The 143,556-nt window shown below is 44.5% G+C and overlaps 1 protein-coding gene across 1 annotated transcript; it reads left to right on the top strand.

The window, feature by feature from the left end:
- The first annotated feature begins 74,527 nt into the window (after window positions 1-74,527).
- On the top strand, window positions 74,528-138,730 carry UBE2K (ubiquitin conjugating enzyme E2 K). The gene is made up of 7 exons (XM_082275276.1): window positions 74,528-74,781; window positions 97,647-97,740; window positions 114,032-114,090; window positions 126,389-126,471; window positions 127,381-127,480; window positions 128,635-128,763; window positions 137,742-138,730. Exons 1-7 carry the CDS (start codon window positions 74,719-74,721, stop codon window positions 137,814-137,816), a joined length of 603 nt encoding a protein of 200 aa, XP_082131402.1. The 5' UTR covers window positions 74,528-74,718; the 3' UTR covers window positions 137,817-138,730.
- Window positions 138,731-143,556: the final 4,826 nt, after the last annotated feature.

Genomic DNA, 143,556 nt, shown 5'->3' with positions numbered 1-143,556 from the left:
TTGTAATAGATTAATTCCTATATCGTCAGCTCCATTTTGTGGCTAAAATGCAGTAGATTCTCATTGAGGCATTTCAGAAAACTGTACCACATTTTGGCCACTAGATGGCACTGAAAATACAGAAAATTATACTAAATGAGGATATTTCCTCCAGCCTGCATTATTTTTTCCGACATTTGTCGATCAAATGTTTTATAAACATACGGCTTTGCTACTATGACCATTATGGCCTCCAGCACTAACCACTTCAGCTCCGAAAGGTTTTACCCCCTTAACCACTTAAGGATCGAGCCCATTTTTGAAACATTTTGTTCACAAGTTAAAATAAGTATTTTTTGCTAGAAAACTACTTAGAACTCCCAAACATTATATTTATATTTTTTAGCAAAGACTCTGGAGAATAAAATGGCGGTCAATGCAATATTTTTTGTCACGCGGTATTTGCGCAGCGGTCTTTCAAACCGCCATTTTTTAAAAATAATTATGAAAAATTATATTTCACTGCATTTAACCACTTAAGCCCTGGAAGATTTTACCCCCTTCCTGACCAGGCCCTATTTTGCGATTCGGCACTGCTTGACTTTAACGGACAATTGCGCGGTTGTGCGATGCTGTGCCTAAACGAAATGGACGTCCTTTTTTTCCCACAAAGAGAGCTTTCTTTTGGTGGTATTTGATCACCTGTGCAATTTTTTACTTTTTGTGCTATAAACAAAAAGAGCGTAAATTTTGCAAAAATAATATTTTTCACATTTTTTTATATAAAATTCCCCCAAAAAAATGAGTAATGGTGGCGATCTGCGATTTTTTTTGCGGGACTGCGACATTGCGGCGGACAGATCAGACCCTTGACTGACATTTTTGACACTTTTGGGGGTACCAGTGACATTACTACAGTAATCAGTGCTATACATATGCACTGTTACTGTAAAAATGACATTGGCAGGGAAGGGGTTAACTTTATTGGTGATGCAGGGGTTAAGTGTGTCCCTAGGGGTGTCCTAACTGTAAAGGGGCGTGGCTAGTGGTGTAACAACAGAGATATACGATCCTACATAGCAGGACCGTATGATCTATGTTCTTACACAGGGGAGAAGGACAGGCGGCTTTGTTTACATCAGCCGCCTGCCTTTCTCCCTCTCCACCGGGAGATCGTGGGTGGCCGGCAGACATCAGGTCTGCCGGCCACACGCGCGGGGCTGTGCAGGAATGAGCGGGGGCTGGAGCGTGCCTCCGGCGGAGCGTGCTCGCCCCCTAGAGCCTCACAGACTAGCGACGTAGTACTACGTCACTTTGCCTGTGAGGGGCTGACTGCCACAGTAAATATACTGTGGGCGGTCGGCAAGTGGTTAAAAAAAACTAAACAGTAAAGTTAGCCCGTTTTATTGTATATTGTGAAAGATGTCACGCCAAGCAAATAGATACCCAACATGTTACGGTTTAAAATTGCGCACACCTGCGGAATGGCGACAAACTACGGTCAATAAAAATCTCCATAGGCGATAAATTAAATTTTTTTTTTTTTTTTTTAAAGCAACAGTTAACAGTTAAGAGTTAGAGGGTAGCTAATGTTTTTAAATTATTGCGCTCACTCTGGGGATCCCGGGGATACCTCACATGTGTGGTTTGAAGAGCGATTTCATTTGCGGCGCGACTTTCGTATATATGTTTTCTTTTGTGCGCGAGCTCACGGCGACGGGGGGCAGCTAAATTTTTATTTTTATCCTATTTTATTTTTTTAATTTTAGCACAGGTTTTTAAAAAAAAAAAAAAAAAAATCTGATCACTTTTAGGCCCCATTCACACTGGGGCAATCCGACTTCCCAGGGCGACCTCAGAGGTTGCGGCGCGCTGCTTGCACCGCGACCTCGGAGCGGCCGGCGCGGACTTCATAACATTGAAGTCAATGCAGGTCGCTCTGGGTCGCCCCAAAGAAGCTCCGGACCCTTTTTCTGAGTCGGAGCGACTTGTGTCGCTCCTATTAGAACGGGTCCACAGCTTCTCTATGCCAGGCGACCTACGGCGACCTGTCAGGCGACCTGGTCGTCCCAGTGTGAACGGGGTCTTATTGCTGTCACAAGCAATGTAAACATTCCTTGTGACAGCAATATGCAGTGACAGGTACTCTTTATGGAGGGATCAGGGGTCTAAAAGACCCTAGACCCCTCCACTACACTTCCATGTATTCAAAACGCCAAAAACTGCATTTTTGAATACACTCACTTTTTAAATCCGGCGCCTTAAGCAGCCGAGTAACCCGGATGTGACGTCATGGACGCCGCCTCTGAGTTACCTCATTGGAGACCTGATCGAGGCCGCTTACGGCTTTGATCGGGACTCCATCCAGCTGGCGGACGCACCGGCTGGTTGCTCGGGTCTCCCGGTGGGACGGGAGACCTAGGCAGAGCTGCGGAATAAAATAAAAAATAGGCAAAGTTGTACGCCTAAAAAAGTGCAGGAGCTTCTTTGGTGCGTTTGTCGTGCAAAGGACGGCCTATTCAAATGAACTGGCTACCCTATGAGTGTTGGGTGAAACTGCTAAGTGTGTTCGCAAGATGAATAGATGGGAATGCAGCCTTATGGTAAAGAATCCTTTCCATATATTCAGGATAAACTTTTTTTCTCCAGTCACAAACAGTGCCCTTGTGTCTTTTAGTGCTCCTATAGAGTGACACTAACGATATCTCAATCGTCCAAAAAAAAAAATAATTCATACACATCCGCTACTTAACCACTTCAATTCGGCACTGCGTGATTTTAACGGACAATTGCGCGGACGTGCGATGCTGTACCCAAACGAAATTGACGTCCTTTTTTTTTCCCACAAACAGAGCTTTCTTTTGGCGGTATTTGATCACCTGTGCGATTTTTTGATCATGTGCTATAAACAAAAAAAAAAAAAAAGGAGCGTCAATTTTGCAAAAATAACAATATTTTTCACATTTTTTTTATATGAAATTCCCCCCCCCCAAAAAAAATGTAAAAAATAATTTTTTTTTTAACATTTTCGGCCAATTTGTTTTCTGCTACATATGTTTGGTAAAAAAAAAAAAAAAATTTTCGCAAAAAGCGTATTTTGATTGGTTTGCGCAAAAGTTATCGCGTTTACTAACAAAAAGGAAAGATTGTCATTTTTGTTGTTTTTTTTTTCCAACGCGTAATGGCGGCGATCTGCAATTTGTTTTGCGGTACTGCGACATTGCGGCAGACAGATCGGACCCTTGACTGACATTTTTGACACTTTTGGGACCAGTGACATTTCTACAGTTATCAGTGCTATACATATGCACTGTTACTGTAAAATTACACTGGAAGTGAAGGAGTTAACTTTTTTTGAGAGGCAGGGGTTGTGTGTGTCCCTAGGGGCGTGATTCTAACTGTGATTGGCTGTGGCTTGAGGTGTAGAAACAGTGATCAACGGTCCTACATAGTAGAACCGTATGATCACTATTCTTACACAGAGGAGAATGACAGGCGGCTTGTTTACATCAGCCGCCTGCCTTTCTCCCTCTGCACCGACGATCGCCGCGTGACCGGCAGACATCGGGTCCGCGACCGTGCGGGAGCGCGCCTCCGGGGGCGCACGCTCGCTCCATAGACCCTCACAGGCTAGTGACGTAGTACTACGTCGCTCTGCCTGTGAGGGGGCTGACTGCCGACGTAAATAGTCGTGGGGCAGTCGGCAAGTGGTTAAAAGCCCTGTAATCCATTTCATACTTTTTTTCTGCCTCCTTTTAACATCCTCCACGAGCCCCCAAATTTCTCATTTTTTTTCCTTCACTCTTCATTTTGGAATGAGCAGGTACCTATTTGTTGGGGTCATGTGCGCTGCTCTCTGTACACTACAAAATCTATAGTCCCTAATGCCTCTCGGGAGGGAATGAGTGAGGGTGGCTATGTTCCTACATACAGTGGGACCACGGAGAACAAACACAGCCACCATAACAGAAAGTTAAATCGCAGAAGCAATCAAATAATAAAAAGGAAAAAACACAACACAACAGGAATTTGGAGGAGAGTTTAGTGTCACTTTTTTAAAGTCATCAGTTCTCCACTAATTTTACTATATGGACCACATACACTCTCCAGCCACATTAGGTACATGTTTAATTGCTCGGTAACACAAATCGCTAATTAGCCAATCACATGGCAATAACTCGAAGCATTTAGGCATCTAGACATGGTGAAGAGGAGTTGCTGAAGTTCAAACCAAGCATCAGAATGGGGGAAGAAAGGGGATTTAAGGGACTTTGAATGTGGCATGCTTGTTGGTGCCAGATGGGCTGGTCTGTATTTCAAAAACTGCTGGCATGCTTGTTGGTCTGAGTATTTCAAAAACTGCTGATCTACTGGCATATTAATGCACAGGCAGCTCTAGGGTTTACAGAGAATTATCCAAAAAAGAGAAAATATCCAGTGAGCGGCAGTTGTGTGGAAGAAAATGCTTTGTGGATGTCAGAGGAGAGTGGGCAGACTGGTTTGAGATAATAGAAAGGCAACAGTAATGCAAATAACCCCTTCATTACAACCAAAGGTATGCAGAATACCAACTCTGAATGCACAACACACCAAACCTTGAAGCAGATGGCCTACAGCACCAGAAAACCACAACGAGTGCCACTCCCGTCAGCTAAGAACAGGAAACTGAGGCTACAATTCGCACAGGCTCAACAAAATTGGACAATAGAAGATTGGAAAAACGTTGCCTAGTCTCATGAGTTGCAATTTCAGCTGTGACATTCAGATATCAAAGCTGAAGTCAGAACTTTAGCGTAAACATGAAAGCATGGATCTATCCTGCCTTGTATCAACGGTTCAGGCTGGTGGTGGTGTAATGGTGTGGGGGAAATTTATTGGCACACTTAAGGCCCCTTAGTACCAATATTGCATTGTTTAAGTGCCACGGCTACCTGAGTATTGTTGCTGACCATGTCCATCCCTTTAGGACTACTGTAACGTTACCTCGACCCCACAATGTGCTTGTGTGCTTCCATCAGAATACCGCTTTCTTCAGTCTTGAACATAGATATCAGATAATCTAGCCCTCCCCTTACAAAACCAGCTGAGAATAGCTTGTATAAAAATCTGGAACATTAAAGCGGTAGTATACTCCAAAAAAAAAAAAAAAAAAAACCCTGCAAGACAAAGGCATAATGAGCTAGTATGCATCGCATACTAGCTCATTATGAAAAACTTACCTTAGAACGAAGCCCTGACACGGACCCCCGGACACCGCTGTGGGAGCAGACATCCCTCTCTTCCGGGTTTGGTGGCTCCGGCGCTGTGAGTGGCCGGAGCCGCGATGATGTTATCCCGCGCAGGGATTAACTTGCCGGCAAGGAACTCTGAAGGTCCGCCGGACCTTCAGAGCGCATGCGCCACTCGCGTCAGCGGCTGCATGCAGTGCAAATATCTCCTAAACCATGCAGGTTTAGTTGTACCTACAGGTAAGCCTTATTATGGGCTTACCTGTAGGTAAAAGTCACAAAAATCGGTATACTACCGCTTTAAACAGAATCACACACACAATATATACCACACACAGGTCAGGAGAGCCTGATTACATTATCATATGGAGATAAAATTGTATACAGAAAACATAATTAACCTGAGCCATTTACTTAGCCATCTGGACAGAAACAATAGGAGAGTTAATTAACAATGGGACAGACATGCTTAGCAGAAAACACAGAAAACCTCAAAACACAGACAATAATAGGAGAGCCCCAGTAAGACTGTCCATCTCTTACATTGAAGAACATGGAACACAGGCCAATGTGACCAGCTCTTTCAATGAACGTATTTAGAATCAAACAGACCAGGAAGAGTCTTCATATACAGTGGGTACGGAAAGTATTCAGACCCCCTTAAATTTTTCACTCTTTGTTATATTGCAGCCATTTGCTAAAATCATTTAAGTTCATTCTTCTTCCTCATGAATGTACACATAGCACCCCATACTGACAGAAAAACACAGAATTGTTGACATTGTTGCAGATTTATTAAAAAAGAAAAACTGAAATATCATATGGTCCTAAGTATTCAGACCCTTTGCTGTGACACTCATATATTTAACTCAGGTGCTTTCCATTTCTTCTGATCATCCTTGAGATGGTTCTACACCTTTATTTGAGTCCAGCTGTGTTTGATTATACCGATTGGACTTGATTAGGAAAGCCACACACCTGTCTATATAAGACCTTCCAGATCACAATGCATGTCAGAGCAAATGAGAATCATGAGGTCAAAGTAACTGCCTGAAGAGCTCAGAGACAGAATTGTGGCAAGGCACAGATCTGGCCAAGGTTACAAAAAGATTTCTGCTGCACTTAAGGTTCCTAAGAGCACAGTGGCCTCCATAATCCTCAAATGGAAGACGTTTGGGACGACCAGAACCCTTCCTAGAGCTGGCCGTCCGGCCAAACTGAGCTATCGGGGGAGAAGAGCCTTGGTGAGAGAGGTAAAGAAGAACCCAAAGATCACTGTGGCTGAGCTCCAGAGATGCAGTCAGGAGATGGGAGAAAGTTGTAGAAAGTCAACCATCACTGCAGCCCTCCACCAGTCGGGGCTTTATGGCAGAGTGGCCCGACGGAAGCCTCTCCTAAGTGTAAGACACATGAAAGCCCGCATGGAGTTTGCTAAAAAACACATGAAGGACTCCAAGATGGTGAGAAATAAGATTCTCTGGTCTGATGAGACCAAAATAGAACTTTTTGGCCTTAATTCTAAGTGGTATGTGTGGAGAAAACCAGGCACTGCTCATCACCTGTCCAATACAGTCCCAACAGTGAAGCATGGTGGTGGCAGCATCATGCTGTGGGGGTGTTTTTCAGCTGCAGGGACAGGACGACTGGTTGCAATCGAGGGAAAGATGAATGCGGCCAAGTACAGGGATATGCTGGACAAAAACCTTCTCCAGAGTGCTCTGGACCTCAGACTGGGCCGAAGGTTTACCTTCCAACAAGACAATGACCCTAAGCACACAGCTAAAATAACGAAGGAGTGGCTTCACAACAACTCCATGACTGTTCTTGAATGGCCCAGCCAGAGCCCTGACTTAAACCCAATTGAGCATCTCTGGAGAGACCTAAAAATGGCTGTCCACCAACGTTTACCATCCAACCTGACAGAACTGGAGAGGATCTGCAAGGAGGAATGGCAGAGAATCCCCAAATCCAGGTGTGAAAGACTTGTTGCATCTTTCCCAAAAAGACTCCTGGCTGTATTAGATCAAAAGGGGGCTTCTACTAAATACTGAGCAAAGGGTCTGAATACTTAGGACCATGTGATATTTCAGTTTTTCTTTTTTAATAAATCTGCAACAATGTCAACAATTCTGTGTTTTTCTGTCAGTATGGGGTGCTATGTGTACATTCATGAGGAAGAAGAATGAACTTAAATGATTTTAGCAAATGGCTGCAATATAACAAAGAGTGAAAAATTTAAGGGGGTCTGAATACTTTCCGTACCCACTGTAGTTTGAGAGATATTGTTGATAAATATTACTGTCCCATTTGAAGTAATCCAAACCATATTCTTAGTGTCCATTAGGTAGCTGCCAATCATTTTCTTGGTCACCCTGTGCCCCTTAATAGACACAGGGTGACTTAGGGCTCTTTCACATGGTCCACCTCCGTAGGCGGATCTGTGCTGCTCAGCGGGGATCGATCCGCGATCCCCGCTGAGGCGGCGGATGACAGCTCCATCTCCGCTTGCAGTGGGGAGAGGGAGGTGTCACAGCCCCCGCTGCTCTCTATGGGGAATCGGATGAGAGCGGACCGCCTGTCCGCTCTCATCCGATCCAATCCCCAGGACGGATGGAAAATAGGGTTTCCATCCGTCCTGATTTCACGGACAGGATCGGATGCGGATGGCAGCGGTCATGTCACCGCTGACATCCGCTGTTCCATAGGGCATCCGATCAGATCCGCCTAAAAAACTGACAGGCGGATCTGATCGGACCGCCCGGGTGAAAGAGCCCTTACACATAAGAGGGGCCTAGGTAGAGGGATTTCTCAACCTCTCTAAGGTAAGCTGAGTTCCACAGGCCCCCCAACCAAAGTGACTGCCGTCACAACTACAGTGTACCAATCTTCTGATGGCTACATGCAGCAGGATAATGCACCATGGCACAAAGCTCAAATCATCTCAAACAGGACAATGAGTTCACTGTACTCCACTGGCATCTACAGTCACCAGATATATCAGCCCACAATATCTCCTCTAAATGCACAGGGAGTTATAAAAATAAAAAAATAAATCCATAAATAAATATCTTTCAAGCAGCGTGTATACCAGGGGTCTTCAAACTATGGCCCTCTAGTTGTTCAGGAACTACAATTCCCATCATGCCTAGTCCTGTCTGTGATTGTCAGAGTTTTACAATGCCTCATGGGCTGTGTAGTTCCGCAACAGCTGGAGGGCCGTAGTTTGAGGACCCCTGATGTATACAAATTGCTCAAAAACATTGGAGAAGAATTGTAGAATTAGCAATAGTTGTCTTTTAAAGCCAAACTAGTAATAGACTCATCACAAGTAACAAAGCTGCTTTGCAGCAGGCACATTAGTATAGCAGATTGCCCCATACAGATTACGCACCAACCTATATAGTGGCTTGGTTACTTTTTCGTATAAAAACTACATTACAGGTTCCTTTAAGGCAATCCCTCAACTGCAGTATAACATTACAAGGAAACACTTGAGCAGATATAACAGGCTCTCCCAATGAGGAATGGATACGTGGATGAACCAGTCATTGCATTAAACAAACAACCAACTGGCCAAGGTTAATGTCATCTCATATGACTAACTTGCAGCAACGAAGAGACACACCTTACAGCTGATCTTCCTACCAGAATTAGACTTTATGATGGGGAAAATTTACTATTATGAAGACTTTACATTGCAGATTACAGATTACAGTGCATCATCCCTGTTTGTTATGATATACACTGAATTTTCAAACTTTCACATTACAATAAATCTCAAAGTCCAATGCCAGGCAACAAGAAAAAAGAAAATAAATAAAAAAACAAACACACTAAGCCACACTTGTCAAAGACAAGGCCCCAGGGTCGAATCCGGCCCTTAAGGCCATTTCATGTGGCCCTCACACCTCTCCTGCAGCTGTGGCAACCCCTTCATTGTTGCCCCCACCTTGTCTCAGCAGTCAGCAGCAGAGAGGAGGACAAAACTCCTCCACCAGATCATGCACTTCCCCATGCAGCCACAGAGAGGCTCGTATCTACTCCCCCCCCCCCTTCACCGTCTCAGCAGTCTGCAACAGAGAGGAAGACAAAACTCCTCCTACAGATCCTGTGTCTCTCTGTGCAGCTGCAGCACCCCCTTCTCTCCACTTCCCCTGGTCTTAGCATTCAATGGACTCCAGCCCTCCTCTGGTCCTCCTCCAGACTCTGCATATTTTGCTTCCCAGCTCTGCTCTCAGACTCTTCCCAGCAGCACAAGGCAAGGGGGTGCACTGTGATGTAAGGGAGGTTAAGAGACTCTTGACTTCTGATGATGGTGAAGGGGGGGGGGGTGCTCTGGACATCTAGTCTCACAGATACAACTGGCAAACATGATACTAATTCGGCCCGTGATGAAATTGAGTTTGACATCCCAGCACTAAGCCATGAATGGATTCCAACAACAATAATTGTGCTACAATCATGAAATTTATTTAAAGCGTAAAGTGATTGTAAACGATCACCTTAAGGCCCCGTTCACACTGGGGCAACGCTACTTGCCGGGGCAACCTCAACGGTCGCGGCGCACTGCTCGCACCGCGACCTCGGAGCGGCCGGCACGGACTTCATAACATTGAAGTCTATGCAGGTCGCTCCGGGTCGCCCCAAAGAAGCTCCGGACCCTTTTTCTAAGTCGGAGCGACTTGTGTCGCTCCTATTAGAACGGGTCCGCAGCTTCTCTATGGAAGGCGACCTGTCAGGCGACCAGGTCACCCCAGTGTGAACGGGGACTGAAAAACAACCCAGTTTAAAAAAAGAAATGAAAAAGGCAAAACATTTTTGTTTAGATTTAACAAATACCTTTTTTTCCCCCTTTTTAAGTGATCACATTCCCTTTGTTCTCAGCTACATAAGAGCTGGGGGAGGAAGAGAAGTAGCAGCAGCACACTGGGCTTCTCATAGATTGGCTGTGCAGCAGGGCGTGTCAGTACATGTCTCATCATTGAAGGAGAGCACACCAAGTTCCCAGTATAGCTAGAGAACTGACCATGATATGCTCTCCTGCTTAGTGTGGTTAGTTTTTAATCAGAAAGCAAGGGGACTGGCAGGGATGTCACACAAATGAAGCAATACAAAGAAAACAGGATACTTTCTCATACAAGTACATGATACAGCAGGCACATATCAGGGATATGAAATGTTGGGGTAACAAATGCTTTAAATGTAGTTTTAGAACAGTAACTTAACAGTAACTGTATTCCTAAACTACTGTAGCAATACCCCCGCAAGAGCCACTGGTTACTGGTGCTCTCTATTCCTGCACACCCCGGCAACACGCATTTCCAACTTGCATCCAGACCCAAGAAATCAGTCCATGGGCTTGTTTTTGTTGTTCTACTGGGGAAAACAACTTGGCTAGGATATAGGGATTTTGAGATGCCCAACTTGACTTGAAGAAACCACAGATGAGGACAACTTCCTTCCCATGTACAGAGAAAAGATAAATGGTAAAGTCCCGTACAGACCAGGAGCCCTTAGCCTCCTTTCAAACATAGAACAAAATGTTGCTAAACTGCATACAGGAGTATCTCTTCTCCGCTTGTAGAACTCCTCCCAGCTTCACCGCCTGCAGGTACTAACAGCCCTCCTGGATGCTTGTCTACCAGCCCACCCAGCTTCTCCGAAGATCTCCCAGGACAAGGGATAAAAGGATTAAGTGCCGGTTCACACTAGTACAACTTGTCAGGCGACTTGGTCAGCCTGGCAAGTCGCGCACCGTCACGGTCCATTGAGTAGTACAGGACCGGTTCTAATAGGAGCGACACAAGTCGCTCCGACTTAGAAAAAGGGTCCTGTACTACTTCCGGGCGACCTGAAGCGACTTGCATAGACATTCATTTTATGAAGTCCGCGCAAGTCGCGCAGAAGTCGCAGTGCACGCAACTTCACAGGTCGCCCCCGAAGTCGTGCCGCTTCAGTGTGAACCGGCACTTAGAACAACGTTGTCCTTTAAAAGCTTGCTACATGTAGCAGCCTCTCCCCTTGTGAATCCCTGGGTGTGCTAGGGTACTCAATCTGTCCTCCTTGTTTAATACTGCTCTTAAGCAAGATTCCGTCTAAAACTAGACACTGAAAGGATTCTTTCCAGTCAGCCCGAGCACCAGCCTAGACCGGTGGGGGGGGGGGGGGGGGGGTCTCTCAGCACTCCATGTTCCACCCGAATCCCCTGGCCAGGCTCCACCATATTTAAGGACCTCCTGGCCTCTGACCACCAACTTAACTTCCAGAAGCTTCTCCAAACTTCTAGATTAAGGTGGAGGTACCAGAGACCTGCACTGTAGAGCCATTCAGCCTGAACTGCACTAACCCAACCTAAATTATAGACTTAAAAAAAAAAAAAAAAAGTTAAACTGTTGCCTGAGTCCTTGCTCTGGTTTGCTTCATGTGTTCCTCTCCTCTCCCTGAAGTTCCAGTTTGTGGATTGGGCCATATGTAATGCAAGGCTATTACCCCGCACTGTATGGTAACAGCAGCTCAAAAACACCTTAGACAGGAGGCTGCGGGAACCAGTTGCAAAGACAGAGAGCTTGCAAGAGCCAAATGTAAAGGTACAGAGTGTAAAAACACAACAATTAAGGGGACATTTTACTGTAAAAATATTCTGGGCTTTTTTCCAATGTTTTGTGAAAATCTCACCAATATAAACCTCAAGAATCAAGAAATGTAGAAGAGCAACAGGAATATTTGGACATTGAACCGAGGGTGAGACTTATAGGGGACTTCCATCTTATCCAACCTAAAGGGGATCAGGAGAGACAGGAGAAGTACACTCTTACACTCAAGATTCCTTGTCATCTGTAAGAGGCCCATTTGCCTATTGTAAGTTGTGGGAAGGGATTACTTTACTGTCCTGTCACATGAGGTCCTTTCCCTAAAGGTGGCTGCCTTTTCTCGCCCTCATCTCTGCATTTGCTGGTAAGAAGCAAACCTGTGAGGTGGTGGGAAACTGTCACATCCACGTTGGAGCACTGTTTGTTTTTCCAGCACCAGTTTTTTCACATCAATTATGACCCAAGAAATCTGGACTTTGTATTGATTATTTTTGGCACTATTCACTCACCCTTAATTTGGGGCTTTGTTTCATTACCATCACACCCATGGAGCACATGGCTTATATTTTCACTGTGGTGTAAAGATTTGTTTAACCACTTAAGCCCCAGAAGATTTTACCCCCTTCCTGACCAGGGCCTATTTTGCGATTTGGCACTGTGTGACTTTAACGGACAATTGCACGGTCGTGCGATGCTGTACCTAAACGAATTGGACGTCCTTTTTTTCCCCACAAACAGAACTTTCTTTTAGTGGTATTTGATCACCTGTGCGATTTTTTGATCATGCGCTATAAACAAAAAAAAGGAGCGTCAATTTTGCAAAAATAACAATATTTTTCACATTTTTTTTTTTTATATGAAATTCCCCCCCCAAAAAAAAAAAAAAAAAAAAAAAAAAAAAATGTAAAAATTAAAATTTTTTAACATTTTAGGCTAATTTGTTTTAGGCTACATATTTTTGGTAAAAATCGCAAAAAAGCGTATTTTGATTGGTTTGCGCAAAAGTTATTGCGTTTACTAACTAAGGGAAAGATTGTCATTTTTTTTTTTTTTTTAACGCGTAATGGCGGCGATCTGCAATTTTTTTTGCGGGACTGTGACATTGCGGCGGACAGATCGGACCCTTGACTGACATTTGACACTTTTGGGGTTACCAGTGACATTACTACAGTAATCAGTGCTATACATATGCACTGTTACTGTAAAATGGGGTTAACTTTTTTGAGAGGGAGGGGTTAAGTTTGTCCCTAGGGGCGTGCTTCTAACTGTGATTGGCTGTGGCTTGAGGTGTAGGAACAGTGATCAACGGTCCTACATAGTAGAACCGCATGATCACTATTCTTACACAGGGGAGAATGACAGGCGGCTTGTTTACATTAGCCGCATGCCTTTCTCCCTCTCTAACGGACGATCGCAAGTGCCCAGCGGACATCGGGTCCGCCGGGCACACGTGGGGGGGGGGGGGGGGGGGGTCCGTGACCGAGCGGGAGCACTCGCTCCCCAGAGCCTCACAGGCTAGCGAATTAGACCTACATCGCTTTGCCTGTGAGGGGCTGACTGCCGCAGTAAATATACTGACGGCAGCAGGCAAGTGGTTAAGGAATTTAGGTTATATTCATTATAGGATTTAATTATTGCGTTTGCACATTAGTTATTTTGTATATAACACTTCACAGTTAGCGCACCAGACTATTTCCATTAAACCTATAATGTACCCACACTAACATTAGTAGCACACTCCAGTCTAACATATGTTGTAAATGAAGTACATTTCATCAAAAACACAACCAAGCTAATAACTTATGTATAGGTGATAATTGATGATAGGTGATTGGTGATTGATTGGTGGGGTGATTGATTGGTGATAGGTGAAATGGACTTCCACTGTGAATGTGTTTTGAGAAGCTGCGACTAAAGTTGGTTTGACATAAACAGAGTCTACCATAAGGGACATGGGCACTGGACAAAAATGATCAAAATTCTACATGAGCTTTATTCATATGTTTAGCGGTCACATTCATTTTTCATAGTTCTCTTTTCTTGACTAGCTCGCTTCAGTTTACCATCAGCCAACAAAGCTAAAAAAACACACACACATTGACCCCAAGGATTTATAGATAGGGAAAGTTATGTAAACCAATAATTCTGTTTCCTCTTTTTACTTGCATAAGTCAACGTACCATAAATGTTATTTGCATGGAGAGGTTTTCACCTGAGACCGACCATGTTTTAACTGCAACTTTTGAGTCAGACAAATCATCAACATTTGTTTGAAAAACATAAAAAAAAAAAAAAAAAAAAAAAAGAAGGGGTATTTTTTATTTCTGATAGACTTCAGATACATCCCACAATTCTGCAACAGTTACTTGTCAAACAAACTCAATAGGTTGTTCAATAGCTAAATAAATCTTACATTGAAACCAGTCTTTAAAGTGATTGTAATGCCTTCTGTGTGTAGCAGCTCCCCTTATCCCCCCTCTTACCCGAGTCCCCTCTCTATCCAGCGATGTCAGTGAGGGCGTTTTCACACTAGCACTTTTGGCGCACACCCAGGTTCGATTGACGTCAGAATTTGGTTCAGTCTGATGATGTGAACACTGTCTTTGAACTCTGGTGCGCAGCCGTGAAACGTACCCGAGTCCACCTAAAAAGGGTGGGTGGGGGTACGGTTCATGTGAACTCCGTACGGTTCGCTGCTGATGAAAACGTAATCGTACCAAAGCGAGCAATTCTATCCATTTTGGCACCTTCTCGTTTACAGTGGTTGCCAATGTTTAAAAAAAAAAAAATAAAAATTGATTTTAATTTTTTTTTGAGAATGTTATATAGCAGAATGTGAAAAATATAGTTGTTTTTTTTTCCCAGAATTGTGGCTCTTTTTTTGTTTATAGTGCAAAAAAAAAAAAAAAAAACCCACGCACAGGTGATCAAATACCACCAAAAGAAAGCTCTGTTTGTGGGAAAAAAGGACGTAAATTTCCTGATCTTTCGGTTCTGAGAGTCCTTTATTTCTCAATAGCTGCTCCTCAGATACCAGGTGGTGAGGTTTAGCCTGGCCACCTCTGGGTGACATACTGGGCCCTGAAGCAGCAAATCCTGTTGAAGAGGGAGCGGAAAACAAGGTTTTACTGCCAACTGTAGAATAGAACCAAGCTCTCTTTGGCCAAAATTGGGTGATCAGAATCACTGACGCTCTTTCCTTCTGTATTTTCCGTAACACTAGCTGGAAAAGGGGGAAAAGCATAAACCAGACAAAAGTCGCAAGGATGTGCCAAGGCATATATCCCCAGGAAACCGTCGTTTCAGTGGAGAGAAAAGAAATGAGGGAGCTTTGCGTTTTCTCTTGACGCAAGCAAATCCACTTCTGGCCGTCCCCAAGTCCTGGTGATTAATGTGAAGACTTCTGGATTAAGGCTCCAATCTGCTTCACGAATCTTCCATCTACTCAAAAAATCCACCACCTCGTTTAACGTGCCTTTGAGATGGAACGCTGATAAGGAATGTAAGTGACTTTCCGACTACTCCAGGATTTCGTTTGACAGAAACTAAAGGGTCCTGTTTCTTGTGCCCCCTTGTTTGTTAAATAAGCCACTGCCATGGCGTTGTCCGATAAGATTTGCACATGGGACCCCTGGAAGTTCAGAGAGAAGGCAGCCAAAGCCAAAGTGACCGCTTTTAACTCTCTCCAGCTTGAGGACTTCATTGCCTCGGACTTGGACCAGACACCTTATGCCAGATTCTGATCCCAGTGGGCTGCCCATCCCCACATGCTGGCATCTGTTGTCACTCTTTTTTCAGCCGGGAAAGTCCATAATAAGCCCCTTGACAAAGTCGGTTGACTTCACCACCAGAGGGTCCTTTTGACCTTGGTGGGGATTCTCACTTTTGCTTCTAGGGTTCTTGGACTGTGATCCCAATCCCTCAGCAGGAAATTTTGGAATGGTCAGAAATGGAGCTTTGCCCATTGAATGGCTGGAATAGTTAAGGTCAGGGTTACCAGGGCTGACATAACCCTTCTGACCGACAATTCCTGATTTGTCTGCAGGATAGCTACTACATTCTGTATTTTGCCTCTTTTCTTCTGGAAGGAAGATTTTTTTTGTTCTTTTGAATTTATCTGGTAGCCCAGAAACTGTACCAGCTGAGCTGGAGGGAAGCTTGACTTCTGAAGGTTCAAAATCCAACCCAAGGTTTCTAAGTGACTACGGGCCTTGCTCAGATCTTCATGCAATCTTTCCCTGGAAGGAGAAAAGAAGAGGAGGTCGTCCAGATATGGGATCACTGAGACTCCCTGAAGGCGGAGAGGAGCAATGCTTTCTGCCATTATATTTCCAAAGATTCGAGGGGCAGATGAAAGGCCGAGAAGAACGAAAAGGAACTGGTGCTACCATTCAATTCTAACTGATGCGATTAAGTCGCTGCATGCCGAAGACACTTCCTCTTTAACCAGGGAGTCAATGCATGCCTGACAAAGTGTTGTTTTCTTTCAAACTTCAGGCAGCTTTGCATGAAGGGCATTTCTTTTTAACCATTAGGTCAGAACTTTTAGCCTGTTTTTTTTCTTCTCGCTATGGCAAACAAAATCCTTCTAATGAATCAGCCTATTAACCTCAGGGTCACCTAGGTGCACAGAAAGTGTCAGAATAAACCCCCGTGTGCCCAGACAGGCCCCCAGCCACCAGGGGGGGAAAAGAGAGACGGGGAGAGACCCCATAGTAAAAGTAAGGGCAAGTATACAATTACCCCTTACCTTTGCCTTGCTGGTGCCTGTGCCTGTCCCACTTGCTGCGGAGACTCCATCCATAGCAATGTTAGCAGCGTGTTCTGATGGCTTCAGGAAACTGGTTCTGGTTCCGGCTCCCGGAAATAAGCACCAGCCTTATTCCTCCCCTCTCCCCCTGCGTTTCCGATGGAAGTGATGCCGCACGCCTGCTCCATGAGCGCCGCCTCTCCCGGATACTTCACTTCCAGCCGGGTGAGCCTCTTCTCGTATCCTGAAAGGCGGCAGCAAATTAAAAAATTGGAGCGGTGGTGGAAAAAAAAAAAAAAAAGAAGGAGATCCACCACCAGCTGTTGTCGCCCAGGGGCTGTGCTCACAAGCAATGCTGGCTCTCTCTGAGACCTGAAAGGGAAGAGGGAGCCCATACAGCACTGCCACTCGTGTGGATGGTAGAAACAGAAACTCTCCAAAAAAGACTAAAGGTAAGGTGGAGGTAGGGAGCCTGGTCTCTCAGGACAGCACCTTAAGAGCCACTGACTCCCCACTAGGTGTTCCTTGACCGGAGGAAACACAAGAACTGAAGAGCTGTGGGGAGAAGCAAACATATATTACTGGCATGACATACAAGAATTATAGGCACATAGGTGGCATTGTATTGTACTTTTTCAAGTACAGCACGTCCAGATCCTGTTCTGCTTTGCTTTAGCTAAATCTCTTTCCTGGCAGTAATTCATGGAGATGCAAAGTGAATGCACCACAAATGCATTAACACACATTAAAAGTAATATTAATGGCTTCACTTTTTTACCTAAGGATCCTGTAAAACCACATCCTGTAAAATTTTCATCCCTCTTGGTGCTTACATTTTTGGTTTATTGTTGCTGGCTTCTGTTCCTGAAGAGCAACTTCCCTGAACTTCTGAATAAAATCACAGCAAGCCGGTACCGGTGACAGAATAGGCTCTCTCTGTGCTGTAACCACAATCAAGCCTCAGCGCGCACGCTAATGGTTAGGTTGTCTTTAGCAATGCTGCAGTCCTTGGCGGGCAGACTTCAAAACACTACAAGGAACAAAAAGGAGGGTGCAAGCGCCTAGTGCATTACCTTCAACGCCAATGAAATGTATTAAAAACTGCCAAAAACACACAGACATGGAACAATAACAACCAACAAGAATACAAATCTCTAGTGATGGGGATAGCCACCCTGCACTGTTGGAACACAGGAGTTGTTCTACGCTCTGTGGTTCTAGGTTTCCCTAGTGGAACCCTGTAAGGGGGAAGGAGACACCGCAAAACCTGAACTGGTCAAGAATCAGTTTTCTCATGGAAAAAGAAATGCCAAGTGCCATAGTCCATTTTTTTTTCTGAAGAAGGGCCTAAAAAGTGGACATTACCAAAGAAACATTTGTTTTCTTCTGAACGATTTTTTACCCTAAGCAAATACGGTAATACGGTTTAGGAGGACTGCGAGACAAATTTCCTGGGGTGTATATCCAAACCCCTTGACCTACCCCTGGACAGTTGGCACCTACGCAGCTGTCAGAAGTTAAAGCGCAACTTCACTTTTTTTGAGAAAAAAAAAAAAAAAAAAACATTCCCCTCTGGGTGATCTATGTACATTGCAAGATTTAAAACAACCCTTGTTGCAGATTCCTATCTTTTATTCTGAACAAATACCGGTTTGTTCCTCTGCCTGAGTGGGTCTAAAGGGAGTGGTTTCATAATTATCATTCAGCTGTGCAGCTGCAGAGCACTAATGATATAAACTGCTGGGCCTGCATCCCTTTAGACATGTTCCTATTGGAAGTATATCACCAAAAATGAAATTTTTTTTTTTCAGGAGTTGCCTTATATCCGACTTGTATCTTAATGCAGACTTCTGGGAAAATTGGTGAGCCAATCACACAAGCAGGAAATTATGTTTCTGGGGGTGTGGTCAGTATACATTCTGTGTACAGAACAGCTCCAGGTAGCCATATTGCATTTTCAGAAAATTACAGCAGCTGGAGATTGAAAAGGAAAGGTCATTTTTAATGACAATCAATTACAATATGATTTATGTCGCCAATTGTGTATGCTATATTATTTTTTTCTTTATTTGCTATTTTTTTCCCCACGAAAAGGGAGTTACCCTTTAAAAGTCCTAGTTATTGAAAACTACCAATACAAATAACCGCTTAGCTAAGCTGGTTAAAGTTACCCCTGCATGGTGACAACTGTCCTGTCACCACACATTACAGGGAATGCCCAAGGGCCCTAAAATATTGGTTTAGAATCCCCTTCAGGATCAAAAGCTGATGTATGTGTTCTTTAAAGTACAATGCAATATGTGGGCACTAGATTAATAGAGGAAAATATTAAACACTTATTGTATACGTGAACACATTTGCTGCATTCTAACATAGCATGTGTTTCCATATGTTAGGCCTCATGCACACAGGGCGTTTGAAAAAACGAGCTGCAAAGCCAGTTCTGACGCCAGGAAAAAGCAGCTGTAAAAATGTGCCGTTAGAAGCGCTTTGTATTGGCGTTAATGCACATTTTAGCCATGTTTAGCAGCCTTTCTCTGCCCTCTTCTATTTTCCAACCTCAAATCCAACTACTACAGCTTTAAAAATGTCTGACGTGGCCCAATGTTGTATGCAGCCTTTAGCAGCGCCAGGCGATTTAACGGCCTAAGCACTGGCCCTGGGTTTTTTTTTTTTTTACAGTTTAAAAATGCCTATGTCACTTACAGGCCATAGAAAAACACGGAGGGGCATTTTTAAACTGCAAAAAAAAAAAAAAAAAAAATTAATATGCCCAGAGGCTCCTAAGAGCAGCTGTAAGACGCCCTGTGTGCATTAGGCCCTAAAGCAGACATAAACACAGGGCCGCACATATTTGGCCGCTCGATGTTAAGGCCCACCCACTGAGAGGCCACATATATGCGTACTGTCGGCACCAAGGAGTTTAATCTGCAGCTTTAATGAAAAGAATACCTGGTGATCCTGCCTTTCTTACACGCTTTCTGTTAGAGTGACAATGCTCCATCCATATCTTCCAATTGTACTCCTGTGTTGTCACCCTATCACACAAGGTTTTTGATGGAGACTAGGGATCGACCAATATCATTTTTTTTTTTAGGGCCGATACAGATGTTCTGGCCACCCTTCAAGCCGATAGCTGATATTAGGTGCTGATATTCTGCACATTTAAAGTTTTTGTTTTAACACTGTCTTTTTTTTTACTTTTATTGCTGTCACAAGGAATGTACACATCCCTTGTGACAGTAACAGGAACTCTTAATGGAGGGATCTGGGGTCTCAGAGACCCAAAACCCATCTCTCCACTTAAAAGCATTCAAAACGCCAAGTTTAGCTGTTTTAAATGCTGCAATTTTTTTTATAAATCTGGCACCTTTAAGGCTCCAGTACCCGGAAGTGATGTCATTAAAGCGGAGTTCCGGGCACAGAAGTCATTTTTTACTAAACATACCCCCGGGACAGTCAGGGCTAGCACATTCCACAATGGCTAGCCTCTGATCTGTCCCGGTTCGCACTTACCTTTTAGAAGAAATACTTACTTATAAAATTTCTTCCACAGCGTTTCCATCTCTCTTGTGGGCAGCTGAAGCCGGCGCGGTCCTCTTCTGTGTCTTCTTCCGCGTCTTCTTGTCCCAGAATGCGCCTGCACCGGCCCCTCTTGTCACTTCCGGTGCGGCGCCGCATTCCTCCACAGCTTCTGGGCATGCCCAGAAGCTGTTTAGCAGGGGGAATGCGGCGTCGCCCGGAAATGACGAGCGGGGCCGGTGCCGTCGCATTGATTCCTGGGAGCTATGACGTTCAGCTCCCAGGAATCATAGCGAGACAGGAAGTGACGGGGTGAGCCGCGACTCCGAGGGAGGAAGTACTCTGAGGTGAGTATCTTCGATCTTCAATTACAAGGTAAGTAAACAAAAAAAAAAAAATAAATAAAACTATCCAATTCCTTTTCAGGTGAGGTCTACCTAGCGGAGGGGCACAAAAAAAAATATCGTTTTTGTGCCCGGAACTCCGCTTTAACATAGCTTCTGGGTTTTTACATCGGAGGGCCGATCAGAGCCGAATGCGGCTTTGTTTGGGTCTTCGGCCAGCCGGCGGACGTTCCGGCTGGTCACTCGGGTCTCCCAGACGAGCCACAAAAGGTGGCGGGAGGGGGACATTTGTAATGACAATTGAGCGGCTGTTCAGCAGCATCAGTTGTCATTACAAGAAAGCCGACCGTCGGCTCTAAACAACGGTATCGGGGCGATGCCTCTAGCTGCAGGCATCACTCCGGTACAACCACTTGAAGCAATATTTAGAAACTAGGAAATGGTCCGATGCTGTCCTATTACATCCACTTCCATCCCTAAATCAAGCAGGAAGGAGAGAAATGGCCCAGATGGGACTTTAATTGAAGTGGATGCATGAGTCGCTGATGCATAAAAATAGATTTTAATAAGTAAAAAACATGTAAGCAATGACCAACAGATGGGAGTACAGAATATGGCATGGCAAGATTTCAACAGCAATATTGATATAAAAAGGTCATATATCATGGAATGAACGGAATACACAAAATTGTCTTATATATAAATGTACAACATAGTAGAAAACTCAATGCGTTTCGTGGGTCTGTAGCCCACTCATCAGGAGTATATACAGGTAGACCTGTCAAAGGAATAACAGAACTGTATGTAATGTCAAGACCAGTAGATGTTGGGAATAAATCAGCAAGTATGGATTTTCAACAATTGTATGACCCAAGTGGGGAAACCATACTTACATAGAGCCATATTCCACTGGTGAAAGCAACATAGCCATATGGTGGGGGCGTTATATGTCTGACCCGGGAGCTGAAGGAACACGAGTCCATGGCAATGAGACAGGGAGCCAAGGTGAAGACACTTGTGGTAAATGTCTGAGCATGTTTCATAATGCAGCACTGAATAGAAAGATGTAAGTATTTTATATCAGAGTATAAGAAGTACAATGTATCACTTAGTAGCCAGAAAGGATATGAATATATAGCACAAGGCTAATGTAAAGAGGTAAACTTAGATAGCAGAGTATGCTTGTCTGAATGTGATCAAAGTGATCCAAGAGGGGTGACAACTAGGGCTGCGCATCTTCACTTACCTCACGATTCGATTTGAATATGATTATTAGGGTCACGATTCGATTCCGCGATGCATCACGATTAACGGAAGTAAGCAGAGCTGTTGCGCAGGAGAGCTAGGCGGGAAGCGGACGCCTACATGCGTCTTATCCAGCAATGACAGAAGAGGGAGGGAGGGGGAGGAGCCAGAAATCGATTATTCGGGGGGTCTGCATCGATGCAGAATCGCGGGTGGCCGCATCGTGATGCATCGATGCAACGATTTTTTTCAACAGCCCTAGTGACAACAATGTGTGGAAAGAGAAAAAATAAATAAGAGTATCAGAATGCGGGAGATACATTGTATCAATTGATGATAGCCAGTCCAAACCTAAAAAAAGGGGTGACAAAATATGCTTATTTTAATGTGATCGATTGAATAAAAAAGGGGCAAACAATGTGTGAAGGGTAAAAAGGTAAGGGAAAGAAAGTATATTTTACTGAGTTATAACATTGCAACTGAGAACAATGTAACTGATATGTCAGAGTATAAAATTGTATGTGCTAGTAGCAAGAGTAATGACATAATAATCAGAGGGTAATTTATATCAGAGTATAAAATTGTATGTGCTAGCAGCATGGGTAATGACATAATCAGATGGTAATTTATATCAGAGTATATACAGGTGGTGCAAGTATAAGAACCCAGAAAGTTGAATGAATAGTGAGAAATCCCAGGATTGGGGTGTTGTGACCGTGAGAAAAAAAGGAGGGGGGAGAAAAGGAAAAGGAAAGAGGTGGTTGAGGTCTCATGGATAAGAAAGTAAACAAAATGTAGTGAGAAGGAGTAGAAAATTGGCAGATTATGTGAGAAGATGAAGCCCAAAAACAGCATCAAGGAGTGCCATACTGAAACATGAGTGTGTTGTGTCCAAGCCATTCCTCACCTGGGAGCCTGCATCCACTGCAGGTGGGTCCTTGTTCCTAACGCCATGTAATGGTTTGGGCAAGCAAACGCCAACAGCATGTGCGCATCCAGTGGAAGCAGCCAGGAATTGGCCAACAATCACAACCAAGGATAGTAATCACTGCATAAAGATGTGGACGCCTCAGGTGCAGTGAGTACACATGACTAGCAGGACCATGGTGCCGATATATATAGGTGGCCCCACCCTAGGGGGGGGGGCCTTTTTTATTCAATCGATCACATTAAAATAAGCACATTTTGTCACCCCTTTTTTTTAGGTTTGGACTGGATAGCATCAATTGATACATTGTATCTCCCGCATTCTGATACTCTTTTATTAATTTTTTCTCTCTCCACACATTGTTGTCACTCCTCTTGGATCACATTCAGACAAGCATACTCTGCTATCTAAGTTTACCTCTTTACATTAGCCTTGTGCTATATATTCATATCCTTTCTGGCTACTAAGTGATACATTGTACTTCTTATACTCTGATATAAAATACTTACATCTTTCTATTCAGTGCTGCATTATGAAACATGCTCAGACATTTACCACAAGTGTCCTCACCTTGGCTCCCTGTCTCATTGCCGTGGACTCATGTTCCTTCAGCTCCCGGGTCAGACATATAACGCCCCCACCATATGGCTATGTTGCTTTCACCAGTGGAATATGGCTCTATGTAAGTATGGTTTCCCCACTTGGGTCATACAATTGTTGAAAATCCATACTTGCTGATTTATTCCCAACATCTACTGGTCTTGACATTACATACAATTCTGTTATTCCTTTGACAGGTCTACCTGTATATACTCCTGATGAGTGGGCTACAGACCCACGAAACGCGTAAAGTTTTCTACTATGTTGTACATTATATACAAGACAATTTTGTGTGTATTCTGTTCATTCCATGATATATGACCTTTTATATCAATATTGCTGGTGAAATCTTGCAATGCCATATTCTGTACTCCCATCTGTTGGTCAATGCTTACATGTTTTTTACTTATTAAAATCTATTTTTATGCATTAGCGACTGATGCATCCACTTTACTTGAAGCAATATTGGTCATATCGGCAAGTTTGTGGCCGATACTTCAAAGGAAAAAAAAAAAAAAAAAAAGGGTGAATATCGGCCCCTCCAATAGTCAGTCGATACCTGATGGAGACTAAGTGGCTGTTTTACCAGATATTATGCAGCAATAGTCCACGGTTGTCCCATAAGTAAACCTGCATGAAGAAATGCAACACAGCCAAGGATTTAGTGCATGCATGTAGAAGTGCCTGCAGGAGAGCAGCACTGAGATGCAACAAATAAGCAGAGTGAAAAGGTCGTTTTTTTTTTTTTTTTTTAACAATCCCCGAGTTCAGCTTTCATGCAATATTTGGCCACGATAAATACAGTGTATATGTCAACACATCCATTGCCTCTAACATTTAAATAGTCTTTTCCATATGTTTTAAATACACTGTACTGACTAGAAAGCAATTGTCTACAAATCCTTAAAAAAAGTTTGCATAATGGGCCATACACACTAACAATTATCTAGATTTTTTTCCTTTAGATTTACCAAAACCAGATAATATGAGGTCAAATCTAAACACTTTCAATTTGTATGCAATCAGGCAGACCCTTGTACTACATAGAAAAGGTAAATCTAAATGAAATCTAACAACAAAAGTTGTATAGCGTCTATACAGCTTAAGCCTCGTACACACGCACCAATTGTTGGGCGACCAATCGGCCGTCTTTTGTCCAGTGTTGTTGTGTTGGTTGAAATGTGCTCTAGACTGCACAAGAATTTTGTCGGCCAACAACCAACTGCAGAAGTGATGTCATGTTCTGGTCTACTTTTCGTGTGTTTTTTCTTCTCTGAGCATGCCCAGTCATTTTTGTCCGCCGAAATCTGTACTGACTGAGGAACAATCGGCCATTCTGCTGACGGCCAACAAAAATTTTATAGTCTGCACACCAGATTTTGTTCGGCCGAAAAGTCGCAGTCGGTTGTCGGACGCATCATACTAACAAGCCGACAATCGGCCGATCAGACGTTGGCCGAAAAATTACGGCCAACAATCGGTGCGTGTGTACGAGGCTTTAATGGGCCATACACACTATAATATTTTCTGAAGACTTTTTCCTTTAGATTTACCAAAAACAGATAATATGAGGTCAAACCTAAACACTTTCAATTTGTATGCAATCCGGCAGGCCCTTGCACTACATAGAAAAGGTAAATCTGAAGGAAAAAGTCTTCAGAAAATCTTATAGTGTGTATGGCCCTTAACACTCAAAGAATATTAAAAAAAAAAAAAAAACACACCGCTTACACTTTTTGAAAACACTTCCCACACAAAAGGCTCAATTCACAAAGCTTTAACACACGGTTAAGGCAACCCCCCCCCCCCATACACCCAGGGCCATCTTTAACACAGGGCAAAAGGGGCAGCTGCCCTGGGCCCAGTCATTGTGTGGGGCCCAAATAATCTGCCCCTTGAGCCCACACACTGCCCAAAAATAGTTGATAGGTGGATTTGGGAGGTCCCAAGAAAATGTTTGCCGAGGGTCCAATAAATATTAAGGACGGCCCTGCATACACCTCAAATTATTCTGCCAACATTGGTGGAATGCATATTGCAAATAAATGAAATGGTTATTAAACCCTTGTTGAAACATTTAACATCCAGCACCATACCTCATGCTAATGTTGCTGCTCCCCTTTTGCAAAGCAATCATTAAAGTCTATCTCCCTGGTATATTTTCTTATAGGGTGGCTTTGCTGCCATGCAGAGTCTCCATGGAGCCACCCTGATTTGCACACTGCTGGCCAGGGTTAGGAAGGTTTAGTCAGGCATGCACAGTGTGGTGTGAGGGACACAGGAGTCCCCCCAATGCTGACAGAGCAGACACACATGCACAGTATGAGCTGGACCAAGGGATCATGGGACATTTAGTCCCGATATAGGGGACATGCATGCCTAGAGGGGAGGTGGGACCATCTGATTCTACAGTGATCGCTCCCTGATCCAGATGTTCAGGGAAAGCTGAACTCTGCAATCTGGAGCCAGAGGCATTGAAGGGCACGGATTGTAGGCGTTTCAAACATATGTTCTATATAATGTCCTGGGGAATATTTCCTTAGTCAAATAGAATGCAGTCATGCAAGAAACGTGAAACTAACTACTTTAACCACTTAAGCCCCGGAAGATTTTACCCCCATTCCGACCAGGGGGTATTTTGCGATTCAGCACTGCGTGACTTTAACGGACAATTGCGTGGTCATGCGACGCTGTACCTAAACAAATTTGGCGTCCTTTTTTTCCCACAAACAGAGCTTTCTTTTGGTGGTATTTGATCACCTGTGCGATTTTTTGATCACGCGCTATAAACAAAAAAAAGACCGTCAATTTTGCAAAAATAGCAATATTTTTCACTTTTTTATATGAAATTCCCCCCAAAAAAAAATGTAAAAATCAAAATTTTTTTAACATTTTCGGCCAATTTGTTTTATGCTACCTATGTTTGGTAAAAAAAAAAAAAAAAATCGCAAAAAGCGTATTTTGATTGGTTTGCGCAAAAGTTATCGTGTTTACTAACAAAGGGAAAGATTTTTGTCATTTTTGTTGTTTTTTTTTTTTAACGCGTAATGGCGGCGATCTGCGATTTTTTTTGCGGGACTGCGACATTGTGGCGGACAGATCGGACCCTTGACTGACATTTTTGACACTTTTGGGGTTACCAGTGACATTTCTACAGTAATCAGTGCTATACATATGCACTGTTACTGTAAAAATACACTGGTAGTGAAGGGGTTAACTTTATTTGGGAGGGAGGGGCTGTGTGTGTCCCTAGGGGCGTGCTTTCTACTGTGATTGGCTGTGGCTTCAGCTGTAAGGACACTGATCAACAGATCTACATAGTAGATCCGTGTGATCAGTGTCTTTACACCGAGGAGAATGACAGGTGGCTTGTTTACACAAGCTGCCTGCCTTTCTCCCTCTCCCCCGCCGATCGCCGAGTGACCGGCGGACATCGGGTCCGCTGGTCACACGCGCGGGGGGGGGGGGTCCGTGACCACGCAGGAGCGGGAGCGCGCCTCCGGGGGCGCGCGCTCGCTCCCTAGACCCTCACAAGCTAGTGACGTAGACCTACGTCACTTTGCCTGTGAGGGGCTGACTGCCGACGTAGATCGGCGTTAGGCAGTCGGCAAGTGGTTAATGATTGTTACTGGCCAAATTTGTTTCTTCATACCGAATGTCCCTCTTCTCCTTCCAACCTGCCTTGCCATCTTGGACATATAATTGGTGACCATTTTCTACCACATTTTTGTGGCTGGCCCACTGATGACATAAGCGTCATACTTTGCACCAGTTGTAATACAAGATCTGGGGCAGTTATTGTTTATATCTCCTACAGCAACATAAGCAGCATTAGGCTGCATTCACACTTGAGCGTAGCGTTTTCGCGCGTTTTTTACCGCGATTTTCGGGCGTTTTTTTCAGGCATTGACATCTATCAAAAACGTTGGTAATCAGCCCAAAAAGAAGCTCATGTACTTTTTTTCAGCTACAGGCGTTTTGCTTCAGGCGTTAAAACGCTCAGATGTGAACAGGGGCCATTTAAATGAATGGGGTTTTACTTGTTGGGCGTTTTGGAATGTTTTTTTTTTTAGCGTTTTTGGAGCTGAAAATCACTCAAAAATGCCCAGGTGTGAATGGAGCCTAATGCCCCATACACCCGTGCAGATTATCTGCAGACTTTTGTCTGCAGACTTACCAAAACCATATAATATGAGGTCAAACCTAAACACTTTCAATTTGTATGCAATCCGGCAGGCCCTTGCACTACATAGAAAAGGTAAGTCTGCAGACAAAAGTCTGCAGATAATCTGCACGTGTGTACGGGGCATTAGGCTACCTGCATTTTTGTTGCCAAAACTATGGCAACCTATAAACAAATACAAGGTGAATGTGAAAGGTCAGCCACCTTCCTCCCTCCCGAGATCTTAGATGTCACAAAAGCTCACAGGGATGAGATTTCCCTAGAGGGCACTGGTGATGTAGCCTTCCCAGGGGGCAGCTGTGAGGTCAGGGCTGCAGCACCAGTGCCTACAGAACAGGAAGTGAAAACACAAATGTATGCAACAGCAGAAATCTTTATTTAACCCCCTTTAGGATAGCCCTATAGTTTGTTTAGGCTTGCTGTTAGGGGGCATTAAAAACACTCAAGTGAGCTGCATTTTTGGCAAATGCCACCTCTATGTTGCAATGGCAGCACACAGGGGTGTTTAACATTCCATGTGGACAGGAGAAAAAAAAAACACTGCCACTCAACTTCCCATTATTACCCCTACCCCCGCACAACACCAAACAAAATGAGACCTCAGATTTGCGATCTGTATTCAGAGCTGCACACTGATGCAGTTTTTAGTACAGGCAGGGAAGGGGGGGGGGGGGGCATTATAAAGATTTTATTTTAGCCACATGGCTATAATTTTTAAATCTCATTGGACCCAACTGAAAGATAAGCGACTTTGTTTGGTAAATAAACTTGTGTACCCATGGGTGGTGTTCACTTAGGGAATTGAGCCCATATGATCTACTGACCAGTAACAGAGTCATAAAGAATGACAGCTGCTGAGCACTCCATGTACATCAAACAGCTGTATGATGGGGGGGGGGGGGGGGTCTCTATAGATGAGGGGCTATCAGGACACATCACACAGCTGTAAGGGGGGGGGGTCTCTATAGATGAGGAGCAATTAGGACACATCACACAGCTGTGGGGGGGGGGGTCTCTATAGATGAGGAGCGATCAGGACACATCACACAGCTGTAAGGGGGGGGGGGTCTCTATAGATGAGGAGCAATTAGGACACATCACACAGCTGTGGGGGGGGGGGTCTCTATAGATGAGGAGCGATCAGGACACATCACACAGCTGTAAGGGGGGTACTATAGATGAGGGGGGGGGGATCAGGACACATCACACAGCTGTAAGGGGGGGGGGGTCTCTATAGATGAGGAGCAATTAGGACACATCACACAGCTGTGGGGGGGGGGGGGTCTCTATAGTTGAGGGGCAATCAGGACACATCACACAGCTGTAAGGGGGGTACTATAGATGAGGGGGGGGGATCAGGACACATCATACAGCTATATTGGGGGGGGGGGGGGAATCAGGACACATCATACAGTTTTAAGGGGGGGGGGATCAGGACACATCATACAGCTGTATGGGGGGGGGGGGTCAGGACACATCATACAGCTGTATGGGGGGGGGGGGGGGTCAGGACACATCATACAGCTGTATTGGGGGGGGGGTCAGGACACATCATACAGCTGTATTGGGGGGGGGGGGGTCAGGACACATCATACAGCTGTATTGGGGGGGGGGGGGTCAGGACACATCATACAGCTGTATTGGGGGGGGGGGGGGTCAGGACACATCATACAGCTGTATTGGGGGGGGGGGAGGGGATCAGGACACATCATACAGCTGTATGGGGGGGGGGAATCAGGACACATCATACAGCTGTATGGGGGGGGGGGGGGGGAATCAGGACACATCATACATCTGTATGGGGAATCTCTATAGAGGGGGGGGGGGGTAGGACACATAGGAACAAGATGCACTCACACGATCTGTCTGCACAACACACTAGCAGACCACACAGGAAGAGAGAATAACAGACAAGCCGAGTAAACTAGTGACAGCACAGGCTGTTCCTCCATGCATCCGGTGTCCAGACACACAGCGGTCCATAGACTGCTATAGGGAAGTGTGGTGGAAGTAATGTCAGTGCAGAGTACCAGGACCCCTCACCTCACTGTACGATCCTGCCGGGAGCCTCCAGTGTGCAGCACCTGCTCTGTTTTGATTCGGCTGTACACGTCATGCTCGTGCACAGAACCCGGATCTCCCCTCTGGCCGCTCCCGCCCCGTTGCAGCCCAAGCGCGCTCACTTTGCTTGCATTAGCAAAGGAAATGTATGAGTGGAGCAAGCGGGGCGGGGGAAAAGCAAAGGTTAGCCAATCAGCAGCTGCCAGAGCCAGCTGAGTGCTGTGTACTCACCTCAGGAGGCGGGGCTCTAGGATGGAATGATTTTCTATGTGTTCAGTATTCTGGGATGTTTAAAGGGAACTTGTCCTGAAGTATGTGGGCTGCCATTGATAGTCTCTCTTTCCGGGAATGCTATTTGCCTGACTGTCATAATGATCCAGTGACACTGAGCTGGGACAAGTGTCTAATTAAAGTGATATTGAACCTTCATTTTTTTAATCACTTTCAGCAGCTGATTTAATCACTGACTCCATTCACACTTGTGCGACTTCAAAATCGTGCGACATTACAGTGTGACTTGATGCAACACTGGATGAGTGCGACTTTGATGCAACTTTGGCTTTGACCAATGATAACATGCAGGGTGTGAGGGGGAAAAAGAGATTGGACTTTATAGGCACCAATATAAAATAGTATATTCTTTATTAGAAAATTTACAAAAAACACATACATAATAAACCACAAAGGAGGGGGACATATAAAAAAAGCAACATGTCATATACGTTGATAATTGCAGTATGGCGGCAGGGCCTACAAAAAGTAGTGCAAAACACACAGCCTTATCAGATATTGATTATCATACAGTGTTCACAAGCGATACAAAAATGACCTGTGTTCATGAGGCGGCCCTGGAGATGGGATAGCCGTCTCCAAAGGGTCGTCTGTATATAGTAGACGCAGATGTTAGGTTGAATCCCAGCTGCTCTACATGTTTCGCTTAACCTATTAAGCTTCTTCTGGAGCATAAGGTAGAGACAAACATCTGCATAAGGACAAAGCATTGACAATGAATATTCTTATGCAAAGACACAACGTTTACATTTTTAAAAAACACAAAACAAGACAATTTATTATATAGTCATGACTGAATAGGTCTAATAATCAGTCAGCACATAATTGCATTCTGGGGCTGCATGCCATACCCTTGTCACAGCAGAGGACCAGGAGAGAATAAGTAAAGGGAGTGAGAATAAGAGAGCCGGGTGGCAAGAGGAAGAGGGAAAAAAGAGAAGGAGTGAACTGGGGAAAGGAAAGAAAAAGTAATAGAAAGGAAAAGAAGGTAAAGTAAGAAGAATAAAAGAGAGAAAGAAAAAGAAAGAAGGGTTGAAGAGAAAGGAGCCTGAGCGTTTAGGAGTGCTAGCCATGCCCGGAGACACAGAGCCAGACGTAGGGACCAAAGCTTAGTATTAAAGTAGACTGGGGTATATCTGGGAAGATGAGTAAAACAGCAACAATATACTGAGCAAAGTACATACCTGAGAAAGATATTATAGGTGAGAAAACTTTATGATGAATCATGCCATAAAGGCTGGAAACAGTAATAACGAGGGGGATCGGTGCGCTGTAGTTGAGACAAGGAGCCAAGTATGAACGTCCAAACTATCATAGGGTATAGAGCTTGGAGTAGTCTAAAATAAATGATGGAATGAGTATGATACACAATGATTGAGCGTGGGTCAGTTTGAAAGGAAAACTAGGGTGAGGATAGCCGTCCAACACTTCACCTCCGTGCAACTAGATGAATATAGCTCAAAAGGGACCCCAAGTTAATACAAGGACCAGTGTCACATACATTACTCTCATTGGGTAATGTATGTGACACTGGTCCTTGTATTAACTTGGGGTCCCTTTTGAGCTATATTCATCTAGTTGCACGGAGGTGAAGTGTTGGACGGCTATCCTCACCCTAGTTTTCCTTTCAAACTGACCCACGCTCAATCATTGTGTATCATACTCATTCCATCATTTATTTTAGACTACTCCAAGCTCTATACCCTATGATAGTTTGGACGTTCATACTTGGCTCCTTGTCTCAACTACAGCGCACCGATCCCCCTCGTTATTACTGTTTCCAGCCTTTATGGCATGATTCATCATAAAGTTTTCTCACCTATAATATCTTTCTCAGGTATGTACTTTGCTCAGTATATTGTTGCTGTTTTACTCATCTTCCCAGATATACCCCAGTCTACTTTAATACTAAGCTTTGGTCCCTACGTCTGGCTCTGTGTCTCCGGGCATGGCTAGCACTCCTAAACGCTCAGGCTCCTTTCTCTTCAACCCTTCTTTCTTTTTCTTTCTCTCTTTTATTCTTCTTACTTTACCTTCTTTTCCTTTCTATTACTTTTTCTTTCCTTTCCCCAGTTCACTCCTTCTCTTTTTTCCCTCTTCCTCTTGCCACCCGGCTCTCTTATTCTCACTCCCTTTACTTATTCTCTCCTGGTCCTCTGCTGTGACAAGGGTATGGCATGCAGCCCCAGAATGCAATTATGTGCTGACTGATTATTAGACCTATTCAGTCATGACTATATAATAAATTGTCTTGTTTTGTGTTTTTTAAAAATGTAAACGTTGTGTCTTTGCATAAGAATATTCATTGTCAATGCTTTGTCCTTATGCAGATGTTTGTCTCTACCTTATGCTCCAGAAGAAGCTTAATAGGTTAAGCGAAACATGTAGAGCAGCTGGGATTCAACCTAACATCTGCGTCTACTATATACAGACGACCCTTTGGAGACGGCTATCCCATCTCCAGGGCCGCCTCATGAACACAGGTCATTTTTGTATCGCTTGTGAACACTGTATGATAATCAATATCTGATAAGGCTGTGTGTTTTGCACTACTTTTTGTAGGCCCTGCCGCCATACTGCAATTATCAACGTATATGACATGTTGCTTTTTTTATATGTCCCCCTCCTTTGTGGTTTATTATGTATGTGTTTTTTGTAAATTTTCTAATAAAGAATATACTATTTTATATTGGTGCCTATAAAGTCCAATCTCTTTTTCCCCCTTACTTTCAATTCTGTTAATTAGGATGTGGCACTTTTTAGCTATCTTCTCTTTGGTGCGCCTAGACATCCTGCGACCTAGGAGCGCACATATCTAATTATTCCAACATGCAGGGTGTGACACAATTCCTTTTCCTGCTGTAGTGATGGTTAGGGTTATTGCGAAGGGTTAAGGTCTTGGCTATGGTTAGGTTAGGGTTATGGCTATGGGTATGGCTAGGGTTATGGTTAGGATTAGGGTTATGGCTAAGGTTAGGGTCTTGGCTATGGTTAGGGTTATGGTTATGGCTTGGCTAGGTTAAGGTTTAGGCTAGGATAAGGGTTGTGACTACAGTTAGGTTAGGGTTTTAGCTAGGGTTAGTTTAGAGTTATAGCTAGGGTTAGGTTAGGGTTATAGCTAGGGTTTTGTTAGGGTTATAGCTAGGGTTTTGTTAGGGTTATAGCTAGGGTTTGGTTAGGGTTATAGCTAGGGTTAGGTTAGGGTTTTAGCTAGGGTTAGTTTAGAGTTATAGCTAGGGTTAGGTTAGGGTTATAGCTAGGGTTTGGTTAGGGTTATAGCTAGGGTTAGGTTAGGGTTATAGCTAGGGTTTGGTTAGGGTTATAGCTAGGGTTAGGTTAGGGTTATAGCTAGGGTTAGGTTAGGGTTATAGCTAGGGTTAGGTTAGGGTTATAGCTAGGGTTTGGTTAGGGTTATAGCTATGGTTAGGTTAGGGTTATAGCTAGGGTTTGGTTAGGGTTATAGCTAGGGTTAAGTTAGGGTTATAGCTAGGATTTGGTTAGGGTTATAGCTAGGGTTTGGTTAGGGTTATAGCTAGGGTTAGGTTAGGGTTATAGCTAGGGTTAGGTTAGGGTTATAGCTAGGGTTTGGTTAGGGTTATAGCTAGGGTTAGGTTAGGGTTATAGCTAGGGTTTGGTTAGGGTTATAGCTAGGGTTAGGTTAGGGTTATAGCTAGGGTTTGGTTAGGGTTATAGCTAGGGTTAGGTTAGGGTTTTAGCTAGGGTTAGTTTAGAGTTATAGCTAGGGTTAGGTTAGGGTTATAGCTAGGGTTTGGTTAGGGTTATAGCTAGGGTTAGGTTAGGGTTATAGCTAGGGTTAGGTTAGGGTTATAGCTAGGGTTAGGTTAGGGTTATAGCTAGGGTTAGGTTAGGGTTATAGCTAGGGTTTGGTTAGGGTTATAGCTATGGTTAGGTTAGGGTTATAGCTAGGGTTTGGTTAGGGTTATAGCTAGGGTTAGGTTAGGGTTATAGCTAGGATTTGGTTAGGGTTATAGCTAGGGTTTGGTTAGGGTTATAGCTAGGGTTAGGTTAGGGTTATAGCTAGGGTTAGGTTAGGGTTATAGCTAGGGTTTGGTTAGGGTTATAGCTAGGGTTAGGTTAGGGTTATAGCTAGGGTTTGGTTAAGGTTATAGCTAGGGTTAGGTTAGGGTTATAGCTAGGGTTAGGTTAGGGTTATAGCTAGGGTTTTGTTAGGGTTATAGCTAGGGTTAGGTTAGGGTTATAGCTAGGGTTTGGTTAAGGTTATAGCTAGGGTTAGGTTAGGGTTATAGCTAGGGTTTGGTTAGGGTTATAGCTAGGGTTAGGTTAGGGTTTTAGCTAGGGTTTGGTTAGGGTTATAGCTAAGGTTAGGTTAGGGTTATAGCTAGGGTTTGGTTAGGAATATAGCTAGGGTTAGGTTAGGGTTAGGAGTTAGAGCTCATTTCTCTTGTAGAGAAACAGAGATGGATGGACAGTTTGCTCGGGAGGTGCTTCTCTGCAGAAGGGATGGGCTGGGGCAGGGGTCAAAAAGCAGCGACTGTTTGTGATTTACAAAGTCGTGCACAAGTCACATGTATATCATGCAGGTGCGACTTTCATGCAACTTTTGAGGGTTTATATTAAAGTCTATTGCCCTCAAGTTGCCCGAAAGTAGGACCAAAGTAGTGCAGGAACTACTATAAAGTTGCTGTTTCTTTAAGTTGCACAGAAATGAATGGTACTCTTTGTGAAGCATGGGGTGCAACTAGTCATGCGACTTTGGGGTCCTTACTGAGTATGCAGCTTCAATCTAATTTAAATTGATAGTAATGTTCCACTGTGAGAAGCAGTGAGCAGGCAGTCTTTGCAATGTCTGTTCTGCAATATAATGCCCCTATCTGCCTGCTCTCTGTCTACTATGGCACTGTAAACTAAAATGTGCAGCAACGCTGGGTCGGTCTCTGAGTGCCAGTATAATTAGCTTCTGTGCATGCACAGGAGTAACGTCATCCCATGCCAGCCAACAAAGAGGCCCAAAGACCGATAAAGAAGCCCAAATATGTTGGTGCTGGCAAGGGACCTTTGGACAGGTAAGTATTCACTATTTAGCTCTAGTGTAATCTGCTTTAATAATTGTCTATCTTCCAGTTTAAACTGGTGCCATGATGACTGTCCCAGGTTTCCTCTTTTAGGGTGGCTCCTTTTTCTTGCAGCATCCTATGGAGCCACCCTTGTATGCAGAGACTAGAGTTGCATACTTGCCAACTGTCCCTTTATTCCTGGGACAGTCCCTGCAAATAGGAGCCTGTCCCAGGTAATTTATTTTGTCCCTGGAAGCGCCTGTTAATCGGGCTGCCCATAAATGTTACGCAGAAGTAGTGCAACTGAATGGGAGACATATTCCAACTCTGCTACTGTGGCTTTAAGTTTGAAATTCCCTTTTTAATTTCCTGTAGTTCTCTCTATATTGAGTAGACTCTATAAGCTGGTAAATAGGCAAGATTAATTATACCGAGTGGGCGGAGCTTCAGGGACATGGGTGTGGCAATTGATAGCTGTGCTGCAAAGTGTCCCTGGAAATTTATTTTAAATGTTGGCAACTATGGAGTTGTGTCTCTCTACACTGTATGCATCAATAGAAACACACAGCCCCATAGTATAGGATGGCAAGGCACTCCCTTGCGCCTTCCCCTTTCTCCTTCTCCAAACTAACAGACAAGCTGGAGATTGTACTGTCCATTGTTAACTCTTTCCTATGAAGACCGGAAGTTCAAGGAAGCAGCACTGAGAGAGCAAGTTCCAGCATCATTAAAAGTTGTAAACTGGTGTTGGGGTAAGAAGTTTAGCAGCTTCCTGGGGAATGATTTTTATTGTGCTTAATGTGGTAAACTAAAAATCAATGAGGATTTAAAGTGGCTGTAAACCCTTACATACAACCAGTGAAGTGACTGGCCTCAGGTGATAAAAGAAGATTAAACAGATACCCCTGCATAAGTTGTACCAGTTTATCTGAATCCCTCTCTCCTCTACAGCCTTTCAAAACATAGAGCAGGGGGCTGAGTGTAATCTGAGACCTGAGTGGAAAAGGGAAAATACCCTCCCTAAACAGTTTCATAGGGAAGCACTTTTTGTGTGATGGAAGGGGGGGGGGGGGCATCTCAATGAATTGTGTGGATCAGTAGTGACTTATACAGATAGCAGAGCAAGGAGAGATCAGAGAGAAATCCTGCTAGGTGCTTTGGATTGAGGTAAATACACACTATAGAATGTATACCTCCCAACTATCTGATATGGGGATGAGGAACATCTATTAGCAAAAGTGTTCCCACCACCACCACGTTATGTTTATAGTACTATACTGTATAGCTGAAAACAAAACCTTTTTGTTACTTTTAGATAGGTACTTATCAGGCATTTTCTGCCACTTTTTGTTTACATGTGAAAATCATTTTTTTTTTTTTTAAAGCAGAGGCCTAGAGCAGGGATCTTTAAACTACGACCCTCCAGCTGTTGCAGAACTACACTTCCCATGAGGCATTGTAAAACGTTGACATTCACAGACATGACTAGGCAATGGCGTGATGGGAAATGTAGTCTCTAAACAACTGGAGGGCCATAGTTTGGAGACCCCTGCCCTAGAGAATACATTGGTGGGTTTTTACATTTTTTTATGTCACACGGTATTTGCCCAGCGTCTTTTCATACGCAGTTTTTGGGAAAAAATACACTTTTTAAAGTTTTATTGCAAAAAAAAAAGAAACACAATACTTAACCCAATTGTTTTTAAAAAATATAAAAGATGATGTCACGCTGAGTGAATAGTTACCAAATATGTCACGCTTTAAATTTGCGCACGCCCGCACAACGGCGACAAATGACGTCAATTTTACTATCCATAGGCAATGCTTTTAAAGCCTTTACATGTTACTACTTTAGATGTACTTACAGTAGGTCTAGTGCTAGAATTACTGCCCATGATTGACATTTGCGATGATAGCACACATGTGTAGGACAATCACCTTTTGCATGTGTTCAGGAGTGACGCATGGGCTCACCTTTGGGCGCTAGCATGTGAGGGGGAGTTGTGGGCACTTCAATTTTTTTTTTTTTAATTATTAATTTAAATAATTTTTTTATTTTTACCCCGTTGCTTTAAAATATTTTTTCTTACTTTAGTTTTTTTACAAGGAATGTAAACATCCATGTGACAGCAATAGGGACCTGACTGGTATTCTTTTTGGAGGGATCTGGGGTCTATAAGACCCAAATCTCTCCTTTGCACTTGAAAGCATTCAAAACTTCCAGATTGGCGTTTTTGAATACTTTCTATTTTTAAAACTGGTTCCTTTAAAGTCGATGTAAACCCTCACTTATACCCAGTGAAGTGAAGAGCCTCAGATGATACAGAGAGATTAAACAAATCTCCCTACATACGTTTTACTTGTATATGTGCTGTCTTCAGCTTTCTATACTGTTTAGAAAGTGCACATCGTGTTAGAATTTTCTCTTCCTGATTCACCTGTGGGTGTGGATTCTTGCCATATATTGCAAGACAGCTGATTGGAGGAAAGGCACGTACCCCCTCTACACAGAAAAAGGAAGAAACATGAAGAGCTGTGCAGCGAATAGACCAGCTGTCTGCTAATCTATCTCTATACATCCACCCGACACAAATTTTAGCCTGGTTTTATCTCAGTTGATGGAGAATTTGTCAGAAGTTATCATTTTGATAACAGAAGAACGGAGCATGAGGAGCAGGAGAAAGCCACGGAACTTAGGACTTTGAGATAGAGAGATAGACAAACACTACAGATAGATGTGCCCAGGTCAAATCTCTTGAATGGGGTTTACATCCACTTTGAGGTTCGAGTATACCGGAAATTATGTCATGATGTTGCTTCTGGGTTACCATATTCGAGACCTGATCAAAGTTGTTTCTGGCTTTGTTAGGTTCTCCAGCCAACCGGCGGATGTGCTGGCTTGTCCCTTTGGTTTCCCGGTGAGACGGGAGAGCCCAAGCGAGCGGTGGACGGTGGCGGGAGTGGGGGGGAGGAACGTAACCTCCCGCTACTTGTAATAACAGTCGAGCGGATACTTAGCAGCTCCAGTAGTTATTACAAGAAAGCCGACCGTTGGCTCTAAAAAAAACGGTACCAGGGTGATGCTTGCAGCTGCAGGCATCACTCCGGTACAGCCACTTGAAGTCAAATGATGTACAGGTACCCGATTTGGCAGCAGGGGGGGGGGGGGAGCTACACCCAGCAGTTTTTTTACATGTGTAGCACTACTCCCTTGGGAGCTGCTTGAAGGGGATTCCCCTGGGTTACCCTTAGCAACAACTGGCAAATTCTTAACACTTTAAGTCCTTGGCTCAGTCAGTAGACAGTCCAGGGGATTTGTTTTTTTGTGTATTTTATTTGGAACTGGGATAGGAGAAGGGATGAGTGGGATACTCCAACTATGAACTATGCACAATCTTCAGGACAACTAGCTGTAGTTTGTGTGGCAAGGCTTCACCCTGCCACTAAGGTGAAGATGTTTAGTAAACCTCCTGTTTTAGTTACTCTCTTCAGGGTTCTGGAACTGGCACCCCTTTTACTCTCAATGCTGGTGTGCTGATATCTGTCAGCTGACCCTAGCTTCCAGAGTGGTCCCCTTTCCTGGCAGACCCCTGAGCAGGTTCCTCTGTACTCACGGACACTGTTTTTCCAGAGTCACTGTTGCCTCCAAACTCCTCTTGTCGCATCCACTGGACTTCTGCATTCAGCAACACCTTTAGATTCACCAGGCTGACTGCCTGTGACCACCTTTCCCAGCTGCAGAAGGAGACACAGTGCACTCCTTCTGGGACTTGGCTTCCCACCCAAAGACTCCCTGTCACATGTGACCTTGGCTTTTATGGTCAATCCCAGGATGCGCCACTGTTGTGCCCTCCCACTGGGACTGCCACAAAAGCCTGTGTGTCACTGGCTGGGTTTCCTCCACTGTCCAACAGGCTCCCTTGTTGGATACAGTGGGGACACTCCCTCAGACCAAGTGAATCACACCTGGACACATGTAACAGGACTGATTAGAAATCCTGCTCCCTGAGAAGCAGGAAAGCAGCCCAATGCTTTTACCTAGCACCTGACTAGGAGGGTGCTACACATGCATTCTCCATTTTTACATGTATAGCCTTCTGTGTTTAGAACCACTTTAGCTGTGCATTGTTAGGCCTCATTCACATTGAATTCCTGTGTATGGGTTTTCTAAAAACTCAAGGGGACGTGATCAATAAAATATTACCAATTGTTATGCCTCCCATATAACTTTTTGCTGCATTTAGATTTTCTTGCTTGAGCCTTGTTTAAACACTATACGAGTGTCTAATGGGATATTGGATGCACTGAATTTTATTTTTTCTAAACACAGCCAAAGCACAGTGTAAACGGCACCACTGAAAATCATTACATGCATTTATATGTGTAGCCCTGTAGAGTTACACAGGCTGTATTATCTGAAATGCCCAGTAGATGGCAGATGGACTCAGTATGCAGTTAATTAAACATTGAGCAGTGATCACAGGACTTGGCTTTTTCAGTCACATGATTGTGGCATCATCACAGTGTGACCAGGAAGTGGTGTGTGAGGAAAGACTGAGGGAGATAGACACCAGCTCTGGATTTCTTCTTATCCTTCTGCTCAGGATTTTCACCTATTAATGTCCTGGGAGGACTTCCTGCACAGCTCTGAGGAGGGAGGTCATGGAAGACTTCTAGAAGTTACCACATGCTCAGCCAGAGAAAGGACATGTGACTAGCTGTGAAAGACTGCTGCACAGAGATAGAACCCTGCTGAGAGAACTTGCTTCACCCAAGACCACACCAGCTGAGAGAGGGACCTGCTTTCAAAGACACGCACTGAGTCCAGACGTCTGGTGAATCCAGTGAGAGGAGACTGCAGTGGACTGAGCTGGTTAATTGTGTTTCTGAGGGTAAGCCAAGCCTCTCCCTGTATCACCACAGGGCACCTGTCTCCTCTCTCTCAGTAAAGACTCTGAGGTCCAGAGTGGACATTGCACAGCTCAGGCTGCTTCAGTGACCCTGCGGAGCAGGACTTATAAGGGCCCCAACTCTCCTATGTGCACCAACGGCCATTAGGGTGAAGATAAGGGGGTGGGACGCAGGTGTGCTAGTGGGTGGGTGAGGAAAATACACATTGCATTATTATCTGTGTTACTCTATTGTATTTTCCCATGTATGTTGGTTCATTTGCTACTTACTATATAGAGTTAGTTCCAGTTAGGCTGTGTCAGTCTCGTTGCACCAAGTATGTTCCCAGTGGGACCCCCACATCCCTACCCCGGATGCCCCACTGGGTGGAGGCACTGCCGCAGACATGTACCCCAGCTCCCAGATAGCGGAGGCTCAGGATCCGCCTGTCAGGCATAGTGAGTTAACTAGGTTTAGGGACCCCAAAGACATTAGGGGGCGCCCTCAAAACCCCGTTACATATGGAGGCACTGCTGAGATCTATTGGGGTACAACCAGTGAGAATAGGTTAAGTCCTCAGGCCACTCCCTCCTTTGCAAAAGAGTGGGCCCAGCAAAGAAATGTACCATTACAGCAAGCTGTGATGTTATGCAAAGTCCCCTCCTGCTGTGAGATGAATCACGTCATCTTGTGTATAGAAATTCGACTGGGAATAGAAATGGCGACCATCAGGGATATCCTGCAGGATTCTGAAGGCCAAACTTACATGTTAATATATTGTCATACGGACTTGGGAGACCATGAGATGCCTACCAACGTTCATTTATATGGAGCCCCGGATGAAGGATGCTCCTTAGTGTACGCTCTCCTTGATAAGAAAGAAAGGGTCTCACTGCAACCACCCTTTAAATTAGAACAGAAAGACTATGTCACAGAAAATTATTCTAAGCTCCTGACTCCCATCTCCGGAAAGGCCGGAGCCATTCCTAAACAAGCTGCCCATCCTATTACAGGACAGGGGATGATTACTCCTAAAGCAGAATTTCATCCATCTGCAGCATTACTGAAACCAGACAACCCTGAAGTACGCACCCTGCCTACAGGAGGTAGTGATGTATCGGACATACTACAGAAACTCTCAGAAGCCATAGTGACGGCAAACCACACCCATAGTTACCGCAAACTAAAGGAGTTTTCTGGGAATCAGCCTGTTCCTGCAGGAGAAGAGCCTTTTGATGTCTGGAAGGATAATGCTATGCAGTTGTTGGAGGAATGGTCTTGTACGGATACCATAAAGAAACAGCGGTTGGTAGAGAGTCTTCGTTTTCCCGCTACAGACATGATAAGACTGTACAAGGGAGTAAATGGGCAAGCTACTGTGCACGACTATCTACGAGTTTTACAGGATGCTTATGGGAAATCAGAAGATTTGGATGATCTGTTGGTTAAGTTCCTAGCCACTAAGCAGAAGGAGCATGAAAAAGCCACTGACTATATCAACCGGTTACAGCTATCGCTAGGAAAGTTATTCCATAAAGGAGCAGTCACTGCCTCTGAGTTGGATGCTTGGCTATCTAAACAAATTCAGAGAGGTGGTTTGACCAATAATCCAGTTATGATTCTGCTGAGAGCCAAGTTGGATGATAAAGTTCTGCCTTATTTCACATTAATAAATACAGCCAGGAGATTGGAAGACCAGATGTGTCCACCCCTACAGAAGGAGAAAGAGGATACAGAACTGTCAGCTCTTAGGAAGAAGGTGGCTGAATTGGAGCTCTTATGCAAATCACCACCAGAGAGAGCAAATCCTCCCCCTGGAAGTGGGGGGCAACACCAGAAGACTCAGAAAAAGCTGTTTCCTGAGGATTCACCCCTCCGAGGGGACTGCTTTAAGTGTGGAAAGTCAGGGCATTTTCAGCGGGAGTGCCCTGTGAATTCCATGGAGGTGGATGTGGAGGTGCTGGCAACCGAGCTCGAGGAGACTCAAATGACCAGGTCTTACAAGCGGAGGAAGACCCGGCCTACATATAGTCTATCTGTTGGGGCCAAGATTGGGCCTAAATCTTTGATACACGTGCAAGTAGAAGGAATTCATGCTTCAGCATTGCTAGATACAGGTTCTCAAGTCACCATTATCTACAGAGACTTCTATGAACGTCATTTGAAACACATTCCTATGGAACCTGCAGGAGAGTTTCAGCTATGGGGCGTTGGGTCTCAAGCTCAACTTGTGGAGGGATGCATAAAAGTGACCATAACTATTCCCCAGTTAAACACCGGGATGATATATCCTATGGAGCTGGAAGCTTTGATATGCCCTGCAGCCAAGAAAGTGTGTGCCCCAATAATATTGGGTACTAATGCAAAGATGGTACAGGATGTATTCAGGGCCTATCTGACAGAAGTGGGAGATGTCTCTTTAGACCGATTGATGGAGGTCAGCCCTGTCCTAGGAAAAGAGTGTCAACGACTAGCCCTTGAAACAAAACCAGGGTTGTGCCACTATTCAGGAACAGAACCTGCATTTGTGAAGCCTGGTGAGACCAAAACTTTACGAGCCATAGCCTCAATGCACCATGAAATGTTGGGGGGAACTGGACAATACCTTATTGAGTCTCTGCCTGAAGAGGATCAGAAGAAGGGCTGGACTCTCATACCTGAGGTAAAAGATTGGCAAAAAAGGTGGTGTCGGAGCTTTCCTTTGATGGTACAGAATTTAACCCCCACAGAAATCCGGATTGATCGTCATCAGAAGATTGGTGTGATACACCTTTTAGATCAAGTTTTGTCCATCATGTCTGTGAGTGCAGAACAGAAGGATCATGTGAAAACACCTTTAGATTTTGATCTAGAAGATTCTCCTCTACCACAGCAGTGGAAAGACAGCCTTCGTTCAAAACTGGCCACCCGAGAGGGAGTGTTCTCCAGAGCAGAGATGGACGTGGGGTGTTCTAAGAGTGCCACCCTGTAACGCTCCTTGCGTTTCTTATAAGGTGTGGATTTTCAGCTGCAGAAGTAGTTCCACGTCAGTAGTCATGTAGGAGATATGCTGAGATACCAATCCCAACCTCAATGACTCATCATGTATGGAAGGTCTTATTTCAGCCAGTAAATACACACAGTAATTAAGCTGGTTCCTAGTGTGACTTTATATACATGTGGTAAGACAATGATAAAGGTCTTAGGGATAGGTTTGAGTGGAAGTGGTAGGTGACAGACACTTGAGGTGAGACAGTGCAGATGGATGCAGGAAGGGTTAGCGATCATGTATGATAACAGATGACAGAGTAGCAGGTGCATACAGGAGAGATCAACCCAGTGCAGGAAATAGTAGCAGTAGCCTCAAGAGCTAGCAATCTAGTTATGCAGATGTAAAAGACAGTCCTTGCTATGCAGAGCTAAATAGTGTAAGCCTAGTACAAGTCTATAGAGATTTCCCCTGTGGGGTACTTAGCACTAATAGCGATAGCCGAAGGATCGCTCAGGAGATGCGGATGATCCAGTAGCAGGATGCAGGGATCAGCGCAGCGAGGTTCGTCAGCGAGGAGAGCTTGCAAGCATGGAAGCTTCAAGCAAGATTAGTATCCAGGTACTGGTGTTTGAACGAACACATGTGAGTGAGAACCGACGCCCTAAATAGCCATCTAGTCCGGCGCTGGGTGATGACAGCTTCAGCCTTAAAGGGAAACACACCTATATGTGTTTCTTCTGTCTAGGTAGATGGAAATCACCCGGAATAAATGTGATAGGAGGCACTGAGAGTGCCAGAACCTTACATTACCCCCCCCCGTAAGGCCGGCTCCGGAAGGCCTCTAAGGCTGGTTGTCGATATAAGAATCGGAAAAAACTGGTTGCCGATACGAGAATCGTATAACACTGGTTGCCGATACGAGAATCGGATAAGACTGGTTGCCGATACGAGAATCGGATGAGACTGGTTGCCGATGCGAGAATCGGATGAGACTGGTTTCCGATGCGAGAATCGGATGAGACTGGTTGCCGATGCGAGAATCGGATAAGACTGGTTGCCGATATGAAAATCGGGAAGGAAAAAAAAAAAAATGGTTGCCGATATGAGAATCGGATCAGGTTGGTAACCGATCTGAGAATCGGATCCCTTGTTGCCGATATGAAAATCGGATCAGGTTGGTAACCGATCTGAGAATCGGATAGGACTTGTTGTTAGGGTGTCTGCTACATGGACCCCTCACTAGAATCGGACGCATAACCATCCGAAGTAATCCTAGTAGTCCTAGCAACCAATGCTTCTTCAAACATCCTCAGATCCTTCCTACATACCACCGTGCCATTAGAAGCACGTACGCAGTCAGGTGCAAGAATCTCTGTATTTTCATCGGAAGCCAGAAATGTGCTTGCAAAAATAGGAGTATCCTCAGGAGGTGGTACAGGAGGGTTTTTTGAACGTGGTATAAAGTTCACTGGAGTTGGAGGAATATCTATTCCAATATTTGTTAATTTCTGGGTGTCCTTCACTGATATAGAACGGGGACAGGGCTGGCAACAGCCTTGATAATTTCCAGGCTGTTTTTCAGGGAAGACCCTTCGGATTCGCCTGGCCTCCATTGGGAGAGCCTTAGGCCTATGGGGTCTGGTTGGGCAGAATGTAATGAAATGTCCCCCTTCACCACAATAAAAACAAAGGCCACAGATTCTCCTGTGATCTCTTTTTTCTTGTGAGGACAACCTAGCATGTATGGCACCAATCTCCATAGGCTCCTCATCCATCTCTGTAGGATCAGGGTCCAAATGGGATGTGTCAGAGTGACAAGGTCGACTGTTTGAGGCAGGCTCGGACCATGACCAGGCAGGATCACCATATCTACTAGGTCTCCTTTTTTCCTTAGGTAGCCGGGGTCTGTGGTTACCTGGAGCGGGTTTAGGAGTGGGGTCAATAGCTGAATTCTGAGAAGAACTGGATAATGGCATTTCCATTTTTTCAGACTTCCTTTCTCGTAGTCTTCTATCTATGGTGATACTGAGTTGTATCAATGTATCCAGGGTTTTTGGCATCTCTGCTCGGGCGAGCTCGTCCTTGACGGCTTCTGATAGGCCAAGCCTAAATTGGGTTTTCAGAGATGCATCATTCCATCCTGAATCAAGGGTCCATCTCTTGAATTCTGCGACAAAGTCTTCTACAGGCCTTTTTCCTTGTTTCAAGGATCTTAACTGAAGATCGGCAGTACTCTGCCTATTGGGGTCATCATATAGGCTAGTGAGCTCTGCCAGGAACAAGGCATAGGAGTGGAGAAGCTGGTCGTTTTTTTCAAAAAGAGAATCTGCCCAGGCTCGAGGATCGCCTGATAGGTAAGAAATAATAGTACAAACCTTAATGTGATCAGTAAGGTAGGTACGAGGTTTTAGCAAAAAAAGTAACTCACATGCGTTTTTAAATTCGCGAAATTTTTTGCGATCGCCTGTAAATACCAAAGGGGGATTTATCTTGGGTTCAGGAGACTGTGCAGAGGTAAGTTGTGTCAGTCTAATTACCTGCTGCGACAGAGCCTGATTGTCGTTTTTCAATTCAGCAAGTGCGTGTATTAACGCAGATACCTGCTGTTTTAATTGTGTCACCTGAGTGGCTACTTCTGCTGAATCCATTTTTTGGGTTCGTTCAATCTGTAACGCTCCTTGCGTTTCTTATAAGGTGTGGATTTTCAGCTGCAGAAGTAGTTCCACGTCAGTAGTCATGTAGGAGATATGCTGAGATACCAATCCCAACCTCAATGACTCATCATGTATGGAAGGTCTTATTTCAGCCAGTAAATACACACAGTAATTAAGCTGGTTCCTAGTGTGACTTTATATACATGTGGTAAGACAATGATAAAGGTCTTAGGGATAGGTTTGAGTGGAAGTGGTAGGTGACAGACACTTGAGGTGAGACAGTGCAGATGGATGCAGGAAGGGTTAGCGATCATGTATGATAACAGATGACAGAGTAGCAGGTGCATACAGGAGAGATCAACCCAGTGCAGGAAATAGTAGCAGTAGCCTCAAGAGCTAGCAATCTAGTTATGCAGATGTAAAAGACAGTCCTTGCTATGCAGAGCTAAATAGTGTAAGCCTAGTACAAGTCTATAGAGATTTCCCCTGTGGGGTACTTAGCACTAATAGCGATAGCCGAAGGATCGCTCAGGAGATGCGGATGATCCAGTAGCAGGATGCAGGGATCAGCGCAGCGAGGTTCGTCAGCGAGGAGAGCTTGCAAGCATGGAAGCTTCAAGCAAGATTAGTATCCAGGTACTGGTGTTTGAACGAACACATGTGAGTGAGAACCGACGCCCTAAATAGCCATCTAGTCCGGCGCTGGGTGATGACAGCTTCAGCCTTAAAGGGAAACACACCTATATGTGTTTCTTCTGTCTAGGTAGATGGAAATCACCCGGAATAAATGTGATAGGAGGCACTGAGAGTGCCAGAACCTTACACACCCATGCTATAAGACTTGCTGATTCTACTCCTTTCAGAGAAAGGTCAAGAAGAATACCCCCTCGAGATGTGGAAGATGTCCGGGACATACTCCAGCAGATGAAAGGAGCAGGCATCATCACAGAGTCCCGGAGCCCCTATGCCTTACCTATTGTGGTAGTGAGGAAAAAGAATGGTTCAGTTCGGCTATGTGTGGACTACCGTACTCTGAACAAGAGGACTGTGCCAGATCAGTACACTTTGCCCCAGATAGAGGATCTCCTGAACGCCCTATCTGGCAGCCAGTGGTTCAGTGTGCTTGACTTGAGGTCTGGATATTATCAGGTACCCATGAAGACGGAGGATCAGGAAAAGACAGCTTTCATCTGCCCTTTGGGGTTCTTCCAGTTTACCAGAATTCCACAGGGAGTCACAGGAGCTCCTGCTACTTTTCAGAGGCTGATGGAGAAAACTGTGGGGGATATGAATCCCAAAGAGTGTCTAGTGTATCTAGATGACCTAATTGTTTTCGGGAAGACGCCAGAGGAGCATGAACAAAGGTTGCTAAAGGTGTTGGATCGACTTCAAGCTGAAGGCCTGAAGCTATCAGTGGACAAATGCCGATTTGCCCAAAACTCTGTCACTTATGTGGGGCACATAGTCTCCGCTGAAGGAGTAGCCACAGATCCTGCTAAAATTGAAGCAGTGTTGAATTGGCCAAGACCAAATAACATCAGTGAGTTGCGGTCCTTTCTGGGATTCTGTGGTTACTACCGAAGGTTCGTGAAAGACTACTCAAAGATTGCTCGAGAGTTACATGACCTGCTGAAGATTACCCCTGACGTAAGGGGTGCTAAGGCACCATATCCTAAAGACCCCTTTGGAGAAAAATGGACTTCAGGATGTGAAGACGCCTTTCTGACATTGAAGAAGAGACTTACAGAAGCTTCTGTCTTAGCCTATGCAGACCCTGAGAAACCATATATCCTCCATGTGGATGCCAGTATGGAAGGCCTAGGGGGTGTACTGCACCAAAGTTATCCAGAAGGATTGAGGCCGGTGGCTTACATAAGCAGAAGTCTTACAGGTACAGAGAAGAACTATCCAGTTCATAAATTGGAATTTCTGGCACTTAAGTGGGCCATCGTGGATAAGCTGCATGACTATTTGTATGGAGCAACATTCGAAGTAAGGACTGACAACAATCCACTTACCTACATACAGACTACAGCTAAGCTGGATGCCACAGGACATAGGTGGTTGGCTGCCTTGTCAAGCTACAGTTTCAGCCTGAAGTACAAGCCTGGGCCCAAGAATGTCAGCGCAGATGCCCTGTCCCGCAGACCTAGACTTCCTCCTCACCGAGAAGAAGAGGAGTGGGAAGAGATCCCTGGGCCGGGGGTAGGAGCCTTTTGTCAGATGTATGTGGTGGCCGAGAGTCAAGAAGAATTTGCCGAGCTAAGAGGGATAGACTCCATTAGCCACTCTCCGGAAGCTGTGCCTGAGGTGTTCCATGCTCCAGTCATGCTTCAACAGTGGTCCAGTATAACCACAGAAGACAAGAGGAAGGCTCAAGCGCAGGACTGGTATATTGGGATAGTTATCAGAGCAATAAAGACTAAGAATCCTAAATTGCTGACTTCTCTACCTGTGAGTCAAAGAGAATTATACCGAAGAGAATGGAGCCGACTACATCTCGAAGATGGAGTACTCTATAGGGTCGTGAAGTATCATGATCACCCTGACAGAAAACAATTGGTACTACCGCACAGATACCGTGGCATGGTCCTGAGAGCTCTCCACGATCAACATGGGCATCTCGGGGTGGACAAGACCTATGGCCTAGTACAAGATCGGTTCTATTGGCCTCGCATGAGGGAACATGTCGAACAACATGTACAGACATGCAGGAGGTGTATCCAGAGGAAGACCCTGCCTGTGAGAGCTTCCCCTATGGGTCATCTGAAAAGTACGGGACCCATGGATCTTGTGTGCATGGACTATCTCTGCATTGAGAACGATACAGCGGGAATTGGAAATGTGCTGGTGGTAACGGACCATTTCACCAGATATGCTCAAGCCTTCCCCACTAAAGATCAAAAGGCTGTGACTGTAGCCAAAGTCCTTTGGCAGAAGTATTTCATTCACTATGGACTACCCAATCGGATACACTTGTAACGCTCCTGCGTTTTTATTGTAGGCTGGATTTACAGCTGCAAAATCTCCACTCAGTAGTCATGTAGAGATGTGTTGAATACCAGATCCAACTCTCCAGGACTCATCACCGTGGGCCTGTCAGCTTCAACATACAGATATATACACACTCAATGAGATGTTCCTGGAGTGATAGGATGTATATGATAGTATGAAGGTGATGTGCTGAAGGGACAGGTGTGAACAGTGACAAGGATGGTAATCACTTGATAGGTTTTGTATAGGAGAGTTCAAGATGGTATTTAGGAATGCAGATAGGTTAGTATCGAGTATGCTAACAGGTGGTGAGGACAGCAGATGATAAATACAGGATAGACTAACCCAGTGCAAGGATAGATAGTAGTAGACAGGAGAGCTAGCAATCTATGCAGCAGTGCAGATGATAGATGGTAGTAGGCTGAAGAGCTAGCAATCTATGTAACAGTGCAGATGATAGGATAGTATAGATAGGTAGTAACAGTCCTTAATGTGCATAGGTAGATAGTGCAATAAGGTTATGGAGGGTTCCCCTGCGGGGTACTTATCACTTGTAATGTTAGTAGTTTAGAGAAGTCCAGTAGATAAGGGATGGTCCGGTAGCGAGATACAGGGATCAGTAGCGAGGTTCCGGTCTGCTCCAGGTAGAGGGAATAGCTGGAGGTTTCCGATCGAGAGACAGGCTTGAAAGCATGTGGATAACAAGGCAGGTTGAACGAACAATGTGAGTGAGACCGCCGGCGGTTGAAATAGCCGCTCTGCGGCGCTCAGCAGTGACATCATCGTTCTTAAAGGTATATGCGTACCACCTGAAGAGAAAGGTGGGACGCATTACAGAGGAAAGTGGTGATTAAGGGTACCGGAGGTACCAGAATCTTACAGTACCCCCCCCCTTAAGGCCGGCTCCGGAAGGCCTATAGGACAGGTTTCTCTGGGTGTTTCGAGTGAAAGTTCCGTATAAGTCTAGGCGCATGAATATCAGAGGTATCTAGCCAGGTGTCGTCTTGGGGTCCATAGTTCTTCCATCTTATGAGATACTGGAGTCTTCCTCTATGGATGCGAGAATCCAAAATTTCTTTGATCTCATACTCTTCTCCACCTTCAACTTGTATTGGAGGTGGAGGCAAGATGGTAGGCCTTATTCCTTGGTTAGGAACATGGGGCTTCAGTAGCGACACATGGAAGATGGGATGGATCTTGAGATCTGCTGGTAGGGTGAGCTGTATTGCAGCTTTTCCGATTTTCCGAAGTTTTTTAATTGGGAAGGGTCCCAAAAATAAAGCTTCTTGCTAGGGATTTTTAATCTTAAGTTCTTTGTCGATAGCCAAACAAGGTCCCCAATAGCATACTGAGGAGAAGGTCTTCTACGAAGGTCGTAATACTTTCTTTGTTGACTGTGAGCGTGTGATATAGTGGTATTGAGTAAGCCCAAAGAGTCTTTTATTTGGGTAAGGTAATCCGAGGCTACTGGGTTACTCGATGGCAGGATGCGTGGTGGAAGAAGAGTGGGATGAAACCCATAGTTCAAGTAGAACGGACTTTGCTTCGTGGTACTGTGGGTTGCGTTGTTGTAAGCAAATTCTGCTAGAGGAAGGAGATCCACCCAATCATCCTGCAAGTATGATGTGTAGCAACGTAGATATTGCTCAATGCACTGGTTGACTCTTTCAGTCTGTCCGTTGGTCTGAGGATGGTAGGGAGAAGTGAGCTTTCGCTCAATGCGTAAAATTTGACAAAGTGCTTGCCAAAATTTAGAGATGAATTGTGAACCACGGTCGGACAAAAGAGTTTTTGGAATTCCATGCAACTTAAACACATGTTTCATCAGTAGTTCTGCTGTTTGTTTAGATGAAGGTAGTCTACGGATAGCAATGAAATGTGCCATCTTTGTCAAGTGGTCCACTGACACTAGGATGGTATTAAATCCTTTAGAGGGTGGTAGTTCTACTATGAAATCTAAGGATACAACTTCCCATGGAACCTGGGGTATTGGTAGACTACAAAGTAGCCCAGATGGTTTTGTAGTGTCAATTTTGGACCTTGCACAGATGTCACATGAAGAAACAAATTTTTGTACAGACGTCTTCATATCAGGCCACCAAAACTGCCTGGTGAGCAAATTAAAGGTTTTCGTTATACCCATATGTCCTGCCATGGGCACATCATGCGATAACTCCAAAATCTTGGTGCGCATAGTAGGGGGTATGTAGAGTTTGTCATTGTAATAGAGGAAGCCTTCTGCATCAGTACTTAGTTGTGGTGGAGGTGAATCCATTCTTATACTGTGCAAAATCTCTTCCTTCAAGGAACAGACAACACCAATAATGCGTTCATAGGGTATTATGGGAATGGAAGGGATTTCGGCGCAGTTATCTTCGGTTAATCGTGATAGCGCATCCGCTTTTTTATTTTTTCTGCAGGCGTGTAGGTCACTAGGAAATTAAATCTTAAAAAGAATAATGACCATCGTACCTGCCGGTGGGAGAGAGTCTTGTTAGTCTGGAGGTATTGAAGGTTTTTATGATCTGTATATATGAGTATTGGTAACTGGGTACCTTCGAGCAGATGTCGCCAATTCTCCAGTGCCAGTTTTATGGCAAGTAACTCCTTTTCACCCACTGGGTAATTCACCTCTGGGCTGCTTAGTGATTTTGAAAAGAAAGCAACTGGGTGGAGTGATGAAGTGTTTGTTGGTCGTTGGGAGAGAACTGCTCCTACTGCCATATTTGACGCATCTACCTCTAGAATATATTGGAGGGATGGGTCTGGATGGCGTAGTATGGGAGCAGAAGTAAAGCTTGATTTTAACAAGCAGAAAGCTTGATTTGCTTCTTCTGACCATTTGAATGGTTTTTTTATACTTGTCAGTTGTGTGAGAGGTCTCACAATAGCGGAAAAGTTCTTGATGAACTTCCTATAGAAGTTCGAGAATCCAAGGAATCGCTGTAGGGCCTTACGAGTTGTTGGTATAGGCCAGTCTAGAATACAGGATATCTTACTTATATCCATCTTAATTCCAGTTTTGGATATGAAGTATCCTAGAAATAATATTTCTTCTTTATGAAATAGACATTTTTTTAATTTCACATATAGTCTGTGTGAGAGCAGTCTGGATAACACAAGTCTTACATGTTTTATGTGTTCAGGCATAGATCGAGAATAAATAAGTATATCGTCTAGGTATACTACAACACAGACATCAAGTAAGTCTCTAAAGATGTCATTTATGAATCTTTGGAAAGCTGCGGGAGCATTACATAGCCCGAATGGCATCACAAGGTATTCGAATAGTCCGTATCTGGTTCTGAATGCTGTTTTCCACTCATCCCCGTCACGGATTCGGATTAGGTTGTATGCCCCTTTCAGGTCTAATTTGGTGAAATAAGTAGCCCCACGTACCTGTTCAATAAGTTCAGGAATGAGCGGCAAAGGATAGCGATCCTTTATCGTAATCGTGTTTAATTGCCTATAATCGATAATAGGCCTGAGACTGGAATCCTTATTGCGGACAAAGAAAAGTCCTGCAGCAGTGGAAGAAGTAGAGGGTCTAATGAACCCTTTTGTCAAATTCTCATCCAAGTATTCCTTGAGATGAGAAAGTTCATCCTGTGAAAGGGGATAAACATGACCGAAAGGCAATTTGCTGTTGGGGAGTAGATCGATAGTGCAATCGTAATCCCTATGGGGAGGCAACACTTGAGCATTTTTCTCAAGGAACACTTCGGACAGATCCTGATAGCATAGTGGTGCAATTTCATCTGACACCACAGACAGAATCTTCTCATAAGATGGGAGGTTACACGTATTCTCACAATAGTGAGAAGGGAAAACCAAAGTCTGTTTTTTCCAATCTATGATTGGTTGGTGTGTGTGTAACCAGGGAAGTCCCAAAATAATAGGAAAATGAGGTGAGGATAGTATGTCAAAGGTGATGGTCTCCACATGTGATTCGTTGGTAGTGGCAAGGAGTGCCTGTGTCTGGTTGGTGATTGGACCAGAAGACAGTGGAATACCATTAATGAAACTAACAGAAACAGGCTTAGATTTTGAAATAATCGGTATTTTATTTAAGGTAACAAAGCGTGTATCAATATAGTTTCCACAAGATCCAGTGTCGACCATAGCCTTGGTGGTGATCCTAGTTTGGTCCCACTGTAATATTAAATGAACAAAAAGATAGGGGTTAGAGAAGGAAGTCGTTAATCCTCCTAGCAAGACATGTGAACACTCACCCTCTTTTTTGCGGACAAGGGGACAGGTGCTTATCAAATGATCCGAGGATGCGCAGTACATGCAGAGATTTCTGGATGTTCTTCTAGCTCGTTCAGTAGTCGTTAAAGGTGGGCGTATGGTTCCTACATCCATGGGAGGAGGGTCAACGGCCGAAATCTGAGAAGGACTAGACAATGGCATTCCCATCTTTTCAGCCCTTCTTTCTCGCAGTCGTCTGTCGATGTTGATACTAAGTTGTATCAAGGCCTCCAAGGTGCCAGGTAAATCCGCTCGGGCGAGCTCGTCTTTAACAGCTTCCGATAACCCGAGTCTGAATTGAGTTCGCAAAGATGTGTCATTCCACCCTGAATCAAGGGTCCATCTTTTGAACTCAGATACAAAGACTTCTACAGGTCTCCTTCCTTGTTTTAAGGTCCTCAACTGAATATCAGCAGTACTCTGCCTATTGGGGTCATCGTATAAACTAGCGAGTTCCGCTAGGAATAAAGAATAGGTGTTGAGAATCTGATCATTACTCTCAAAGAGAGAGTCTGCCCAGGCCCGTGGATCACCCGTCAGGTATGAGATAACGGTACAGACTTTTATTTGATCAGTGGGGTATGTACGAGGTTTTAACAAAAAAAGCAATTGACATGCGTTTTTGAATTCACAAAATTTTTGCCGATCACCTGTAAACACTAGAGGAGGGTTTATTTTAGGTTCAGGAGGCTGAATAGCAGTAAGCCGTGAGAGCTGGGTTACCTGCTGTGTCAGAGTCTGATTCTTTTCTTGTACGTCAGTCAGAGCAAGTATTAACGCTTTTACTTGTTGTGTTAATTGTGTCACTTGAGTGGGTAATTCTGCTGAATCCATTTTTAAGGTTCGTTCAATCTGTAACGCTCCTGCGTTTTTATTGTAGGCTGGATTTACAGCTGCAAAATCTCCACTCAGTAGTCATGTAGAGATGTGTTGAATACCAGATCCAACTCTCCAGGACTCATCACTGTGGGCCTGTCAGCTTCAACATACAGATATATACACACTCAATGAGATGTTCCTGGAGTGATAGGATGTATATGATAGTATGAAGGTGATGTGCTGAAGCGACAGGTGTGAACAGTGACAAGGATGGTAATCACTTGATAGGTTTTGTATAGGAGAGTTCAAGATGGTATTTAGGAATGCAGATAGGTTAGTATCGAGTATGCTAACAGGTGGTGAGGACAGCAGATGATAAATACAGGATAGACTAACCCAGTGCAAGGATAGATAGTAGTAGACAGGAGAGCTAGCAATCTATGCAGCAGTGCAGATGATAGATGGTAGTAGGCTGAAGAGCTAGCAATCTATGTAACAGTGCAGATGATAGGATAGTATAGATAGGTAGTAACAGTCCTTAATGTGCATAGGTAGATAGTGCAATAAGGTTATGGAGGGTTCCCCTGCGGGGTACTTATCACTTGTAATGTTAGTAGTTTAGAGAGGTCCAGTAGATAAGGGATGGTCCGGTAGCGAGATACAGGGATCAGTAGCGAGGTTCCGGTCTGCTCCAGGTAGAGGGAATAGCTGGAGGTTCCGATCGAGAGACAGGCTTGAAAGCATGTGGATAACAAGGCAGGTTGAACGAACAATGTGAGTGAGACCGCCGGCGGTTGAAATAGCCGCTCTGCGGCGCTCAGCAGTGACATCATCGTTCTTAAAGGTATATGCGTACCACCTGAAGAGAAAGGTGGGACGCATTACAGAGGAAAGTGGTGATTAAGGGTACCGGAGGTACCAGAATCTTACAACACTCTGATCAAGGTAGAGACTTTGAGAGTAAGTTGATCAAGGAGCTGTTGGACATGTTGCAGGTGCAGAAGTCCAGAACCACACCTTATCATCCGGAGGGCGATGCACAGCCAGAACGGTTCAATAGGACCCTCCTAGATATGCTAGGGACTCTCAAGCAAGTCGAGAAGCGGTCTTGGAGTAAACATGTGGAAGCCATGGTCCACGCATACAACTGTACAAGGCATGAATCTACAGGGTTCTCACCCTATTTCCTAATGTTCGGAAGAGAAGCTCAATTGCCGATAGATGTCCGTTTGGGAGTGTCTCCTGATGGAACAGATTCAACTTCACACTTTCAATATGTGAGGAACCTCAAACAAAACCTTCATCGGGCCTATGAGTTGGCCATCCAAGCTGCAGCAAAAATTGAAGAACGGAACAAAAGAAGGTATGATGCTAAGGTGAGATATCGGGAGATTCAAGCAGGGGATAAAGTTCTTCTCCCCCGGAATCTAGGTGTGCCTGGAAAACACAAACTGGCTGACAGATGGAAAGATACCCTGTTTGATGTTGTGTCCAAGCTGGAAGGGCTGCCAGTGTACAACATTAGGGGCCCGGAGGGCCGAATAAAGGCTTGGCATAGAAACCATCTGCTTCCAGTTGTGTATGCTGATGAAGAGGAGGAGAGTAGTGAAGAACTGAGGGAAAACCCAGCAGAGAGTCCTGGAAATGGGGCAGAGGAGACCCCAGGAACTCCCAGTGCAGAGGATCAGTGGTGGTCATCACCTGCTGAAGAAACACAGCAATTGCCTCCTTTAACTCCTGTGGTTTCACAAAGTTCTCCAAGGTTGAATCCAGAAAGTCCATGTTTTGTGCCTGGAACTTCCCTTAGAGACTCTAGTTCGAGGGCAGGAGTCGAAGTTCCACAGTTGATGTCCCAAGATCCTCTCCCACAGCGAGAACTGAGACACAGCACCAGAGTGCGGCAACCCCCTAGGGCCCTAGTTTATGATAATATAGGAAAGCCCAGTTATGCCCCGCTGACACAAGCGGCATCCAAAATGGCCACTTTCCTACATGCACTAGTGTAATGTTCTGGTACCTTTGGTACCCTAATTCCACTTTCCTTAATGTATGCGCCCCACCATTCTCTTTTGGTAAGGTGCGCATACACCTTTAAGACCGATGCTGTCATCACTGAGCGCCGCAGGAGCGGCTATTTCAACTGCCGGCGGTCTCACTCACATTGTTCGTTCAACGCCGCATAACCTGCCTTGAAGCTCACATGCTTGCAAGCATACCTCGCTGTCGGAACCTCGCTGCTGATCCCTGTATCCCGCTACCGGATCACCCGCTCATACCGAACCTCTCCACTACTACTTGCTACTAGTGATAAGTACCCCGCAGGGGAATCCTCCATAAACCTTCATACTAAAGCTTACACTATCTAGCTCTGCATACTAAGGACTGTTACTATCATCTGCACTATCTAGATTGCTAGCTCTTGAGCCTACTAACATCTATCCTTGCACTGGGTTAGTCTCTCCTGTATGTCATCTGCTATCCTATCATCTACTACCATACATGATTGCTAACCTATCTGCATCCTACCTGTTACCATCTCATTCTCAAGAACATTCCTCTCAAGTGTCTGTTACCTATTGTCTCTACTCAAACCTGTCTCTTCAGCCTATCACCACTATACTACTATATACATAGATCACTCCAGGAACATCTTATTGAGTGTGTATATTTGTATGCTGAATTAGAGACTATCCACAGTGATGAGTCTTGGGAGTTGGGATAGGTATCTCAGCGTTTCTCTACATGACTACTGAGTGGAGTATTTCTGCAGCTGCAAATCCACATTGTTCAGAAAACGCAGGAGCGTTACAACTAGCTGAAGTGGTAAATGTTAGTGACTCTTTACTAGGGATGATCGAACGGTTCGGGTCCACCATCGGTTCGGCCCGAACATTGGGTGTTCGAGGTTCGGCCGAATTTAGAACTTTTTGCCCAAAAAGTTCGGAATTCGGCAACCAGAACCGCCCAAAATGCAATGCTTCAGGAAATGGGCTTTAAAAGCCCGTGATTGGACCAGAACCATTAGCAAAAGCCAATTGAGGGGGCAGGAGAATGCTAGGAATGTGATTGGAGTGACTAGGGGGTCCCTAGACCAATCATTAGTGAATACGCCCCCCAGTATATAAGATCGCCCCCGCCATATTCCCAGCATTGTTATACTGGACATGGAAGAGAGTGGAAGCAGTTCTGTTCATTTTACTTTAAAAGTGTCATTTAGCTATTTATTAGTGTGAGGAAAGGGATATCTAGTGTAGTTAGAGTGCTCCTTTACACTTAAGTTAGCTTCAAAAATTTAGTTTCTGTAGGGAAAGTGTTAAGTGTCAGGGGACCGTAGTGTAGTGTAGGGTTAACTGACAGTGACTGCTATGGCAGGGTGACAAAACCCTTCCATAGCAGGGTGACCGCTATAGAGAAATGATCATTTCTCTGCTTCGGAACAGGAATGTGGCTTCTCACCAGCAAGCATTTTTTAATGCTGCAGGGGCTGCCACTGCCAGTGCTTTTTTGAGCACATGTTTGATGTCAGACATGACATCTGAATATGTGTATAGGGGGAATATATAGACATATATGTCTGAATATATACCCCTAGACATATATAGGTGTGATAGTAGCAGAAATAAATGCTTGCGCTAATTTCAATCATTTACAGTAATATATTTCTGCTACTATCACACCTATATATGTCTAGGGGTATATATTCAGACATATATGCCTATATATACCCCCTATACACATATTCAGATGTTTTGCCTGCCTCAAAAGAACCCCAAAAAATGCCAAAAAAACGCTAGCGTCAAAAAAAAAAATGCCCAGGTGTGTTTTTGCTGGCATTTTTTGGGGGGTTTTGGAGGCAGGCAAAACATCAGAACTTGTGCACAGTACCACTATACACAAGTTCAGATGTTTTGCCTGCCTCAAAAGAACCCCAAAAAATGCCAAAAAAAACGCTAGCATCAAAAAAAAAAATGCCCAGGTGTGTTTTTGCTGGCATTTTTTGGGGGGTTTTGGAGGCAGGCAAAACATCAGAACTTGTGCACAGTACCACTATACACAAGTTCAGATGTTTTTCCTGACTGCAAAGAACCCCAAAAAATGCCTGCTATTAAACCGGCAAGGTGTTACAGCAGAGAAGCCATATTCCTGTGCTTAAAGTTTTCTAATACAAACAATCTTTTTTTTATGGTTCTGGACATGCTACAGAGCTGAAACTTCACAGGTACACCTTTTAGACCCCCCAGACACAAAATCACACAAAAAAAGTTCTTAAAAATTGTCATTTTTGATAAAAAAGCCAATTATTGAAAAATTAAAAAAAAAAAAAAAAAAAAAAAAAAAAGAGATTTTTTTGATTTTTACTTTGGATTTAGTATCTGGGGGGTCTAAAAAGTGTACCTGTGAAGTTTCAGCTCTGTAGCATGTCCAGAACCCCCCAAAAATTAGCATTTTCTTATAATTTTTATTAGAACAGGAATACGGCTTCTCTACGGCGCTTTTTCTTGCATTTATCGGGCATTTTTGGAGGCAGGCATGACTTTTTTTGGATTTAGTGTCTGGGGGGTCTAAAAAGTGTACCTGTGAAGTTTCAGCTCTGTAGCATGTCCAGAACCAGAAAAAAGATAATTTTTCAGTAGAGCAGGGATGGTGGGACCCCTCTTTTACACTTATATGATCTTTTTTTGGGGTTCTGGACATGCTACAGAGCTGAAACTTCACAGGTACACCTTTTAGACCCCCCAGACACAAAATCACACAAAAAAAGTTCTTAAAAATTGTCATTTTTGATAAAAAAGCCAATTATTGAAAAATTTAAAAAAAAAAAAAAAAAAAAAAAAAAAAGAGATTTTTTGATTTTTACTTCGGATTTAGGATCTGGGGGGTCTAAAAAGTGTACATGTGAAGTTTCAGCTCTGTAGCATGTCCAGAACCCCCCAAAAATTAGCATTTTCTTATAATTTTTATTAGAACAGGAATACGGCTTCTCTACGGCGCTTTTTCTTGCATTTATCGGGCATTTTTGGAGGCAGGCATGACTTTTTTTGGATTTAGTGTCTGGGGGGTCTAAAAAGTGTACCTGTGAAGTTTCAGCTCTGTAGCATGTCCAGAACCAGAAAAAAGATAATTTTTCAGTAGAGCAGGGATGGTGGGACCCCTCTTTTACACTTATATGATCTTTTTTTGGGGTTCTGGACATGCTACAGAGCTGAAACTTCACAGGTACACCTTTTAGACCCCCCAGACACAAAATCACACAAAAAAAGTTCTTAAAAATTGTCATTTTTGATAAAAAAGCCAATTATTGAAAAATTTAAAAAAAAAAAAAAAAAAAAAAAAAAAAAGAGATTTTTTGATTTTTACTTCGGATTTAGGATCTGGGGGGTCTAAAAAGTGTACATGTGAAGTTTCAGCTCTGTAGCATGTCCAGAACCATAAAAAAAAAGATCGTTTGTATTAGAAAACTTTAAGCACAGGAATATGGCTTCTCTGCTGTAACACCTTGCCGGTTTAATAGCAGGCATTTTTTTGGGTTCTTTGCAGTCAGGAAAAACATCTGAACTTGTGTATAGTGGTACTGTGCACAAGTTCTGATGTTTTGCCTGCCTCCAAAATTCCCCAAAAAATGCCAGCAAAAAACACACCTGGGCATTTTTTTTTTTGACGCTAGCGTTTTTTTGGCATTTTTTGGGGTTCTTTTGAGGCAGGCAAAACATCTGAACTTGTGTATAGTGGTACTGTGCACAAGTTCTGATGTTTTGCCTGCCTCCAAAATTCCCCAAAAAATGCCAGCAAAAAACACACCTGGGCATTTTTTTTTTTGACGCTAGCGTTTTTTTGGCATTTTTTGGGGTTCTTTTGAGGCAGGCAAAATATCTGAACATGTGTATAGGGTGTATATATAGGCATATATGTCTGAATATATACCCCTAGACATATATAGGTGTGATAGTAGCAGAAATATATTACTGTAAATGATTTAATTAGCGCAAGCATTTATTTCTGCTACTATCACACCTATATATGTCTAGGGGTATATATTCAGACATATATGTCTATATATCCCCCCTATACACATATTCAGATGTTTTGCCTGCCTCAAAAGAACCCCAAAAAATGCCAAAAAAACGCTAGCGTCAAAAAAAAAAATGCCCAGGTGTGTTTTTGCTGGCATTTTTTGGAGAGTTTTGGAGGCAGGCAAAACATCAGAACTTGTGCACAGTACCACTATACACAAGTTCAGATGTTTTTCCTGACTGCAAAGAACCCCAAAAAATGCCTTCTATTAAACCGGCAAGGTGTTACAGCAGAGAAGCCATATTCCTGTGCTTAAAGTTTTCTAATACAAACGATCTTTTTTTTATGGTTCTGGACATGCTACAGAGCTGAAACTTCACAGGTACACCTTTTAGACCCCCCAGATACTAAATCCAAAGTAAAAATCAAAAAATCTCTTTTTTTTTTTTTTTTTTAATTTTTCAATAATTGGCTTTTTTATCAAAAATGACAATTTTTAAGAACTTTTTTTTGTGTGATTTTGTGTCTGGGGGGTCTAAAAGGTGTACCTGTGAAGTTTCAGCTCTGTAGCATGTCCAGAACCAGAAAAAAAGATCATATAGGTGTTAAAGTTAAAGGAGGCTCCCGAACCACATCCCTGTTCTACTGAAAAATTATCTTTTTTTTTTTCATGGTTCTGGACATGCTACAGAGCTGAAACTTCACATGCACACCTTTTAGACCCCCCCAGATACTAAATCCAAAGTAAAAATCAAAAAATCTCTTTTTTTTTTTTTTTTTTAATTTTTCAATAATTGGCTTTTTTATCAAAAATGACAATTTTTAAGAACTTTTTTTTGTGTGATTAATAGTTAATGGGGCATGACCCAGAACCCTAGGCACTTTTTAGGGGCATTTATTGGGTTTTAGGGCTTAAAAATGGTGTTTTTTGATTACCGAAGTTCGGGTCCCATTGATTTCAATGGGGTTCTGAAATCCGGGCCGAACTTTCGTGAAGTTCGGGTGTTCTGGTCGAACCGAACTTTTCAAAAGTTCGATCATCCCTACTCTTTACCCTAGATAACTAGCTAGCTAGGATGTTACTGTGCTAACTGTACTGTATGTATGCTAAACCTTTTTCTGTTGAATTTTTGTTAAGCCCCCTGGCTAGGACTTGCCAGTGGAAGGCAAGTATTTTCAAGGGGGAGCATGTAGCCCTGTAGAGTTACACAGGCTGTATTATCTGAAATGCCCAGTAGATGGCAGATGGACTCAGTATGCAGTTAATTAAACATTGAGCAGTGATCACAGGACTTGGCTTTTTCAGTCACATGATTGTGGCATCATCACAGTGTGACCAGGAAGTGGTGTGTGAGGAAAGACTGAGGGAGATAGACACCAGCTCTGGATTTCTTCTTATCCTTCTGCTCAGGATTTTCACCTATTAATGTCCTGGGAGGACTTCCTGCACAGCTCTGAGGAAGGAGGTCATGGAAGACTTCTAGAAGTTACCACATGCTCAGCCAGAGAAAGGACATGTGACTAGCTGTGAAAGACTGCTGCACAGAGATAGAACCCTGCTGAGAGAACTTGCTTCACCCAAGACCACACCAGCTGAGAGAGGGACCTGCTTTCAAAGACACGCACTGAGTCCAGACGTCTGGTGAATCCAGTGAGAGGAGACTGCAGGGGACTGACCTGGTTAATTGCGTTTCTGAGGGTAAGCCAAGCCTCTCCCTGTATCACCACAGGGCACCTGTCTCCTCACTCTCAGTAAAGACTCTGAGGTCCAGAGTGGACATTGCACAGCTCAGGCTGCTTCAGTGACCCTGCGGAGCAGGACTTATAAGGGCCCCAACTCTCCTATGTGCACCAACGGCCATTAGGGTGAAGATAAGGGGGTGGGACGCAGGTGTGCTAGTGGGTGGGTGAGGAAAATACACATTGCATTATTATCTGTGTTACTCTATTGTATTTTCCCATGTATGTTGGTTCATTTGCTACTTACTATATAAAGTTAGTTCCAGTTAGGCTGTGTCAGTCTCGTTGCACCAAGTATGTTCCCAGTGGGACCCCACATCCCTACCCCGGATGCCCCACTGGGTGGAGGCACTGCCGCAGACATGTACCCCAGCTCCCAGATAGCGGAGCTCAGGATCCGCCTGTCAGGCATAGTGAGTTAACTAGGTTTAGGGACCCCAAAGACATTAGGGGGCGCCCTCAAAACCCCGTTACATATGTATTTAGAAATGTCCTCTAAACACTTTTTTTTATGCAGGTTAATGCCTTTTCACACTGGCCTGTGAAGTAAAATTCAAAGGGGCCGTGAGCATCGCAGTGTGTACTTTTTTCTAACTTTATTGAAATATCAAAATAACATTTGATTTATTTTTATTCACTGTAGCCCAGCTGTGATTATGAGAAACAGACGGTACATGGAGCCTTCAGGTAAGCTGCGGTCCTGTATGGACTATGCTGCACTGCCCACCACCCAGGGGCTCCATTGCAGTGTGAACAGGGCATACAGAAAACAGTTGTTTTCAGTGTGCTCCTACAATGACTGCTGTTGAATTGATACAGGAAACCGTCATCATTGCACATAGTGTAAATGAGGCCTGACACTGTGAATAAGGCCTAAAGTCAAGCATGGTACAGTAAAGTCAAGCATGGTACGGTAAAGGCCCTTTCACCGGGTGTTTGTCCATCTTTCATTTGTCCATTTTCTGATGAAAAAGAGACAGCAATTCATTCAGGGCCAGATTAACGTAGGGGCTATTGGAGCTGCAGCTCCAGGCCCCTACCTTTATATAGGCCCCGGGTTTGCCATATTCACTGTTACTGCTCTTCTGTCACTTGTAAACACAGAAGTCTGGCTTCTATGCTCGCTTCCCCAGGCAGCTCCCTCAGAACCTCCCCACACAGCACGAAGGCCGGACAAGGAGGGACAGTTGCCGATGCATGGATGTGTTTATGGGCTTCAGAGACAGCATCCCATGTTGAATTAGGCATGCATGGCTGCACCCTTCCTCCTCTGGGTGCATGCCAAGGCACGGCCCTTAAGGCCCTTCAAAATCCTCAGCACCAAGCCCATGATGCTCTTAATCCGGCCCTGAATTCATTCCTATAGGTTTGTGGATGTAAACGGATGACCATCCTTTTTCCGTTTCAGTTTAGATGGATGAGGATCTGAACATATGTATACGGATGCTGTCTGGTTACATCTGTTTCATTCATGTCGATTTTTAGGCAATAAACATATTTTTTGTTTGTACTTTTGTCACTCTATAGTTGGTTTCTTCAACAATTAAAAAAATGGATACAAAAACACATGTAACCTGAAGTGAACTGAAGTGCAAACTGATGTGAACTGAATTGAAGACAGATACTGTATGCAAAGTGATATAAATTGATGTAACTGGAATCAGTATTCATGGGTTTTCTGACTGAACTGATGACGCCCATGTGAAAGGACCCTCAGCCTGCATTCAGATCGCTGCATTACGTAAACACACATTTTTATGCGCTACACGCATTCAAATTAATTGGGCAGCCCTGCACGCACCAAAGACACTGTTATCCCAACTGTCCCTGATTTTGAGGGACAGTCCCTTATTTGGAACAAAATCCCTCTGTCCTTCTTTCCAGTCTGATCTATAAAGTTGTATATAACATGTACTTTTCATCTTTCAAAAAGTGTTTCCCAGTGCTAAACTTTTCATCCAATTTCTAAATTGCTGCATTTGTAAATGCCAAAATCCAGTATAAAGAAATAGTAGTGGTAAAAAAAAAAGCTTTGGGTTTAACTACTGTAATCTTTTTGCATAATTCTCCTTTGAGAGGGAGTGGCAGGGGTGTGTGTCCTACATCTACAAACTTTTCCTAATACTAGGTGTCCCTTGCTCCTATCTCAAAAAGTAGGGAGGTATGCTTTTTTTGACATTGAGTTGTGTGCATCTGTTAGCTGCCTTTGGAGTGCTATTAAAGCGGAGTTCCACCCTCAAAATGAACTTTTCCCCATCCGCTTGCTCTAAATTACCTGAAAAAGAATTGGATAATTAAATTTTTTTTTTTTATTCACTTACCTTGTTTTTAAAGAAAATATACTTACCTTCCTTCCTCTTCCTCCCTCTGCGGACACGGCCGCCAACGTCACTTCCTGCTTGCATTGACTCCTGGGAGATGAGCGTCATCGATCCCAGGATTCAATGCGCTGCCTGTTCTAAAATTTTGTCGGACCCATGAAAATTCTGGACCTCGTCACTTCCGGTGACGCTACGTCATAACCCAGCTGGTGTGAGACCCCCGGTGCGCATGCGCACAAGACATTTTCAAGGTCCGATGAAATTCTAAGACTTAGCGAACAGCTGATTGAGAGGAGGAGGGGCTGAGGTGGGACGCACACATCTCCTCGGGTAAATTGCTGTCACGGGCGAACCAAAGGTGCTGGATACTCCATAATTGTATCGCAGGTAGCCAAGACGCTTCCCTACAGCTGATAAGAATTTGGGGTCTCGAGGATGAAAGGGCGCGGAGCCATGACCCTGAGAACCGGTCTTCGGGGTCATTGCTCCACGCACTTTCATCCCCGAGACCCCTAATTTTTATCAACTGTAGGGGAGCGTCTTGGCTACCTATGATAATTTTTTGGGGTCTCCAGCACCTTTGGTTCGCCCGTGACAGCAATTTTCCCGCGGCGGTGTGTGCGTCCCACCTCAGCCCCTCCTCCTCTCACTCAGCTGTTCGGTAAGTCTTAGAATTTCATCGGACCTTGAAAATGTCTTGTGCGCATGCGCACCGGGGCTCGCACCAGCCGGAAGTGACGAGGTCCGGAATTTTCATGGGTCCGACAAAATTTTAGAATACCTGCATCGGCCCTGCTCGTCACTTCCGGTGCAAGCGCGTCATTCCCTGCTGAACAGCTTCTGGGCATGCCCAGAAGCTGTGCAGGGATGACGCGTCTGCACCGGAAGTGACGATCAGGGCTGGTGCAGGGCATTCTGAGACTCCGACATCACCGAAGAGGACACCGAAGAGGACTCTCCGGCTTCAGCTGCCCACACATGAGATGGCAGCGCTGGACAAGACATTTTCAAGGTAAGTATTTCTTCTAAAAGGTAAGTGAAACAGGGGACAGATCAGAGGCTATCACTGTTTAAATGCACTAGCCCTGACTGTCCCGGGGGTATTTTTATCTAAAAAAAAATTTCAGGGTGGAACTCTGCTTTAAAGCAGATCTACACTGCATCTGAGCACTACAAAACAAAAAACTGAATTTTTGTAAAATCTTACCTGTAAAATTCCTTTCTCTGAGTCCTCCAACAGTCGCCGCCTCCTCTAAGTCATCACAATTGGGTATTGTCCACCTATCCGTAGGAATAGCTAGGCATATAGACTTAGTCAAAAGACAAAAGGCATTAGCATATACACACCCACGGGGGCTGTCCCATCTGGTCAATACCCCCCCCTGCATCACCACTCCCAAACTAGTTTGGTAGCATAGCAGTAGGTAATAAGAACCCCAAAAAGAGGGGCGGAGGCGGCGACTGTCGGAGGACTCAGACAGTCGCCGCCTCCTCTAAGTCATCACAATTGGGATGTCCCAAAGCAGTATAGACATGAGGGGTGGGAGACGCAACCGTAGAAAAGGCAACGCACTACCCACATCAGAGAAAGGAATCTTACATGCACTGTAAGAACCAACTGGGCAACAGCAAAAAAGCAATGCTCAACAGGAGCAACAGCCCAGGAAAGCAAATGCCAACAGCCAGGGACCCAGAGAAAAAATCAAGGGTCCATCATGGCACAGCCGCACTGAGAACTTTGCGGCCAAAAGAAGCATCAGCTGATGCCAGAACGTCTACTTCATAGAACTTGGAAAAGGTGTGCACCGACGACCAAGTTGCCGCCTTGCACACCTGGGCCACCGAGGCCCAATGCCAATAGGCCCAGGAAGTACTCAAAGACCTGGTAGAGTGCGCCTTAACAGTAAAGGGCGGAACCCGTTCCTTCAAGGCGTAAGCCTGCACAATGGTCTGTCTGATCCATTTGGCAATAGTCACTGCAGACGCAGCCATGCCCTTCCGAGGTCCCTCAGGAAGGACAAAGAGGGAATCCGTCTTCCGAAAGGACTCCGTAGATGACAGGTAAACCCTGATCGCCCTGACAACATCCAAGGAATGCAAAGCAACCTCCTTAGGATGTTTAGGCTTCGTACAAAGCGAAGGCAGGACAATGTCCTCATTAAGGTGATATTCAGAGATCACCTTGGGAAGGAAAGATGGGGGTGGTCGCAAAACCACCTTATCCCTGTGAATAATCAAATAAGGGGAGCGGCAAGACAACGCCGCCAGCTCCAACACCCGGCGAGCCGAAGTGATCGCAACCAGAAAGACAACCTTCTTCGACAGCAGAGGCAACGATATCTCCCTGATATTTTCAAAGGGAGCACGCTGCAACGCAGACAGAACCAAGTTCAAGTCCCACGGAGGTAAGGGCTCCTTCCTGGGAGGAGCCAAATGTCGCACACCTTGAATGAAGGTGCGCACCAAGGAATGAGACGCCACAGGGCGTTGGAAAAGGACAGCCAGTGCGGACACCTGGCCCTTTATCGTGGCCAGCGCCAGGCGCTGATCCACTCCAGACTGGAGGAAAGCCATGATTCTCGACACCGAGTAAGAACGAGGGGAGAGCCCCCTGGACTCACACCAGGTGAAATAGGCTTTCCAGGTACGGTAATAGATCTTACCAGAGGAGGATTTCCTAGCCTTGATCAGGGTAGGGATAACCTCGGGGGATAGACCCTTGTCCTTCAAGACCTGGGTCTCAACAGCCAGGCCGTTAAAGCCAGCGACTGTAAAGAAGGATGGAAGATCGGACCTTGAGACAGGAGATCTTCCCGCAGAGGCAGGCGCCATGAAGGAGCCACTGCCAGGTGAACAACGTCGGCATACCAGGACCGGCGTGGCCAGTCCGGTGCCACCAGAATCACCATGTGCGGTTCCGAGGCCAATCTGCGAAGGAACCGGGATAGTAACTGAATCGGAGGAAAGGCGTACATCAGACGATACTTATGCCAAGGGGCCACCAACGCATCCGAGGCGACCGCCAACGGATTGCGCGTTCTTGCCACGAACCTTCCCTCTTTTCGATTTAGCCGGGATGCGAACAGATCCACGTCTGGGGATCCCCACCTCGCACACAGCATCTGAAAGACCTCCGGGTGTAGGGACCATTCCCCCTGGTCCAGGGTCTGGCGGCTCAGATAGTCGGCCTGCCAATTTTCCACACCCGGAATGTGAACTGCCGAGATCGCCGGGACATGAGTCTCGGCCCAAGACAGAATATCGGTCACCTCCCGGGCCCCTCGAGCACTCCTGGTGCCCCCCTGGTGGTTGATGTAAGCCACCGCGGTAGCATTGTCCGTCTGTACGCGAACAGGCAGGCCCTGGAGACGGTCCGACCACTGGAAGAGACAGAGTTTTATTGCTCTTAGTTCCAGCACATTTATCGGGAGGGAGGATTCCTCCTCCGACCAAGTGCCCTGGGCAGACAGGTTGCCCAGGACTCCACCCCAGCCCGACAGGCCGGCGTCCGTGGTAACCACTGTCCACACCACCGGGCGGAAGGACTTGCCTTCCGCCACCGCTGGGGACTGGATCCACCACAGAAGAGCCAATCTGGTCTGGCGACTCAAGGAGACATCCAGATCCAAGGACTGAGGAAGTCTGTCCCACCTGGCCAGGATCTCCGTCTGGAGAGCCCGCGTGTGGAACTGGGCAAAGGGAATCGCCTCGAAGGCTGACACCATCAACCCCAGGCCCCGCATGCAGGTCCTGAGTGACGAGGACGGATTGTCCCTGAGGGACCTGAGTTCGTCCCGCAAAGTCCGGAGCTTGTCCTCCGGCAAGAACACCTTTGCCTGAGCAGAGTCCAGAACCATTCCCAGGTAGGGTAGGCGAAGCGACGGAGACAACGCTGATTTCTGAACGTTGATGGTCCATCCGAACTCCTGGAGCGTCTGTACCGTGATGGACAGATCACGCACAAGGTCCTGGCTGGCCCTCGATCTCAGAAGCAGATCGTCCAGGTACCCCAGGACCGCAATGCCCTGGGCCCGTAGCAGGCCCAGGACCGGTGCCAACACCTTGGTAAACACCCTGGGTGCCGAAGCGAGACCGAAAGGTAACGCCACAAACTGGTAGTGGTCCTCTGCGATAGCAAACCGAAGGTACCGCTGATGACCCTCGAAAATGGGGATGTGCAGGTACGCATCCTTCAGATCTATCGAAGCCAGGAATTCTCCCGGACTCAAGGAGGCCACAACCGAACGGAGAGACTCCATTCGAAACTTTCGATTACGCACGAGGCGGTTCAGTGCTTTCAGGTCCAGAATAGGACGCACTTTGCCTCCTTTCTGGGCACAGTGAACAGATTCGAATAAAACCCCCGAAATCTGTCCCGATGAGGCACCGGGACAATCACTCCCTGAGCAAGCAGATCCTGCACCGTCCGATGCAAAGCCTGCAGACGCCCCAGAAGCAGATGGAGATTGGAGGGAGAGAATCTGTCCGCCGGCCTGGAAAGGAATTCGATCTTGTATCCTGATCGAACGATTTCCTGGACCCAGCTGTCCGATATCCGGAGCAGCCAAGGTTGGAGGAAACCGCGCAAACGTCCCCCCACCCCTGAAATGGGTGAGGGCGCCCCTTCAGGCAGAGGCGGATTGTCCCGCCGAGCCGGCATTGCCGGCCTTCTGCTTACCCGCCCAGGGCTTCTTCTGTTTGCTCTGGGCCTTGAAGGGCTTGCCCTTGGATTGGTTCCGAAAGGCACGAAAGGACCCCTGATTGGATCTAGGCGCAGAACCCCGCTTGCCTCGGAAAGACTTGTTCTTCGGGTTCTGGGGCAGCATAGTGCTCTTGTTCCCCATGACGCCTTTCATCAGGGTATCCAACGCCTCGCCAAAAAGGCGAGAGCCAGCATAGGGAAAATCAGCAACTGTTTTCCGCGAGGACTGGTCGGCTGACCAGCTCTTCAGCCATATCAGTCGCCGGTTAAGCACCGCGACACTCGAGAGGCGAGCCACCAAGGGGGCCTCATATAAGGCTGCACCACACAAATACATGACTCCTTGGTGGATCTGGTCCACCATTTCCAGTCGGGCAGGCGGCACGTCATCGGACACTAGGTTGCTTCGAAGCACCTTGATCCAATCAGCTACCGCCTGAGCCACCATAACGGACGCGAAAATGGGTTTGAGCAACGAACCCGCCCCCGTATAGGAATGGCGGGCTAGAGACTCCAACCGCCGGTCCGTGGGATCCCGGAAAACCCGGAGTATCCTCAGTAGGAACCAAGGTAGCCTTGTTCAACATGGCCACAGTGTGATCTACCTGTGGAGGCACACACCATCGCGATCCTGTAGCCGGCGCAAAAGGATAAAGCAATTTGAACCGACTAGGCACCACGAATGGACGTTTTAACGTGCGCCACATTTCATTAACAGTGTAATGAAATTCAGCTGGGCAGGGAAAAACCTGCGCAGACTTGCGGGTCCTGTGCGTCCCAAAAGAGGACACAACGCCCGGAGGGTTGGGCTCATCCTCTAAATGCAAGGTTTCCTTCACAGAAACAATTAACTCATCCATGGTCGCCCGTTCTTCAGGTGACCCTGGGGAGGATGTGTCAACACCCTCAATTTCAACCTCCCCCTCAGACCCCGGGGGGTCCAGGGATGAGCGGGACCCTGAAAAGGGCACGCTCGCAGCAGCAGCAGCCATATCCCCATCTGAATCAGAAGAGAGAGACAGCCTGGGCCATTTTCTCGCAGCCCGTTCAGACATCAGCATTTCCATATTTGCCACTAAAGTTGCAACCACAGCAGCCAGATCAGGTCGCAGTGGAGCCACAGGAGAACTGGGGCCCCCCACTAAAGCTGGAGGAAACTTGCTTTCCTGAGAATCCATGGCTCAAGATAGTAAAAAACTACAGTGCAAAAAAATAGTTACTGTCCCCTTAAATAGCGCTGCGGAGTGCGCAGCCCACCGCTACTGTCACAGCTATGAAGACCCCCAAAAGGAGAAAGAAAACGGAGCCAGAAGCAGTATACAGAAGAAGACTGAGAGCGATACACTGCAGAGCCCGCAGATCGTTGCTACCTGTGTCCTTGCTGCCTGAGAGGAAAAGGAAATGCTGCTGGAAGGGGCTGGCTATAAGCCAGACCTCAGGGAAAATGGCTGCCCATAGGAAATGCATTGGAGGCTACACCAAGATGGCCGCCGACATGCGGCCGAACTGATCGTTCTACAGCCCACAAAATGGCGGCGGAGGGCGCCAAAACGATCTGTATACTCGCCCCAGAGGTGCCATATCCATGTGCAGTAAAAAACATGGCGGACCGCGCGAACATACCCCCGCAGCGGTCGCCGCACAACACTCAAGTCTGTACCCCCAAACATGCACCTAAGGTGACACAGGGACAGGGACCCCCAGCAAAAAACATACAGATCTGCACAAAGTGAACCCCGCAGGGATCGCACAGGGAGTCACACAGGCACAGACATGGGGACACACAGCAACACAGACTGCCACCCCAGACAGAGGCCCCACACAGAAAAGTACTTACCTGTACCCGATGGCGTGGGGGAACCTCTATGTACGGATAAACCTCTGTCCTCTCCTGACAGGGAGTGCCGTGAGCCAGGGACATGACGCTGCAGCAGCGCAGACGAGTCCTGTGAGGTAGCCACCTCACGGCTGCATCCCTGCAGCGAACAGGGATGGGTCGTTCTTAATGCCAGGGCAAACCATAGCTGAACGCTCGATGGCGGGCTGGGGGTCCATCTGACCCTCTGTGCCCTGGAGAACCAGGGCGGCCAGTCCGAATCCCAGCACCGCATGATCCATCTTCATCCGAAGAATAAACTAACACTAAAGCTGACAAAATAAACAGCTAGTAAAGTGAGAGAAAAAACTGACATTTAAAAGAAAATCAAATAAAAGATTTAGGAAGGCTGAGACTGAAGCCCCAGCACAAGGTAGCCTGAACTATTCCTGATGCTAGGCAAACTAAAACTGAGTTGGGAGTGGTGGGGGTATTGACCAGATGGGACAGCCCCCGTGGGTGTGTATATGCTAATGCCTTTTGTCTTTTGACTAAGTCTATATGCCTAGCTATTCCTACGGATAGGTGGACAATACCCAATTGTGATGACTTAGAGGAGGCGGCGACTGTCGGAGGACGTAAGAGAAATGCCTTTTAATTGAATTTAATTAAAGCAAACTCCCTGATCTATTAAGTCTCCATTGTTTACTTTGCTGAAATCACTCTGAAAAACACCCCCTAACATTTCACGCCATGGCCATCTTGAGTAAGGGCAAATAATTAATGTAATATTTACTTCCTGCAATCCATCTGCCGTTAGCTCAGGCATGCAGCCAGAAGGATGTGCTTAGCTGAGGAAACCCCTCCTCCCTTCCTGAAGATTCCTGGGATGTATGACATAATTTGGTTAGAAATGGAAGCCAGGAAATAACTGTAAAACTTTTTTTTAAAAAGTAAATATTATATGCTTTCCTATCTATCTACTAATGCTAGCAACATACAAATTTAAAATAGCCAATGTTGACTGAGAGAGTGCAGTTCCACTTTAACAATGAATGACACTGCAAGCCTAATGCGTATTTTGATGAAAGTGCACACTTTTGCACACATTCATGGAGAGCTTTGATGTGAATGGGGACTAAGTGTGGCAGTGCAGTATAGTAGGTGTAGCAGTGTACAGTCAAGCATTGTACAGTAAACGTGGCAGTGCACAGTAAAGTAGGGCTGCAAATAACGATTATTTTCATAATAGATTGGCTGGCCGATTATTGTTTCGATAAATCGGATAAAAAAAAAAAAAAACTCAAGAAAGTGTGGTATATAATTTAGTTATTGTGTAAAGTTAAAAAAAGGACAATTTATTCTTGAATATCTCTATGCAGTGGTAAATACAAATAACCAGCTATATGGTGAGAAAAGATATACCTGTGCTCAAATCCCAATAGCTTGTACATGTATTTAAACCATCAGGTGCTAAAGGGGTGTGACCACATATTAACACTACAAATTCTGGATGGACTATATGTGAACTAAATATCCCTGTTTTTCATTGTATAGTTTCCTGTAAAGGGTGCTCTGATACTAAAACCGATACCTTTTTTGTGAATCCAATGACTTGCATTGAGTTCTGTTTAATGAAGTCGCAAGCCGCAATGAAATCAGAGGTCCAGATTATACTGATCTGTAGCTTTGAAATCACGCTTAAGTAGCGCAATTTCAAAGCCACAGAAGAACTGGTCTTCATAATTATAAAGAAACGGCAATAATTGTCACAACATTAAAAATAGGTATCGGTAAATTATATCGGGGAGTATCAGTACTCGTACTTCCTCTTCTGGGGTGCCGTGTTTGCTCCTCTTGTCTCAAGAGTGCCCCTATAGCAAGCCGCAAAGTATAATACAGAGTTCCCCTATAGCAAGGAAAAAAAAAAAAACCTGCCTTTAGAATCACTTCAAATCACTTCCTTCTCCTTGCCAGGACTACTTGTTCCATGAGGCATTGCGCCTCACACATTCACATGCTTACTGACATGTATGTAGGGGGTACTGACATGTATGGAGGGTGTGCTGACATGTATGGAGGGTAGGAATGGGCTTCGGCGTGTTCAAGATCCCGCCAGGACGCCAACACCACACACGGCTAATCACAGGCAGTGAGACATTTGCCGATCCGCAGCTGCACAGATCAGGAAATGTCCCACTGCCTGTGATTAGCTGTGTGCAGTGTCGGCTTCCTGGCAGGATCGGGCAGGTGGGATCCCGAACACGCCAGATCCCATCTCTATTGGAGGGTGTACTGAGCTGTAGGTGCGCTGCACTCTGTATACTGACATGTAGGGACAGTGGACTGAGCTGTAGGGGTGTGCTGCACAGTGTATACTGATGTGTATGGAGGGTGTACTGAGCTGTAGTTCCGCTGCACTGTATATACTGACATATATGGAGGGTGTACTGAGCTGTAGGTGCGCTGCACTGTGTATACTGACATGTATGGAGGGCTTTCTGAGCTGTATGTGTACTGTACTGTGTATACCGACATGTATTGAGGGTGTACTGAACTGTAGGTGCACTGCACTATGTATACTGACATCATGTAAGGACAGTGTACTGAGCTGTATGTGTGCTGCACTGTGTATACCGACATGTATGGAGGGTGTACTGAACTGTAGGTGCACTGCACTATGTATACTGACATCATGTAGGGACAGTGTACTGAGCTGTATGTGTGCTATGTATAATGACATGTATGGATGGTGTACTCAGGGCCGCTGATAAGGTGGTACATCCGGTCCTGTTGTACTGGGCCCAGGCCCCATCAGCTAAACAAGGGGGCCCAGGGCAGCTTTATTGTTCATTTCTGCCTAAACGAATACTGTAAATACATTTTACTAGACCACATTCCTACTCCTACTTCTTGCTTACCAGAGCTTAAATTACTTTTCCCTAGGCCCCATCAGGTCAACAGGAGGTGGGAGCAGAAGAGGGACTTTATTTTTGAGGTGTAGTCAGATAAAGTCAGTGCCGCTGTCCACTGCACCCCAAGGAGGGGGGCTGTCAGGAAGGCTGTATGGGGCCTCATGCTTTCTAACAACAGTCCACGGGTGTACTGAGCTGAAGGGGTGTGCTGCACAGTGTATACTGACGTGTATGGAGGGTGTACTGAGCTGTAGTTGCGCTGCACTGTATATACTGACATGTATGGACGGTGTACTGAGCTATATGTGTGCTGCACTGTATTTTCTGATATATAAACAAATAATGCATTCTGTATGCAGGCCAACTAATCGGCTGACCAACTAATCGATCATGAAAATAGTTGACAACTATTTTCATAATCAATTAGTTGTCGATTAATCGATTTGTTGTTTCAGCCCTATTGTACTAAAAGTATACAGTGGTGCACAGTAAAGCCAAGCATTGTACAGTAAGTGTGGCAGTGCACAGTAAAGCCAAGCATTGTACAGTAAGTGTAGCAGTGCACAGCAAAGCCAAGCATTGTACAGTAAGTGTAGCAGTGCACAGTAAAGCCAAGCATTGTACAGTAAGTGTGGCAGCGCACAGTTAAGCCAAGCATTGTACAGTAAGTATGGCAGCGCACTGTAAATCCAAGCATTGTACAGTAAGTGTGGCAGTGCACAGTAAAGCCAAGCATTGTACAGTAAGTGTATAGCAGTGCACAGTAAAGCCAAGCATTGTACAGTAAGTGTGGCAATGCACAGTAAAGCCAAGCATTGTACAGTAAGTGTAGCAGTGCACAGTAAAGCCAAGCACTGTACAGTGAGTGTATAGCAGTTCACAGTAAAGTCACACATTGTACAGTAAGTGTGGCAGTGCACAGTAAAGCCAAGCATTGTACAGTAAGTGTATAGCAATGCACAAAAAAGTCAAGCATTGTACAGTGAGTGTATAGCAGTGCACAGTAAAGCCAAGCATTGTACAGTGAGTGTGGCAATGCACAATAAAGCCAAGCTTTGAAAAGTAAGTGTGACAGTGCACAGGAAAGTCAAGCATTGTACAGTAAGTGTATAGCAGTGAACAGTAAAGCCAAGCATTGTACAGTATAGTGTGGCAGTGAACAGTAAAGCCAAGAATTGTATAAGTGTGGCAGTGCACAGTAAAGTCAATAATTTTACAGTAAGTGTGGCAGTGCACAGTAAAGCCAAGCATTGCACAGTAAGTGTATAGCAGTGTACAGTAAAGTCAAGCATTGTACAGTATAGTGTGGCAGTGAACAGTAAAGCCAAGCATTGTACAGTAAGTATGGCAATGCACAGTAAAACCAAGCAATGTACAGTAAGTGTTGCAGAGCACAGTAAAGCCAAGCATTGTACAGTAAGTGTGGCAGTGAACAGTAAAGCCAAGAATTGTATAAGTGTGGCAGTGCACAGTAAAGTAAAGAATTGTTCAGTATAGTGTGGCAGTGAACAGTAAAGTTATACATTGCTCTGTTTCTATCAATGACTAGTTCACTCCGCTTTGCAGGTAAAGCCCGCAGCAGCTGCAGAGTTGACACATGCGCACATTGGCGCGGAGTGCAGGCGGTGTCAGGTGATGTTACGGGCCCGGATGACGTTGTCGGGGCCCTGTCAGGAAGTTCTTCCTGCGGCCTCCAGCGGACTGCACTGCGCATGCTCGTCGCCACCATTTTGCCGTTGAGTGTTGTGTCGGGGGCTCGTTCACCGGGGCGGGGGAGGTTGTGGAATCCGGGCCCGGGAGAGCCGCTGAGTGTCACTGCCGCCAGGCCAGCGCCACATCCATAGACAGGCCGGGGAGAGCAGAGAGCGGAGCAGACATGGCCAATATCGCCGCACAGAGGATCAAGAGGGAGTTCAAAGAGGTGCTGAAGAGCGAGGAGGTGAGAGAGCTGCCATCCGTGCCTCATTCATCCTTACATCACCCGGCCTAGGCACTCCTCTACTACTCTGTCCCTTCTCCTTCTCATTGCACACTATGGGGGATAGGAGAAGTTGTGTCATCATCATGAGGAGTGTGTCACATGGGCAACTCCTATATTCATCATAGGAAGTGACCTGTCCCCTGTATGGGGCACCTGTCCCCTGTATGCGCCGCGTATGGGGCACCTGTCCCCTGTATGCGCCGCGTATGGGGCACCTGTCCTCTGTATGCGAGGCGTATGGGGCACCTGTCCCCTGTATGCTCCGCGCATGGGGCACCTGTCCCCTGTATGCTCCGCGCATGGGGCACCTGTCCCCTGTATGCTCCGCGCATGGGGCACCTGTCCCCTGTATGCACCGCGTATGGGGCACCTGTCCCCTGTATGCGCCACGTATGGGGCACCTGTCCTCTGTATGCGAGGCGTATGGGGCACCTGTCCCCTGTATGCGCCGCGTATGGGGCACCTGTCCCCTGTATGCGCCGCGTATGGGGCACCTGTCCTCTGTATGCGAGGCGTATGGGGCACCTGTCCCCTGTATGCGCCGCGTATGGGGCACCTGTCCTCTGTATGCGCCGCGCATAGGGCACCTGTCCCCTGTATGCGCCGCGCATAGGGCACCTGTCCCCTGTATGCGCCGCGCATGGGGCACCTGTCCCCTGTATGCGCCGCGCATGGGGCACCTGTCCCCTGTATGCGCCGCGCATGGGGCACCTGTCCTCTGTATGCGCCGCGCATGGGGCACCTGTCATCAGGACCGGGTGCACCTACCCACCAATCCCCGCACCAGTTTGGTCACACCATTGGCATAGATCAGAGCAGGCTGAACACTGTGGCACATTGAAATACATTGTGTGCTCTAAAAGTACATGAGGAAGGCAGCGCATGAACCACACCGGGATGCAATGGATAAGGAAGTCAGGTGAACATCCAGTATAGAAAGGGTTAACAGTTTATTGGTATTGATAACCAAAAAACAAAGTACATAAAATGCTTCCATCCCCCTGGCCTGGAGTAGACAAGGGCACCTGGCAGCAAGCAACACAAGTGTGAGGAGAATTGCGTGGCAATGTACAGCAATTCAGCGCATCCCACTGCTGTACATTGCTGTGAATGAAGTGTATGTTTTGCACACTTCAAATAAAGTTGGTACAAAACAAAAAAGGGAGCATTGTGATGCTCGGAATCATGCACTACACTGCCCTTTACTGCAGCAGGCAAAGTAGAGCTGTCTCAGTGGTGAACCAATGCTGTGTGAACACAGCCTGGAAGCTCACTCCTGTGATGGCGAACAGTGACAGCTAGGGGTCTCAAAGCAACACCCTTAGCAATGTCCAGGGAGTTCTCCAGTCAGGCTTCATGAGGTGCACAAAATGTTCTATACCTATAACACAATGTGATGTGATGTACCATTTTTGCATTCTAGACTGTTACATTGTGAATGGGACACACAGGTAATAATTGTTTCCTGTGTATCCCTGCAATGGCAGATATTTTTCCACACAGTAAACTTCTGTCACCACATTTAGTGTGATTTCACCCCCAAATTGGAGCTACTGCATCAGGGCTCGAAAGAACATGTGAAAGGATTTGAATCAGAGAAAGGGTTCACTCCTGTCAACGTGAACAGTAATAGCTGGGCCTTGCTTAGCAACTTCCTGGGAATTTTCCATTTAGTTTTCATAGGGTACATAAATATCCTACACCTATGGCAAGGGCACATAAATATCCTACACCTATGGCAAGGGCACATAAATATCCTACACCTATGGCAAGGGCACATAAATATCCTACACCTATGGCAAGGGCACATAAATATCCTACACCTATGGCAAGGGCACATAAATATCCTACACCTATGGCAAGGGCACATAAATATCCTACACCTATGGCAAGGGCATTATTAAACTTTAGATAAAACTTTTTTTTTTACTCTCTACAGATGACCCTTATTTGCTATATATTAGTTTTTTGGTAAAGATGAACTATAACTTTTAAAGTGGAATTCAAAGTTCAATGTCCCTTTAAATTGATTGTTTGGGCCAAGCCATTTCCTTTACAGAACAATGCAGCCATCGTGTGTGATGTAATAGACCGTAGAAATATTAGCCAGGGCTCGACAAATCCCCGGCGCCAGCTCACCATGGTTACTAGAAATTGTGTCCTGGCACCTGGGCTTTTGTCAGCCCATTCACTGTTGCAGTGATGCACAATTTGTATTGGGTGCTGTGCAGGTAGTTTTTTTTTTTTTTTTCTACCTTCAGGCCTGCTGTGGGCAAGCAGCAGGGCTCACTTGTCAGGTGGAAGCATACAGGCGGCTCCGCTGCCATCTGATTGCTTTCACATACATGCGGGTACGGTGCGTCACCTGCTGTGTATCCTGGGCTCTGCTTGCCTATCTGCAAGCCCAGGTTCGGCATAGCAGGTGCTGCAGGATAGAGGGGAGGGAGGAGAGCAGACACACATTTGCTCTCCCCATAATTTTCACAACCCAGAAGCAATGTGTATGATGTCACTTCCGGGTCCCCGTTGACAGTTTACCCGGCCAGCATGCCCGGGAAAGAATGTAATGCAGTGCAATGTGCATTACATTACATTCAGTGGCAGACATGCAGGGTCTTTTAGACCCTGCATATGTCTCATTAAAGAGAACCTGTCACCAAAAAATCATTGCATCATTTCTTGCCTCTTCTTCTAGTAACTAGGTTTCTATTGTCTAAAATAGATACTTTCAAGCTTGAGATATGCGTGTACAAATGCTCATCAAGAATGCTTTTGGAAGCTTAAGCATGAACCTAGCATCAATGAATAAACCTTGTGTCTTACATAGTTAGTGAGGTCGAAAAAAGACATCCGTCCATCCAGTTCAACCTATGATGTGTGTGTGTGTGTCTACTGATAACTGTACATTGTATACCCCTGTACGTTGTGGTCTTTAACCAGTTACTACCCGCCCGCTGTCAAATGACGGCGGAGCGGTGTACCTATGACGGCGTCCCAGCATAATGACGGCGCACCAGAACAGCCTCTCTCACGCGCCCCCGGGGGCGAGCGGAGCGGCAATCGTGACCGCGCCGTGTTGCTAGGACACGGCGTGATCCCGATCTCGGTAAAGAGTCAATGACATGACTCTTTACCCATGTGATCGGCTGTGTCCAATCACAGCCAGTCACATGTAAATGAGGAAGTGCCATTATTCAGCTCTCCTCGGCTCACACTGTCGGTGTGTGAGGCGAGGAAAGCCGATCAGCGGCTCTTCCTCATACTGGACACAGGGAAATGTAATCAGGGCACTGATCACTAGTGCCCTGATTACACAAGTGTGAAATAAAGTGCCATAACTGCCCATCAGTGCCCGCAATCAGTGCCCACAATCAGTTCCCATAGTGCTTCCAGTCAGTGTCTGCTCATCTAGGCACTGATGGGCAGCAGTCTGTTCCCTATTCTGTGTTATCATAAAACACCTTTGAATACAAAATATGCATCTTGTCTGTTAAGATAATGCTTGTACATAGTTACAGTGGGGAAAGGTAAATATTTGATCCCCTGCAGAGTTTGTAAGTTTGCCCACTTACAAAGAAATGAAGGGTCTATAATTTTTATCATAGGTGTATTTTAAATGATAGAGACAGAATATAAACCAAAAACCCAGAAAAAAAACACAATAGAAATGTTATAAATTGAGTTGCAGTTCATTGAGTAAAATAAGTATTTGATCCCAAAGCAAAACATGGCTTAGTACTTGGTGGAGAAACCCTTGTTGGGCAGCACAGAGGTAAGACATTTCTTGTAGTTGGTTACTAGGTTTACACACATCTCAGGAGTAATTTTGGTCCACTCTTCTTTACAGATCTATAAATCGTTAAGGTCGCTTGGCAACTCGAAGTTTCAGCTCCCTCCCATAATTTTTCTATAGGATTAAGGTCTGGAGACTGGACAGACCACTCCATGATCTTAATGTGCTTCTTCTTGAGCCACTCCTTTGTTTCCTTGGCAGTGTGTTTTTGTTCATTGTCCTGCTAGAAGACTCATCTTCAGAGGGAAGAACGTTCTCAGCCAAGATTTTACAATACATGGCCCCGTCATTTGGCCCCTCAATGCGGTAAAGTCGGTCTTTACCTTTCAGCAGAGAAACAGCCCCAAAGCATCATGTTTCCAACTCCGTGCTTAACTGTAGGAATGGTGTTCTCAGGGTCATAGTCAGCGGTTTTCTTCCTCCAAACACGGTGAGTCGAGTTAGTGCCAAAGAGTTTGTTTTTGGTCTCATCTGACCACAGCACTTTCTCCCAATCCTTCTTTAAATCATTTAGATGTTGATTGGCAAACTTCAGATGGGCCTGTACATCATGTGTGCCTTCTTGATGAGGGGGACCTTGCAGTCGCTGCAGGATTTCAATCCATAGCGGTGTATTGTTACCAATGGTTTGTTTGGTGACTGTGGTCCCAACTGCCTTGAGATCATTCACAAGCTCCTCCTGTGTAGTTCTGGGCTGATCCCTCACTCATCCTCTGCCCCATGAGGCAAAATCTTGCATGGAGCTCCAGACTGAGGGTGATTGATGGTTATTTTGTGTATAACAGTTGTCTCCTTCTCGCCAAGCTTCTTGCTGATGGTCTTGTAGCCCATTCCAGCATTGTGCAGGTCTACAATATTGTCCTGGATGTCCTTTGAGCTCTTTGGTCTTGCCCATGATAAGGAGGTGTGAATGGAAGAAAGATTCTGTACAGGTGTCTTTTATACACACCTAACGAATTGTCGTTAGGAGCACCTTCTTAAATTGACAGGACTAATCTGTGTATGGCCCCTTTCACGCAGGGAGTCCGTCAGGTTTTTCTCAGCGGGGCGATCGATCCGCCGATTCCCTCCCAACCATGTCTCCGCTGACATCCGATGCACTATAGAGATGCATGGGGCATCCGGTCACATCCGCCTGTGAAAGGGGCCTACCACGTAAGCACATACTGTAGCCAGTTTGTGGGAGCCAGAGTTATTGTTGGTTGGTAGTGGATCAAATACTTATTTTACCTGCTGAACTGCAACTCAATTTAAAACATTTGTATCGTGTTTTTTCTAGATTTTTGGTTGATATTCTGTTTCTCATTTAGAATACACCTATGATAACAATTCTAGACCCCTCATTTCTTTGTAAGTGGGCAAACTTACAAAATCTGCAGGGGATCAAATAATTATTTTCGCCACTGTACATTCCACATAATTACCAGTAATAACCAAAATTAGCCTGTGCTGTAAATTGCCTCCAGCATTGCTCCTTTTTCTTCATGCTGTAGGCTGCCATTTTGCTGAAGCCCAGAGCCCCCGAACAGCAATAAATCTTTAGGCTGTCAGCAGATCAGCCTCTACATTTTTAAGGAGTGCCTAAAAATAGAGAGTAACTGAGCATACGCAGAGCAGGGCGAGACAGTGTATTACTGGATTTTAAACAGTAGGAGCTTATTTTTAATGCTTTGCATAACTAAACCTGCAAAAGGGGCCAGCCTAAAGTGATCTAGAAGGACCTCATTTTTTGACTATTTCCACATGAGGCATCTAGTGAAAATGCTAGTGTCCTGGCTGTCATGCTGACCTTGTGGCTTTATAACTTTCAGTGGCTGAGTCTCAAAATGACTGTATTCTTTGTTTTAAAAAAAAATTATATTTCTGAGGGTCCTAACATTTAATATTGTCATAAACTGTGTGCAGATCTGCCTTTGTCTGGTTTTAAAGGTAAATCCTAGTACGATAACAAATGTCTTTGTGCTTGAATTTAGTTTTAACATGATTGTGTATTTGAGAATTACATAGGCAGGGTAAAAACGTCTTGTTTAGTAATTTATTGCTCCGTCTACTGATGGCTTGTGAATAAGCATTTACCCACACCACTTTTGAGTGGTAAATATGCTGTGCACACATGCAAGGGTAAACACTCATACACAAGCACAGCTGCTTACAGCTATTCACTGTATGGGTGGCTGCAGTGGTTTTTGGTAAATTATTGTGTCCTATTGGTGTGACAGTGGGTTAAAGTGGTTGTAAAAGCTGAAGGTTTTTTTTACCTTTTAATGCATTCTATGCATAAAGGTAAAAAAACCTGTGTGCCGCTTCTGCCAGCCCCCCTAATACTTACCTAAGACCTCTCTTGGTCCAGCGATGTTCACGAGAGCCTCTACTCTCCCGGGACTCCCTCTACTCTTTGGTTAAGACAGCAGCAGAAGCCATTGGCTCCCACCCCACTGCTGTCATTTAGACAGTGAGCCAATGAGAGGGCGGGGCCGAGACGCAGCTCTGTGTGTCTTATGCACGCATAGAGCAGGGCTTGGGATTGAGCGCACACCAGTGCCCCCTTAGCAAGCAGCTTGCTATTGGGGGCACTGGTCGAGGAGGAGGAGCCAGCATGGGAACTGAGAAGAATGAGGTCAGGGCAGCTCTATGCAAAACAAACTGCACAGAACCGGTAAGTCCCACATGTTTTTTTTTTTTTTAAATCCCACTTTAAGGTTGGAAGTGGGAAATCTATTCCGTATCACACAAAGGCATACTACTTGATTATGGGTTCTAGTATGTTCTGGAAAAACCCTTAAGATTAAAAATTTTGAATGATCTCATCACTGTTTTCCAAAGTTGTCCTTTCTGTGTTTGGTTAGAAATGAAAGTAAACTCTGCTGGGGATTTCCTGGAAAGCTGTGGGGTGTGTTCTTTATTGCATGCATTCCTTTAAGCACTTCTGGACTGGAAGATTTCCCCCTTAATTACCAGGCCATATTTTGCGATTCGGCACTGCGTTACTTTAACGGACAATTACGCAGTCGTGCGACGCTGTACCCAAATAAAATTGATGTCCCTTTTTCCCCCACAAATAGAGCTTTCTTTTGGTGGTATTTGATCACCTGTGCAATTTATTTTTGCTATAAACAAAAAAAAGAGCGACAATTCTGAAAAAAAAAAAAAAGAAAAAAAACATTTTCACATTCTGCTATATAACATTCTCAAAAAAAATGTTTTTAAAAATCAAAATTTTTTAATATTTTCGGCCAATTTGTTTTCTGCTACATATTTTTGGTAAAAAAAAATCGCAATGAGCGTATTTTGATTGGTTTGCGCAAAAGGTATTGCGTTTAACTACGGGAAAGATTTGTAATTTTTATTATTATTATTATAATACAGGATTTATATAGCGCCAGCAGTTTGCGCAGCGCTTTACAGTGTGGGGGAAGACAATACAGTTACAGTACAATTCAAAACAGGAGGAACTAGAGGGCCCTGCTCATTAGAACTTACAATCTAGAAGGGAGCGTCAAGTGAAACAAAAGGCAATAACCGAGGGGGATGGGCAGATGGATAAAATGGAGGTAGAGTTGTTAGGTGTGGGTAGGATAGGCTTCTCTGAAGAGGAGGGTTTTCAGAGATCGCCTAAAAGCTAATAGAGTAGGAGATAATCGGACAGATAAGGGTAAGGAGTTCCACAGGATTGGAGAGGCTCTGGTAAAGTCCTGGAGGCGAGCATGGGAGGAGGTGACAAGGGAGCTAGAGAGCAGGAGGTTTTGAGAGGAACGAAGAGAGCGATTAGGTTGGTATTTTGAGACTAGGCTAGTGATGTAGTTGGGAGCTAAGCTGTGGATGGCTTTGTAAGATGTTGTTAGTATTTTGAATTTGATTCGTTGGGTGAGCGGAAGCCAGTGGAGGGCTTGACAGTGAGGAGCGGGGGACACTGAGTGACTGGTAAGATGGATGAGTCTGGCAGCAGCATTCATGATGGATTGAAGGGGGGATAGCCTGTGTAGAGGTATGCCAACGAGAAGGGAATTGCAGTAGTCGAGGCGCGAGATGACCAGGGAGTGAACTAGGAGCTTTGTTGTGTCTTTGGTTAGAAAGGGGCGTATTTTGGAGATGTTGCGGAGGCTGAGGCTACAAGATTTGGACAGCGATTGGATGTGGGGTTTGAAGGAGAGTTCAGAGTCCAGGACAACACCTAAGACCTTGGTATGCGGGGATGGGCTGATAGCAATGCCATCTATATTGATGGAGAAATCCATCAATATAGATGGTTAAGGCGGCAAGCTCTAACGAGCAGGGCCCTCTAGTTCCTCCTGTATTGTAACTGTATTGTCTTCCCTCAAATTGTAAAGCGCTGCGCAAACTGTTGGCGCTATATAAATCCTGTATAATAATAATTTGGACAGCGATTGGATGTGGATGAAGGAGAGTTCAGAGTCCAGGACAACACCTAGGACCTTGGCATGCGGGGATGGGCTGATAGTAATTCCATCAATATTGACAGAGAAATCAGGGGAAGGGGCACGTGGTGGAGGAATATTATTAGCTCGGTTTTGGAGGGATTGAGTTTGAGGAAGTGGTGTGACATCCAGACCGATATATCAGATAGTAAATTAGTGATACGTGCGGAGACTGAGGGAGAGAGCTGAGGGGTGGATAAATAGATTTGGGTATCGTCAGCGTAGAGATTGGTATCAGCTTACCTAGAGAGGAGGTGTAGATTGAAAATAGGAGGGGTCCAAGAACAGAGCCTTGGGGGACCCCAACAGAGAAGGGAAGAGGAGAGGAGGAAGTAGAATTGTAAGTAACGCTAAAGGTGCGGTTGGATAAGTAGGAAGATAACCAGTGAAGAGTACAGTCACGGAGACCAAAGGCATGGAGTTTTTTGAGGAGGAGGGGATGGTCAACCGTATCAAAGGCAGCAGAAAGGTCCAGGAGGAGAAGTACAGAATAGTGTCCATTGGTCATTTTTAGGAGAGCAGTTTCAGTGGAGTGTTGAGGCCGAAATCCAGACTGAAGGGGATCAAGGAGGCTATTCTCGGCAAGGTGGTCGCACAGTTGGTTGTAGACCAGATGTTCAAGGAGTTTGGATAAAAAGGGGAGCAAGGAAATAGGACGTAGGTTGTTAAGATCGGTTGGGTCCAGTGAGGGCTTTTTAATTATGGGGCTGACTAGTGCATGTTTTTGAGAGTTGAAGATGCCAGAAGAGAGGGAGAGATTGAAGATGTGGGTTTAGAGAGCGTAGAATAGGACCAGAGGGTGAACGTAGCATTTGCGAGGGAACAGGATCCAGAGGGCAGGAGGTATTTTTACTAGTAATGGCGGCGATCTGCGATTTTTAGCGGGACTGCGACATTGCGGCAGACAGATCGGACCCCTAACTGATATTTTTGACACTTTTGGAGGGACCAGTCACATTACTACAGTAATCAGTGCTAAAAATATGCACTGTTACTGTAATAATGACACTAGCAGGGAAGGGGTTAACATTGTGGGTGATCAAGGGGTTAAATGTGAGCCTAAGGGAGTGATTCGAACTGTGGGGGGGCTTGGCTTGTGAAATTTATCATAGAGACCTGTGATCCTATATAGAAGGATCACAGGGGCTCTGTGATCATTCCAGGGAGAAGAAAGGTCAGCTGTGTTTACAACAGCTGACTGTTCTTCTCTCTCAGCAGGGAACGATTGTGGGTGTCAGGCCGCAATTGGAGCCGCCTGCCCGCTGCATCGGCTTCCCCGCTGCCGAGTGGGGGGCGGGAGCATGCCGGCGCGCTCGCCCCCTAGCTGCAGGCACGCGACCGACGTATGTCTACGTCGGTTTGCGCAGGAGGGCCGCACTAAAAAGGCGGCGGGAGGTCGGGAAAGAGGTTAAGCAATTCGGGACACAAACTTAATTTTATACTAAGAGAAAAAGACTTTGTGTTACCAAACCCAGGACCCTGCATTTACTATATCTGGTCTCCCGCAGAACATGGAAATGCAATTATTTTAGTAAATCTAAACTGCTAAATACCTTTTCTCTTCAGCGGTATATAGCAGCCTTGTGATTTTCTATCAGTGCCTGGTTAATGCTTGGAGGCGGTTTCATACTGTACTTACTGTCCTATCAGGATGCAGGATCCCTGACCCTCTGTCTGGACAGTGCTGATTGGCCCTGTGCTAATCACATGTACCCTCCCAAGAAAAAAAAAACTCTAGCAATACACACCAAACTCAGCATGTGCAGAGTGACTCCAGTCTGACTAACTCAGTCTAATCCGGACATGTTTAATGGACTATGCAAGAATGAGGAGGATCAGTGCATATAAGATAAAAACAACCTTTTTACACAACGCAGGGGGTTAATTCCTTAGGTTCCACGGTGAGTATGACCAGCATGATTTGCTACATATACAGACTGACTTTACTGTTGTGGGTTTAGTAACACTTTAAATAAGCTAGGAACCAGCTTTAACTAGTTCATCTTTGGATGTAGGTATTACCGCCCTCTACGTACACCATACGCTGTTTTGTTACATTATTATTATTGTTATTATACATGATTTAGCGCCAACAGTTTGCGCAGCGCTTTACAATGTGAGGGAAGACAGTGCAGTTACAATACAGTTCAAAACAGGAGGAACTAGTATAATGTCCCACATCATGTATAGATAACACCCGTGAAAAAAAAAATTCTAAATTCCCAACAAATCTTCTAATGTATTGCAAATACAAAAAATAGTGTAACAGCCTCTGTGCCATGCACATTGTTCGAAAGCACTTGGTTCCTCTCAATCACTGATTGGCATGCTTGTACAAACTTTCTGGCTGTTTGCCAGCTGCCAGAGTTCTACTCCTCAGCAGTAACAGCCAAACTCCACAAGTATCAAGAAGAAGTAGTGCAACTCTATTAATGCTTGTAAAACCATTCATTTCCACTCAGTTAAAATCCTACTGGTATCGGTTTACTCGATGCAGCCCAATCTTTTATATGTTACCAAAAATTGGGTATTATATTGGGTGTGTTTGCAAATAAAATTCATTTTATTATATATATATTTTTTTAATATTTGCTTTTGTTAAACAGTTGTGCAAATATTCTGCAAAATAAAAAAAATTGCAGCAACTAACTTTTAAACTCAAGGGTCTCTGCTTTCAGAAAATATATAATGTTTTGGGGGTTTAAAGTGGAGTTCCACCCATTTTTAATAAGTTGGATTACATAGATGTATGTAATCCCCTTTAAAACGACTTTTACCAATGGAAACTTTTTTTTTTGCTAGTAAATACCTTATTTTCTGCTTTATTCATCCTCTCCTCACTTCCTGGTCCAGTCGGCGATTGTCATTCGGCGATTCACAGGGTGTGCTGGGATGTATCTCAGGGCATGAAATCCTGCATTATTACACAGGAGATGAGCTGTACTGCGTGCTCCGCCCTGCCTCCTCTCAGTGAGCTGTACTGTATGTATTGTATTGAGGCCGTGCTCCACCCCGCCTCCTCTCAGTGAGCTGTACTGTATGTATTGTATTGAGGCCGTGCTCCACCCCGCCTCCTCTCAGTGAGCTGTACTGTATGTATTGTATTGAGGCCGTGCTCCGCTCTGCCCCGCCTCCTCTCAGTGAGCGAGGACTGAAAGCATTATATCCTCACTGAGAGGAGGCGGGGCGGAGCACGCAGTACAGCTCATCTCCTGTGTAATAATGCGAGATTTCATGCCCTGAAATGCATCCCAGCACAGCCTGCGAATCGCTGAATGACGTAATCGCTGACCGGACCCAGAAGTGAGGAGAGGATGAATAAAGCAGAAAATAAGGTATTTACTAGCAAAAAAAAAAAAAAAGTTTTCCATTGGTAAAAGTCGTTTTAACCGGTTGCCGTCAGCCCCGGCCAGGCAAAGTGACGTACCGCTACGTCACTAGCCTGGGAGCCAATGGCGGGCGAGCGCGCGCTGCCGGAGGCACGCTCCCGCCTCGGCTCGTTCACGGATACCTCCGTGCGTGTGACCGGCGGACCCGATGTCCGCCGGTCACTCGCGATCGTCCGCTGTGAAGGGAGAAAGGCAGGCCGCTAATGTAAACAAAGCCGCCTGTCATTCTTCCCTGTGTAAAAGCACTGATCTAACGGTCCTGCTATGTAGGACCATTGATCTGTGCTGTTACACACACACAGCCACATCCCTGCACAGTTAGAAGCACGCCCCTAGGGACACACATAGTCACTGCATCTCTAATAAAGTTAACCCCTTCCCCGCCGGTGTCATTTTTACAGTAGCAGTGCATATGTATAGCACTGATTACTGTAGTAATGTCACTGGTAGCCCCAAAAGTGTCAAATGTCAGTCAAGGGTCCGATCTGTCCGCCGCAATGTCACAGTCCCGCAAAAAAAAATCGCAGATCGCTGCCATTACTCGTTAAAAAAACAAAAATGACAAAAATCTTTCCCTTAGTAAACGCAATAACTTTTGCGCAAACCAATCAAAATATGCTTATTGATTATTTTTTTTTTACCAAACATAGGTAGCAGAAAGCAAATTGGCCAAAAATTTTAAAAAAATTTATTTTTACATTTTTATTTTGGAAATTTCATATAAAAAAATGTGAAAAATATTATTTTTGCAAAATTGTCGCTCTTTTTTTGTTTATAGCGCATGATCAAAAAATCGCACAGGTGATCAAATACCACCAAAAGAAAGCTCTATTTGTGGGAAAAAGAGGACGTCAAATTTGTTTAGGTACAGCGTCGCATGACCGCGCAATTGTCCGTTAAAGTCACGCAGTGCCGAATTGCAAAATACCCCCTGGTCAGGAAGGGGGTAAAATCTTCCGGGGCTTAAGTGGTTAAAGGGGATTACATACATCTAAAGTTACTAAAATGGGTGGAACTCCACTTTAAGTAATTTGATGGCAAAATATTTAGATTTTTACGTGTGTGCAAAAAATAAATAAATTTGCCAAAGTGATTAAAAATTTGTATGACTCGTACTTTTTGAGTTTTGGATGGTGCGAATAAAGTGGGGTACACACTATAAGAAAATCGAGCGTACGATTGTCCGATTTTCCTCAATGTTTCACAGCAAATCGGAAACCAATGAAAGAATTTTCGTACGGAAATTCTCGTATGACAAAAGTTTCTTTGTTGTTTATTGTTTCTGATCAGGCGCAGTCTTTTTTTTTTTTTTTTTTCTTGTACGAAAACGGTACACATTAAACGAAAATCGTTCGTTTTTTCCCGTACGAGAAAAATTATGGAGTTTGTTCCTTCGAGAATTTTCGTACAAAAGTTCTGTACACACTATACTAAAATTGTTCGAAAATTCTTTGGACGAAAATATTCGCCCAATTTTCTTAGTGTACGAGCCTTTAGGCAAAACCTGCTGTAAAGTCTGTATTTGCACTAGGTTGATTAACCCTCTCCTAGTCCTGGTGACTATAGTCACTGAAACAGAAAGTTGCCATTAATACTTTTTACAGTTTTACTAGAATTGGGGGGGGGGGGTATATTTTCCAGTGGGGCCTCCAGTTCCTGTGATGCCTACGGTGGGACTTCACCTAATTTTGGAAGTTTTGATTTCCTCTTGCTTGCCAATGCATCTCCAGGGTTGAGAGTTAGAGCGTAACTCCACTTTTGTTGGAAAGAAAAACATTCCCCTCTGTGTGATGTATTTACATTGAAGGGTTTTTAGCAAACTTTGTTGCAGATTCCTATCTTTTGTTGTTTTGAAGAAATCCCTGTATGTTTGTCTGCATCCATGTGGGAAACTTAGCCTGATGGGAGTGGTTTCATAATTATCAATCATCTGTGAACCTGCAGGGCTCTAATGAGGAAAGCTGCTGGGCATGCATCCCTTTAGACGTGATTTCCTGTTGGAAGTATGTCATCAAAAATTACATTTTTATTGCAGGGGATGCCTGAAATCTGACTTGTATCTTAGTGCAGACTTCTGGGAAAATTGGTGAACCAATTATACAAGCAGGAAATTATGTTTCTGGGGGGGGGCGTTTTGTACACATTCTGTGTACAGAACACCTCCAGGTAGCCATATTGCATTGCATTTTTAGAAAATTACAGCGGCTACAGATTGAAAAGGAAAGGTAATTTTCAATAACATTCATTTGCAATGACTTTTGGCAATTGTATAGGCTATATTTTTCTCTTTCTTTCATTGACGGCTCCTGATTCTTCTTAACCATTGGGTTATACTGCCCCCTACAGGAGTAGGACACTAGGCAGGAAAAAGCTTGACTACGCCTATGGGCAGTCCTAGGGGGTATACACCCACTCTCCCATATAAGCACTTTTTATGCCTAGTCAAGAGTAAGGATATAGTTCCTTGCTGGGATCTCTGGGACTGGCGATTTTTTTTTTTTTTTTTCCTATCTTTATTATTTTGTTCCTGTGAGAATCTACAATCAGTTGCCGGACTGGATAATCTGGCCAGCGAGCACAGGCAGACCTCAGCTCCACGCTAGGTCCGCCGCGACAAAGCTCCACTGGACGGAGCCTGGCCTGCAAGTTAAACATCTCGTGAGGGCGCATACGAACTGGCTTTGGCCTGAGTCACAGCATTCCTCCTGGCCGACAGCCACCGATGAAGTGGTGGTCCGTCCGGAGCAGTGCCCACTCTGTTCCTGGTTTGGTAAGTAGCTGTCCGCCCCTCCCTGGGATGGTAGGACCCCCGGGTTCCCCTCCCCAGCCCCTCTAAACTTTCAGTGGTCTCTGTGGGTCTTTTGGACCCCCCCGCTTTTGCCACATGCTCTAAAAGGGGGCTTGTTGGAGTTGCTGCTGACCGGGTTTTTCCTAGTGCGCAACAACAGGGTTTAGCGGGGTTCTCTTCCACTCTGGGGGTTTGTGACTAGGGCAGGGATGTCCTCTGGGCTCCCTGCGGCGGCTGTTGGCCTGGGGGTGCGGATGGTTTAGCATCTGCCAGTCTGCGCCTCACGCGGCTGCCAAAAATTTTGCCCGCGGCCTACTAGTCAGAAACTGTGTGGTTGGCTTTGCTGGGGCTCATGTCCAGGTGCCCACAAAAATGTAGGTTGTGTTTTTTTTTTTTTTATTGCCCTGGTGTCGCAAACGCTGACTGAGTGGGCTAAACTTTTACGCCGGGACCTGGAGGGGAAACAGCGTTCTCCTGTCTTGGGGAGCTGGCAGATATGTCTATCCAGGGGCCACAGTTTATATTTGATGCTCCTTTGATTTTTAGGCTGTCTATATCAGTAGTGGTCCTTCGGTGTATTATCTGGCTGAAATGCTGGTCTGCGGACCAGACTTCTAAGTGCCTTATCTGATCTTCCCCTTGTAGGTGATCGCCTGTTTGAAGCTTCCTTTGATGACATTGTTAAGGGTCTCACAGGGGGAAAGAGTACTCCTTTTTTTTTTTTTTTCTTCTGCTGGCTACCAAGGGCAAGGAGCCCCGTCATAGACGTGGGCCGTTCTCCTCGGCTCATGAGTTTTTTTTGTCCCTCAGGGTCTCAAGACAAGGGAACAAAAGTCAGGGCCTCCACTGGTGGTTCCTAGAGGACCTGTTCTGGCAAGCCACGAGTGGGCTCTTCAGACCTGCAGACAAGGCTGCTTCTGCATGAAGGGGCGCCCTAACCCGTATCTTGAGTGGAATGTATTCCCTTGTTTCCGGATCCATGAACCTTCCTGGTACAGGATGAGCATAGGTTATTTCAGTGTCTTTGCAATCTCTACTCAGCGGTGAGTGGGGAGCGCAGTGCCCCAGTTGCATTGGTTCTATCCCGGAGGCTGTGGGGGTATTGGTAGATAGAAGGAATGCCGGAGTTAATGGTACTGTACTTGTGGCAACATCCAGGTAGGCCTGGTACTACTGACTCTTTCTGTTCTCTCCCTGAGCCTGCGATCAAGCTGGATAGCAAGACCAATGAGGCCGTCAAGGGAACTGGGCGCGCCCACTCTGGCAAGATCGTCCTTGAGGCCTTCCGACAGGCCAAGGCGGAATTGATGCCATAGGGCTGCATCATTCCACCTACGGAATTCTTCAACAGTCTTCGACAGGGCGGCAGTCTTGCTGCAGTGCATGTAGGGTTACTTCAACTGTGGCAGATCGCTGGGGATCCTCTTAGAGCTGAGCCATCGCTTTGAAGAATGATGAAATAGTGTTCAGGACTGCATTGTTCTGTTCTAGAAGACGATGGGCCCAGGACTGTATGGGAGATTGCAAACCCCACCTTGGTGGATTCAAGTGAGAAAGTCTGTGGTTCACCTGAAAATCGTTTTGGGCAAGTACCCGAGGTTTCAGTGGTGGTATAATCACTGCAGGTCCAGATGAGGGCCGTTCAGGCATGGAGGTTCCAGAGGCCGCAGCTGCAGAGGTGGAGGCCATGGATTGGATGCGACCCTCCAGCTGCAAGTAGCCCTTTTGCAGGGAGTTGACTGCTTGGGTGCTCCACATAGTGTGACACCATCCAAACACTTACATTTCCATGTATGAATGAGCAATTCACATAAAAAAAATCGCATGTAGTGGAAAATGGGCGCAATGTTAAAAAAAATAAGCTCACTCCAACCCGACTTATGTTTCGTCCCACTGGACTTCATCCAGATGACGTATTCATGGTTTCTAATTGATATATAGTATCACGGGTTAACACATTGAATCCATCCAATTATTTTGACATTTTGTAGTGGCACTTTTCTGTGGTTTTACAGGTTTAACAATATAGTTGTATTGTAATGCCAGCAGCTGGTCAATTTATTTTTAGAAAGTGCAGTAGTTCCCCCTACTTTTACTTCTATTGCACTAGTGTACACCGACCCTAGGATACATTTTTTTTCATCAGTACTGCTACGTGGTACAGGAATTTTTTTTTTTCTTTTTACCCCACTATAAACTACCAGTGTACACTTCTGATATTGCTGATTGTAAATCTGAGGTTGTCACTCCTGTGAGTACAGTGCTGCAAATTCCTCTAAATCCAAGATTTGACAGTCACTGCTTCTGTCTACAGTTATTTCCATCATGGGCTCCAGTGACAGAAACAAACTGTTGCTCTTTCCCTGAGTCAGCAAGTTGTCTTTTACTTTTGTGAGTAAAACATTCCAGAAATGCTGACCGTTTCAACTCTTCATTGTGACTGCTTAAAAGCAAAGGTTTCTGTTGATCAAAGAACTAGAAATGAGCTGATTGTCAAGAATTTTTGAATTGAAAGTACACATTTTTGGGATATTAATGACTTTGCTCTTTAATTTGCAATGTATTTACAATCTAAATACTATAAAAATGTTGGTGGTGCAAGAAAACGGGTTACATATAAAATGTCACCCAATGCAAGAAACACCTGAATACAGTACTGATCACTGGAACTGGAAACATGACAGCTGGAGAATGAATGTTTTAATTTTTTTGTCCACCATAAAGTGGTATAGACAGACCTTGTAACAGCCACTTAAGGCACTTTTCCACTGCAAGTACCAGCTCGGCTCTACTCGGCCCTGTTTGGTTTTTCACTGCATGGTACCGCATGGTACGGTGTTGAAACGGTTCGGTACGGTTTGGTATGGTTTGCTTTTCCACTAAAGTAGTACTAAAGTAAGTGGGTGGGATAACAACGATTCTCTGACCAATCAGTGGCTAGTAGTGACTGCATGCAAAGGATTGTGGGATATGGTACCGGTATGGTACCTCTTGGAACCACAATCGAGGTGTTACTGTTTTAAAGAGCTGTACTGTTCGGTTCCATGTAGTGGAAAAGCGCCGCCGTACCGTACCGAACCGTTCCTACACCATACCATGCGGTACCAGCAGTGGAAAAGCACAAAAGCGAGCCGAAACGGTCGGTTCCATGCAGTGGAAAAGCCCCTTAAGTTGTATTGGTAAATTGTATAATAAAGTACTGGGTTTATACAGGCAATGTTTTTTTTCAGTATGGGTCCTTTCACACGGGCGGTCCGACCGTATGTCCGTTTTTTCATCCCATTTTTTTGCGGATGAAAAACGGACATAATTCATGTCAATAGGATTGTGGACCATCCGCTGACATCAGATTTGCGTCCTTTCCTATCGGTTCCGTTATTTGGAACAGAAGAGAACTCTATTTTTCTTCCGTTTAAAAAAAAAAAAAAAGGGAACGGACGCAAAAACGGATGTCAGCAGTGTCATCCGCTGACATCCGCAATCCCATTGAAATACATTATCTCCGTTTTTATCATCCGCTAGTGGATGGGATGATAAACGGACACACGGGGACCGGAAGACACAAGTGTCATCCATGTCCATAAAAAAAAGTGCCAGAGCGGATCAAAAAACGGTCTGCTCCGTGTGAAAGGACCCTATGGGTAATGTTATATCTGCACAATGCAGGGACCGTTGGTCATAAAAAGCGAATTGAAATACTGTATTCGCTGCCTGGCATATTGCATTCTGTTACAATGATGCTGACTGCACAAAAATAAGTCTTTCTGTTGCTTTTTGGTGAGTTGGAATGTACATTCTTTATTTTTCTCTCATAATAATCTATAGTTTGTAAATCATAGCTGACCTAATTTAACATTGAATATTTTCATGTAGCTTTAATAGATTCACAAATTTTACAAGGGCATTCTGACAGAATTATGGTCTTCCATTGGTTTACAGTAGGAGAATTTTCTTTCTTCCATTGAAGCAAAATCGTTTTGCTGCCAAAGAAAGCCAAGTAAAACGCAAACAACTTTTTAGTTTGAGAGGCCTCAGTGCCGGTTCACATATATGCAATGCGGGAACCCTGCAAAACACACTGCCATATGCGAATCGTGGGGGTTGCCAATACAGTTAACACCCCCAGATCATATCGCAGTGCAAACTGTCAGATCAGATTGCATAGTTGGGAACCACCATGCGATCCAACTCTGCTGTGGACCCAAAAAAGGGTCCTGTGCGTGTTCTGTCTGAATCCAATGCAAATATAACCATACAATCTGTATGGCTGAATGCCAATCGCACAGACATCGCATGTGATTTTCAGAGCAGTGCGCTCCGAATCACATGCGATGTCTGTCATCGCTATAGTGTGAACCGGGACTCAATTGTCACAAATCCCTAATCGAAAAAAGGAGTGGATCACAAGAGAGCCTCAATTTAGCAATTAGATGAATATCCTCCACCACTCCATTCCAGAACTCCTGCACCAGAGGGCACCACCAAACCATATGAAAATACATACCCGGGTCAGAGTGACATTTGGGGCAAACCGCATTTCTAGAGGCATAGATTCTCGATAGTCGAATGGGGGAGTAATAGGCCCAGTGCAAAAACTTGATTTGAATAAATCTCTCACGCATGGAGACAATTGCCAATCGTCATCAGTCAAGGCAGGTATATCAGTTTGCCAAATAGAGAAGAGTTGCGAAGAAATTAGGTTATATGTAATAAAATGGAATGACACGGTAAAAGTATTGAACACTCTAACTGAAATGTATTTAATACTTCGTACAAAATCCTTTGTTGGTAATGAAAGCTTCAAGACGCGCCCTGTATGGAGAAACAAGTCGCATGCATTGCTCAGGTGTGATTTTGGCCCATTCTTCCACACAGACTTCAAATCTTGAAGGTTCCGTGGGCCTCTTCTATGAACTCTGATCTTAAGTTCTTTCTTTTCTTTTTTTTTTTTTTTTTTTAAATTGGATTCAAGTCAGGTGATTGACTGACTGGGCCATTCTAGCAGCTTTATTTTCTGTCTGAAACCAATTGTTTCCTTGGCTTTGTGTTTGGTATCATTGTATTGCTGAAATGTCCACCCTTGTTTCATCTTCATCATCCTGTTATATGGCAGCAGATTTTTATCGATAATGTCTTGGTACATTTTTCCATTCATCCTTCCTTCAAGTTTGCCAGTACCATATGCTGAAAAATAGCCCTACACCATAATGTTCCCACCTCCAAACCTCACTGTTAGTATGGTGTTTTTAGGGTGATATGCAGTTTGACCTCCAAACATGGTGTGTAATATGGCATCCAAAGAGTTCTTTTTTGGTCTCATCTGACCAGACTATATTCTCCCAGTATTTCACTGGCTTGTCTAAATGTTGTGCAGCAAACTTTAACCACCTCAATACTGGGCACTTTCACCCCCTTCCTTCCCAGACCAGTTTTTCAGCTTTCAGTGCTCTCGCACTTTGAATGACAATTACTCAGTCATGCTACACTGTACCCAAATGAAATTGTAATCATTTTGTTCACACAAATAGAGCTTTCTTTTGGTGTTATTTATTCATCACTGGATTTATTTGTTTGCGATATAAGTAAAAAAAGAGAGAAAAATTAGAAAAACCTATTTTCTGCTCTCTGTTTTAAAAGAAATCCAATAAAATCAAATGTTGGCATAAATTTAGGCCAGAATGTATTCTGCTACATGGCTTTGGTAAAAAAAAAAAAAAAATCAAGTGTATGATAATAAGTTTGTGTGAAAGTTATAGAGCCTACAAGCTAGGCTACGTATTATTGAAAATTGATCAATCCTGATGTACTGACTCTTAAAATGTCAGGGCAGTACAAATACCCCCTAAATAACCCCCTTTTGTAAAGATAATAGTCCAAGGTATTTAGAGGCATAGTGAGTTCTTTGAAGTTGCAATTTTTTGCCCACAATAAAGAATTTGTTTTTTGTTTTTTCCCCCCACAGAATTGTCCTATTAGCAAGTTATTTCTTTCACATGGCATTGATAAAGTTGCAATTACACCCCAAAATATTTTATGCTACTCCTCCTGAGTATGGCGATACCACATGTTGTGAGACTTTTCCACAGCCTTGCCACATACAGAGGTCCAACATCCAAGTAGCACCGTCAGGCGTTATAAAGGCATAAATTACACATTTCATTTCCTGAGTACCTATCACATTTTATGAAGGCCCTGGATCAGCACCAGGACAAAAGAATTACCCACAAAATGACCCCATTTTGGAATGAAAACAACCCAATGTATAGTCTACGAGGTATAATGAGTCTTTTAAACATTTTTTTTTTCTACATGTTTTTGGAAAATGTGAAAAGAAACCGAAAACTTCTTTTTGTAAAAAAAAAAAAAAAAGTTGTCAATTTAGAAGATATTTCTAACGCATAGTGTGTACATAGCAAAAATTACACCCCAAAATACATTCTGCTGCTACTCCTGAGTATGGCGATATCGCTTGTGAGACTTTTCCATAGCCTGACCGCATACAGAGGCCCAACATCCAAGTAGCACCGTCAGGCGTTCTAAACGCATAAATTACAAATTTCATTTCCTGAGTACCTATCACATTTTTGAAGGCCCTGGATAATTATTTTTAGCCATGTGGACAGATGTGCGCAGATGATTCCTGGGACAGATGTGTGACAGATTTTGATCACCTGGCATGTGGCAGAGAGTTCACTGGGGCAGGCACGTGCCAGGTGTTTTCACTGTGTTGGGGACACTAGCTGGGTGATTAAAAAGCAGTAAAAGTGCTGTAAACTCACTGATCCCTGGCCAGTAGCACAGATCCGCTCTCCTCACTGACAGGCTCTCTGTAAGGAGAAGCAGAGCCGATCGCCGTTACAACGGCGGTGTTTACATTACATGATAGCTGTGATTGGACACAGCTGTCATTTGATCAGGAGGGCCAATGCTGAGCAGTGTTGCACTGTGTCTGGGGCACACAGGCACACGGGATCCCGCAGCTGCGCAGGCACGCGATCTCCCTCCCATCTGAAGAATGTTCAGGAACGTCCACTCAGGAGGAAGCGCCCACCCGGCAGTATATGTGCAGTGACCGGGTGGGATGAGGATAAACAAGCTTCAACATGCTTTTTCTTCAGCGTTGCAGTCTTGGGTGGTGCATTCAGGCCATGGCAGTTGAGTCCATTACTTGTTTTCTTTGAAACAGTTATACTTGCTAATTTCAGGCCTTTCTGAAGCTCTCCACTAGTGGTCCTTGGCTCTTGAACAACTCTTCTGATCATTCTTTTCACTCCTCTGTCAGAAATCTTGAAAGGGGCACCTGGTTGTGGCCAGTTTTATGGTGAAACGATGATCTTTATACTTCCGGTTAACGGCCCCAACGTGCTCACTGGAACATTCAGAAGTTTAGAAATCTTCTGTATGTTTGGGTAAGAAAGCCACATAAGATTAGTCACAGGCAGGACTATTTGTGCAATAGGCTATCAGTTGAAAGCTGTAGACCCACTGATATTTGATTTCCCTTTGTTTCAACAAAATAGCCACTGTCAGGCGTTCAGGTGTCTCGAATAGCAAACGTGAGCCAAGAATTTGGACTGGAATGGGGGAGTTTGACAGATGGTGACACCTGTCAACTCAACATTAAGTTTACTGTGACGTAAAGCATCATGGCCATGGCATGTGAACAGCCCTCTTTGGTTGTATGGTAAGCTTTAGGTGTGTGGCTGCCCATGTGAAAGACCTAAAGGAGTTGAGAGTGCTCACTCAATAAATTGCATGAATAGTCCCTTCAGTTATCCTATTACATGTAGATGAAATAACTGTATGGGAATAGGAAAATAGGAATGTTCAGCCAATTGTATAATTTAATTAAATCTTAATATAATTGTGTGAATGTTCTCAACTCCTTTATTAAATCAGCCTTTTAAAGAGGTTGTAAACTCAAATTTTTTGTTTTTTTTTCTTTTTCACCCTGAAAGAGAAAAGCATAATGGGCTAGTATGCATCACATACTAGCCCATTATGCAATACTTACCTTAGAATGGCCCCCCGCCGTGCCGACCGCTCACCTCTATGACGGGCGACATGTTCAGTCGCCCGTCTTCCGGGATCGCGGCATCCGGCCATCTGATTGGCCGGAGCCGCGGTGACGTCACTCCCGCGCACGGGACTCTGAAGGAACGGCACCAGCGGCCGTTCCTTCAGAGCGCATGCGCCAGTGACGTCACTGGCTGCATGTAAGGTAAATATCTCCTAAACTGTACATGTTTAGGAGATATTTACAGTACCTATAGGTAAGCCTTATCATAGGCTTACCTATAGGTAAAAGTGTCTGAGGAGGGTTTACTTCCTCTTTAATGTGTCGTCCTTATATTTACTTTTTATGTTTTCCTATGAATGTTTTATTTTCTAATTCTTTTTCTGTTTTTTCCTTTTAGACTAGCAAAAACCAAATCAAAGTAGACCTAGTAGATGAGAATTTCTCTGAACTGAGAGGTGAAATTGCTGGCCCTCCCGATACTCCATATGAAGGTAAGAACTATCCATTAGATGAAACCTTTATAATGTTTAGAATATTAGGGATCAAATTATTTTTCATCTGTTTTCATAAAGTTCTTTTCTTCAGAGAAAAGGGAGTAATATGACAATGTTTAAAGCTAAACTCCAGCTTTTGCTACACTTTACAAGCTGGTCCAAATGAATTATGTGCCTCACTAACATGTGAGGCCGCTGGATGTTCTGTATAAACTGTATGTAGCTGAAGCTACATACGGTATACCGTACTGTGTTCTGGGGTTTGAGCAGAGACCTTCCTGTCTCATACCCGAAACACATTAGAGTTTATCTGATCGGTGGTCAGCCATTTAGAGAAAGCAATGTATTCTAGCAATGAGTACAAAGCTTGGTCTGATTGGCCGAGTCAGGGAGGCGGGCTGATGTCACAACCTTTGACTTGGCCAATCAGAGGAAGCTTTTGTATTCATTGCTAGAATACAATGCTTTCTCATGATTGGCTGAACACCGATCAGATAGACTCTAACCTCTTGCTGAGGGGCCTATAGTATAAGTACATCATTTGTTTGACATTAAATATGGGGCCATAGTAAAACCTTTTCTTTTTCTTCTTCCATTTGCGTAAAAAAAAAAATACATTTTTTTTTTTTTTTTTTGGGGTCGTTTTGACCCATGATTTCTCAATAAAGAGGACCTGTCATCCCTATTTATATTACAAAGGATGTTTTACATCCCTTGTGTGCACAATTTTAAAGCATGACATGTTGGGTATCTGTATCAAACAAAATTTATAATGAAGGTATAGTGGACAGCCACTGAAATACCTAGTGAATATTTAAAATGAACAGACACACCAAGAGCAGTTTTTATGAAAAGCATAAAACAAAACTTTACTGGACATCAAAATACATAAAGCTTCTTACACATAAGTTACCATAAACATTACACACAATACCACGACTTAAACGTACAGTCCTATTCCCAATATCCCAAAATATTAAATAATACTTAACTCTGGTAGTTGAATGTCAACAGCTTACACTGGATAGCTGGAGGAACAGGACAATAAGAATTCCTGGCCGCACCCTTAATGAGGGTGATACTATCTGTTTCCTTAGCCCTGGGTACAAATAACCCAGAAGCCGCACTCTTAGACCCGAGAAACAAGCACCATCCCAATCTAGAGAGTAATCTAACAACGAGGGTTGTATTGTGTGTATCCAGCCTTAGACATAGAATCTCTTACAGGCTACTACTGCTACTAAGCAAGCTACACATTCCTAAGGGATTAAAAAAAGCCATAGCTTTGGTGTGTAAGGCTACATTTACACTGGTACAAAGCCAAAATCGTGCGATTTGCAGTTCAACTTGGATACGCCTTTTTATGCAGTTTTTTCTGATATTGCAGTCTCTGACTAGAGGACGTGTCAGGCTGGTGCAGGCACCTTTATTGTTAGAGTCGCTGCACCCTTAAGTCACACAGGACCAGGGAAGGTCGCATGACAAGTCGCACCAGTAGAACAAAACTTAAAGAGGAAGTAAACCCTCCTCTGCAAGTTGTACCTATAGGTAAGCCTATAAGGCTTACCTATAGGTACTGTAAATATCTCCTAAACATGTACCGTTTAGGAGATTTTTACCTTACATGCAGCCAGTGACGTCACTGGCGCATGCGCTCTGAAGGAATGGCCGCTCGTGCAATGCATACTAGCTCATTATGTGTTTCTCTTTCAGGTTGTAAAAAAAAAAAAAAAATCGTAAATTAGTTTACAACCTCTTTAAGGGGTGGGACCGCTAGTGTTTGGGCTACTTACTACCCATCCCGGGACGAACTAGATGCATTACTGTCTGCAGCTCTAGTTGATGAATTTTTAAGTACAAAAATCTCTATACAACAGCTACATATATATATTAACCTGTATTTAGGTCCAGTTCACACTTATGCGATGCGGGAAGGCTGTGAATCCGCAGCCTGTTCCCGCATCGCACACGCACCCCCGGCAGTTCACACTGCCATATGCGTTACGCTGGGGGTGTCAATGTAATCTTAACGACACCCCCAGTTTGATCGTATATCGCAGTGCGATTGTGCAGTTCGCACAGGATCGGATCGCACAAGTGTGAACCGCTGTGCGATCCGATCCTGATGCGGCTTCCAAAAAGGGTCCCTGTGCGTGTTTGCTGCGGTGCGAATTTAGCCATACAAAGTGTATGGCTAAACTCGCACCGCACAGCCGATCGCATGTAATGAAGGAGCAGTGCGCTCCGACATTACATGCGAACCCGGCACTCGCACAAGTGTGAACCGGGCTTAATGTTTTTTTGTCCAGTCCTTCAGGGGTCTGATTGCCTTCAAATAAAAGATTATGTCCAGCCCTTCCTAGGAAGAGACTGAGATAATTGATCTCCAGACCTGTGCTCGTTAAGATCTCACATGCTGGAAAACTTGGATTCCCACCTGGGTGGTAAGGTAACAGCTGTTACTAAGGTGATGTATACACACACCTTAAGCCCCGTACACACGTACCGATTGTTGGCCGTGAATTTTCGGCAGCTGCCCGATCGGCCGATTATCGGCTTGTTAGTATGATGATTCCGACAACCGACTGACTGACTTTTCGGCCGAACAAAATCTGGTGTGCATGCTATAAAATTTTTGTTGGCCGTCACCAGAACGGCCGATTGTTCGTCAGTCAGTACAGATTTCGGCCGACAAAAGTCAGATGATCAAGACTGGGCATGCTCAGAGAAGAAAAAACACGAAAAGTAGACCAGAACATGACATCACTTCTGCAGTTGGTTGTTGTTGGCCGACCAAATTCGTGTGCAGTCTAGAGCACATTTCAACCAACACAACAACACTGGACAAAAGACGACCGATCGGTCGGTCGGCCGACAATCGGTACGTGTGTACAAGGCATTAGACTTCCATTATTTGGAACTACCCGGGTTCTACTCTGGGGGAATAAGATTTAATATCTAGAGTCCTCTGCTGGTTATTTTTAGTGGAAATCACCAAGACTCTGACTTTTTGCCTGGGTTGGCGGCGTCTTCCAAATGCATAATGCGGAAGCTCATTGGTGTCTTTGGAGCGTTTTGTGGTCGACTATCAAAAACACGCAACTTGGTTGTCTGTCTTTTTGTCTGTCTAGTTCGGCTATATGGTTCCTTTTGTTACTAAAAATGCTCCACATGGAAAATTGGGGGTGTCTGCGGTTAACCTATTACACCTTTTTTCTTCAGCATATTAGAAATGCACTACATTGTTGGTAGCAACATTTCTGTTGGTTACTTGCTGGTAACCTGACTGCCAAGTCAGACATGCACAAGGGCCCCAGAGTCAGTTCTATTATAACTACACTGGTGCTAACCAAAGGAGCAACTTTAAAGTGATTGTTAGTAACCTCGGCTACACAGCTGTACCAGGTTACTATTCAGAAATACGCAACCTTATGTTTGCTAGTGGCATTTCTAAGTATCATTTCGGACAGGTCTACAACTTTTTTTTTTTTCAAAGTACACAAACTCTGAAATTTTATTGGTAACATTTTAGTTACATGGCTATACCATGTGACCATTCAGAAATGCATGGCATAACTGCACAGCATTAATAGATAGCTAAGTGACTTCTCCGTTAGGACTACCCAGTTACTTATCAAATAACACAAAATTGTAAATTTTGTTGTAACTTTTGTTGCCTGCCTAGTACATGCCTATGCCATGTTACCATGCAAAACGCGCACCATCAAATATGTATAGTCAAGCTGTACCTTGTTGCTAATTGGATATATGCAACATTGTTGTTAGCAGTGCTTTGGCGCCACATGGCTATACCTGGTGGCCAAGTATAAACGCACAACATGGACATGGCTAGTGTCTTTGGTACCCTGTTGACTATCAAAAATCCACTACATGGAAATATAGTGGGTTTCTGACATATAACTATACCTTGTTGTTCATCAGAAACGAGAAAACTTAAAAGTTCGTATCTTTTCTGGTATGTTTGTTATATGAAGGTACCTGGTCAGGTATCAGCAATACACAACATGGGAGTTTGCGTCCCTTCTGTCCTTATATGGACTTATTGCTGATCGTGCTACATTTTTTAGAGTAGCACAGCAGGCATGTGCTTGTGTCTCTCCGTTTTTAGGTTTTTACATTTTGGCTGCGCTTGTGTATACTCAATAAGACAGACGCTCGGGTCTTCCTATTTTATAACCCGTGTTTATTACACTTCTAAAAAATACACAACTAAAAAGTTAATGTGTCTTGCCGGGTCTAGTTTATCTAGTGGCACCTCAGCAATACACATATATGTTTACATCTTTTTTTCTGGGGTGGTGCGTTAGTAACGCACAATCAGTAGTCTTCTATATGGGTGATATTATTTGTACATATATCACCTTTGTTACAGACCTTATATCCCCAGGGAAATGGAAGGACCAGAAGCTCTGGCTGCAGAAGCATCAGATGCCACAAGGCACAGTCCCGTTTATTAGGTCATACCAGAGGTCTTCCTCTGCTTAAAAACCTGGGAAGGTCATAGGACCCTAGAAGAGGGATAAAATATCCTTCTCTGCCATTTAGGAACCTTGTGCATAGGAGCATGGTAGTCTAAAGAGACGGTATCGGAACCTGTCTGACCCGTATACCTTACACTGTAGTTTTACATTTTGGGATGTATCCCTCCTGGGTAACCTACGGTATGGAAAGGGCTCAGCTCCTTTCCGCTTAATTGCGGACAGATCTATAAGGAGTTAGTTTATAGGGCCAGACACCAGGGAGAATACCTGATCTCTACAATAGGGCCAAAATATTAATTACCTAGCTCCTGTCTGCTTTTTGTGGACAGATCTATAAGGTTGAACCTATAGAAGAGGTTCCTTTTTGAGTTTTGGTCCTCAAAACTAGCTTTCCTGTAAGTGTAGGGGAGTCGCAAGATCTTTCTAGAAAAATATTTTTTATGTTTATCTTCCCAGATAGGGTTATTTGCAGGCCAGATCCCTTAGATCTGCTTAAGGTAACCTCTTCCTTAACAGGAAGCAAGAAATAATTTTACCATCCTTGAGTGGTAACTGTAAGAATGTAAAATAAATGATATTTCACTGATTAGATGTGAGGAGCCGCCTCCTCAATTAATTACAGAGGACCAGGGAATTTGGGAGATCTAATCATCCGCTGATCCTCTACCGTGGACCAATAGGACTGCGGGCCTAAAAGCCTTCAGTCCCTAGGTGGTTTGGATAAGCCAGTAACATGTCTTATGAAGTTTCAGGTGCTTCGGCATCAGAAAGCTAAAAGCACACTCGACAAGAAGCCCTGGAAACATCCTGGGCCGAAAAACCTGGAGCATCTGGAGAACAGATCCGCAATACGGCCACCTGGTCCAGACATAGCACGGTCCTGAAACATGACCGTGTAGAAGTACTGTCTCAACAAGACCTAGCCTTTGGCCGGAAGGTCTTACAGGCAGTGGTCCCACCCTAAAGTAGGCCTATGGGTGGGTAATCTATTATCCTCTCATGTTGGGCCGTCCTGCTAGGCGAGGAGAGAAAACTTACCATTAGTTAACCGGTAACGGTCTTTCTGACGAGCCTTCCAGGACAGCCAGCCTATTCCCGCCCTGTTAAAAGGGTGTGGTAACTATGTATATAACATAGGTGGTAAGTACCTAATAGAATTATGAGAACACTTCCCTTGGAAATGGTTGTGGAAGATACTGTTTTACAACTGAGGGGCAAGGGAAGGGTGGGGCCTTTTAACAATTGTTAATTGATTGTGTTTCCTGTGGGGAGGAGCCTATCATCTCTCATGTTGGGCCGTCCTGGAAGGCTCGTCAGAAAGACCGTTACCGGTTAACTACTCTGTATACCAGAGACCACCCACAGGATGTAATCCTTCCTCTTGACCACTCGCAGGTCATTTTGTGAGTGAGGTCATCAACACACCCCCCCCAACCCCCCCCCCCCCCAACAACCATATGCGGCAGCCATCTTTAAATACACAACATCAAAAGTAGGGATGCACCGAAATTTCAGCCACCGACATTATCGGCCGAAAATTAGCCTATCCCATTTCGGGCCGATAATGGGTTAACATTGCCGAAATTAATATGGCCGCCGTGAGGAAGGAGGAGGGCGCAGCGCAGGGCAGGTTTTAAAAGTCCCGCCTCTGGCCCGGCCGCCCGCCACTCAATGACGTCCCTACTACTACGATGTGTGTGTGAATGAAGGGACATACCAGGCGGGAGGGCGGGGCGAGCGGCCGCTAATAGATATAACTATGTGATCCTTCCCTGTCAGCGGGACTGTGTGTGAATGAGAACTGACCTGACACCGGGCGGGGGGAGCGGCCGCTAATAGCTGTAACTATGTGAGCCTTCACTTCCTTGTCAGGCATGTATCTCCGCTGACAGAAGTGAAAGGCTCACATAGTTATAGTTATTAGCGGCCGCTCCCCCAGCCCGTTGTCAGGTCAGTTCTCATTCACACACAGTCCCGCTGACAGGGATGGATCACATAGTTATATCTATTAGTGGCCGCTCGCCCCGCCCTCCCGCCTGGTATGTCACTTCATTCATACACAGTTCGTAGTAGTGACATCACCGGGAGGCGGGCCGCCGGCCAGAGGCGCTTCTTTTGAATGAAGGACACCCGTGGAGGGACGCTGAGCCAGAGGGGGGGGGAGAGGGTGTACTGCCGAGGGGGACGCTGAGGCGGGGGGGGGGGGAGAGCTGAGGCAGCTTACCAATGGTATTTGTATTATGAAGCATGAGGGGTTAATGTATTGTCACTGCTGCATTAGTGACCGACCAGTGGCAGTTAATTAACCCCTTTGTGCTGCATTAGTGCAACCAGTATCAGTGTTAATTAACACTGGTTGCACTGATACTGGTTGCACTAATGCAGCACAAAGGGGTTAATTAACTGCCACTGGTCAGTCACTAATAGATGAGTGACAATACATTAACCCCCTCATGCTGCATAATACAAATACCATTGGTAATTAAATTAACCTCTTGCCAACCCATCACAGTACATATACTGTGACAGGGTGGCAGCGACAGGTGTACGTCGCTGCCTGTTTTTGGTGTATGCCCCTGGTTCTATCTATTTTACATTTTTTTGGGGGAAAAAGTCATTTTCAATTTCGGTTTTGGTTTTCGGCCAAGGGCATCCTGCATTTTCGGTTTCGGCCCAAAATTTTCATTTCAGTGCATCCCTAATCAAAAGCTCACTAAATCACCTGTGCATGAGAGAGATTACACATGTATGGGAATATTTGTCATGAATCAGTTAAAAATATCCACAACTGATACAGTATCCAATTACTCAGCGTAACATTATCTTTTATATTTTACAAACAAATTTGGTTATCTTTGCATTGAAATTCATTAAAGCGGAGTTCCACCCAATTGTGGAACTTCCGCTCATTTGCTTCCTCCCCCCTCCGGTGCCACATTTGGCACCTTTCAGGGGGGAGGGGGGAATGGGTACCTGTTTTTGAGAGGTACCCTTCCCCACTTCCTGGAAACAGCGCTGTGCGAAGTTTGACCCCCTCCTCCTTCCCCCTCTGCCGCAGAGCCAATCCGAACGCGCAGTGCGCTTCGCGCATGCGCAGTAGGGACCCGCTAGTGAAGCCACGTATGTGTAGCTGCTGACTTTTAATTTTTGGAGGGGGGTGGGGGGTTGAACTCTGCTTTAAAGTGTATTTTTTCCCAAAAAATTGCATCCAATAAATTATTGCAATGATCGCCATTTTATTCTCTAGGGCTGGGATTCCCAAACTACGGCCCTGCAGCTGTTGCAGAACTACACATCCCATGAGACATTGTAAAACTCTGACATTCGTATACATGACTAGGCATGATGGGAATTGTAGTTCCTGAACAACTGGAAGGCCGTAGTTTTGGAATCCCTGCTCTTGGGTCTTTGCTAAAAAAAAAATATATATATATATGGTTTGGGGGTTCTAAGTAATTTGCTAGCTAAAAATATGAATTTAAAACAAAAAGTTCCAGAAAAGGCCTGGTCAACAAGTGGCTAATGTATTCTGGGTATGAGACAGGAAGGTCTCTGCTAGAATCCGGAACGCAGTGCTGTATGTAGCCTTCGCTACATAGAGCTCATCCAGCGGCCTCATATGTTAGTGAGGGAAATAGTTTGTTTTGGCCAGCTTGGACCAAACAAGCTATGCAAAGTGTAGCAAAAGCTGGAGTTCTTCTTTCTAATGTGATTTTAAAAATGCTTTCTCTTAACTCATGAAATATACTTGTTTTTATTTCTAATTAATTTATTACATGGACTTGGTTTCCTCATGTGAATTATTTGTTGCTAGTTAGTGGTTAAATTAGGGACAGTTCGCTCAGTCTTTGCCATTTTGTATAGAGAATCTATCTGGATAATTGTATCATTCATTATGTTATTATTTAGCCAATCCCTTGTGGACAGCAGTGATGTCATTCTTTTGTTTCTTCAAAATTCCACTCTTATTGGTATAGTTGGAAAGCAGAGTGGTATATTCTGCTGCAGTATAATCTTTATTATTGTCAATAATAATTTTTGGCTAATAATTTTTCACAAATAAAGATAACAAAGGAGGAGCTGTATAAAGTCAAAACTGTTTTAAGGTGCTATCACTACAATAGTAAGAGCATGTTCCAAATATGTTTAATTCAGAAAAATAAATGGGTTTGTCATACTATATACCAGTGATGGCGAACCTTTTTGAGCCCGAGTGCCCAAACTGCGACACAAAACCAACTTGTATTTTTCTAAGTGCCCACATCCATCGCCATGCAGCACATCGCCATGCAGCACATCGCCATGCAGCACATCGCCATGCAGCACATCGCACAACTCCATCACACTGTAAATTTCTAGCACATAATATGTATTGCCCTTCAGCTCACAACTCTGTCGTCCGGCCACATCACGTTAGTGAGCTACACATTACATGTACTTTGTAACTCATAGCACACCTCCTCACCATGCATCCCACCTTCCATACAGCTCATGGCCCACTTTCCTCTTCATCACACATTTGGTCCCCCCCTCTCCCCCCCTTTGCTGTGGTACAGCAGTGGTGCAGTGACACTCATGTAGCCCATCATGCTCCCTCTGCCCACACACCCATAGCAAACGCCCATAGCACAGAACACGGTCACATGGCGCAGCTCCGAACTCATCTCTGGGCTTTCTCCCCAGTGGATTGAAGCAGTTGCATTCGGCAACCTCCGAGCAAGCAAACGCCCACTTCTCCTCCCACGCCCTCTAGTCGATTGGCTGTTCATTCCCTAAACAAGGAAGGTGATTGGCCGCCCAGTCGATTGGCTGTTCATCCAACGGCTGGGGCAGGTGATTGGCCACCCTTCCTGCCGGTCTGATTTGGTCTCAAAGCGTTTTTTTCAAAGAGTTATGCTCTGGGTCAAAGTGCTGTGAGTGATCTGGAGGAGGAAGGGCAGTGCCGGGACAGTGCATGGACACTGGGCGATATTTCCTCTCAGTGAAGTGTGTGGAGCTTTTGTTTGCCCGGCGCTGCTCAGAAAACTATAGCTGGTGTGCCCAGGGAGAGAGCTCTGCGTGCCAGCAGTGGCACGCGTGCCATAGGTTCGCCATCACTGCTATATACGTTCACTACACTATATCCAATATGTTGTCAGTTTCTTGTGCCCCCACTGGAGTCTCCTCATTGTGGAGGAATGAAGTATACACATGCATGCAGCAGCATACATCATATTCAACACACACCAATCACACAGCTGTGCTACCATTTCTATGAATTTACCCCCACGTAACTTCCATATTACTGTTACTTTGCAGTTTCACCTCACTGTATAAAACTTTTTAATGAGCAATTTCTAGGCAACCTCCCTTAAACCCTCATCATTAAAGGAAAAGTACAGCTAAAGCTTGTTTGGCTGTACCTCTGTGGATCAGTTTGTTCTGCACTCCTGTGACCCGTTTTCAGAAGACAGGCTGAAGCCTGTGGCCTGCTGACGTCCGAGTCGGCCCTGGCTGGGGAAAGCAAGAAAGATTGCGACCATATGGTCAGGATACACACAGGGGCCTGGACCAGCACCTGGCTTAGCCTCCACAGCCCAGCACTCTAGTGAGTGCCCGGAGGGGGTGGGGGCAGTGCAGGGAGCAGTGACTGACAGTCACCAGCTCTCTACTCAGAGTGACAGGGAGAAGTGAGCAATTGCCAGTGTTTGACCGCTCACTTCTCACCCTTAGAGCCTGTGTCCACATTTGGAAGATTTTATCTCACGGTCTTCTTGGCAAGATAGGAAATGTGCAAATCTCCCTTAAAAGGATGCAGATAACAAAAACTTGGCAACCAACACCCCACTATATTTAAAAAAATTAACTGCAGAATCCGGAGCCTAAATTTAGGACAACCCATATGTAGTATAATATCTTCACTTGTGGAAATAAAAGGTATGCTTACAACCTTCATTCCCTTGTCACTCTACTTAAGAAGGTTTACTTTTTTTTTTTTTTTTACCGGCTGATGCCTTCTTCTCCTGACCCACCACAGTGACTTCTGTCCTCAGGTACACCTTGTTTCGATCCTAGATTAGCGTCAATGGCAATGTGTAGAAATGCATTCACTTTTATTATCCAATCAGTAAATAAAAGGGACAGTGAGAGAGGAGCAGCCTTTAAGCCCCTTTTGCCATTAGCCTATAAGTAACTCCTATTGGAACTGGATGTTTAAAGCATCCACATACAGCAGGCTTTATTAGAATGATTTCATTTTTTTTTTAATATGATTATTGCTTTAAAACAGTTGGTTAATGCAGGCTGTGTTCACAGATGACAATACAGGAATTTCCACAAAATCAGCCTTTGGCAAAAACCATCTATAACTTTACATATTCTGGTAATAGTGAATGCATTTGGAGAGTTGTCCGCTTGCTCCGTAGTAGAGATACCCTAGTGATTATACCTTAGAGAAGAAATCTGTGCTTGTTTCAGAGATTTACCGGGATTGTTTGGGGGCTTTTATAAAGCAGAGACACTTTCTGCAGGCAAATATTCCAGGTCCATTTGTTTTTAAAAGGCAGTGATTAATCTTCCACTAGAGAATGTTTAAAAGTCACATTCTCTGCTTTCTAAGTTAACGTTTAGCAGTAAACACACTTGGCCAATTCAGACTGAAATTATGAGAAATATCCCAGATACCAAATTGTGAGTTGTTGCAGAAAATATCATGCAATTCCTGAGTTTCTTGGTAATTGTGCGCTTGGCCTCACACCTTCTCACCTCCTGTAACTTCCTCTTGGTCCATGAGGCTGCCTTTCATGTGATAGTATTATTCAAAAGGGGCTAACTCACACCCAGCTCTTACATGGAAAGTTTGCGATAATTTAAACTGGATCTATTGATCACTTTGCCTTGCAATTTTCCTTGAAGGTAACGCATTTATTATGCATTTTTCCATGCTGTGCTTGCATTGCCAGAGGTTGTAACTGGCTTACTTTAAAATTAATTGGCAGCTTTAACCACTTAAGCCCTGGAAGATTTTACCCCCTTCCTGACCAGGGGGTATTTTGCGATTCGGCACTGCGTGACTAACGGACAATTGCACGGTCGTGCGACGCTGTACCTAAACGAATGACGTCCTTTTTTTTTCCCCACAAACAGAGCTTTCTTTTGGTGGTATTTGATCACCTGTGCGATTTTTTTTTTTTTTTTTTTTTTTTTTATCATGCGCTATAAACAAAAAAAGAGCGTAAATTTTGCAAAAATTACAATATTTTGCACAGTTTTTTTTATAAGAAATTCCCCCCCCCCCCCCAAAAAAAATGTAAAAATCAAAATTTTTTTAACATTTTAGGCCAATTTGTTTTATGCTACATATGTTTGGTAAAAAAAAATCGCAAAAAGCGTATTTTGATTGGTTTGTGCAAAAGTTATTGCGTTTACTAACTAAGGGAAAGATTTTTATCATTTTTGTTGTTTTTTTTTTTAACGCGTAATGGCGGCAATCTGCGATTTTTTTTTTTTTTTTTTTTTTTTTTTTTTTTTTACACTTTTGGGGTTACCAGTGACATTACTACAGTAATCAGTGCTATACATATGCACTGTTACTGTAAAATGACACTGGTAGTGAAGGGGTTAACTTTATTTGAGAGGGAGGTAGGGATGCACCGAATATTCGGTGGCCGAACATTATTCGGCCGAAAATAGAGAAAATGGCACTTTCGGTGTTCGGCCGAATAAGTCAAAAGGCCGAATAATTTTGTGCCGAACAATAGGGCTGAACGATAGTCGATATGATATCGACTATCGTTCTGTGGCCGTAGGCGATATTCATATCGCCAAGGTCACGATATTTACAGGGGGAAGAGACTCGGAGGAGGACAGGAGGACTCACAGACTTCCGTGTTAGGCAGGGGAAGCCGGGACACTTCAGCGGTGAGCATACATACATTACTCACTCGTGCACTGCAGCCCGCCCCACACATTCAGTGAGTCTTACTCTCCTCCCTAGTTTTTTCAATGGCACATTCAGGAAGCCAATCACGCCGGGATTAGCTGCACAGCGAACCAATCACGCGTGCCTGCACACCTGATTGGTTCCGCTGTGCCGCTACTCACAGCGTGATTGGCTTCCTGAATGTGCTATTGAAAAAACTAGGGAGGAGAGTAAGACTCACTGAATGTGTGGGGCGGGCTGCAGTGCACGAGTGAGTAATGTATGTATGCGGCTGTGCTCCTTTCCAGGCTCCTACTAGTCCACCTCCAGCCTCCTACTACCACCACTATGACTGACTCTGTCACTGTATAATCTGATCGAGTACACACTGACACTGACTGTCACTGAGTAATTGATGTTACCACATTAACCCTGACCTGCCCTGTATCTGCAATTAAAATTTACAAGGCTGCCTGCATGCTTCCTGATTTCCATTCCCAGCATCCTTCCCAATCCCTACAGTGTCACTAACATTAACCCTATGGTACAAGGCTGCAGTGTGCACTGAATCCCATTCCCTACAGTAACATTTAGGGAGAGAGAGAGACATGAGAGGACAAGAGAGAGAGAGAGAGAGACATGAGAGGACAAGAGAGAGAGAGTGAGAGGACAAGAGAGAGAGAGAGAGACACGAGAGGACAAGAGAGAGGACAAAAAATTGGCAAAATAAATGGAAAAAATGCGAAACACCGCGTTCGGTATTCGGCCTTCGGCCAAACATTTCATTATTATTCGGCTTCGGCCAAGAATTTCATTTCGGTGCATCCCTAGAGGGAGGGGTGATGTGTGTCCCTAGGGGCGTGATTCTTACTGTGATTGGCTGTGGCTTGAAGTGTAGGAACAGTGATCAACGGTCCTACATAGTAGAACCGTATGATCATTGTTCTCACACAGGGGAGAATGACAGGCGGCTTGTTTACATCAGCCGCCTGCCTTTCTCCCGCTGTCACGGACGATCGCGAGTGCCCGGCGGAAATCGGGTCTGCCGGGCACACATGCGGGGGGGGGTCCGTGACCGAGCGGGAGCGTGCCTCCGGCGGTGCGCGCTCGCTCCCCAGAGCCTCACAGGCTGGTGACGTACCCATACGTCACTTTCATTTTAGCAAACGGCTGCAATATAACAAAGAGTGAAAAATTTAAGGGGGTCTGAATACTTTTCGTACCCACTGTATACTCAGTAAAAAAAAAAAACCTGCAGGACAAAGGCATAATAAGCTAGTTTGCATCGCATACTAGCTCATTCTGAAATACTTACCTTAAAATGAAGCCCTGACACTTGCCTGGACAACGCTAAGGGCACTGTCATGTTGCCTCGGCGTCTCTTCCTGGTTCGGCGGCTTCAGCGCTGTGAGTGGCCGGAACCGCGATGATGTCACAGCCGCTTATGCGCGTGGGAGGTTCACTTTCCGGCAAGGAGTTCTGAAGGTCCGCTGGACCTCCAGAGCGCATGCGCCGCTGAAGTCAGCGGCTGCATGCAGGGCGAATATCTCCTAAACCGTGCAGGTTTAGGAGATATTAATTGTACCTACAGGTAAGCCTTATTATAGGCTTACCTGTAGGTAAAAGTCAAATAGCGGAGTATACTACCGCTTTAAGACCGGAGGATTTTGCTGCTTAATGACCAGGCCACTTTTTTCAACTTGGCACTGATTGACTTTAACTGACAATTGCGCGGTCATGCGACGCTGTACCCAAGCGAAATTTACGTGCTTTTTTTCCCAGAAACAGAGCTTTCTTTTGGTGGTGATCACGTGCGCTTTTTAGTTTTTGCGATTATTAATAAAAAAAGAGCAAACCTTTTGCGAATAATTTACATTTTCTACTTTGACAGTTAAAAAATATCCAACATATTAAATTTTTGTCATATATTTATTCCAAAAGGTATTTAGCTACATGTCTTTGACCAAATGAGCGTATATGTTTATACACTTTAAGACTGGAAGATTTTAACCCATTCCTGACCAGGCCATATTTTGCAATTCGGCACTGCGTTACTTTAACGGACAATTGCGTGGTCGTGTGATGCTGTACCCAAATTAAATTTACGTCCTCCCCCCCACAAATATAGCTTTCTTTTGGTGGTTTTTGATCACCTTTGCGATTTTTTTTTTTTTTTTTTTTTTTTTTTTTTACATTCTGATATGTAACATTCCGATATGTAACATTCCCCAAAAAAAATTTAAAAATCAATTTTTTTAACATTTTAGGCCAATTTGTTTTCTGCTACATATTTTTGGTAAACAAAAATCGCAATAAGCGTATTTTGATTGGTTTGCGCAAAAGTTATCGTGTTTACCAACTACGGGAAAGATTTGTAATTTTTACTGTTTTTTTTTTTTTTTTTTTTTTGTTTTACTAGTAATGGCGGCGATCTGCGATTTTTTTTTTTTTTTTTTTTTTTTTTTTTTTTTTTGTGGACTGTGACATTGCGGCGGACAGATCGGACCCTTAACTGACATTTTTGACACTGATCAAGGGGTTAAATGTGTGCCTCATGCTTACTGACGTGTGTGGGGGGAGGGGGTTCTGTGACCGAGATCGCAAGTTCAATTGTATTATTACCACTTTAAGACTGCTCGAAAGTGGCAGCCCTGGGTCCAGCGACGTAGACCTACCGTCCTAGTTGAAGGCTCACTCCTATTGTGTTTAGACACAGCGGGAGTTGGGCCGGAGGAGGAGAGGCGGCAATCATCGTCTCGCTTCCCCGTCGGGGAAAGAGTGAGAAAATCCGCCTGCCTGTGATCTGTCCCTGTCTGTCACAGAAAAGATTCGCCTACTTTGTTTACACAAGCAGGCGGATTTTCTCACTCTTTCCCCGACGGGGAAGCGAGACGATGATTGCCGCCTCTCCAGCCCGACTCCCGCTGTGTCTAAACACAATAGGAGTGAGCCTCCAACTAGGACGGTAGGTCTTTCGAGCAGTCTTAAAGTGGTAATAATACAATTGAAAGCATTTTGTTTTCTTTTTGATAAAATGAAAAACAAAAATGTATCCTATCAGAAATTCAGAGCTGTCCAGTGCACTTTCTGTGTTATCTCAAGGAGAGAAATTAGCCCTCCCAGTTGTGTGTTGTCAGCCCCACAAGAAGACTAGGAGCCAAGTTAATTTTGGCAGATATTTTTGTGTCATTGCAGAGTTTTAAATGTACAATAATGGGAAAATGTGTATGTATTGCAGAGAGATACTGCTTAAGTTTCAAACAATTTTTCCTTAGGGAGGGCCATACATGATTTTTTTTTCTTTTTCATCCAGCCAGCGGGTTGAACAAAAAAAGAGACGATTTCTTCCCCCCCCCCATATCCACACATTTGATGCGGATGGGGAAATCTGCCCAGTGTGATGTTGTGTCCTGTGGGTGGGGGAGCCTTCCCCACTGACAGAATACAATGATTAGTGATACCGACTATAGCTGGTGACACTGATCATTTGGGAAAAACCCGACAGGCTGGTTGTACACAAGTCAATCAACTAGTGTACAACCAGCTAGCCCATACATGGATTGAAAATTTGGCTTGTACCTGCTGAACTGGCTTTATTTCGAACCATGTATCGTCTGCTTTAGCTGGCTATAAAAAGTATTATTTTCTTTTTTTTCTTTTTTTTTTTTTTTTTTGGCCAGTGGCCCAGTGTTGTCATTTTTCTTAAGATGTGTGGTGTTTTTTTCCAACTTTTATCTGGTGAAAACTTTTCTCTGCAAATGGACACCATTTTGGCATTCCTTTCAGATGACTGCACTGAATATTCTATTTCCCAATAATATCATTCACAGCGGGCTTAGATTTGTAACCCAAGTAGTCAGTAAAATTATGAAATTTTATTTTACAGGTGGACGGTACCAGCTAGAAATCAAAATACCAGAAACATACCCTTTTAATCCCCCTAAGGTAAGAAGTACATGTGTGATATATGTGAAAGATTTTGAAGTTCCTGAAAGATCTCATTTTACCGGATTATATTTAAAATAGACCTGTCGTAGGGTGAGAATTCCAAAACTAGTACCCTATGAAGAAAACCTACTTCATAATTACCTGTTCATTGGCTGGTTTGAAGAAACTCTGGAGCCTAGCTTCTGGCACCAATCTCATTCTGCACTTCGGGGTGTGTAGATTAGCCTGCCCCGTGCTGGGCTTTATTGTTCCTCATGATGACCCTTATGTCACTATTATGTCTTTCACTGGCTAAGGGTCAAAAGAAGAAACCACAGCAACTATTCAGGGGGCTTGATGGGGCAAAACCTACCATCACTGGTAGTTCTGTTAAAGAGCTAAGCTACTTCAAACCAGCTACGGACAGGTAAGTGTGAAGGGTTTTTACTTCCCACTTTTAGCCTTTTTCTGACCTCCTCTCCAGGTCATTTTCAATGATCGATCCTTTAAATGTTCTAGTTAAATTACAAAACTCTGCTAACCCCAACTGAGGTCATAGAAATAGATAAGCAGTCAGACTTGGTACAAACAACCTTACTTCCACTTCTCTATTACAATAGTTGGGCAGAGATTGTGAATATGACTGTTCCGTGGAATAGACACCCCAGTTAGACACAGTGCTCTCAAGCTGGTTAGAAACACCCCCCTCCCCTTCTTGACAGTACAAGCCTGGGTGAGGACACTTAAATTAAGAGTGGTGGCTGTTACTCTGCTATCCCAGCACAGAATGCTGGAGGAATAGGAAGTAGCTTTTTAACTGAAAGGAGAAAGGTAGTTTAACCACTTAACGACCGCCCAACGACTATATACGTCGGCAGTTTAAACCTAAATACCTGTTATGGCAGCAGATAGCTGCCATAAACCTGGTATTTTTTTTAAACTGCGGGCGGTCGGCTTTCCGAGATGGGTGGTCCCAACGGCGGATTCGCCGCGGGATCACTCTTCCAGGGCGGCGGAAGAGGTGCCCCTCCCGCCCCTTCCCGGTACTTTTCCCCGCTTACCGGACCCGCCGGCAGCAGGGAAAAAGATCCGGTCCCGGATCCTCACAGACAGAATGTCGAGTGAGGGCAAGCTTGCCTTCGCTCAACTCTGTGGTCTTGGAGGACCGGAGCGACAGCAAACATCGTTGCCTAGCAACCGGGTTAAAGGCCCTATTTTTTTTTTTATTTATTTATTTTTTTCATTTTATTTATTTAATTTTTTTTTCATCTTTTAGTGTACTTGTGAGAATGAGGACTTTTTGACCCCAGATCTCACAAAAAAGAGGTCCTGTCACGCCTATTTCTATTACAAGGAATGTTTACATTCCTTGTAATAGGAATAAAAATGATCAAATTTTTTTTTTTTTTTTTTAAATGGTGTAAAAATAAAAAATAATAAATAAAATAAATAGTAAAAAATTAAAGAGCCCTGTCCCCGTTAACTCGCGCGCAGAAGCGAACACATACGGAAACCCCGCCCACATATTTAAATGGTGTTCAAACCGCACATGTGAGGTGTCGCCGCGATCGTTGGAGCGAGAGCAATAATTTGAGCCCTAGATCTCCTCTGTAACTCTAAGCTGGTAACTTGTAGACATTTTTAAAGTGTCGCCTATGGGATTTTTAAGTAACAAAGTTTGTCGCCATTCCGTGAGAGTGCGCAATTTTGAAGCATGACATGTTTGGTATCTATTTACTCGGCGTAACATTATCTTTCACATTATGGAAAAAAATTGGGCTAACTTTACTGGATTCTTATTTTTTAATTAAAAAAAGTGAATTTTTTCCAAAAAAATTGCATTTGGAAGACCGCTGCGCAAATACGGTGTGATAAAAAATATTGCAATAATCTCCATTTTATTCTCTAGGGTCTCTGAAAAAAAAAATATCATGTTTGGGGTTTTTAAGTAGTATTCTAGCAAAAAAAATGATTTTAACTTGTAAACACCGAGTGTGAAAAATAGGCCTGGGGTTTAAGTGGTTAAAGTATTTCCAGGGAAAAACTATTTCAAATGGGCTACAAAGCTGAACTCCTTGCTAACCGTTAAATATATAGGTGAGATGCATTGCATACTGTATGTGTTAACTTTTCTGTTTTCCAAAACATCTGTTGCAAAGTCAGTTTTCTGCCACATTGAATAAACAGATGGCTTGTTTTCGGGATCAGCATTAGCAGATTCATGGGAAGACCTAGTCAAAATGGAGGGGTAGGCAGCTATTTGACAGATGAGGTTCAATGTAGGAAAATGTAAAGTAATGCACTTAGGAGCTAAAAATATATGCATGCAAGTTATGTAGTAGGGGGAGATACTCTGGGAAATCGAGGATGGAAAAGGATCTGGGGGTCCCAGTAGATGAGACTCAGCAATATCGCGCAAAGCCAGCAGACTGTTCGCATATCAAGAGATAAAATGTGAAATCTAAAATTTTACAAAACCCTGGTTTGGTCACATCCACCTCAGGAAGAATGTCCTCAGATGAGCACTTCGCTGGATCATGGAACAGGTGAGTGGCTGTTTTATTAACCACTTGCTGACCCCTATAATGCTACGTGTGTGTGTGTGTGGATATAGATATAATTTGGCATTTCCGCCTGCAGGGGGCGCACTACTTCTGCTTTGAATATTCCGATCTTTGGGGGCCTGGCACTTGGTGCCCCCTGATACCCGCCGATTGGGCAGAGACTCAGAAGGGTGCTCTGTCTATGTAAACAAGGCAGGATTCTGTTGAAGGATGGATTCTTTGTTCCTGCAAACGGGGTGAAGGATGGATTCTGTGTTCCTGCAAAGCATGAAATAAAATCCATCTCTTCCCCTAGTAAAAACAGCACACATAGTAAACACACACTGGCTAGGCACACATTTAACCCTGTGATTGCCCTGGATGTTTAACCCCTTCCCAGCCAGTGTCAGTACATGACAGTGCATATTTTTTGCACTGATCACTGTATTATTGTCATTGGTTCCCACAAATTGTCAAGTGTCAGTGTCCGATTGTCCGCCACAGTATCGCAGTCGCGCTATAAGTAGCTGATCGCCGCCATTACTTAAATAAATAAAAATTCCAGTATATATCCCATAGTTTGTAGATGCTATAATCACATAAACTGATTATTATACTAATCCAGAATACATATTGAATACATACTGGCCTCAATTTTATGAAGAAAAAAAATCGAATTTCTTCAATTTTCTTATTGGATGTGTTTTGTGTGTGTGTGTATGTATATATGTATGTGTGTGTATATATGTATATATATATATATATATATATATATATATATATATATATATATATATATATATATACAGTACAGACCGAAACAAAAGTTTGGACACACCTTCTCATTCAAAGAGTTTTCTTTATTTTCATGACTATGAGTCACACTTCAAGAGGTAGTCACCTGAAATGGTCTTCCAACAGTCTTGAAGGAGTTCCCAGAGATACTTAGCACTTGTTGGCCCTTTTGCCTTCACTCAGTGGTCCAGCTCACTCCAAACCATCTCGATTGGGTTCAGGTCCGGTGACTGTGGAGGCCAGGTCATCTGGCGCAGCACCCATCACCCTCCTCCTTGGTCAAATAGCCCTTACACAGCCTGGAGGTGTGTTTGGGGTCATTGTCCTGTTGAAAAATAAATGATGGTCCAACTAAACGCAAACCGGATGGAATAGCATGCCGCTGCAAGATGCTGTGGTAGCCATGCTGGTTCAGTATGCCTTCAATTTTGAATAAATCCCCAAACAGTGTCACCAGCAAAGCACCCCTACACCATCACACCTCCTCCTCCATGCTTCACGGTGGGAACCAGGCATGTAGAGTCCATCTGTTCACCTTTTCTGCGTCACACAAAGACACGGTGGTTGGAACCAAAGATCTCAAATTTGGACTCATCAGACCAAAGCACAGATTTCCTCTGGTCTAATGTCCATTCCTAGTGTTTTTTAGCCCAAACAAGTCTCTTCTGCTTGTTGCCTTTCTTTAGCAGTGGTTTCCTAGCAGATATTCTACCATGAAGGCCTGATTCACACAGTCTTCTCTTAACAGTTGTTCTAGAGATGTGTCAGCTGCTAGAACTCCATGTGCCATTGACCTGGTCTCTAATCTGAGCTGCTGTTAACCTGCGATTTCTGAGGCTGGTGACTTGGATGAACTTATCCTCCGCAGCAGAGGTGACTCTTGGGGCTCTTTCACACGGTCCACCTCCGTAGGCGGATCCGTGCTGCTCAGCGGGGGCCGATCCCCGCTGAGCTGGCGGATGACAGCTCCGTCTCCGCTTGCAGTGCGGAAAGGGAGGTGTCAAGCTCCCGCTGCTCTCTATGGGGGATCGGATGAGAGCGGACCGCCTGTCCGCTCTCAACCGATCCCTGAACGGATGGAAAAATAGGGTTTCCATCCGTCCAGATTTCACGGACAGGATCGTATTCGGATGGCAGCGGGTGTCAGCGGAGGTGTCTCCGCTGACATCTGCTGCCCCATAGAGCTGCATGGAGGATCCGATCAGATCCGCCTAAAAAACTGACAGGCAGATCTGATCGCCCGTGTGAAAGAGCCCATGGTCTTCCTTTCCTGGGGCGGTCCGCATGTGAGCCAGCGCTTGATGGTTTTTGTGACTGCACTTGGGGACACTTTCAAAGTTTTCCCAATTTTTCGGACTGACTGACCTTCATTTTTTAAAGTAATGATGGCCACTCGTTTTCCTGTACTTAGCTGCTTTTTTCTTGCCTTAATACAAATTCTAACAGTCTATTCAGTAGGACTATCAGCTGTGTATCCACCTGACTTCTGCACAACACAACTGATGGTCCCAACCCCATTTATAAGGCAAGAAATTACACTTATTAAACCTGACAGGTCACACCTGTGAAGTGAAAACCATTTCAGGTGACTACCTCTTGAAGTGTGACTCAACAATTTTCATAGTCATGAAAATAAAGAAAACTCTTTGTTTATGGGAACAAAACAACATACATTTTATTTGGGTACAGCTACAGTTTTTGTAGCTGCTGACTTTTAATAAACACAAAATTGACTGGAGCTCCTCCTTAAGTTCATACATATGCAAATTGGATACGTTTGATAAGCATCCAGTTCTCATGACCTGTAAAATAACATTGCTTTCTATTGTACATGTTCACATATGTCCGGTGCAGCCGGAGTGCTGGTCCAGTGTGAATTTAAAATAAAAGTCCTGTCAGTTTTCTGAGCAGTGTGGTCCAGATTAGGCGCAAATTCAGGCCCATATGGGAACGTTCTGAATCACACATGTCATTCCGTTGTGAACAGGATAAAATCCTGACCTAATACTGATGCAAAACAGAGCTTCATTTCGCACCGTACATGTGTGAACCCAGCCTAAGTCTCAAAAAAAAAAGTGGCCACACAATGAAGTTGGATGAGAAATGGTTCATTCTTAGTCCTCTGTTCACACTATGAACTGCATTTGAATTGCACAAGAACTGCACCGTTTTCCTGCGCAATTCGAGTTGGTGCGTTTTTTTTTTTTTTTTTTTTTAATTTTGAATGCACCAATTTTGGAATTGGAACCGCATCATGTATGCACCAATTTTGGAACCGCACTGCAACTAGAAGACAAAAGTACCATGCGATCCAGTGCAGGGAAACAAATTGCGTTTGCAATGTTAAGATTTCACTGACTACCTTTGCAGATTGCAAGGAAAGTGCAATTTGAATGTGGTGTGGGAAACCACACAGATTGCTGGGTTTACCACACCGCAATAATTTGAACCTAGGTTAAATTTCATAAGGGGTTCTTAACTCTTAAGGATGTAGAACTCCCTTACACAGTTTGTGGCATCAGCAGAGAGTTTAGAAAAGTTCAAAAAAGTTTAGATTTGTTTCTTAATGAACACATGTACAGGGATATGGAAAACTATAGACACACACACACACACACACACACACACACACACACACCCGGGTTGAACTGGATGGATTGGGGTCTTTTTTTTTTTTTTTTTTTTTTTTTTTTACCTTACCAACTACATGTAGCATTACAGTTTCCTGGCCTCTCCACTCACTGGGCAGAGGTGTGGTGGTGAAACTGTTGTTCAATAAGCAGGCTTGGTATGGGGAGATGATGGCAAAAGCTGGCTATGCAGTGTTACCAGGCTTCCTGGTCCACAAGGCTGACTGAACAGAATTTTTGCCATTTAACAGGCAAAACACCTATTTCTCTTTCGTTCATTGGCGTTCATTGCCACCTTTTGAGAGTCCTTGGCTCCTCCCTTCCCAGGAAACACCACCCCATTCATACAGATTTAAGCCCCGTTAGCCGGCGCCTTTCAGGCTGTGTTTTCTGTGTGGGAGAGGCTAAGGCCTCTTCAATGGCGGCTAAGGTCTGGGTAGGTAGCCCGGCGGCTTACCCTTTCAGCTGCAAAAACGTCACCCCAGTTTCTCAGGGGGGGGTGGTACGAGCCTGTGGGGTCTGCTCTTTGCGTTTGGGGAGAGCGATGCAGTGGTGTGGCAGGTCCTCCTGCATCTTGTGGCCAGCATGGAGCTCCAGCTGGACTGGATGACGTCACTTCCAGTGGAGGCGGGCATTTCCGCTGATGCTGCGGTTTCCGGTTCTAGCTGCAGGAATAGAGGGCGGGCCGGATGAAGACTGGTGCGAGCTAAAAGCTGGGGAACAACTACAGGCACAGGCTGCAACCACTCCTGGATATGTTGGAGGCTCAGGCCTCAGGGACTGCTCCTAGTGAAGGCAGCTCCAGCCATCCTTAAGGTAAGAGAACCCTGGGGTGGTGTTCCTTCCCCCACTAGCTCCACTGTGTATCCCCCCCCCCCCTCAAGTGGTCCGGTAGGGGGGAAGGGGGGGATTGTGATAGAAGCTCTGGGAACCAGGCAATGTTCGGTCCCAAGTGCACTCCTGATGGGGGCATACTGCGCTTGTATGTGCTGGGGGCCTAGTTTACGTGCTTAGTCAGTCAGTGTGCTTTTCCTTTTGTATTACAGAGTAAGGCCTCAGACAAATCCAGATCGTCACATAGCTCCAAGAGAATATGCCTATCATGCAAAACTACCATGGGGGAATCCTGGACCAAGGCGCTTTGTAAAGAGTGTGTGGAGAGCCTAGTTAGGGAACATTCAGCAGATCTAACTGCATCTGTCAAGGAGCTTTTCAGTAGTTTAAGGAGTAGATTTCTAATCTACACATTCCTCAGCCCCAAAATCCCCCTCAGCCAGCACAGCAGGAGATTGCTCCACCCCCACCGGTGGTACCCTCTACGAGTGGGGGGGGGGGACTGAAAAACGGGGGGAAGAGTGTGAAAGTACACCTTCAGGCTCCCAGGGGGAGTCAGAAGAAGAGGTGGATGGTGTGTCTACTAAAAGTTCTAGGTACAAAATAACCCTTGAAGAGGTGGATGCTCTTTTGGGTGCTATCCACACCACCTTAGGGATCCAGGAGGAGAAGAAAACCTTATCTCTTCATGATCAAATGTACCAGGGCCTAGGCGAGCAAAAAAGGAGGGTCTTCCTGGTACATGAAGTCCTGGTGGAAGCTTTTTCTGAGGACGACGCGTCAGTTTGGAATAAATCACAGAAATTGTACATGGCCTTCTCTCTGGTCTCTAGGCAGACAGACCCAGCCTTCAAGGATTTGGGCTCTTTTTGGTTCCATGGATTCTCTCCTTAAAAAGACCTGGGATTCCTCCTTGGGGAATCTTAAACCCGCCATGGCTATGACGGTAGTTGCCCGCCATCTGGAGTACTGGCTAACCCAAATTAAAGTGCACACTGAGGCTGGCACCTCGGAGACTATTCTGCCTTCTTTCCCTACGCTTCTACGGGGCGTGACTTATATTGCGGACGCATCAGCCGACTCTGTACCCATGTCCGCCAGATCTTCAGCCCTAGCCAATTCAGCAAGGAGGGCTCTTTGGCTTAAGACTTGGCAGGGTGATAGCGGGTCCAAGGCAAAACTATGTGGGATTTCCTTTAAAGGGCACCATCTGTTCGGACCAGGCTTGAAAACTGTCCTGGTTCGGACAGTGGACAAGAAAAAAATCCTTTCCTATCAAGCATGGTCGTATTGAACCTTTCAAGAAAAAGTCTTGCCCTCAGAGAAAATTCTCTGCTCCAAGGAGGTCAGAGGGGCATAAGACATCTTTGGGCAAAGGGACTGGGGGGGGGGGTTTGCCCAATGACGAGCTGACCAGGGTGGGAGGAAGACTGGGGACCTTCGTCCCACAGTGGGAAGCGGTCACCTCCAGTCTGTTCATTCTGGGGATCCTAAGAAGGGGTTATCGAAATACATTTTTAAGCCCCCTTCCGTGCAGGATGTTCGTCACCGAATTAGCAAGATGCACAGGAAGGGCATCTGCCTTACTTTCCTCCCTGAAAGAACTGGAGGAACAGAGGGTCGTGGCAAAGCTACCAACAAAGGAGTTAGGTGGAGGTTTCTTTTCCCACGTTTTTGTCATGCGGAAACCTTCAGGCAAGTACAGATTTATCCTGAACCTAAAGCCCTTAAACGTATCAATTGCTTACAAAAGATTCAGATGGATTCGATCTTCTCGATAAGGGCAATCCTTCCTCCAAACTGCTACATGGCCTCAATCGACCTGAGTGATGCCTATCTGCATATTCCCATATCGAAAGGGTGTCAGAAGTTTCTCAGGTTGGCCAGAAGGACGGAAGAGGGCACGTTACATCTACAATTTCAGGCCCTTCCTTTTGGTCTGTCCTCTTTCCCCAAACACAGCCCCCGCCCTGCATTTTCACCAAGGTCATGGCAGAAGCCTTGGCTTATTTACGGCTCAGAGGCGATTCAGGCATTGCCTACCTGGGCGATCTGGTCATGTTTGCCCTTTCTCTGGAGCAGCTGTCCAGGGATCTACTGGTGGTGAGGCAATTTCTAGAAAGTCTGGGGTGGCTCCTGAATCTTGAAAAGTCCAGTCTGGTACCTGCACAAAAGGTCACCTTTCTGGGCTACGAATTAGATTCCACACTTCAAAAGGTCTTTCTTCCTTTAGAAAAAAGTCAGAAGATAGTCATGGGCTTTTTACAAAGCAATCAACCTATATCGGTAAGACAAGCAATGTCGGTACTGGGGTTGTTAATGGCCGCAATCCCAGTGGTACAGTGAGCGAGACTTCACTTCTGCCCTCTACAACTGTTCATCTTGGAGGTATAGGACTGCACTCAGGGCTCTCTGGATTCCTTACTGCACATACTGGTACATAAAAAAAGTTCCCTCTGGTGGTGGAGAATGATCTCAAACCTGTCTCAAAGTCTCTCTTGGGTCCCACCTGTGTCCAGAGTCGTCACTACTAATGCAAGTGGCACAGGTTGTGCTGCACAGCTGGACTCCCACCTGTTGCAGGGGTCCTGGAAGAGTGAAGATTCAAGGCGATCTTCAAATTGGAGACAACTGAGCAGTTGAGCTGGCTCTGAGCTTTCCAGACAGAACTACAGGGACATAATGTGCACGTCCACTCAGACAATTCCACAGTAGTTGCTTATATCAACTGACAAGGGGGAACAAGGAGCAAGTCTCTGTGGGCTCTGGCAGAAGGAATTCTTCAGTGGGCCGAAGCACAAGTGCTCTCCCTGTTGGCGGTTCACCTAAAGGGAGAATTGAACCAATTGGCCGACTTCCTGAGCAGAAAAACTTTAAGGGAAGGCAACTGGATCCTCAATCACCATGTCTTCAGCTTGATCACCCAGAGAGGGGTGCCGTACGTGAATCTGTTTGCCTCCCAGCAAAAATAAGAAAATGCGGCTCCTTCTGCCTGAACAGATGGGATGGGGCGCTGGGAGTGGATGCACTCGCTCAGAGTTGGCATTTCTCCATGTGCTATGCCTCCCCTCCCCCGTCTGTACTAATATACTAGTATTGGCAGTCCTGAGGAAGTTTTAGAAGGAAGACACTTCCCTGATCCTCATAGCACCATATTGGCCCAGGAGACCGTGTTTTTCAGTCCTGAAGGATCTGGCAGTGGAACCCCCCCTGTATTCTACCAGTTCGGGAGGACCTTCTTTTTCAGGGCCTAGTTTCCTGTCCCCAGGTGGATCGCTGGAATCTCACAGCCTGGTTTCTGAGGAAGAGTTGCTGAAAAGCAAGGGGTTTTCGGATCACTTTGTAGCGACTCTTAGTAGAAGGAAAAAGGAAATGCGTGCCATTTACCTTTTTAAGACCTGGAAGCGTTTTAACAGTTGGTGCGCAGGAAGCTCCTTGGATGTGGGTAGCCCAGTGAGTACTGGAATTTCTACAAAATGGGGCAGATAAAGGTCTAGCTGTTAGCTCACTATAGAGTCAAGTTTCGTCAAGAAGTGTCTTTCTAGAAGTATCCTTCACCGAAAACCCTTGGGTGATTTGTTTCTTTAGGGCCTTAGACAGAAACCAGTGAGTAATCTTCCTTTTCTTATATGGGATCTATCCGTGGTTCTACAGGCTCTCTTAGGAGAGCCGTTTGAACCTATTGGTGAAGTATTTAACCCTCTACCGCCAGTAGGGTTAGTGAACTAGAAGCTCTTTCGATTAGAGCTCCTTTTTTTACAAGTCTTTTCCGATCGTATTATATTAAGAACAGATCCGGGTTTCTTTCCTAAAGTGGTCTTGAAGTGTCACAGAGACTAAGAAATCGTTTTACCAACTTTCTGTTCAAATTCTGTGAATGAACAGAGTAATTTTCATAAGTTAGATGTTGGGTGTGTCCTTCAGTACATGGATTGTACAAAGGAATTTAGGAAGTCTGATTCCTTCTTTGTTCTATTTGCTTGCTCTAGTAGAGGTTCTTTGGCCAGATGGCTTAGGTTCGCCATTAGCTAGGCCTATGCTTCAAGCAGGAAGAAGGTCCCGGTAGGTATCGGGGCACATTCCACTAAGGGTCAGGCAAAAAAAACTGGTGCTACCCCGGAGCAGATCTGTCGGGCAGCAACCTGGTCTATTTTTTTCAACCGTCAGGCTGGACCTCTTGTCCACTAAAGATCAGGTTTTTGGGCAAAAAGTCCTTCAAACGGTGGTCCCACCCTAAGGGTAATTACTTGCTTATTCTCTCAAAGGTGGCTGTCCTGAAAGATGAGAGGGCAAAAATAGTTACCATTAACATCTTTTCCAGGAGTCTTTCAGGACAGCACCGTTACCCACCCGAAGAAGGTCTGGACATAAGACGGTCAGAAGATGGAGATTGGTATATGTCTGTCTTAGCCCATCCCCCCCCCCCCCCCCCCAGCTGGCTGGAGGTACTCTTGGTGAACTGAAGGCTAACAGGGGGCTTAAATCTGTATGGATGGGGCTGTGTTTCCTGAGAAGGGAGGGCCAAGGTCTCTCAAAGGTGACTGTCCTGAAAGACTCCTGGAAAAGACGTTACCGGTAAGAGCACCTTTTCTTTTTTCTTTTTTTTAATTTTGGATAGAGTAGAGGGACTAAAATGCTTGTCAGTTTTTATTGCTGTCTGTGTTCCTGTTAAATAAATTCCCCCTCTCTATTTGGACTAACAATTGTCATTGAATGTGAAAGTTAAGAATAACCCACACTTTGGGTTTTTCCCAGAAAAGTAATCGAAGGGCACTCTTCCAATGGAGACACTGTTACTGGTGACCTCGGGGTCCCCGAAAGATTCCTTTAATTTGCAGGATTTACTCTCCCTTCCTATTTGGCTACAGAGCAGGCAGTGAAGAGAAATCTCTGCAATGGGATACATATGGTGGAAAAAATAAATCTGACGGGTTATAATCCTCCCTTACTCTATCCAAAAAGTTTTGCATATAGTCCTACTTTTAAACCTTGTTTTAGGCCTAGGTAGTTTTACATCCCTTATCTTGCTTTCTATATCCTAAACTGATTAGGAAAGTTGTGTATTACCAATTAGCTGATGCTGGTTTCGAGTACAGCCCTAACATTAGGTCACCTGGGCAACTGACAATGAGGTGGACTTGTGTTTAGCTAGAGCCAGTAATTGGTTGGCTTTGCCTGAACACAGTGCCCCCTTCTGCAGCTGTGCCCAAGGTCCGGTTGTGAAAGCTATTTAATAGGACAACTAATATTTAACCTTTTTCACAGATTTAAAAGACCTCAAATGTTTGTTTCTGTTTTCGTATGTAATATCTGGAAAATGTAGTCGCCGCAGACAACATAGAGCTTTAGGCATAGGTTTTTCAGGTCCCACCTTGTGCCCTAGCTTTACAATGCCTTTATTCTCCAGGATATTTGGTTCTTTGAAGATCTCTGCTGTGCGCAAGAAACGAGTACACTTTATTCTTTGGTGACCTTTTATCTATGGTGCTGTCATTAACTTTATTTGTGTTTTAGGTGCGGTTTATTACAAAAATCTGGCATCCGAATATTAGTTCAGTAACTGGAGCTATATGTTTGGACATTTTGAAAGACCAGTGGTAAGATGACATCTCCCGGATGTGAGTAGTGTACTGATAGGCTAGATAAAAGTTTGAAACAAAAATAGCTGTCTCTTATAGTGAAAGAAACATGGGCCTTAGGCACAACACTTCTATGGGTTCTACCGGCAGAGCTGTCTGTAGCTAGAATTATATCTAAGTATGACATTTTATCTGGGCTTCTGCCTTATTACAAAGAAGCTGATCTTTTATCAAACGTAAAAATATATTTTATTTTGTCTGTGCTCATCCTTTTTTAAAGTCTACTTCTTTGGGCAGAGTAACATTAGTAAATCTGCTCTTTTATTCCATAACTAGCACCTCCTAGGTGCCTTCATGTCAGCTGAACATTCCTCTAGATTGTCTTCAGAACCCAGAAAACCAGTACACTTAACGTGGCTCTAGCCCTTCCTCCTTGGTATCACTATTGGTTAGTGATTCTGCCTATCACAGGAATGGGCATATAGTAAAGTGCATGAGGGGCAGGCCAGACCACAGAATCTGCTCACTGTTTACCTCTTTATGCCCTGCTGCCCTTTTTAAGTCCACGTATACACTTTAGGACCATTTGAAAGCAGCAGTTGTCATACTGTTTCTGGGCCCACCTACACCTTTGACAGATGTGACACTAGGAGGAAGAGGAGTAGTCAACGCAGCTTTTTAATTTTTAAAATGTTCTTAATACGGTTAGGCAGAGTGTTTTTTTTTTTTTTTTTTTTTTTTTTTTTTTTTTTCTCCATAGAAATGTAGAATTTAACATTTTCAATGTAACTATGATTACAGAATGCCTAGCAGAGTAAACATAGTCTGCAACAATATGCACATTGATTTCTTAATAAATGAGAAATGTCAGTAAAGTGAGGGGAACACTGTGGCTGGTAAAAGAAAATGTGTTTACCTTGTTTTCAGGGCGGCAGCTATGACGTTACGAACGGTGTTGTTATCATTGCAAGCTCTGCTGGCTGCAGCAGAACCAGATGATCCACAGGATGCAGTGGTTGCCAATCAGGTAAGGCTCATGTCTTCCCATGTTGCATTTATGGGCATCACTTTATCTGTGGTAACTGCTGACATTTCACCAACCCAGCTTTGATTCTCCTGTAGCTGTTTGTACAATATCTCTCTCTGGCTCTTCTTTCCACACATTAAACTTGTGTGTGAGGCAGTTAAGGGAAAATTTTATTAAATATAATGTTCTTCATCAAGACCCTACATACTTGCCACTGTGCTGAAGCAACAGTCTAAGGGCTCATGTACAGTACACTACAGCTTCCTAACTTGAGTTTAGGAGCTTTTGCTGTTTTTTGCCTGAGCTCCTAAACGCAACTCCATAAAAGCCTATGTGTCCATGCACACATAGGTTTTTACAAGAGTTTAGAAACTGTTGCTCTTATGGTAGGTTCAACCTCCCTCTCCTCAACGCAGACGGATTTAGTTTAGAATAGGAACATTATAATTGCCCCTTTGTGTTTTCCCACGGTTGGCAGTTAACCTAGTCTGTGGGTACATGAGCCCTTATGCTGCAGCTGTCCCCCGCCTGCTCTAAGCCTGAGAACTGAGCTATTATGTGACTGCTGATCACTCAGACCCCAGTCTTCCTGGAGCAGAGAGTGGTGACTGTCGCCACTCTCTGCTCTACCCATCCAGCCCTAGGCTGGAGAGGGGGCAGGAGCAGCTTGCCCAGGATCTTAGTGATCCGCTAAGAGCCTGAGTCAGCTGCAGATCAGGCATCTGGGTGGATCCTGAAAATATATTTAAGGTCTTTCCAGAGCCTGGAATGGCTCTGTGAAGTCACCTGATGGGGAGTTTTAGCAAATAAGTGCACTCCTATGACCCAGAAGAGAAGTGTGACCAAAACCGCTTTGGCCATACTTCTCTTTTAACTGGCCTATCTCTGTTTTAGGAAAAGTATGTGGTAAAATGAGAAGGTGAAAGGGTAGATGTGTTTGTTGAAAAGCCTCTACAGCCGTGACAGTGTCCAGAGATTGGACATTGTCTTGACATACACCTAGTTGGCGTTTAATGAAAGCATTTGTGATTTATCTAGGAATGGAGATGGGTTTTCTACTAGTGTTTTTTTTTTTTTTTTTTTTGTTAAAGTGGGAAAAAAAGTACTTTTTAAATTGATTACATTGTTACTGATTTTTTTTTTCTTCTTTTTAGTACAAGCAAAATCCAGACATGTTTAAACAGACAGCTCGGCTTTGGGCACATGTATATGCAGGAGCACCTGTCACTAGTCCAGAATACACAAGAAAAATAGAAAATCTTTGTGCTATGGGTTTTGATAAAGTAAGTAGTGTACCTGTGTATAATCTAGTGTAGCAGTTTCATAGTTTGTTTGGTCTATTCAGACTAAAGAATGTAACATCCAGCTGTCTAATTTTCAGCAAAGGTCTTCTATCTAAATAAGGCTTTGTCACATTTCAATACCAAACTGCAGAAAGCAGTAATATCTAGTAATCCATGACCACCAATCAGAAATAGCTGTCAAAAGTATGTCAACCTCCTGAAAGATACTTTCACCGTTCCTAGGGCAAAAAGACGACATCTCTGCTGTCTACAGAACGTTTACAACAGTAGCTCATGTGGTTCACTGGGTCCCACGTTGCCATCCTTGAGGATATTTCTTATGTTGACAGAAATGCATACTTGGGGCACAAAATGGAATGCCATATAAAATCCATATGCAGCCCCCCCCCCCCCCTATTCTCTGGGCTTCTTGGGGGCAAGTGATAATATGGAATTTACTTTTTTAGGCAGTCCTTGTTGGATCCAAATTCACTCCTTTTGTGTGGCCCATTGTAAATTCCTTTGGCCTGTTCTGGGAAGATATTTAGTTCTCTTCCTTGCATATAGGCAGTTCATGAATTTGGCTTGACAGACCTGTGTCAACCAGTCTGTATGTTTCCTGATCATGTGGTTACTGTCTTTATCTGATCACTGTGGTCACACTGTAATCACTGTCGGCTGCTTCTTTTCAGGTTATATATTAAAAACTTTCTTGATTTCCCAGTGAATTAGTAGGTTAAATTGCATTTTTCTTTAGTCTGTTTTGTTTGTTTTTTTGTTTTTATTTCTAATCGTTTCATTGATAGGCTTCACATTTACCGCAGTGGTGGTTAGATTGCTATGGTGGGGGCCTAAACTGCCTCTCCTGACACACCCAGGGGATCACATGAAGTATTCGTTGTTCAGTGTTGTAGAACATTGTCAGAAACTGTGGGGAGAGAACATATACCACATCATATATTTAGTGATGTTCAAAAAAACGAGACTGGACTCTACCCTAGTTAGGAAATTCTTGCTATCAGAAGAACTGGAGACACTTGGATGAATGTTCAAAGTCCAGTTGTGTTTGATTTACTACCTGTATATCTAATATATATCAGAATCTGGATGATGGATAACCTTTATACACAGTATTATTTTGTATGTAAACGTGCACTCTCCTTTCTAAACTATATATAAAAATGTCCTACATCTTAAAAACAATTCATATTTATGTCCCTAAAATCAGAAGACACATAAGCTCAGGTTCACATTAGTGCAATTGCACTGCACCATGTTGCGTTGATATAAACAGAAACCACAGAGAATACTGTGATTTCTATTGTCGTTTATTGCAACATGGTGGCAGATGCACTACAAATTGTACTAGTGGGAACAACGGCTAATACATATTTTTTGTAAATATGTGCATTAACACAATTTTAAAAATATAATTTGTAAAGTGTTTCTCTTGCTAGAATTAAAGTGATGAATAATATGTCATTTGTAAAGAAGTATTTAATAATCCGCTTCTCTGCTGATCTAACCAACTTTACTTTTCTGTATGCATTTATTGCCTAAAGGTACCCATATTACTGGGATGACTTTTCAGGCAGATCAGGTAATTTGTTTTCTGTGGATGTCTGCAAACACAGCAAGCTGGCTACTGTCAGAGAAACTAGCGATCAAGACAGGTTAGAAAACCCTAATGATAAAAGCAGGTTACTGCAGCATCCTCCCAGCCACTCTTCCCCCTTCCATTTACAAAGACTTGAAAGTCTTGGCAGAGAAAACATATACATTTGTGGAGTCTTCTGAGATTGTTTTTTCCGAACGGTGTTAGAATCATGCTTGCTTGTGTGGTCGACCTCTAAAATCTGACAGCCTCAAGTACTTGTATGATGCATCCTTGGATGCAGCTCCTTTTACTCCTCCCCAAGCTTTTGACCTTTGCTGTTAGCTGTCGAGACTTCTAAGAAGGCTATGGCGGTGCTGCCCTTCCGGGTCGAGTGGCTTTTTGGTGCCACTGAACAACATTTTCAAAAACCTTACAAGAGGAAAGAATACTTTCAGATAAGGGGTCAAAGTCCTTCAAAGCCCCCTCTGGTGGCCCAAAACGTTCCTGGCCACACAAGTCCAATAAGTCAGAGGACAAGCCTTGCGCAGCATTACCGTTTGCCCCCACCTAGTTACGTTGGGAGGGATTCGTCTTTCTTGGTTTGCAAACCTGTGCACTTCTCTGCTTTTTGACAACTGGATTCATGATCGAATATTGTCTTACTACAAAATAGTTTATTTTCCTGTCCACCAGACGAGTTCTTTCCTTCCACGAGATCTTTACCTGCCTATGAAGGACCTGCAGGGAATAACCCCATTCCCTGCCCTGGATAGGTTCTGGGAGTTTTACTCTAACGTGCTTTGCTTTCATTTCCAAAGAAGGAAAAGGTCCAGTACCAGAAGGCCCTGAATTTCTTTGTGAAGGTGCAAAAGTTCAAGATGGAATCCATCTGCTTGGTGGTGGCCTCTTCATCTGGGGATTTTCTGGCTACCATAAATATCAAGGATGTGTATCTACCCATTCCCATCTGTGCCTGGGTACCTGTGTGTTTTGCGCTTTACTGTGGAAGGGGGGAGGGCAGCATCATTACCAATGTGTTGCTCTCCCCTTTGGTCTAGTCTCTGCCCTTTTGGTTGTTTACTAGGGTCCTGACTCTGGTCCTGACATTACATAGACAACTGCGGATTGCGGTGTTGGGCTATGTATGATGTCCTGCTTCAGGCAGACACTCACTCCTCCCTGTTGGACAACATTGCGGTCACTACTCGTACTCTGCAGAAGTTTGGTTGAGTTCTAAACTTCAAGAAGTCAGTTTTGGTCCCGACCAGGTGGCTGGCATACCTGAGTCTGATTCTGGATTCGGCAGCGGCAAAGGTCATGACACCAGCCTGTCTGACCGGTGGCGGGTGGTTGCTGGGTTTGTTGTCTCCCCAGAGTTGTTGGACATCAGAGGAGTCTCAGCTGCCTCTCAACGTCCTGGAACTACGTGTGGTCAGACTGTGTCCAGTAGACAGGGCAGCTTTGGGGGCACCCTGTGTGGATCCAGTCGGACGGTAGCCTGGCGATTGTCAATCACCAGGGTGGAACAAGAAGCTGTGGTACTACTGGAAGCCTCACATTTTCTCCAGTGGGTGACACTTCACATCCTGGCTCTCTCATATGGAAAAATATGAAGGCAGATTCTCGGCTGTCAAATTCTGGACCAAGGAGAGTGGTCCCTGCATCCGGACATTTCCTACCAGATACGTCTTCGATTGGGCACCCCAGATCCCCTGGCATCCTGTCTCAACAGGAAGGTGTTGAGGTTTGTGGCGAGAATGACGCTAAAGATGCTCTGGTGGCGTTCTGTAGCCGTTACCATCTTGTTTATGCATCCCACCTCTCAAGCTTCCCTAATGCCTGTTGTGAAGAATAGAGGCTGAAGGGATTCCAGTCATTCTGATGGCTCTGCCATTGGCCTCCTAGATCTGGTACGTAACGTGGTGCCTCAATCACGGACACCCCCTGGCGTCGTCCTCTTCAAGAGGATCTCCTGTCCAAGGGCCGATATTCCACCCTGCTTTACCATCGCTGAGTTTGATAGCTCTTGAAACCCAGCTTCTAAGAGGCAGGGTGGTTGTGGCCTTGGTAATTCCCACCATGTTGAAGGCGTGTAAATCCTCTTCCCAGGAGATCTACCATCATACTTGGAAGGCTTACATTTCATGCTGTTAAACTGCAGGTTTACACCCTTTGTCTTGGCTTTTTGCTTTTCTCTAGTGAGGCATTGAGCAGAAACTGGCCTTTAGTACCATCAAGGGCCATGTTTTGCCTCTTGTGGCTTTCTTTCAACACCCTCTTGCCATGCACTCCTTGATCTGTCATTTTTTGTTCAAGGGGTTAAGCATATAGTTCCTCTTGTGTGGTCTTCTTTGCAGCCATGGGACCCTGAACTTGGTTCTTTAAGTTCTACAGAGGCCTCCCCTTTGACAATATCAGATCTTCAATTGGTGACTATCTCCCAAATGTTCTCATTTTTGGTGGCTAGCACTACTTCTCGCCACGCTTCTGAGCTGGCAGCCTTGTCTTAAAAATCTGTATTTGGCATCACACAAGGTTACAGAGTACTTTAATAATCCCAAAGGAAATTGGGAAAATGTTGTTTAAGGTGGTGTCTGATTTTCACCTGAATGAGGGCATTATCTTTCTGTCCTTACTGTGTGGTAAGGGCTGTACATGTGTGGTATGGGCTGTACATGTGCATCTGTCTGCCATAGGCACCTTCCGTAGGTCTTACTTCCTTTCTGTGATTGCGGAAAGGTCCAAATAAGGGTTTGGCTGGCGACTTCCTTTGCCACAATTTCACATTTTATCAGACAGGTTGTGGTCCATGCATATGCTGTGAGGGGCAGTCTCCTTCCTTTTCTGTCATAGCACTTTCTACCATGGCAATTGGTGCCTCTTGCAGGGCAGCTACTTGTTCATCTGTTCATAATCTTACAACATTTTCCGAGGTGGTGTTTGGGAATCTTCGAACGCGTGTTTTGGCTGCAAGATTTTGTAGGCGGCCGTTTGAGGGCCTGGTTTCTCTTCTGGGGTGTTTTTTCTTGTAGGTCGTGTTTTTTTTTTTTTTGGTTCCTGCTTGTCCACCCCTCATTTAATGCATTGTGTTGGGTTGTCTCTTTGATCAAGAGTGATATCGAGCTGTGTCCTTTAACCACATTACCACCGGAGGATTTTGCTGTCTTACGTCCAGGCCACTTTTTGCGATTCGGCGCTGTGCAACTTTAACTGACAATTGCGCGGTCGTGCGACGCCATACCCAAACTAAATTTATGTCCTTTTTTTTTCCCCACAAACAGAGCTTTCTTTTGGTGGTATTTGATCACCAGTGCGATTTTTACTTTTTGTGCTATAAACAAAAAAAGAGCGTTTATTTTAAAAAAATAACAATATTTTTAACATTTTTTTTATATGAAATTCCCCCCCAAAAAATGTAAAAATCTAATTTTTTTAAAATTTTTGGCCAATTTGTTTTCTGCTACCTATGTTTGGTAAAAAAAAATCACGATAAGCGTATTTTGATTGGTTTGCGCAAAAGTTATTGCGTTTACGAACTACGGGAAAGATTTCTGTCATTTTTGGTGTTTTTTTTTTTTAACGCGTAATGGCGATGATCTGCGATTTTTTTTTTTTTTTTTTTTTTTTTTTTTTTTTTTTTTTTTTTTTTTTCGGGACTGCGGCGGACAGATCGGACCCTTGACTGACATTTTTGACACTTTTGGGGGTACCAGTGACATTAATACAGTAATCAGTGCTATACATATGCACTGTTACTGTAAAAATGACACTATCAGGGAAGGGGTTAATTTTATTGGAGAGGGAGGGGTTAATGTATGCCTGGTGCTTACTAACGTGTGGGGGGAGGTGACTGAGTGACAGAAGGACAGATCGGATGTTCAGCTATGCTGAACACTCCGATCTGTCAGTCCCTGTCACTTAGGAGATCCGCCCGCTCTGTTTACACAGGCGGGCGGATCTCATCACTCGATTCCCCGACGATCGGGGCAGGGCAGCGGCGATCGCCGCCGCTCCTCCCCTGGCCCGACTCCCGCTGTGAATGAAAACAGCGGGAGCGCGCCGCCTACAGGGGGAGGAGTCCAGCGACGTAGGTCTACGTCGCTGGACGGGAACGAGCCACTTTGCCGCAGTACACTCCATGTGAGCGGTCGGCAAGTGGTTAATGAACGTAAGAGAAAACTGGATTTTTTTCACTCACTAGAGATGGGTTCCAGTGTATTTCGGATCCTAGTCCCAACCCACCTGCCCGATCCCAACAGTAAGCCTACACTACACACAGGTAATTGCAGGCAGTGAGACATTTTTCCAATCCACAGCTGCACGTACGGGGAAATGTTTCAATGACTCTGATTAGCGGTGTGCAGTTTCATCTTTCTGGCGGGATCGGGCAGGTGGGTTGGGACTAGGATCCTGAACATGCCAGAGCCCATCTCTTACTAACCATAAAATCCCTTTCACAGAATTTATTGGAGCACACAGCACACCCCTCCTACAATGTGTTTTTGGTACTGCTTTATGACGGGGGGGGGGGGGGGGGGGGGTTTAGCCACCATTTAGAGTGAAGAAATGTCATGAGCACACCGATCATTCCTTAAAAGGGGCCAAAGCTTTTTTTGCTGGTCACAGAATAGATATCTATTATATCTATTCTGTGACCACAGTATAAAGATTCGGACCCTTTCAAGGAATCCTTGGTGTCGATGACATTTCTTCACTTTGAGTATTCACGGTTTCCAACCTATGGTCATTACAGCACCCAGCATCACTGAACTGCTGGTTATCTTAAATGTGTGCATGGGGAATATTGCGTTTCGATTAGCCACCATTTAGGGCTGCCCTAAGGCGGTGCTGCATTCTTCTTCTATTTTTTTTTTTTGGCCTAGTGTCCTACTCCTGAAGGTGGCACTTTAACCCTACGATCAAGAGTAAAATTGAGCTGTGTCCTTCAATTAACTCAGAGAAAGGAATTTTGCAGTAACAAAAATCCTGTTTTTATGACTTTTGGGGGAGTACTGAATTGAATAAAAGGATTTTATATACACAGCTCAAAAAAATTAAAGGAACACTTTGAAATCACACCAGATCTCAATGGAGAAAAATATCATGCTGGATATCAATACTGATATGGACTGGGTAATGTGTTCGGAACGAAAGAATGCCACATCGTTTAATGGAAATGAAAATTATCAACCTACAGAGGGCTGAATTCAAAGACACCCTGAAAAAGTGAAAAAATTTTGCACCAGATTAGACCATTTTGCTGACATTTCATTGCAGCAACTCAAAATGGTACTCAGTAGTTTGTATGGCCCTCGCCTGCTTGAATGCATGCCTGACAACGTTGGAGCATGCTCCCAATGAGACGATGAAAGGTGTCCTGGGGTATTTCCTCCCAGATCTGCACCAGGACATCACTGAGCTCCTGAACAGACTGAGGTGCAACCTGGCAGCGTCGGATGGACTGAAACAGTGTCCCAGAGGTGTTCTGTTGGATTTAGGTCAAGCAAGCATGGGGCTATTCGATGGTATCAATTCCTTAATTCCCCAGGAACTGGCTGCATACTCTTGCCACATTGGGCTGGGCAATGTTGTGCATCAAGAGGAACCCAGGACCCACTGCACCAGCGTAGGTTTTGACAATGGGACCAAGGATTTAATTCTGATACCTAATGGTAGTCAGTGTGCCATTGGTCTAGCCTGTAGAGGTCTGTGCGTCCCTCCATGGATATGATCAGACCATCACTGACTTACCACCAAACTGGTTATGTTAAACTATGTTTACAGTCAGCATATTGCTCTCAACCGCTTCTCCAGACCCTTTTGCGTCTCTTGCTCAGGGTGAACCTGCTCTCATCTGTGAAAAGCACAGGGCGCCAATATCGGACCTGCCAATTCTGGTGTTCGATGGGAAATTCCAGTTGAGCTCCATGGTGCCGGGCAGTGCGCACAGGGCACTAGAGGATGTCGGGCCCTCAGGCCACACTCATGAAGTCTGTTTCTGATTGTTGGGTCAGAGACATTCACACCAACGGCCTGCTGAAGGTCATTTTTTTGGGGCTCTGGCAGTGCTCGTCCTGTTCCTCCTTACACAGAGGAGCAGATACCGGTCCTGCTGACCTTCTATGGCCCTGTCCAGCTCTCCTAGAGTAACTGCCTGTATCCTGGAATCTCCTCCATGCTCTTTTCTGGCAATGGCACATATTGATGTGCCATCCTGGAGGAGTTGGACTGCCTGTGAAACCTCTATGGGGTGTAGGTATCGTCTCACGCTACCAGTAGTAACACTGACCCTAGCTAAATGCAAAACTAGTAAAAAAACAGACAGAAAAGATGAGTAGGGAAAAAATGTCAGTGGACTCTACCTGTAAGACCATTACTGTTTAGGAGAGTTTCATTGTTGTCCATCTAGTGCACCTGTTTAACACAAAACCAGCTGAGACTGATTAACAACCCCCTCTGCTACTTAATTGACCAGATCAATATCCCAGGAGTTTAATTGACTTAAAGCTATACTCTGATTAAAAAAAAAAAAGTTTTAATTTTTTTGAGCAGTGTATTTGTTGGGAGATTTCTAAAGAGCTTATATGTTGTTTAAGTTATTACTTTCTATCAATATAATATATAAAACATATTAGATTTATATTATATATTATTAAAAACAATTTTTTTATATATATATATATATATATATATATATATATATATATATATATATATAGCAAAAGTGTGGTTGGAAAAAAAAAAGAAAAACATTTTTGGACATTGAGCACTGGTACCTCTAATGTACCTCTAATAATTTGTCTCCCACCTCTAAGTGATGGAGACCCTCCCCAAGTTGAGAGCTTCTGGTGCTGGGGTGGTTTATAGCAGCGACCATGAATAACTTGCGTTGCTCGGCGTTCCTGTCCTCTCAGCCATTCAATAAAACTAGTATTCTTCTCCCACAACACCATGCATTCTGTAAATAGACGAGGGGATGATGAATGACAGGATCTCTCCTGCCCATTTACAGACTGCTTTGCATTCTGGAGGAAGAATTCTGGTAGTTTTGTAAATGGCTGAGAGGATAGAAAGGGGGGGGGGGGGTCAGGTGCCGCAAGTCCATCGTAATGTCACTGCTAGTATCCCCCACAGAGCTGGGAGTTCACAGTTGTGGGTGGGTCTCTGACATTGCTGAGAGGTGATTTTTCTTTGTAAAAGGGAGCTAAAAGAATACGCAATATATTTCAACTTGGGGGTACCATATTACGTTGGTGCTATGTGACCAAAAAATGATGTATATAATTTTTCTTTTTTCGTTGTGGACTCCACTAACTGTAACACACAGCACACAGAGCATGATTTGTTACAACTCTCAATACTTTTCCTTTTTCTTCTCTAGAATGCAGTAATAGCAGCTTTGTCATCAAAAGCATGGGACGTAGAAACTGCAACAGAACTACTCCTGAGCAACTGAGAGAGGTCACCTGATCCTGCTCGCCCCTTCCCAAACAGCACGCCATCTGTTATTTTTAGGATTCTGCATCAAAGAAAAATCCACAACACAAAAACGGCACTCCTGTGTGACAATGCTATTTAAACCGTTCTGGAGACTGATGGGAAAAGAAAAACTGCTCTGTAAATAAGGCAAATTAAATGTGTAAATTAAACAACAACCAAACGGAGGGGAGGGGGGGTGAGCATCCTTTACTTTTTTTTTTTTCGTTAATATTGTAAAAAACAAAAAACAAAAAAAAAACAGAAAGAAATATTGGAGCTGAACCAATGGGAAAAATATGCATTTGTGTTTTACCGTGTTACCAGGAGCAGCACAAAGGGCCCATTATGTTTTGGTTTTCTGCTTTGATCTCCTCCGTTGGAGGAGAAACCCTAGCAGACTCATTCTTTGGAGAGCTAGTCCTCCATTTTGCCATTAATGTCTACAATACTGCTAGTACCAACCATTCTTTGTGTCTGTGGACTTGCATGCATGTACACCGTATGGGTTAAATTCATTCATCAGAACAATTCATCTGTAATATGTTTGGTATTTTTGAGTTTAGATTGATCTTCATGTCTCTAGAAACCCAGAAAAAGAATGATGATCACAATGACAAATTTATACATCTGGCCTTTGCCGCTTGTTTTTTTTTTTTTTTTTTTTCCAGCCGGAATTCGTCATGAGGGGGAGATATGTGGTGGAGAAAAGGCTTCCATTCTCTGGCACTCTCCTCTCCCCAACATAAGGGCCTGAATGGTAGATCAGTAGCTGTGTTATCAGTCCCCACTGGGATTTCTTTATCACTGTTAGAGAGGGTGAGCTTTTGGAAACAATCATAAAACCATCCTACTTCATCACCTTTGACACTGATAAATAAGGCTTAGTGAAAGGGTGGGAGTACATCTTCACAAGCTAGTGTGTGGGCCAAGAATTCAAGAGTGGCCACTGTTATCAAAGAAAGGAACGGTTTGTCAGTTGCATGCGTTTCCTCACCACAGATTCCCCTTCTCCAAGTCCCAGCTGTTGCTCAGGAGTGCTGGAACTTGTAAACCTGCTACAAACCAACAAATTCCACAACACAGATAATGCTTTAAGGATGGAAGGAGCCAATTAATGAGAAAGCAAATTCAATGATTTGTCTTTAGCTCTAAAACTTACTCTACAAGTAGCTCATAGTTTTTGAAATTATAGTGTGTTTGAGCAATGGTTTCCTAATGTAGTTCTACAAGACGCACTTGACGTTTACTGCAGAAACTACTTCAGCTCTGCAGTTGTTGACCAAATTAATCCTAAATTTTCAAGATATTTAATAAATTACAGATCTTTGCTAAGGCTGAGGGGTATATATCCCCAGTAGTTTGGTAATGCATGTATTTGTGACTCCCTTATCAAACTACCCTTGTAGACACAGGCAAGACCCAGTGTAGTTGTAGTAGTAGTGTTATGACCTTGAGTCGGCATTCCAAAGCTGTCCTAGTATGTGGGATCAGATGTGGCCTGAACACAGTTTATACCTTTTTCACATATTGCAATATTGCAGCATGACGTGAACAGTTTATTGTAGCTACAGTATGTGCTGAATAACTTGTGTTTGGTACACTGTTCAGTCACTGGTGCGGCATGCCCTCTATTAAAGCCTTTAAATATGCAGTTTAAGATCATGGCTTGCAACTGACTACCTGTGTTGTGGGAATACCAGACCTGCAGCACACTGGAAGGTACATGTTTAACTGTGCATGATTGTAGCTTTGCATTATTGTGAGCTGTGTATGTGCTGTTGTGCACCAAATCTGATTGGCTCACATTGTCAGCATAGCCATTAATTTCAGGCAAATTTAGATTACAATAGTGAAATTATGCAAGCAGTGGGTCTTGTGTCGGAAAGAACACATAGCAGTTATATTTCAAGTATCAAACACATGAAAGAAATGATCTTGCTGAAGACTTTGGCTACGTTCACATGTGGGCGTAGCGGATCACGGGCAGAATCACTGCAATTCTGCCCGTGATGTGGAATCATTGTAAATCGCGGGACACCTGTGCGATGCCCGTGATTTGCAATGGCACCCCATACGCTGTGCGATTTTTGCCACGATTTCTGCCTCCCGAATCGGGCTAATATCGCGCAAACAGAATTGCGGGACGCCTGACGCACAAAAGAAGCTCCTGTACCCTTTTGGGCATCATGCGTCCCGCGATTCTGTTTGCGCGATGATACCGCAATTCGGCAGGTGGAAATCGCGGCAACATTGCACAGCATTTGGGGTGCTATTGCAAAATCATGGGCATCACCAAGGCCTCCCGCGATTTGCAGTGATTCCGGATCGCGGGCAGAATTGCAGTGATTCTGCCCGTGATCTGCTACGCCCACATGTGAACGCTAGTAGCCTTTGTGTTTGAAGTATAAAAGTGAGTGATTGGAATTAAAAGAAGATTGAGGAGGTGAAAATAAATGAAAAACCCATCACAAATCCTTGCAGTCATTAAGCTCCACTGAGAAACAAAGTGTCTTTTTGCTGTTCTTGAGCAGTAAACACTACTGTTGATTTAGCAGCCCATGGTTCTTGGAGTTTTTTCCTTGGGTCTCAGCAGCAGTACATGCTCTGCAAATTTTCTTTCAAGAGCATGGATGAATAATCCAGTTCTGATCAAAGTAAGCAGCTGGATTTCTCTGTAGTGTTGCAAGAAGTACAAAGCATGCGCAAATGGTGAGCACCCTAAGGGCAAGTGTAAGAACCTATGTACAATTCAGTCTCAGGCCTCATTCTCATTGTGCCACGTAAACAGAAAAGCATACAAGCAGTGCGTCTTCATAGGCCACATTCTGCCTGCAGTTGGGCCACTCTCCCAGTGTGCCATAGGTCTTAGAATACAATAGGCAGCTGCATAACCATTACATTACAATGCCCTGATCCTCATCTGCAAAGTGTGAGCTAGGCCAGTTCAATACACAGTATAATAGCTTGCGTGTGCAGGGTTATTGTCAGGTTAGAACTGTCTGCAAAGCATTTACAAATTGCGTGGAAGGGATCAAGCCCCTAAAACAAGGGCTTACATAACTGAACAGGTGGAAACCATTCCCATTCAAATGCCATATTTCTTTTTTTTTTTTTTAACTTGTCTGTTTGCTGTTCTTTCTTATTTGTGCAGATAGACACCAAATTATAGAATGATTTAGGGTTCACTGATTCACGAGATGTGAATCCTTGCATTTTTAATGAGCTGCTTAAAATGACCTGAATTCACAATTCCTCTTCTGTAATAAACAGTTGAATAAAATCATGTAAGTCTTTGATGCCTAATTTCTATTTTGAACTTAAGGTTTGCTATAAGACATAAACAAGACCATTTGCTTACTCATATCTTGGCCTTTCTCAGACATGTTGCCAATTGCATCCCTTAAGGTGAATATGGTACCGGAAGTATGTTCTTTACCTTCATATTTTGTAGGTCTGTGCCATTTGCAGTAGCCCAAATAACTGTTTTAAAGGAAACATTAAGCTATCAGATTATTGGAGTAATTTGCATACCTGTGGTACATTCCACACCATCTGACAGAGGTTTGGTATGTTTGGAATAGTGCAACAAATAAAGTTTAAAAAAAAAAAAAAAGAAAAAAAAACTTCCAAAAGATAAATGTGTGTGAATCTTATTTATGACTATTGAGAGTATTCAAAAGTTTGTCTATATAGTTTTAGTAACATTTTAAACAATGTATATATGAATACTTTTCTTGCCTAAGTTAAAGCTATTAGAAAAATATGGATATATTGGCTTACCATAAAGGAATGTGATATTGTATCAGATTTGGGTTCATTAGGTTGAAACTGAAGTCTGTAGCTAAAGAAATATCCAAAACCTTTCGATGTAGACTAGCTTAAAAATAGGTTGTTGCTTTTATAACTTGAGCATCTGGAAGCTGCCATTCCTGACCTGAAAATGCTAGGTGCCTTACTGCCTCAATACAGCAAGTTTATAACCCAGTGGTTCTGGGTCAGCAACTGAGTATTGATTCCATTGGATCAGTCTGACCACCGATCAACAAGGATTTTCAAAAGGAGAATGCAGCAGTCCGCCCCCCCCCTTTTTTTTTTTTAACTACATTTTTCTAGCCAGGCCCATTCCTTTACCTTTTTTGGAGCATTGCTTTAGGGCAGCCCATTTTGAAAGAGTTGCCAACTTGCAAGAATGGACAAAAAAACAGACACACACCATCAACAGTGCACCTCAACACACAATAGTGTAGCACACGGTTCCTAATGCATGTACATTGTGGTAATGTGTGTCACAATGCAGGTGTAAATAGTCGTAAAAGTACCAATAAAATCAGATGTTTTTGTTGGGTTATAATTAATAACTGAAAGCATGGCAGTTTGGCAGGGACTTGGACTGATTTGTTTTCATAAATGGGTATACAGTGGGTACGGAAAGTATTCAGACCCCCTTCAATTTTTCACTCTTTGTTATATTGCAGCCATTTGCTAAAATCATTTAGGTTCATTCTTCTTCCTCATGAATGTACACACAGCTCCTCATATTGACGGAAAAACACAGAATTGTTGCAGATTTATTAAAAAAGAAAAACTGAAATATCACATGGTCCTAAGTATTCAGACCCTTTGTTGTGACACTCATATATTTAACTCAGGTGCTTTCCATTTCTTCTGATCATCCTTGAGATGGTTCTACACCTTCATTTGAGTCCAGCTGTGTTTGATTATACTGATTGGACTTGATTAGGAAAGCCACACACCTGTCTATATAAGACCTTCCAGATCACAATGCATGTCAGAGCAAATGAGAATCATGAGGTCAAAGGAACTGCCTGAAGAGCTCAGACAGAATTGTGGCAAGGCACAGATCTGGCCAAGGTTACAAAAAGATTTCTGCTGCACTTAAGGCTCCTAAGAGCACAGTGGCCTCCATAATCCTCAAATGGAAGACGTTTGGGACGACCAGAACCCTTCCTAGAGCTGGCCGTCTGGCCAAACTGAGCTATCGGGGGAGAAGAGCCTTGGTGAGAGAGGTAAAGAAGAACCCAAAGATCACTGTGGCTGAGCTCCAGAGATGCAGTCAGGAGATGGGAGAAAGTTGTAGAAAGTCAACCATCACTGCAGCCCTCCACCAGTCGGGGCTTTATGGCAGAGTGGCCCGACGGAAGCCTCTCCTCAGTGTAAGACACATGAAAGCCCGCATGGAGTTTGCTAAAAAAAACACCTGAAGGACTCCAAGATGGTGAGAAATAAGATTCTCTGGTCTGATGAGACCAAAATAGAACTTTTTGGCTTTAATTCTAAGCGGTATGTGTGGAGAAAACCAGGCACTGCTCATCACCTGTCCAATACAGTCCCAACAGTGAAGCATGGTGGTGGCAGCATCATGCTGTGGGGGTGTTTTTCAGGTGCAGGGACAGGACGACTGGTTGCAATCGAGGGAAAGATAAATGCGGCCAAGTACAGGGATATCCTGGACAAAAACCTTCTCCAGAGTGCTCTGGACCTCAGACTGGGCCGAAGGTTTACCTTCCAACAAGACAATGACCCTAAGCACACAGCTAAAATAACGAAGGAGTGGCTTCACAACAACTCCGTGACTGTTCTTGAATGGCCCAGCCAGAGCCCTGACTTAAACCCAATTGAGCATCTCTGGAGAGACCTAAAAATGGCTGTCCACCAACGTTTACCATCCAACCTGACAGAACTGGAGAGGATCTGCA

The sequence above is a fragment of the Pelophylax lessonae genome (genome assembly GCF_965119305.1).
Source record: "Pelophylax lessonae genome assembly, chromosome: 1".
Classification (NCBI taxonomy): domain Eukaryota; kingdom Metazoa; phylum Chordata; class Amphibia; order Anura; family Ranidae; genus Pelophylax; species Pelophylax lessonae.
The sequence above is the reverse complement of the archived record's forward strand: the minus strand, read 5'-3'. Positions and strand labels throughout refer to the sequence as shown.

Bases quoted from the DNA above. Each gene is read 5' to 3' on its own strand.
- UBE2K (XM_082275276.1), top strand. From the start codon at position 74,719: ATGGCCAATATCGCCGCACAGAGGATCAAGAGGGAGTTCAAAGAGGTG. The intron at 97,741-114,031 runs GTAAGAACTATC...TTTATTTTACAG, and splicing joins TCCCGATACTCCATATGAAG to GTGGACGGTACCAGCTAGAA. The intron at 128,764-137,741 runs GTAAGTAGTGTA...TTTCTTCTCTAG, and splicing joins GTGCTATGGGTTTTGATAAA to AATGCAGTAATAGCAGCTTT.